We start from the raw sequence: 144,179 nt of genomic DNA on the forward strand, positions 1-144,179 counted from the left end.
ATGTGCCCTGTCTCAGTGTGGTATGACAACAGTGTAACCTGTCATCCCTGTGCTACACAAAGCTGGTCTGCTCTCAATCAAGTAGAAACAAATGAGTCCCCCCTGAGGACGGGGGACTACATTTAGAACTGATGTGGAAAATGGTTGAGTGGCAATTTGCACTTATTCTAAGCATGCTTATTTGAAATTAAGATGTAAATTTACATCTGCTTTGCATGACGTATCCCAACATTCCACGTCTTTGGAAGGACTGTGGTGCTTGTGCAGGAGGTCGCTACCTGGCCTCGCAGCAGCAGAGTAATGCTCTGCAGGTGTTATTCCTTTGTATCTTTGCAATACCAGTGAACATCTGTGATTTGAGCTCACGTCTAACTCTGCGGTGGAATGAACTGGCACTGAAGTTTTCACTGGTGGTCGCCTCCATCTGAAGCAGATGTGGAAGGTAACGTCTGTCTGGTAGACGGCTGTGAGTGAGTACCTAGCTCTTGTGCCATTTTCAACCACCCCAGCTAGGTGCATTAAAAGATGTAGAGCTACCCCCTCGGACTCTCCCCGCCTACTATCAGGTACCTTCTCCTTCGCAATGGACAGTTCATGAAAATGGACTACCCTCCATGCGCTACGGGAAAGGTGAACGCTTCGGGAAAGATGGCCTTCTGAATTTAGCCCTGTGTGTCTGTGTGCGTGTGCATACCCACACCCACGGGCACATGCACTAGATGGACTCTAGTGAGGGTGTAGAGCTGCCCCGTTGTGTAGCGTCAGCTGCACAGTTGCAAGTCCCAGGGTTTTCTTCTGCGAAATTCACAACACATGATACCTTTTGTGAAAGCCCAGTTTCCAAATCCCCAGGATTACATGAGAATTTATGTTTTTATCTGAAAGGAAGGCAGGTTCTTAGCTTTCATGCTTCCAGAGAAAAATTTGAAAATTAGACCACTTGAAAAATCACAAAGCAAATTTAAAAGTTCATTATCTTTTAAAAACTTTTTATTTTTTAATGCCTGAAGCTGGCAATATAGCATAAGTCCTATCCTGCTGTCAGCTCACAGATTTTACTTAAATTAGATACTAAAGGAGTTCAGCAGTCCTCACCAAAAAAATATGGGGCCATCTGTTTCCAAGAGTTTCTTCTAAAATTATGAATCCCCGTTGCGAGTGCTGCCCAGCTGTAATTGGCTGAGAAGTAAGTAAGCCACCGCCTGAGGGAAGAGAAAAAGACAATGAGCAGAAACTTCACCCAGAAAATTATCAAACTATACTTCAGCTATTTAGTAATTTTTCCAACACAAATGTGTTTCAAACTAATGAAGTGCATTTTCCATTCACAGAAAAATAAATGTGTTTAAAAAGTGCACCAATTCGGTGAACTAGTTCAACTATGAAGCAGGGTTTTCTTTAAGAGACCCTGTGTTAAGATTTAAGGAAGAATGTGGGAGGACATAGCAGATGCTCCAAGACACATGAAAATTATTTAGGTGTACTTCCATTAGTACAAAAGCTGCACTGTGTTATTATTATGAACACAGGATATTCAAGACACATGGTAATAGACAAGTCAAGCAATGCTGTGGGAGTCCTCCTGCTGAAGTTACCTTCCTGAAACTATGAAGAAAAGAAATGTGTCAAACAGAAGCCCATTCGATGTGAAACAAAAAAAACAGTAATGAAAAGGTAGTGTGTAAAATGAGACCCTGTCTCCTGGTAACCCTGTGGAAAAGTCAAATTTAGTGATAGAGATTATACCTTAAATTATGCATGACTGAATGTCACAGCTAGAAGCTTTGACTTCTGAAGTTCAGGCAACACTCATAGCAGACTTGCTGTGCAACCGCTCTAACCTCTCAACTGCTCAGTGTCAAATTTGTGAAAATGCCAGTGCCTACAGAATGAGCAATATAGGTATTTTCTGTCTGGCACAGGCACATGAACTCACATTTCTGATGAAAATCACAGTTCACAGGTTATAGAGTCACATAGGCAAGATACTTATCATTCACGGCTACAGCAGTTCTAGCAGTTCTGTTCAGAGACGGATAATTATCCCACTACAATTTGGCAAAAACCTCTAAAACCATGTACTTTTTCAATGTCCCTTTAAAATCAGAACTACTTACATGTTTTTGACACCTGTGTTGCATGTAAAATGAATATAGGCAGTGTCCATCATTTTTTAACACCCATCAACGTTCTAACATAAGGGTTAGTTGGGCTTGGTTCTGCAGAGCAATGTAGGAAGCCCATAGGCAACATGGGAAGCCCTCAGATAAGGAAAAGTATCACCAGGGTCATCCAGCCTTTGAGGAGGGGGACCAGCTACAGCCAGCCTGCATGTGCTCTGGATCACGCAAAGGGGTGACCAAATGTCAGTCTCATGACGAGCATACAAGGGCTGGCTATGCATCCTTCCTATCACCCTGTGTAGCCGGCTCCCTGCTCCATCCTGGCAAAAACACTTACGCACACTTCTTCCAAATTCTCCACAGGAAAAGAGAGAAGAAAATACTGTGGTGATCCTAAAAATGAAGCTTCAAATAACATTCTTGCTCAGTGCACACCACCAGGGTTGCCTCAAGTCCCACTGCGATCAGCAGGGCAGGACTGCATATCCAGGGTGATACAGTTGTCATAGGATCACGACTGAATTGTTGGCTTTAGCAGGCAATTAAAGGAAGGGATGGGAAGGACATCTGTATACAGTAATCTATTTTAGATATCAATAAATCTTAGGGTTTTTTTAAATAAAATAGAAACTTTCTTGAGAAAGGAAATAAATTTTAGAGCCTGTTCTATGGAAGGAATTAGTGGGTTTGGCACTATCTCTAATTCGTGAAGATATATCATTGTCCTTACCTGAAATGCATTTAGTTTTAAATCCCCTGCCTCTCCAAGGTGTGGATGCCGGCTGCACAAATATATCTAATAATTCTGTACTGTAGGCAAATTGCCCCTATATCTTTCCTTGCCTGACGAGTTCCCCAGCCTGCTTAATTGCCATATTGTATCATGAAACAGTATGCCATCCAGATACATTTAATGTATTTTTATCGTCTTTTAACAATTACAATAGGTGATTAATAAACTGATTGCATGGTATAACTGATCAGTGAATAAACCGTGTCCCAAAACAATTACACTAGCAACTGATTTCAATAATAACTACTAGGTACCCACTAAAGGGAACTGGGGTTGTTTAGCCAGGAGAAAAGGAAGCTGAGGGGAGACTTTATTGCTCTCTACAACTTCTCAAAAGGAGGTTGTAGCAAGGTGGGTTTGGTCTCTTCTCCCAAGTAAAAAGCAACAGGACAAGAGGAAACGGCCACGAGTTGTGCCAAGGGAGGTTTAGATCAGATATTAGGAAAATTTTCTTCACCAAAAGGGTTGTCAAGCATTGGAACAGGCTGCCCAGGGAAGTGGTTGAGTCACCATCCCTGGAGGTGTTTAAAAGACACGTAGACGTGGTGATTAGGGACATGGCTTACTGGTGGACTTGGCAGCGCTAGGTTAATGGTTGGTCTTGGTGATCTTAAAGGTCTTTTCCAACCTAAATGATTCTACAATTCTATAATTCTAAGACCAGTACCGGTTGTATTATTTGACGCTTTGACGATATTTTGCCCTAACTTTAAAGCAGTATCAAAAAATAATGAACTGGATTTTATATCCAAGTGTGGCGGTATTTGTCTGCAGGGTTTGTTGCTGTTTCTCTTCAGTTATGGTGGTCAAAACTTTGTAAAGACTAGGAGGGAAATGAGGACAGATTGATAACCGCCTACAGATCAACACCTTACAGCATAACATTGCCCTTACGCATGTCAGTTTTGAACAGCAGCTTGGTGGAGCATATAATATTAGCACCCTGTGTGGCCTCCTTCTCAAAGAGAAAGAAAATCAAAACGGCGCCAAGTGGAGCTCTTGGCAGGGACTGGAGATGCCTGTAGAGAAAAGGAAGGCTTACAGAAAAAATAAAAGAACGGGAAACATTGTGTGCCCAGCATGTGAAGAGAGATATGGTACACACAGCAAAAAGAAGGGAGATAACCACAGACAGGGTCCTGAGCTTGTGAGGGATGGCAAAAACAGTATGGAGAGAAGCAAGTGAGGTGACACACTGCCACGAATGGGAAGGGGAACGGCATGGCACAGAGAGTCTTTGCCATCATGGGGATGAGTGGGATGAGAGACCTGTTAACTCCATCAGGAGCGCTCAGCCTCTGTGCTTCCCCAGGTTTATATTCCACCACACACAGCAGGGAGGGATCCCTGCTCTACCTTGGGCCAAGCACGAGCTGTTTCTCCAAGTTTAAAGAGAGGTCATTACTGCCGTCTCAGAGATCTGAAGCCCTGTCTCCCTGGAAGCTTCATGTTACAAGGCTCCCAAGTCTGGCTGTGGAAATATAAAGTGACAGTGGCAACCAAGCTACATTAAAAAAGCAGCGTTCTAAAACGGAAGCATCCTACAGCGTGAACTACTAGGTTAGATGGATCCAGCTCTCCAGTGCAGCCACAAGCACACAGGCAGTGATTTTCATGAAAACAAACTCTTGTTAAACATTTGAATTCATGTTCTGAGTCCCTCAGACCCTTTGTGCTACTTCCCGGCTGTTATGGGGAATTAATGCTCAGAGCACCTGCATTAAGAAATCTGCAAAAAGGGGCTCGGAGTAGTAGTCCTAATAAGCTATTAATTCCCAATAAGCTGACTGGCTGTTATTTCCTAGTAAAAGCATACTCATCCAGCAAAGGTTCATAGTCAAACCAAATCTCTCTTGGTATGAAAACCGGTTGCCAGCTGAGGTCTGAGTCAGGGGATGGACCCAGCGTGGACAGGGCTCAGCGGCCGCAACTCTCCTCCAGCGTGAAGCGCACGGCACCGCCTCACAGCACAAGAGACCACCTCGCCCCACGCCGCCTCACCCTTGTCCCCATCTGCACCTCCACCCCAGAAACAACTTCTGGAAGAAGTTCCCCAGATCTAGTGCCAATGTCACTTGGCAGGAGACTGGCTCCCTGACACAAGGAACGAAGTTGTAGATTTAAGAAGGAAATCAAGAAGCCTCTTCTTTTTTCCCCCATGTGTTAATTAGTAGGAACCAATCTTCTTCTGGCTCTCCAAACAGTGTCTGGCAGGGATGCAGAACTGAAATATTTAATCTCCAGGCAGTGACCCTATGTATTCTTCATCACCAGGCTGCTTTGCCTTTGCCTCTCTCACCCATCACCAATGCTGACAGGTGATATCTCTGACGTAAGAGAACATCAGTCATGCAAAATACAAATACCTTCTTTTTGCAACACTGATTTGCTAATTCAGTGCTGGGAAAAAACCTAGAACTTGCTTAGCCCTATCCATCCAGCTCTAATTCATGTCCCCTACCTCAACAGCTGCAAATATCTCATGCTACTTGATTAACAAACCATTGTCAAGATCTGTCTTTGCAAACCTTTAAATCAAAACTGTTTTCCGCAAGAGATTATCTGATTTAAACAGGGATTGATTCAGGGAAATCCAATGCCCTGTGCTATGCAGGTCAGACTGATTACAGTTGTTCTGGGTTTATGAGTTATTTTTTCTTTGCAAATTGAAATTATTAAACTGTATCATTGGAAAACCCACAAGCGTTCATACTATTCATAGAAGCACAATAAAACAGAAGGCAGGAAGCAGGATAACTGTGAGTGTCTACTACACTTTCAAAAAGCAGGAGCATCTTGAACCCAACAAAATCAGCAGATGAATGTTACTGCTCTGTGGGAGCAGGATGGAACCATGGAGAAGAGTTTGATCATCTTCAGCCCTGACCCAATTTTCTTTATTTCCTGCTTTTTGTTTTTCCCCATTTTTTTAGGACATTCTATTATTATGCATGGATCTATACTGTATCACATGAGAAACAACTGAATTGGAGATGCAGTTTGTCTGCGGTTTTGGTTGCGAATCAATTTCACAGGTTATGTTTAGACTTTTCTTATGATTTTTGAACTCTTGTTTTTGGTAGTTCTGCTACGTGCCATTCCAGCAGCTCTCATCTCTACTTCAGACATGCATCTAAAGAAGGCACAGTGTAAACAAAACATCATAAAATGTCATTTATTCAGAAATCTTAGTTTCATCTCTTCCTTTTGCTGCTTTGTCATTTAAGGAAAATAGTAAAAAGGTTTTAGTCATAGACTGTGTCATTAAAGGGAGCCCAAATAAACATGCATTTCTTACTTCGTTTCTTGCTGCTATACAAGCTCTTGTAAAGCTGGTACAAGGAAGAGGCATGTCTGCAGACATGCAAAAAACAAGCAAAGAGGAAATTAATTCTCTTCTGTTGCTAAAATAAAGGTGGTTTCTCAACCTAAATACGGAACAATGAGCTACTGAATAAACAGCAGTTTCTGACTTATTTTCATACTCTTGCTTAGCCCTTTAGGTATGCTGGATGCTGAGGAGGAGACCGAGAAGTAGTAAACTTAGCACTGGGGAAAAAATGCAGTTTAAACACACTTTTACAACACCCTTACATATTCATTTTTCCAAGGCTGCACAAAATTAATATATGAGGATATCTGATTCTTACCAGCCTACCAGATCAATTATATTTAGGTCAGAATGACCTCAGTAGTCATTAATATTTTGTCATGGTCATATTTTTCTTAAAACGTCACCTTTCCCGGGTTACCTTATTTACAGCATACATAATACAGAGACATCTCATGCTTAAGTTCTCCTTTAGGGGAATTTCTGAGAAAGGTTAACATCGTCTTCAGTCCTGTCTATATTAGCATGATGAAACTATTTCTGTAAATTGTTTCACCTCAGAATCTAAGATTGGTCTGGCACGCTTTGTCATTAAGGTAAGGCCCACAAAACATTTAGCACTGCTTTAAAGTTACTTCTGATCATCTCACCTCTATGGGTATAAAAGCAGCTCAAGTCAATTTCAGAGAAAGGACACACATTAATTAAACGAAGCAGTGGATTCTTCTTTCCACTCCCCATTTGCATGCCAGAGTTACTTCTCTTGGTTTTGATAGAATCACTGGGTAGTTGCAGCAGCCCTATAAAAAAAAAACTTGAGTCACTGTCTTCCTCCATAGTCATACCTTGTGCCAAAAAAAAGGAAAATAAAAGATATTAAAAAATTTTCAGAAAACGTGTTTATGCTAGAGGGGAAAAGAGAATTGTTACATTTGTCCCAGTGGGACAACTGCAGAATATTGGAACGACAAAATCCTACCATTTTGTTCAAAATGAAAAAATCCAACTTACAATAGGCTGGTTTTTTTTCTCACTTTAAGAGCCTTTCTGTTAACTCTGGTAGACAAATTTGTTACTTTGCTCAGCATAAAGACAGCTAGCGCACATAGCTTGTCCTTCAAACACCCACCAAAGTGAAATTTCCTACACTGATCTTGACATTAACTATCGTAGATCTGGCACTTTTCCTAATGGTTTAGCAAATGTTGCCTGAAGAGCTTTCAAAAGTTTGTTATGAACAACTTGTTTGCCCTGGTCACCCAGCCCCCGCCGCAGGTGTGCCGGCCTGCAGCCCTGCCTCTCAGACGGACCCTGGATCTGATCCACCCCCTTGGCTTGTCCGGGGCTGCTGTAGTTATCAGTACCCTGCTCTGTCCACACAGCTCAATGTCCAAGTGGAAACCAGTTAACAAGTGGTGTCCCTCAAAGGTCCAAACTGGGACCTATCGTATTTAGTATCTTCATCAATGCCATAGAGAGTGGGATTGAGTGTACCCTCAGCAAGTTTGCGGACAACACCAAGCTGAGTGGTGCAGTTGACACACCTGAGGGACAAGATGCTATCCAGGGGGACTTGGACAAGCTTGAGGAATGGGCCCATGTGAACCTCATGAGGTTCAACAAGGCCAACTGCAAGGTCCTGCACCTGGGTCAGGGCAACCCCCGATATCAATACAGGCTGGGGGATGAAGGGATTGAGAGCAGCCCTGCCAAGAAAGACTTGGGGGTACTGGTGGATGAAAAGCCAGACATGAGCCTGCAATATGTGCTCGCAGCCCAGAAGGTCAACCATATTCTGGGCTGCATCCAAAGAAGCATGGCCAGCAGGTCAAGGGAGGTGATTCTGCCCCTCTACTCCACTCTGGTGAGACCCCACCTGGAGTCCTGCATCCAGCTCTGGAGCCCTCAGCACAGGAAAGATGTGGACCTATTGGAGTGGGTCCAGAGGAGGGACATGAAAATGACCAGAGGGATGGAACACCTCTCCTGTGAGAACAGGCTGAGAGAGTTGGGGTTATTGAGCCTGGAGAAGGCTCTGGGGAGACCCTATTGCAGCCTTCCAGTACTTAAAGGGGCTTATAAGATGGAGAGAGGTGTTTTACCAGGGCATGTAGTGACAGGACACAGGGCAACAGTGCTGAACTGAAAGAGGGTAGATTTAGATTGGAAAGAAGGAAGACATTTTTTACTATGACAGTGGTGAGACACTGGAACAGTGTGCCCTGAGAAGTTGTGGGTGCCCCATCATTGGAAGCGTGCAGGGTTAGATGAGGCTCTGAACAACCTGATCTATTGGAAGATGTCCCTGCCTGTGGCAGCAGGGTTAGACTAGATGATCTTTAAAGGTCCCTTCCAACCCAAACAATACTGTGATTCTATGATTCAGATGCTGTGGGTCTGCATCCTGGTCAGCGAGGGCACTGCCTGTGCCAGGAGCACCCTTGCTCCTGCTGCTCCCTAAGTCTCACTGGTTTGCTCTTGGTTGTACCTGGCAACTTCAAGAACAAGATCCCTCACCTTGAGGGATGACTCTTCCTTTCTGTCAAATGTTTCTTCCAAAGAATATCGGAGATAGCAAACTCTACAGAAGATAAACAACCAGGCACCTGGCCTCAAGTGTACTTTGCTTTTCTCTTGCAGTTGTTCTAGGTATCCTTCTGGATTGACATTATTTCATTTTCCCAGAAAGACCTCAAAATTACCTGGTTAGCATTTTCCTTATTCCAGCATCTAACAAGATAGAAATGATTAATTCCAAACTCTAGAGGGAAGCCTAGGTGTAGCAGAGAGTCACTGCATTGCAAGCTAGCTCTTGGCTCCACTATTAACACAACAGTCCATCATCCCTTTCTGTATCAGCTGTAGAGAAGGTACTATATAATCTAGTAAATTAAGGGATATCTAAAGTTGTTTCAGTTTAAAAAATTTAGAGATATTAACTTGAAAAAAGCCAAATACATGCCATTTCCAATGTTCCTAGAATGGAAATTCTTCAGAACCACTTAGGGAGCTAAAAAGCACAGTTGAAGGCTGTGTGGGAGTATTTGCGTATGCATTGGCAGGGGGAAAGGGAGGAAAAGAATTAAGATAAATACAGCACTTTTCAGTATTCAGCTGAGCTTGGTGTAAAGTCTGCACTACAGCAACTTAACAATTCCCCAAGGTTTTCTCTTCAAAAAAGGAATGTTCAAAAAAAGGAGGAAGGACATAGATGTTTGTAATAAAGTTTTCAGTGATGCCAACTCTCAGAGCTTCCTATCTAACAACTTCAATGATTTCCATGTTTTAATTATTCTATAACCTACCTGCAGAGTCTGGTAGAAAAGCAAGTAGAATTATATCTTATAGTAGACAGAAACTGAAGACCATGTCATGAAAGCTGCCTCTGTGTGAGTTTGTGTGAATGGCTGTACCAGGTACACATGGGGATGGAGAAATTGGCACCAGAAAACAGAAGGCTGAAGAGAGGGAAAGCACATACCAAGCGGTAGCATGCAAAAGAAGAACTGCCAAGAACTGATAGGCTCCAGAGACTAGCAGTCCTGCTGAATCCACAAAAACTGATAAACTCTGAACACTGACTCTGCCAAATCTGTCCAAATCCACTAGCATCAACCATGGGTAGTGCAACCAGGCTACATCCAAGAAGGCTGCTATATGTAAAACTACAAGATTATCTATCTATCTGTCTATCTATCTGCCTATCTATCTAAGTATATAGAATACACACACACATATATATACACGATGAAACAAAACGCCCAGAGGGACTTCCTGAACACCTCAAAGTCCCTAGTACATCAATACATGCCTCTGCCTTTAAATAAACCCTCTGGGCTTGGTCTCCCAACTCTTCCTCCACCCATGTACCTGTTAGCGTGCATGTTTGTGAACTGCGTGAGGGAGTAAGTGAACGCAGTGTGCGATGAGTCCCTTGCCATTAATAACAGCATAATAAAAGGCTAGCTAACAAATAGCGGTGTGATCTGTGTTTCCACCAGCCTGATCCCACCCGAGAAAAGAGGATGTACAATAAACCAATACTGCAAAGTTTAACTCCTACAGTTTTGGGGACATCAAAGTGCAGAGCTACCCTGCCTTGGGGAGGGCACCTGACATTAGATCCAGACTTTCTAAAATACAGACTTAGGTGTGTTTCCAATGTGGTATTTCTTAAGTGGCTGTCACCGTAAATGCCTGGACCCAGACATGGGGACACCACAGACCTGGAGAACTAGTATCGTTGCATGGGACAAATTAAAAAGCTGCAAAACAAAGTATTAATCTTCTCACAGGTGCATATTCCAGGCCCCTCGCTCAAGCTTCTGGACCATGTGGTCCATAAATTCCAAGGACCACAGTCTCTCCTTGAGACCTCCACAGCTGTGTCAAATCAGTTACATGCCTCACTTCCAGCAGAGTCACCAGGGCTGACTCACATCCTCCTGCCAGGCTGGAGAAATCCCAGGGCTACCAAAACCGACCCCAACACCAAAGTGACTTCTGTGGTGCTGTCATGGTTTAACCCCAGCCAGCAACCAAGCGCCACACAGTCACATGCTCACTCTCCCCAGGGTGGGATGGGGGAAGAGAATTGCAAGAGTAAAAGTGAGAAAACTTGTGCTTTGAGGTAAAGACGGTTTAATAGGTAAAGCAAAAGCTAAGTGCACAAACAAGGCAAAACAAGCAATTCATTCACCACTTCCCATCGGCAGACAGGTGTTCAGCCATCTCCAGGAAAGCAGGGCTCCATCTCATGTAACGGTGACTTAGGAAGACAAACGCCATCACTCCAAACTTAAGAGTCCCTTCCTTCTTCTTCCCCCAGCTGTCCATGACATCATATGGTATGGAATATCCCTTTGGTCAGTTGAGGTCAGCTGTCCCAGCTGTGTCAGCTCCCAACTTCTTGTGCACCCCCAGCCTGCTTGCTGGTGGGGTGGTGTGAGATGCAGAAAAGACCCTGGCGCTGTGTAAGCACTGCTCAGCAATAATGAAATTATCCCTGTATTATCAGCACTGTTTTCAGCACAAAACCACACTAGTTACTTGTAACTACATACACATAGTAACACTAGTTACTATAGAGAAAATTAACACTATCCCAAGCCAAAACCAGCAGAGGCGCTCACACCACGTTGGCTCAGGAGGCCACCAAATTCAGATGACCTTTCATGTTTTTCTGTCATCTCCATTCCTCATATGAACTGACAACAGTCATATCCAGGGAGAAGCTACCAGGCTCTATCAAGAGTCTGCTCAGAACTGGCTTCATCTTTAAAGACTGGGCCTGCTTTCAGCATTCTCCCAAGTTTCCCCCCTCAGCCTCAGCCCATCTCCCTGCTTCTACCTGCAAGATGGATGATCAGAGTGTAATTTTCCAGACAGTTACAAATTTAAATAGGGTTGCCCATTTCCTGCAAACAACTGACAAAAATGTGCTACCCAAACATTCGTGCAGGCACCACGTATGACAGGAACAGCAACACCTGCCGAGGGGGGTATCCTGTGGCGTGTTCCACTTCTGAGCACTTCACAGTCCATGCGCTTTGGGAGCCCCTGGACTGTTCTCAGGAAACAAAACGTAGCTCTTTTGATACCTCAGTCTGATGCGTGCGTAGCTGAGGACACACCAGACTGTTTACGAAATCGATAGATGGCAAGTAAAACGGAAATTATGCTTTCAAATTAAGCGGAAACAACCCTTTTAGGAGGTACACGCTTTTAAAATCCGGCAGTGTCGTTTGGGTTTGCGTGACCTCTTGTGGTCAAATCCCTACCTTGCAGTTCCACTTTTTTACTGGAGGTGGGAGAGCGCCTGCGACATTTTTGGCGACAGTCGTGCTGAACGGTAGGAGAGGTTTTGGCTTGCAATATTAAACGGCAATTTTAGTGAAAGAAAAAGCTATGCTGATAGACATCTAGTGACAGTAAATAATTTTCCTCTGCGATTATGCTGATAAAAGTGAGTTCGTTCTTCTGCTCTGCAATACTGTAGCTTAAGCACAACGGTTAAGAACCACGAAACGGATTGTATTCTAAGGCAGCAAAAAATTGCTTGTAAAGGACACAGCCGCCTCACCTATGAATGCGAGTATGAGAAACACACGTAGGGAGGGCAGAGGAAGAGATCCTATTCTTTCAGCTGCCATTTCTGAGCTCCGCTGCAAGCAGAGCAAAGTCAGTAGAGCCAGCTGAGAAGCACCACCTCGGAGCCCGGCAGCAGGGCCGGCAGCTTGTCCAAGCTTCTCAGCCGGGCAGGTACCACCTTCTCCTCCTCCCACCACCGCGCTGCCCTCGCCCGCTAGTCCAGAGGCGGGGAATAAGTTCCCCCACGCAGGTGCCGCAGCTTCTCCTTCCCTGAAGTTGCTCCTGTGGGAAGGCCCCAGCCCATCCCGCCTCGGCGTTAACGCTCACAGCCGCTGCGGCCTCCCTGCAGCCGAGGAGCAGGGTTTGAAGGGCCGTCGTTAAGACGGACAGGCCTCGCTGCGGGCCACGGAGCTCGGGGAACGCTCTGCCTGGCAGGCCACGCCGGGACGCTGCCGGATGACAGGCCCTGCGGCGCGCCAGGCCCGTTGCCAGCGGCGGGGAGAAGGAAGGCGGGGGCAAACACGGAGGCCCAGGCAGGATGGGCCTGAGCAGCACCTCCGGGGGCCGGGGCAGCGCCGGCCGAGGGTGCCCGGGGCGGGGCGGGGCGGGGCGGGGCGGGGCGGGGCGGGGCGCCGAGCCGCACGGCCGCAACGCCTCCCACAGCGCTTCCCGTCCGCGCCGGCTAGGAGCGCGCGCGCGCCGCGCTCGCCGTTGGGGGGGGGGGGCGGGGCGGGGCGGGGCGAGGGGCGGCCACGCCCGGGGGCGGGGCGGGAGGTGGCGGGTTTGGCGCGCGCTGGCGGCGGCCCGCGCTTACCGCTGTAGCCATGTCTCGCCAGAGCACCCTGCTCCGGTTCTTCCCCAAGGCCTCCCCGGCGCCGCCTCGGGCGGCCGCACCGGCCCCCACCCCCGCCACGGCGCAGGCCGGCGCAGGGACCCGCCGCCGCGCTCCGGGGGAGCAGAACGGCCGTGAGGCCGCCACCAGCCCCGCCGCCGCCGCCGCGGCGGCGAGCAACGGCGCACCGGGCAGAGCTGCGGCCCGGCGCGGGGAGGTGGGGGAGAAGGGCGGAGGGGGCGGCGCGGCCGCCAAGGCCCCCAGGTAACCGGCGCGGGGAGAGGAGGCCGCGGGACCGCGGCCTGCGGGAGGGGAGGGGCGGGAGCGGCAGCGCGCGCCACGGGGAGGTGGGCAGCGCGCGGGGACCGCTGCGGGAGGGGGGGCGGGGCGGGCGCTATCGCTGGGGGCGGCCGGAGCGGGACCCCTCCGTGTCCCCCCGCCCTCCGGGAGACGGGGGCCGCCCGCCGCGGCCTGGGCCCGTCGCGGCCTTTCCCCTCCGCCAGCCTGCGGGGCGGCGGGCTGCGGGCGGTGTCTGCAGGGAGGGGACCGTGCTTCTAGGGGCTTTTCCCCGCTTTTGTCATACTTTTTTTTTGTCTACCTTTATTTTCTGTTCCGCGCCACGACCGCAGGTGCCTGAGCCGCCAGCCAGCTGCACCTCGCAGTTACTCTCTTCCCCCTCCCTTAAGCAGTCCACGGAGGGTCTGGTTACACGTGGCTCTAGGTGGCCCTGCTTGAGCAGGCGTCGGAGAAGATGACCTTCAGAGGTCCCTTCTGACCTCAGCCGGTCTTCTGTGACCATAAAGCTCTGGGGATCCAGCAGAACTTGGAGGAGCAAATCCAAAAAGTCGTTTCAGGGGAGTGGTGGTATAGAAGGCCTGTGTAATCCAGGTTGCACCGCCTCGGAGTCTTCCAAGACCTTCAGAGGGCAAGCCACTGGGAAGTAGTGTGCAGTTACATTCATGCAGAGAGCTGCTTTAACTGTTTATGTTCCTTAAATTACGCATTGGTTGTCTTTACAGTGTCTCCTGTGAGTATTCGCCTGGTGACTTGGTCTGGGCCAAGATGGAAGGTTATCCTTGGTGGCCGTGCCTCATATACAACCATCCGACTGAAAGAACAATAGTCAGAGGAAAAGGGAAATCCACTCGTATCCACGTACAGTTTTTTGATGACAGCCCTACAAGGGGCTGGGTCAGTATTAAATATCTGAGGCCCTATAAAGGTAAGAGAGATAAATAAAACTTTTTGAAATGGAAATATGCCACTTGTTTTGGAAAAATAGGTGTGGAGTATAAGGTATTATATTCTCCATAGAGAAAAAGCAGCAAAACCAAGACTAATATTGAGTGGGAAAGCGTGTTTTGTACTATGTAAGTTGGAGAAAGCAAGTTTTTGAGGGTTACAGATGTGTTTATGGTTATACAGTTCTTTAAACATAAACCACAAAGCCCTCTTGTTTATTAGATTAGAACACAAACTTAAAGCTTACTTATGTTTTAAATTTTTTTCCCTTTATTTCTCCCATCAATATAAAAAAGATCTAAAAGATAAATCCACTGTTTCAGTTTTTAGCCCTGAAATCCTTAAAATATTAGGAGTGTCAAACCCAGTTTTTAGGCAGCTGTTTGTGAACTGCAGTTTGTCCAGAATCAAAAGACTGGGCACGGGATGTTAGGTAACTAAAATTAATTTGCAGTGTTAATTTCTTCTAAGCAATGCAGTAAAGTTTTGTTAATAATATATAACTTGAAAATTCATAGTGTGTGTTAGGGTAGTGCTTGTTGTTACAGAGCAAAGTTGGTGTTTGTCATCTTGAAAAAATGTCAAAAATCAAAATGTCAAAAAAAAATCAAATGTAATCAAGAATTAAAACATTTTGCACAATAAATCTCACCTTGTTAATAATCATGATCTGTTTTCCCCTTGTTTTATAATTTTACTGTTGCTGAAAACTGTAAATCATTTGCTGTAAACTGCCATGTGTAAATCATGTGCCTGTAAACTGTCTTGTTAGTCAGACGAGTACTTTGGGTGTAATACAGTATTTTTGATACACTTTAGGATTTGCTTATGATGTCAGTGAAACAACTGAATTTAAACAGTTTCTTTCTTTTTACTAGTGTGTTCCATATCATGTGAACATGTAATCTTTTTTTGGCTTGTTTATACTTAAATATACTGCGCTTAAGCCATAGTTAGTTTTAAATTTAAATGGTACTGTTATTACCATTAGTGTTAGCATAATTTAATGCAAGTGAATTGGTCCATGATTTATATGTATCTTTCTGAAGGTCTTTTAAAAGACTCAAATATATTTTAACAGCTTGCACTGTTGCACTTAGAAGCAACTACAGGTAAGAGAATTGAAAAATAAGTGTTCGAAATGTTTAAGCACAGAAACACTTGTCTATCTCTAAGAAATGCGGTTAACGCAGAACAGAGTAAAAATATTTAAAATACATGCTTTGCTTTTAAATTCAGACAAAAAGCATCTTTGTATTTGAAGTAAGAGTGTTGGAGTCTTTGGGTAAGAAAATGGAGAAGTTTCTTACATTGTGTTATTGTTTGTAACTGAATAAATACAGACAGCACAGGGCTAGACTTCTAACAGTTGGGCATGCAAGAAGTGGCGTTACATACAAGTTGGTTAAATGAATATGCAGGTCTTGCACACTTGAGTACACGGTTAAATTAGATGATGGGATTTTTCTGCTGCCATTGTTAAAATTTCAATATTAAATGGAAAATATTTTTAAATTGTCTCACTGCATTTGCAAAACTAAAATGGAGATCTGGTTTGTTAACATGTTGTATTTGTACTGTAGAAGCAGCTATTTGTAACTCCATGCTTTACTCATGCAAGCTCAAAGAGAAAGAATTCTGTTTGGCTTATTTCTGAGGTAGTTGGCCTCCTACAAGCGAGCTGCTTTTTGTCTGCCATTGACTTAGAGCTGAAGCTTCAGTTAATAGCAGCCTATGAAGGGATGCACAAAAGCAGGTTTAAGGACCTATTCAGGCAGATCCTACTGCCATATGCAGCCAGCTAAACTTACAAAAGCAGAAAAAAGAATCGCCCTTCCTCATCTATAGTGTACTCCTATGTCCTTCTTTCTCTCCCCAAGCTGAATATATGCCATATATACCATTCATTTCTTGAGCTTGGCATTGAGATGAATCTCAGCATCTTTGGGGAGCCTTTCTAGAAATCAGTCTGTGGATGGCTTAGCTTTGGTTTTGTGTTCATGTACAGGTAGTGGAATGAGGAATTATGGTGCTCAAGGGATATAAAAGCGGATGAGGGAATGGTGCAGTTATTAATAGTAGGCTTTGCTTGATACCCTGCACTGTCAGGGTGAATTGCCAGTGTGATTGATGATCAGCTAATCTGGCTAATAGGTTGGTGTTGGGTCTGGTCGCCTTGCTGCACTTGCAGGAGCAGTTTGAATGGCCAGAAGAGCTTTATCCAAGAGGTCTATGCCATAGATGACTGATGCCCATAACTTGAAGATAACTTTATGGTTGAACTTAACCTATTGTTGCTAAAATAGCTGTGTGGTCTCAGTCAGGTCTGCTGCACTGCTAGTATAAAGTGTTGTTTTTTGATAGTTACTATAGCTGGTGTGAGGGTGTTTAGAGGTTAGCTTAGAAATATTCAGATGTGGTAATGAGTTACAGAAATAGCAGTTCTTCAAGTGTTCATGTACTAGGTAGGCATTTCATTTGTGAGTGTTTAGACTTTCTCTAGGGGGAGTTTATCAGGCTGAGTGATGGATTGCTGTACTTGAGATGTGGTGGGAATGACTGCTAACAACATAATGTTAGAGAATTATACTAGTTGTTTGAATACATTTAGAAGTGAAGTATGAGCACTAACTAAAGGACTGGTGAAATGCTAGGCTAACTTCAATTTCTGACAAATTATTTGTGGTTTTACAGGTTCATCAGATGGGGAGACGCTGAAGGGAGGTATGTTTTACAGTACAAAGCCTGAAATTAAAAGAGCAATGGTGTTAGCGGACGATGCAATGAGTAAAGATAAAACTAAGCGGCTTGAACTGGCAGTATGCAGTGAACCTTCAGACACAGAGGAGGAGGAAGAGGAGGAAATGGAGGTAAAATTTTTCTTACTTGCTGTCATTTTCAGAAATAGTGTTAGAACTTCAAAGCTCTCTCTTGGAGCGAAGCATGGAATAGCCTGTAGTTCTCTGATACGGTAATTGCAGCTTATCTGCTCTTTAACCCTGCGTGCATATGTATCCATATGTCTTTTTTTTTTTGTACTGCTTCTGTGTTGTCAGGTCATAGGCTGGTGTCTCACCTTTTCTAGTTGGAAAGACAAGTCTAATATCTCTTTGGTGTTCTCTATGTTAAGGACTGACCTCAGAAGTTACTTAACTTCTCTAACTCTCTTTGATCACTCCCTGGTAACCCACTTTCTCACTCATAAAGTACTTTTTTTCTGGTGCATCTTTTTATCTTCTTTATCTGCTATTCATATTCCAAGTTCCCCTAAGACTGATCTGAAATTTTAATTTGTCATAACATAGAAATTTCTCACTTTTTGAGTATTCATCTTAAGGTTTTAAACTGGATTTTTGGAGCCTACCCTTATCTTGCAGAGTAGCACTAAAATACAAATTCTTGTATTGTTAACACCAGTTTGTTGGTGAGGTAGCTAAAAAGAGATCTTCTGTTGTATTGTATTCACGGTGTAGTGTGAATGATTCAAATCTTATTTCAGTATCACCATATGCATTGGAATAGATTTCTTTAGAAAGGTGTGGTATGAGGAAACTGTTGATGGGATAGTGGTTTTCCTTACCTCCTGTGTCGGCATGGCCCATTACTCTTTCTCCAATGTGACATTGCCCTGGAGGACAGGTGCCACTCCAAGCATTGTGTTATGTCCGTGGCAACAGTGCAGTGGGCACTGGCACTTTGTACTCATTGCGGTCCCTCCACTACTGTTTTTCTCCAGCAGTTCTTAAATTTTCAGGCTGAAAAGGCAAATGGTGGATTTTACTTTGTTTCTTTCTACTATAAAGTAGTATGTTTGTGGGTGGAAATAGGTGGTTAACTCAAAAAAGTAATCATGGGCAAAACTCACATAGGCTAGTACCGACAGGCTGCAAAACCCAATCCCGTTTCTGACATAGGTCAGTAGGAAAAACTTACAGCACAGAGTTAGCTTATGGAGGCGTTTCTCCTTTGTGCTGAATTTCATATACCGAATGCCTTTTGTCCAGTTTAAATGTTTTGTTCATCGGCTCACTTATGCAAGGTAATGGATGAGGCTGTAAAGAATATAAAGAGGAGTAATAATTATGCCACTGGCTGGTAGCAGTTCATTATCCAGAAAAAAATAAAATTCTGTGAAGGTAGATGGATTTGGCTGTGGCTCTATTGTCTCTTGCTTGAAGTATTGTAGCTACTGCATTACCGCGTATTTTTGCACTTCTTTTTGCAGCAGCGATGCGTTACTTTGTAGTCAGAATTTTCTACAGGTAAAATAATGTCTCTTTTCAGCAGATGAGTGAAAGTGCATCAGGCAACAGTGATGACTGCAATAGTGAGGAGGATGTGAAGAGTAATAAGCGTGTAACAAGAAGGGAAAATGCCATAAAAGCTAAAAGAAGGAGAGTGTTGGATTCTGACAGTGATCATGACGGCTCTGATGTAGAGTTCAAGCCTGATGTGAAAGAAGCGGCAAGCAGTGAGGAAGCCAGTAGTGGGGTGGATGAAAATGAATCTACTGACACAGAAACAGACGCAGAGAATGTTGCAGAAAGTCCCATAAAAGTCCCTTCCAAACGAAAGAGAAGAGAGATAAACAAGCCTGCTAAAAGGAGTAGCTTAGAAAATGAACGTTCTGAAACGCCCAAAAGAGCAGCAACAGTTTCTTTAGAAGCCAAGTCTAAGCTGACATCATTTGCAGCACCTGAAAGTTTTGAATCTCAGGCAAACACTTGCAGTGGAGGCATCAGCGGCTTTGCAGTATGGGAACACGAAAAGCTTGACTGGCTGCAGGAAGGGAAAAAGAAAGATGCGCACAGGAAACGGCAAGGTGACCCTGATTATGACCCGTGTACTCTGTATGTACCTGAGGACTATCTCAACAAGTGTACACCAGGAATGCGGAGGTGGTGGCAGCTGAAAAGTCAGAACTTTGATGCTGTGATTTTCTACAAAGTTGGGAAATTCTATGAGTTGTATCATATGGATGCGGTCACTGGCGTAAATGAGTTGGGCCTGATCTTTATGAAAGGCACTTGGGCCCATTCAGGGTTTCCAGAAACGGCGTTTGGCAGATTCTCTGATGTTCTAGTGCAGAAAGGCTACAAGGTAGCCCGTGTCGAGCAAACAGAAACTCCCGAAATGATGGAAACGCGCTACAAGTCAATGGCCCACCCAACAAAATTTGACAAGGTTGTACGCCGGGAAATATGCAGAATCATCACCAAAGGAACTCAGACTTACAGCATTCTGGACTGTGATCCCTCTGAGAACCATAACAAATATCTTCTGTGCGTTAAGGAAAAAGACGACTCTTCTGGACAACGTGTTTATGGGGTCTGCTTTGTTGACACGTCGGTGGGGAAGTTTTACGTAGGCCAGTTCTCAGATGACCGGCACTGTTCAAGGTTTAGGACTCTAGTAGCACATTACACTCCTGTGCAGGTACTGTATGAGAAGGGGAACCTGTCTGTGGACACACAGAAGATACTGAAGGGCTCACTTGTTTCTTGCATTCAGGAAGCACTGATCTCTGGTTCCCAGTTTTGGAATGCATCTAAAACACTAAAAGTCCTTCTGGAAGAAGGATATTTCAAGGAGAAGCAGAACTCTGAAAATGGATGTTCTCTCCCCTCTGTAATCAAATCTCTGACTTCAGAGAGTGACTCGTTGGGATTAACTCCTGGTGAAAACAGTGAATTGGCTTTGTCAGCTCTTGGGGGATGTGTCTTTTATCTCAAAAAATGTCTGATTGATCAGGAGCTGTTATCACTGGCAAACTTTGAGGAGTATGTCCCTGTGGATATTGATACCGCAAGAACTACGAGTTCAAGTAGTTTCTTCGCTAAAACTGACCAGCGGATGGTGCTGGATGGAGTCACTCTGATGAACTTGGAAGTCCTGCAGAACGGAACCAATGGAACCACAGAAGGTACTTTGTTGGAGAGGATTGATTCTTGTTGTACGCCATTTGGGAAGCGGCTCTTGAAACAGTGGCTCTGTGCTCCGCTTTGTAATCCTAAATCCATCAACGATCGTTTAGATGCTGTTGAGGACCTTCTGGCAGTGCCAGATAAAATGTCTGAAGTTAGTGAGCACCTGAAGAAACTTCCTGACCTTGAAAGGCTGCTCAGCAAAATTCACAGTATTGGATCACCTCTTAAAAGTCAGAACCATCCTGACAGCAGGGCCATCTTTTATGAAGAAATCAAATATAGCAAAAAAAAAATTGCTGACTTTTTGTCTGCACTGGAGGGGTTTAAAGTAATGACTGAAATTGTTGATGTCATGGAAGAAGTTGCCAGTGACTTCAAATCCAGAGTCCTTAAGCAGCTAGTCACTCGCAAAGCCAAAAATCCAGATGGCCGCTTCCCGGACTTGAGCGCAGAGCTTAAAAGATGGGATACTGCTTTTGATCATAACCAGGCTCGAAAGACAGGAGTGATTACTCCAAAGGCGGGTTTTGACCCTGATTATGATAAAGCACTACAGGACATTAAAGCTGTTGATGAAGATCTTCACAATTACCTGGACAAGCAACGCAAACTGCTTGGATTCAAATCCGTGCTGTACTGGGGGGCAGGCAAAAACCGATACCAAATGGAAATACCGGAAAGTGTAGTATCACGTAATTTGCCTGAGGAATATGAGTTGAAGTCAACAAGGAAGGGATATAAACGTTACTGGACCAAGGAGATCGAGAAGATGCTGGCTGCAATGGTTAATGCTGAAGAGCGCAGAGATGCAGCACTAAAAGACTGTATGAGGCGTTTGTTTTACAACTTCGATAAAAATAGCAAAGACTGGCAGGCAGCTGTGGAATGCATTGCTGTGTTAGGTAAGAGGTTTTCTTCATTCTGACACATAGTAAAAATACTTTTGTTTAGTAAATAATGAAATCTGATCTGGATGAGCAAGAAAAGGTGTGTTGCCAGCACTTAATTTGTAGTTTAAAAACTCTTGAGCGTGGTAACAGCATTGATGATTAACAGTGATCACCTGTTTCCTTCCTGTCAGTAAATGGCAGAACAGTTGCCTGGGTCTTGACGTCTGCAAGCTCTTTCTTCATTCCTGTTGTGTCATTGTAGGTGTGCAGCTGAGTATTTCTCACAGTTCAGCGTAGCCTGGTAGGTATCTCACTGCTTTTAGGATTCTCGTGTATTGGGTTAGTAGCTTCTTTTTAAACGAAGGCAATGATGCAGATGGAGGTATAAAAGTCTAACCTGCCAGTCATCTCCTTTCCATCTGAGTGGGCTGCTTTCTCAGCAGCCTTTAAAAATAAAAAATGTGGTCATTGTCACTGCATTGAAGAAGGTAGTCTAGTAGGAAGACTTCCCCACATCTTCCTTAAATTTCTGGGGTACAACAGTCTCCTTGTATTCCCTTCTCAGGACTGGTGTACTCTTGTACTGTGAATTTTCTGCTAGCATGAGGCACTCTGGGATGTCTTTGTTCCAGGGAAAAATGAAAGCACTCTCTGAATGCCCCTGGGGCAGAAAAGGGAGGGCAGGCAGGCAGGGAGCGTTGTCTAGGAAGGGATTCTCTGAGTGGGCTGGGAGAGGTAGGAGGCAGTCGCATTATCTACACCACAGTACCAGGGTAAGTACTGAACTGATTTTCAGTAGAGAGGGAGACAGCTTATAGGCTCAGCTGTAATATGTGTACATAAAGTCTCTAAAAATCACATAACAAGGTCTCATTTTGTAGGTAATCAGCTTTTAGAACCTTAGAGCTAGCCTAATTGTTGGGGGGTTGTGGTGCTGCTGCTTTCTCCTAGGCCAATGGAATTTTAATGTTTATATAAATTTATTCTGGCAACTTTCAAGCAGTATTATGATTCTTAACAAAGTAATTCACTGTCACAGAAGCTGATTTCTTTTTGTTCCAAATTAAAAACCAATGCCAGAAAATAATATCTTATGCATGTACCTTAACAAAATAGCTTTTGAAGTTAAATGATGTGGATTTTAAAGACTTTTAAATTAAAAATAGAGGGGAGAATTTTTGATCTGACATCAGTAGAAATGTGGAAGGAATGAGGAAAGACATTGTGAATATCCCTGCCTTTTCCTTGTTCTTCTGGAGTACTATTTGGGTGATTTCCTTAACAGGAAAATGGCGTGGAAATGGAAAATTGTGTTTACAAAAATGCTATTCAATAAGTACATGCATTCCAGTCAATGAATAAAGAAAAGTGGAAGCGTGACTTACTGGAATTTCTCTTAATCTTATAGATGTCTTGATGTCCCTTGCTAACTACAGTCAAGATGGTGATGGACCACTGTGCCGACCTGTAATTCTACTGCCTGTGGATAGTGCTCCTCCCTTTCTGGAACTTAAAAATTCACGCCATCCATGCATTACAAAAACTTTCTTTGGGGATGACTTTATTCCTAATGACATCGTGATAGGCAGCAAAGATGAAGATAGCAGTAGTGAAGCTTCCTGTGTGTTAGTAACTGGCCCGAATATGGGTGGCAAATCTACGCTCATGAGACAGGTGATTGACAATCTACATAAGAGCGAATGTTCCAGAGTACCTCTGTGTTTTGCATAAAGGAACTGATGACTTGGCTGTTTATAAATGTCAAAGGAGGTCTCAGCAGTGGTCTTCGGGGTGTGCAGCACAGTACAGCACTTGTACAATGTAAAGATAAAATACAGTCCGGTAGAAAATGCCCGTGTTTAGGTAGTAGATTTTCTACTTTTGCTTACTTCAGTGAAGAGTAAGGTTTATTTCTCTTATGAGAGATGGTTGGGAAAAAGTGATAGAGTATCTTTTATCTTTTTCAAGTGGCCTTATCCAGGACTTGGCATCATCTGGCAAAAGATGCTTCTGCAGGTTGAACACGATGAAAACAGATCAGCAGCAACTGGGAAAGCAACAGGGAGTTTGCTTTATAAACACTGCTTGCTGTGATAACGTGTGTTTTGAAGGTTTTCAGAGTAGTTTAGTCCTACTTCAGATGATGATGCTGCAGCCTGGAGCTGTTAAAACAGTGGGAAGCTTTATGTACTCTAGTCTTTGTTTTAGGGGAAATAAATACGAGTCTCATTCCCTCGTTCTCTGTGAGGAACTGAAGCTCCAAGCACATGGTAAGAATTTAACTGTTGTAATATTTGTTCTGCAGGCTGGTCTCCTGGCTATAATGGCTCAACTGGGATGCTACGTACCTGCTGAAGTCTGCAGGCTTACACCGATTGACAGAGTATTTACAAGGCTTGGTGCTTCAGACAGGATTATGGCAGGTGAGTTTCTGAAATCCAGCTGTCCAAAGTGCTTTTGCCACCGAGCAAGTTTCTTGTCTTGCTTTGAGAGGCAAGTTGGAAAGGGAGAGTCTGTTGATTTTGCAGGGAGAGCTGGGCAACTAATTTATTACTTATTATTGTTCAGAGTAGAAGCAGGATTGTAGTTATGCTCGATTTGTTTGATATGCTTGCCCTCCGTTATTTTTGACAGACACATAGGACCTCTTTTTAATGAATTTTAATATTAAAAGCCCACCTTCCAGCTGGATGCAAGTCTGAGGAATATCAGTTTTGATATTGCACAGTTGATTGTATTCTACTTGGGTATCTTTTTCTAGGTGTTCTGGAGTAGGACAGTGATGTTCAGGTAGCTGTCGTAGAGGAGTGGTTTTTGTACCCTTCCGCAAGAACTCGAGGTCCCTTTTTTCAATCAGAATGCCTGCCTTATATCGGAAATATGATTTCTTCAGATGATGGAGAGAGAGGCAGGCTTCCTTCTCGGAAGCAGTAGTTGACAATTCTTGGAGTATTTTGTTTCTTCTGTGGAGAGGAAGACAGAAGTGGAGAATGACACGAGAACTGGAATGGGAAAGACATTCCAGTAGCCTCATAGAAAAACAAAGTATTTTTTATGGTAATAAGAGTAGTATCACAACTCATTTAAGGAGGGTGCAGATTTTCTGTGATCTTTGTGCTGAAAAATGTGGGTCAGCGAATACGAAAGGAGTTAAGCCTACTGAACTTGTTGCACATAAGGAATTTGGAAATGAATCATTCTGAGTTCTTAATTAAAAAAAATATTTACACTTCCCTAAATCAAGGCTTTTCCTTGCAGCTAGAGAATTTTATTAAGGCTTTCTGTGCCCAACTGTTTTCCATTTTGTTTAATTTCAATTACAAAAAGAAATCGTAAGAATGGGAGAGTACTTAAGTGCTTATGGTAGAAATAAAAGCTGCCCTTTCTGGATCACCTCTCTCTATTGCAGAAGACGGTAGCATTTTCAACTTTTTACCTATCAACTGAGAGCTTTTCCAAATGTGCACAAATGTTTTAACGTTTCCACACTGTGTAGAAATGAAAGCGTAGCAAAAGCTGTTCCATGGCAGTCATTTCCTAACGGATGTCAACAGGACTTTTATGAAGTAACTTTTAAGTAATATAATTTAAAAAATTGTCTATGTAATTTTAGTGGTTTATTTTCTAAAGTGAACAAATGGTTATTCCTAAATATCGTTAAAAACCTATTACATCATGGAAATTTCTTTAATAAATGCAGGAGAACAGGATTGCTGGACACTCCTTAATATTTCATGTTGGAAAAACTTAAACATTAGAGCACAGCAGTGCTCATGCAGCATGAGTACAGGATGTAAATGCTTGCCTGCTCTGGAATTACATTAATTGCTGCTGCATCTGATTATTTGGAATGAATCCTACAAGGAACTAGTAAATCTGGACTTTATACATGTGGATTTATCATGTGCAAAGGTGTAAATAGTAATCATACTTCTGCTTGTAATCTGCTAAAAACCAATTTCAGGTCTTGTATTATTTGCATTGCTGGAACTCTTGTAAGATGGTCAGTCCTTAGCAGCAGTATACTCCTTTTGTCATACTTCACTCGAGGTTGTACCCATATGTACTCTACTTAATTACCTGGATAACTCATTACCTTATGACATCAACAACCAAACTGATAAGTCTTTTTTTAAGACTTTCTGCTTGCTTTTTCACAGAGAAAAGCCACACACCTGAGAGGCCTGCCTTATGCATTTAAGAGCAAGAAGGGGCAAAAGATTAATCTCATCTTGTATCCTTTGTGCCCTTCCTTTTGTCCAGCTGGTACCTCTGACGAGTGCTATTAAAAGAAGTTCTAGGCCACCTTATCTGTCTAATTTACTCAGTTAACTGTACTCTTAAGGAACAAAACCATGCTTTTTCTGGCAAATGGAGACCTATCATTTTCATGCTGGAAAAAAAGCTGTATGTTTTTTTTTGTCCATCTTCAGTTTGCTGTCAAGTTTCATTTTAGCTTTATCAAGACACTAGTGCAGATTTAAATGGGGGTTTAGTTGTGGTTTTCAGATCTTTGACTACTTTTATGTCATTTCTTTTAAAGGTGAAAGTACCTTCTTTGTTGAATTGAGTGAGACTTCTAGCATTCTCCAGCATGCAACAGAGCATTCCCTTGTTCTTGTGGATGAACTGGGTAATTACTCCTTTTTTTTGTAATAGATGGAAATTTAGATTAGATTAAAGGCTAGGTGTAAATGTCTAAATGTCTAAACGACAGCCAGGTACACAGGGGCAGTTTTATCATGATGGTCCTAATGTTGTAACTGCTCAGTATCTGTATAGTTTTCTCTAAAACATGTACTACTTAGGTGCCCTGTGAACCAATACACCACCTCCAACCCCCCAATCAGTACTAGCCTCTTTCTAGCCAAGTTTTCCTGCTTTCCTTTGCATAAGCACTTGTAGCAAACCTTAAGCAAGCCAGTAGCAAGTCTCAAAGAGAGCAGAAATGTCTTCTCTGGTGGTGCAGAAGAGAGTGTGATTGTTATGGGGTAAATACTCAGGTCACTTCACTCTGATGCTGGTGGCTATCACTACTACCCAGGGCTGTTGGTCAGTCTTCCACATAGGGAAGAACGGAGAAAAAACAAACAGTGCGAATTGACATATGGCAAACTACACATTGTGTTTGTCTTTGCTTTTCCCTTTCTTCTCCAGGCCGAGGCACAGCTACTTTTGATGGAACAGCTATAGCTAGTGCAGTTGTGAAAGAACTTGCAGAGAAAATAAAGTGTCGGACCCTGTTCTCCACGCACTACCACTCGCTGGTGGAGGATTATTCACACAACATGGCTGTGCGGCTTGGTCACATGGTATGCGTAAGGTGTACGACACCAGCTGGGAGCACTGATGAAGGACAGGGTGGTTCCTTGTGGGTGGCAGATCTTGTGCTGTGCATGCACTCTTCTGTCCTGAGAAACAGATGTGATGTTTCACACATTTTAGTCTGTGGGGAAGCATTACATGTGCTGACCTTGTAACTTACTGCCTCTTTCTAGGCATGTATGGTTGAAAACGAGAGCGAAGATCCAAGCCAGGAAACAATTACATTCTTGTATAAGTTCATTGAAGGAGCATGTCCAAAGAGCTATGGCTTCAATGCAGCAAGACTTGCTAATATTCCAGAGGAAGTTATTCAGAAGGGGCACAGAAAAGCAAAAGAGTTTGAAAAAGTTACCATTTCACTGCGAATATTTAGGTAAGGCCTGGGTTTTTCACTTTTAAGTTTAGTAGGTATCCCTTTTAAAATTTGGGTGGTGGCTTTTGCTCATAGTTTTAACTTCCCCCTCTGCTGTGAGACTATTTTTGTGAACATCAGATGTACTTCACAAGCAGTGAGGGAGGGAAGTACTACAGCCTAACTACAAGATGGCAGATATGATGAGTAATGCACTATTTTAAGCCCTGGGTCACCATGCTAGTCTCTAGAGCTAAGCGCTTCATTTGCACACAGGTGCTGGCTGGCTGTGAGGCAGCGGTGGACATCACAGTAGTGGTGGCTGCCCCTGCATCAGGCACTGATGGCTGCTGCTGGCAGCCTTTACACCAGACACGAAATGGCATCTCTCTCTGTCTTCTAAGCCTGTGCCCCTCACTGTCCATGCCCCATGAGGCTGACTTTGTTATTCTCCTTAGGTATCTGTGCCTGGTGGTGGATGGTGCAACACACGACACAAATGCTGTGGAGAAACTTACCGCTATGATCAATCATCTTTAAGAATGCAGTGTTTGTGTAGTGGTGGTTTGTCAAAAAGGTGGTATCAGACAACGTTATGATCTAATAAACTTTATTTTTTAAAAATGACCATTTTTCCATTGTCTTTCCTAGGAAATTAAACCCTTTAATTCTTACCTACCCTCTACATAATGGTTATTGAGTACTCCACAATATATTAAGTCTAGATGTTATGGTACATGCATACACTTTCAGGCTGTTGATTACCCACTGTCACCAATACACATAAATGGAAAAAAGCTATGAAACTGTATAGGGCTGTATATATACTTGTCTCAGCTTCATTAGAGCAGGAAATTGCTGTGATTTCCAGCAGGTTATGTAAGTAATGTCCAGACTGTTCAAAAAAAACTATGAACAGAGTAAAGTACAAGACTGTTTTGAGGAGACTTTCTACTGTGTACTTTAAAACATAGTAAAATTTCATTCACAAAACTTAGTTACATGGGTACTTTGTTTTATAGTGCATTATAGTCTAGGAAGTCTCATTAAAACACTCGCTTTTTTTGTTAGGGTGGTTTGAGTACAGACTATTGTGGGGGCAGGGAAGGAGATTATTCTAACTTCAGAGGACACCAGAAAAATTGCTGGATATAATTTAAGATTAGTGTTTTCTCTTTCATAGAAAGAACGTACATACTGGGACATGAGTACAGTTACAGCAAGTCTAGGTGTGCTAACAAAACAGGACACATTCAAGTACAATAAGATTTTTTTGCTTGAAATTAGAAACAAACTACATGAGATTAAAGCATTAAAATCATATTTCTCAATCTGAATAAATGTTAAAAAATCAAAAGAAATGCAGAAGTGCTAGCTCACATTTTTTACCATGTTACAAAAGCAATTGGTACCCATGTCCATAAAGGCAGCAACAAAGAATGCTGCTTGTCTACAGAATAGTACTACTGCAAATTGGACTGCGTCTCAATGCTACTTGTAAAAACACCAGCTTTCAGAAGTTGGTATCTGTACAAAATTGCAGCTTATTTTTCTTCACTTCTGTCCCTTCAAAGTCTTTGTTTACACAGTAATGCTAAAACGCCCAGTTCTGTTATCCTGAGTCAACATATTGCCACTTTCTTTTTTGGTAGGTTGAGCTCCATAGTGTCAACACCTCACACATCCACTTTAATACAGTCTCTTTCTGCAGAAATGGGCAAGTATAACTTCCTCCAAAAAAAAAGTTTTAACAGTTATGATATTAGAATGGCAGGACTTTCTTTCTGAAAGGAATTCAGTTGTGCTGCAATGTGTTAGATTCTATAGGTGGAGCAGAGTCATATAGTGTATCTGTATCATGTGTAGGCTCTCCAGCAAGCGTACAGGGATTAGACAGTGTTCCAGCACCACAGTCACAGAAAAACCTAAGGAAGAAAGAGAGCTCTTTAGTTTCTACTTTACATGTGTTGTCAAAACTGCTCAATGTACCTGTTTGAAACATACCTATCATGTCTAATGAATTCTACATCATGTCCTTGATGGCACTTCTTAATGCAGTTCACACATATGGCATTACGGTCTGTGGTGTTGCAGGTGTGACATCTGAAGTAAAATGCATCACATCAGGCATTAATCAAAAACAGATGAGCTGAGTAAAGTGCTCAGAGAGGGTGTGGGGGCAGAACAACACTAAAGAAAGGATGTGCATAAGATTCTAAAACAAGAATTTTACATGAACTTGGACTTCAGGGCATATTTTTGATTGCTTGTTTCAAAAAAGCAGTTCTGCTGTGGAACCCCTTAGGCTCAGGTTCACAGAAACAATACATTTCCCTCACGCCCACAGTAAATTCAAGACAATGGGAACTTGTTTAATCCTCTTGCAGTTGAGGAAGAGCACACATTTGTGTGTTAAGAGACATGGCAACCGTTTTAGGGGTCTCACCAGAAGAGAAACTGTTTATTTGAAAACCATACTGTAGGTGGCAGAAAAGAACCTGTTACCTGTAGAAGTCATGCATCGGATAGCTGGTGTAACTTGATATCTTATATAAACACTGGCCTCTACTGACAGCTTTTTCTATGGCATCTTGATTGTTCATTATTTTGTTATCTGTTGGGGGGGGAAAAAAAAGCCAAGAACTAATCACACCCAGATCAATGGCAGTTTTTTCTTGAGGTGTTAAAGCAGAGGGCCTGCCCTCCTCTAAGAACTAAACCCATTAGGAACAGTTAGTTCTATGCCTGCATTTTAGTTCTGGCATTGGAAGCATATCAAATCCTCAATTCCAGATTACAAGGCAGATGCCCAGACAGCACAGTGCACTCCTCAGACCAGACTGTTCCTCTTTGCACACATTGCGTAAAATACCTGATAAGACTTCACTGAAATACTCTTTGTGAAGTGGTTTGTGAATAAATGGTTAGAGGAACAAGCCTTTCCTACTAGGCTTCAGTTTTCTGTTGAGAAGTCTGAAACCCCAATGTTTGAAAGCCTCTCCTCTACCATAAGGACTTTTACACATACCTTAGAAAGCAGAAAAGCATGGCTCTTCCCCCAAAGGAGTTTAAGGCAGCAGAACTTTCCAACACAAGGAAGTGGGAATTAGGACCACCATTTAGAGGATGTGTCCAAGGCATAGTGAATTTGATAATCCTCTCTGTTATTCATGTCATGTCCCAAAGTGCACCTCAAACTAGTTTTGTCCACTCCCAGCAGCATCACAGCACTGACTGATGCAGGTCAGTAAGCCCAGGAGCCATGAAGCAGGGAGCCAGAGTTTGTTTTAAGTGGTGTAAAGAATACGCAGGAAAAGGTGTAACAAGTACAGCCAAGCAGGTAAAAATTCTGCAAACTGAACCTTTTTCTTCTGGAATAACTTCCTGGAGCTGTCTGGCATTCAAACCATCACTCCAATCTCCTCCAAGAGGATTCTCTCTCATGCACACTTCCCAACTATACAAGGGAATTTTATCTATGTAAACTCTTCCTATTTTCTGAAAAAAGTGATTTGGGATGTGAATAATCCTGCTTTTAGATCCTAAAAGCCAAGCGAGGCATGTTTCTTTACTGGACACTTGTTTTCAGATATGTGACAAAACTCCTGCCATTATACTAACTTAGAATTGCAATTTGAAATTGGCCAAAGACCAGTAACCATTTCAGAAACAATTCTGAGACAGATGAGCTAATAACTGAGTTTTAATATGATAAGAAAACCTTAGGTTACCTTTCAAAGTGTCTGGCTGTCCTAAGAGTCTAAGATAGCTTGGCCTATTACCTTCAGCTGTAACTCTTTAGTTACCAAATCTGAGCCAAAAATGGAAAAAATAGTACAATAAACCCAAAACCCAGCACCAAATTAAAAAATGCAAAGTAAACAGACACAACCAATGAGGGCTCAGCCTCACCTTTCATCGTGACATTGACACCAGATGCTAGAAATAAACCTCCAAAGCGGTTGTTGAAAATCTGATTGCCTTCCAGTGTTGCAGTTGCATGATTTGTTATTTCAATGCCTTTATTGGGTCAGGGAAACAAAGAAGAGAAAAGAAAGTGGAAAAGTTAAATCCTTAGTGATTGTGCATTTGTACCTTTCATGATTTATAGTCTGTTCATTTTTTTTAAACCATCATAAACTCAGGGGAAAAAAGGAAAATGACATATAGCTAGAAATTGCACTGTAATTTGCTATAAAACTAAGGTTCAAATACTTCTGTTGAATCCTTTTTAAAAGCTACAGCTGGCATGCATGGTTTCTGTGATTAACAATACACTACTAGTTTATCTGATTAGAAAATGGTACTACAATCATGTATTTTCCAGGGGGATATGATTTTTAGGTGCTTAAAGCTGTCATCTTTACATATATTTTAAAGTTCTTGTGCACATATCTTACCCTTTTTAAAATATCGTTTTAAAAAAGTTCAAGATGGGCACCTAAAATTAATTTCTTTAAATCTTAGCTTTTATCAGTAACCCGTGTCTTCCAAGTCATTTGTCCAGGACTGCTCTTGACAGCAACCTATCCTTCCCCCCCACCACACTGAAACAACACCTTTAGAGGCTCTTCTCAGAAAACTTGCTTCTTCTGAAAGAAAGATGGGAGAAAACTCAAGAATGCAATTTTAGTTGAAATGGAATGGAATGCAAGACGTATGGAACGGCGATCATTAAACAGTAAATTGCACAAAAATCACTATTAAACATTCTTCATCTCTTTCAGAGTAAGAAATGTTCATTTTAATAATTTTTCAAGTTTGGGCAGTGAGAAAGTTGAACTTGAGATGCAATTCAAACCTCTTTCAAAAGGTATATTTGCTCTCTTTCCTAGGTTTTAAAGCAGTGATAAAATATTCAAACCAGCATCCAGCAGATCAAGTATAAATATGTCCTCTACAATTTTATCAATTTCTTCTAAAATAATGAAAAAGTATTTCACAGAAAAATGAGAAGGCAGAATATGTGTTGTTTCTCAATATGCTAGTAACTCCAGAGACTGCTAAAAAGATATTCTGGCTATAATTCTGAGTTCTCAAATGATTTATAGAATATACTGAAGGACACCCCAATCTCTGTTAAAACATCTAAATACTGTGGGGTAAAGAAACTCAAGAGTTAGCTTTGTGAAGAGCTTACTCTAACACTTCAAAATTTGATTTAAACAACACAAACCTGCAGCAAATCCATCAAATATTCGGTTTTTCCTTAGCACAGGGTGGCTATTGGTGCTGATAAGAACACCGGCTTGAGCATTTCTGAAGATATCATTTTCTTCCAGAAGACCTATGACAGACCAACAAACATGACATATCAGCTTTTTAACATTTCCTTACCTGTAACCATTCTGTGAAACATTTTCACAAGACCTCATGTGTCATCATCCTGCTAATTCCTTTCATTTGGGGAATACCTACCAATGGCACTGAAGTTAGCGATACAAGTTTAAAGTAATTCTCAGTGTATAATCATGTAAGTGTATTTTTTCAGTATACAGAATAGAATTTGGGATCATATGCACCATTACAGAAAACTCTGTATTAGCTTTAAGGAAACACTGTCCAAATTTTTCACTTTCAATTTTTCCTAACATCTTTCTGTTCTTGTCTTCTAAAAGGAGCATTCTGCCAAAGCAAAGCTTAACTTGCGTTTCTGTTATTGTAGGACAGGATTACTTTAAAATGCTTAACTTAACATTAAGCTCATTTACAGCAAGTGATTATCTACAAAATATCACAAGCTGGTATCAAGACACACAACAGCCAGGGGATTTCAGAGGAGGGCCACTTCTGTATTTACAAGTACACAAGTGATTCCTTAAAGATTTGCCTTCCCCCCCACCCCCTGAATCTTTGACACTGGCAGAACTGGAACTGTTCAGATGCATGATTTTGGCTACATGACTTGAATTCAAGGCTGTCTTTCAGTCAAATGGCAAAGCTTACAAAAGCAGATGGGATAAAAGGACTGTCCTAAGCAGCAAGCTAACAGTCATCTTGGATAAGAATAATTACCTCTCTGCCTCCCACAGATTTCAGTATTACAGATGTAATTAAGGCTAAAAAGCATCAGTGTATGTTCGTTATAAGTATTTTATTACTTCAGAAGACAAGAGCTAGGTTTCTAAAGAGCACTTTAAAAAGGACACTGCTTAATCTGAAATTAAACTCTTATCCAGAATATTCGGTATATGCCAGTAAAGGAAATAACTACCTCTTCCCCCATTAAATATACAGATGCCTCCATCTCTTCCATCATGGATTTTATTTCTTCTTAGCGTAGGATTACTGTCTGTCTTAATCCACACACCAGCCATTGCATTATCAAAAATTTCATTGTCTTCTATAAATCCAAGCCCTAAAAATGAAGAAAGGGTGGAAAAAATAAAATCAAAAAGGATAATAAATGGGAAGAGATAATATTGCAGAACATAAACAGTTCTGGATAAATGCGAAAAACAAAACCTACCAGAATTGTAGACAAGAATACCACCATTCTGACCACCCCAGATCTTGTTGCGTCTAATTTTGGGGTTGCTTCCAGTTCTAGAGAGAAACATAAGCAAAGAAGTCATTTAAAACAGTTTACTACGTCCCAAGGCCAAACGGTTAAAACACCTCTACAGAAGTGCCCCATATATCTCACTGCTTAAAAATCTTACTAAAATACAGTGTTTTCCAAACATGCAAACATATATTTTAGCTTTACAGACTTCAAGGGCCACACATTCTAGTCAATAACCAGGCTGTATTAGTAGTAACTTTCTTGTAAGCTGAAGCAGAGACATATTGTATTTCCAAAAGTTACTTTTAGAAACAAAATGACAAGAACAGTTAAAAAGACACAAAAAGAGCACAAGCCAAGCTACATCTGTTTTGATGTAAAATCAGAATACATTTTTACCTTATCTGAACCCCTGAGTACATGTGATTATAGATGTCATTGTCTTCTAACACGCCGTGTCCATTGTCATAAAAATAAACTCCAACCTAACACATTGAGATTACATTATTAGTTCCAAAGTAATGAAGTATTAAAAAAAAAAAAACCACTAGAAGAAATTTCTCCTCTATGGCCCCCTTGTAACCACAGAGCAAAACTCACCTGTTTCCCACTGTGTATTCTGTTTCTCCTCAAGACTGGAGTGCTCCCTGTTGTCACCCACACTCCAGCCAAAGTATTGCTGTAAACTTCATTTTCCTCAATCACACCTTGTCCTTTTTCATGCTAAATATAAGACAAATTAAGAGTTGAGAAAACCTGCTAACTGCCAATACTGTTTTTCTGGTTGTACCCATCCCTCCCCAACATGGCTTCTTTACTGTAGCAAAGTAATTCTTTTCTATTTGAGTATGTATTTTCACCTTTTTTTTTAAAAAAGTAACAGTATATCATGATTTTGAATGTTTGCCATGAAACAAAGAACATTCTGCATGTAAATCATTGTATTTCAAGGCTCTGCAGTAGTATTTGCAAGTCTCTGCTAGCTGTTGGTAGAAAAGGTACCTCCCCAGCGCCACGCAATCGGATGAAAGCTGTGTCACCTGGCACTCAAACCTACACCCAGCCCTGTCCACCAGACTAACAAAAAACTGGCATGTCTCTTAAGCTAACTTTACCACACATTTGCACTTAAAAATAAAAGCAACAGTATTCTTGGTCAGGGTAAGCTGTTCTGGTTAGGTTTACAGAATGAACTGATGAAGCTGCGCACTTGCAGCATTAGCTGAACCTTAGCTGACTTTTGGCAGAAAGATACACAAGTATTTCTCAAAATCTGGTATTGCTTAAGGGAACCTGACAGCTCTTTCAGTTCAATTAGCAGAGCCCTTGCACACGCTGGAAATTGTGCTTTATTCCTCACTTTTACAATACATGACCGTACAGCAATTGCAATGTATATCATCCTGAAGGCCAAAAAAAAAAAAAAAAAATTTCTGAGGTTAGTGGTAAACATTACACTCCAAAAACGCTGCACAGATTTCTAACTTTTTTTTATAGCAATGATAATGATACTATGAAAATTAAGCCTTTAAAAAGCTTTTATCCAAGAAATGGGGAGATTCCCGTCTATCCCATTTTAAATTTTTTACTTCGGTAGAAATAATTTAGTGACATTCATAAGAGCCTCCATCTTTTAAATATCAACACCAGCTTCAGTCTATTACAATTAACCTGTATCGTACCTATAACAATTATAATGTAAGAAATTCAGTCATTTTAAGTACAATAAAGAATTTTATATAGAGTACCCTTTTCCAAAGTTTATATGAAAAGAAAACGAGTTTGCATGCCTGTTTGTAGGCAATACTTACTACGTAAATTCCACCATGTTGACCATCATGAATCTTGTTGTGTCGAACTATGGGACAGCTGTTTGTTCGAATCTGTATTCCTGCTAATGCATTGCCTGTTAACAAAAATGTTATTTAATACAACTTACATATTCATTTTTCTCAGAATTTAGGATGCAATAAGCAAATTCACTTACCATAAATGTCATTTCCTTCAATAAGGCCTCTTCCATCACCAAAGATATAAACACCACCTTGATTCCCATTAAAAATTGCATTGCCCCTAAGAAACAAAAGTATTTGCATTACAAAATTATTATAATACACTGTACAATACTATACATGTAGTGTCTAGGACTGTGCAATATTCAGATTTAAAATAGAGAATTTACGTTCTGTGGCTTTTGGAGAAACACACACTTCCAAGTATATACACAAATTAAAAATGCAGTTCAACAGAACACAGACAGCAATTTCATTTTTATATATACAGGAATATTTACAGTTCATTATAAATAAATGAAGTAAAATTGCACTTTTCCCATCCCCATCGAATCTCTTTTAAGTAATAAAATATCAATGAGGAAAATGATACCTTATTGTTGGGTCACTGTTTGAGGTAATCCAAACACCTGCAAAATTGTTTGCATAGATTTTGTTCTCTATGAATTGTCCTCTTCCTTTTTCATGAACATAGATTCCTCCAGTCTGTCCGTGATGGATTTCACACCGAACTACCGTAGGATTGGCGTATGCTTTCACTTCAAAACCTGCTATCCTGTTTCTATGTATGTTGCAGCTTTCAAAATAACCCTTAAGACACAAAACATGCAGTTTCCTGTAAAAGTCTTTTTTTTTTTTTTTAAAAACAAAGGTTATTTTCTCCCCTCCCTCCCCTCTAAATACAATCCTCATTTAATAGGAAACAGTACCAAAACTGACAATATATCATTACTTATAGCTAATTAAAACAGCTACTGCCACTATATCACATTCCCTGCCCCCCCCCCAATACTGTTTCAAAGACACTGTGTTTGCATTGCTATTTACTACCACCCACGGAAACATCAAGAGAAAATGGTAACTCTGGATATAGCACCTCAAAGAGGGCTGAATATCAGGTTACCTTAGCAGCTCCTAAGGATCCGACTCCTTTCAAAGGCCATAAAGCCCACAGGTCCAACACAAAAAGGACAGTGCTATAGAGAAGACTACCTGCTTATTTTCAGGCCCATGCTCATATATATTTGGTAAGAATATGATTTAATTAGGAAGAAGTGTCCTAAATTTCTTTGAAATAACTGGTCAGAATAAATACATATGGATGTGGGAGATGAGTAATTTTTCCAGGGCTGGATTGGTCTGAGCAGCCAACTGGTAAGCTTGTTATCCCCCCTCCCCTTTAAATGGTGTACACTTTCATTTAGACACTGCAATAGTAGTAGGCGGCCTACAACAAAACTGCATTTAAACAAATGCTTTATAAAGAGTATAGCTATGGAAAAAAAAGACATTCCAGATAGCCATCCCAAGCATCTTCCTTCTGCTATGCCAACAAGCACTTGTGCAGCAGCACAATGAACTGGTCCATCTGAAAATTCATCTGGCAAAATGGTTGTTTTCTGCCCAGTGATCTCTTCTATTCTAGTTCATTCCAGCGCCATGCAAAGTAACTACGTCAGTCCTTTAAGAGCATGGTTCTGACACAGTTTTAGAACATTGTGATACTAAAATTCAGCCTATTCTTTGAGGTGAACTTCAATGGTATTACTAACACCCATTTTGCCCAAACTAAAAGAACAGAAACTAAACAACTGAAAAGAGAGGAAGCATCTCTTATTGGAGATGGTAGACAAGTGTTGTGTTTTAATTTGTGGATGGCTTGGATGCAAGCTCTTGAAAGCTCTAACCCAGAATATCTCCAGCAGGCAGCTGCGAAGGGCAAGACTAAAAACAGAGCACATGACATTCAGAGCAGTACTCTACTGCTGAGAAACGAGCAAAGTTGCACTGTCTCTTACAACCAAGAACATATGGTGAACCAATCTTAGTTCTTTCTTTTCTCCTAGATGGCTGTGTCTCTGTGCTCTGCAAAGCCATCTATAGTATAAACAATCTATATGATACCAGCCATAGTTTTAGCAGTGTCAGTCCTCATCATGCAAAAGATTACCTGTTCAATGAACTGATAACATGTATATAGGTAAAACATCTGACCCAAAAGGAAAGGGGCTCAACTTTCACTGATTTTTGTCACCCCCATAGGCACCTCGGCCAAATACTGTTTTTCTGTAGCCACCTAAGTTACTCAGTCACGATAATCAAGAGAGTTGTTTTACTTGCAATCTACAAAAAACCCTTTGTTTTTTGTAAAACAAACCTGTGCTTGTTTTACAAAAAAATACCTCCTGGTAACTGGATTCCAGCATTTGTACTCACATGACCCTACCATAAGCACCTCAGTCCTGGAGTTTCTACTACCTACTGCACGGAAGTTACTGAAGCTATTGCCAATCTATGTAGAAAGCACTCCATTTCACTGTTGTATAACACGTGTGCTGTGAATTGCTAAGGGACCTCAAACATATTTCCATTTTAAAAAAACAGCAGAAATACATACTTTGAGGACTGCAGACAGGAAAGGCACTGCACTGATGAAACATTCTCAAAAAAAAATCAGCGCACAGCTTGGCTCCCCAGGCCCCTCTGGGTGACGAATAAAAAAGTCAAATGGAAAAAGCCTGCTTTCTGTAAATATTCAGAATATATTTTTTCAAGGACTTAGGATAAATTTCTTCAGAGTAAGTCAAGATGCTCTCAGAGTTCTCAAGGAAGCCACACACTAACAGGGGAATCTAAAGAAGATTTCCTCAGAAATAGACCTTCATGCCAACAGGCAGTCTTTGGGACTTCTTATCCCAAAAGGAACCACTTTTTTTTTTTTTTTTACTAATTTTCACTTAAAAGGAAGCCCTCAGAGAAACTTAAGTAAGATGACAATTTGGTATAAAGTAAAGCTTAATCCTTTTAATGGAATATATGATTTCAATCAAAATAATACTATACCAGTATATGCTGGTATCTTTCCAATTACTTCACACATTATCTTCCCTTTGAGTGCCAAATATGTTGCGACTACAGCAACATGACAGAGGAGAAGAGGTATTTCAAGTTGAGCTTTAATCACAGCCCTTTCAGATGCCACGTAGAAGTTTCAAACAAGCAGAGCCTTTATCATGTGGTCAGCAGTATCTTTGCAAGCTTCAGCAAGCACTGTTATTCAATAGTAAGGAAACTATGGTACAAATACTTTTAATTCTTGAAAACAATACCGTATACTGTGTAACTTTTAAAGCTGCTTGGAAATGAAGTGAAAGAGAAGGGTCCTTCACTTCTGCTTGTGTCCCAATGTAGCTACATAATATGCAACTTTAGAGAAGAACAGAAGAGGTACCTGTAGATTAATTGTACTCTGCCCACTATATCCATAACATCATACATACCATAACACCATAACATCACTTGACAGAGTACAAGTGTCATTTCTTAAAAAAGTAGAAAATGAAGCCTTTGAAATGATTGCTATTCTACTGCCTTAAAAAAGTAGGACCGCTGATTCAGAAGAAAGTGAGAATTTGCTGTAAGCCTCTGAAGGGAGAATGCTCCTCAAAAGGGATAGATGAAAAAAAAAATCTACATCTCTCATTCCTTTATAAGGCTGATTGCTGGGTCAGAAAGTCAAGGCTTTCTGCTAGGTAAGATCCTATAACATTCAATATTCATAAAGAGAAACTGCATTATAAAGTCAAGTCCACCTCAAGCAGTGTCACCTTAAGCTGAACTGCTAGCTTTGAGCTGATGCAGTTAAACTCTCTTTTTGCACTTGTTGAGACCCTGTCTGAACACCACCTGTGTGCATTATAATTAAACCAAATTCAGTTAAACCAACACAATTGCTGTTTGTCAGAAACACATGCTCTTCTACAGTCCTGAACATCACCTCATTCCCAGACTGCCTACTTCCGATACCGTTCTCCGTTGAAACCAACAACTTCTTTAGCCCAAATTCACTCCCCTAGGGAGAAGGGCTAAACTTAATCTCAAAGTCTTTAAGATGCCCCCAGGCAACCCCTGTTATCTTTCCCAGAACAACGCCACCACAACAGCTTCTCTTCAAAAAGGCATTGTTGTGCCTTTGAACTACATCCTCTCAAAGACATCTTCCCTTTTAATTTTAATTTTTTTAGGATGTGATGAACTTCTGTATCCCAAGAAATCACATATGGGTTCAGACAACATTTTCTTCTTGGAAAGTTAACAAGTATTTTCTTAACAAACACAGTTTCCTTGTTATTAATTATGGAATTAGATGATCTATTATTCATAGGGCCTGCTAATACTGTTTCTCAAACCCAAAGCTTATTGCTAGCTCCATATATAACCAGCCACACCATTAGAAACAGCCTGTTCCTTTCTTACACTTCTATCTAGCAGCACACATGGGTTGCCCAACCTGCAGCTCTTAAGCTCCTTCCAGCTGTCGGGCAGCTCAAGCCCAGATCCTTTATGGAGACTCTGCCAGGCAGCTATTAAGGTCAGGAAAGTCAAATAATCCCCTTCTGCACAGAGGGCTCGCAAGTGTTGTATTGCCTCCACCTCCTTCTAAGGATGATTTTCAAATGTGCTAGGTATTTTACTTGTGTTTTGTGACAACTTCTTGTTATAATTAGTTAATTAGCAGTACAAGAACCTGAAGGATGCAGCACCTGATAGTGCCAGTATTGCTTAGTAAAAAAAGAAGGGCCCGTGTGATTAATAGAAGGAATAAAGGATGCACGTGGGACAAAAAAAAATTACACTCTTACACAAAAATACCAAGTGTAAGCAGACTCAAAACACCTAAGCAGTAACTTTCTGCTTGAAAAAAATCCTAAATATGAAAGAGTAGCTCTATACAGCAAATTTAACACACCAGGCAAAGCATTACCTGTGGGTACAAGATGACAGCTACAGTGACAGAAAGTGTGGGCAAGAACACACCGCTGCATCCTGTTACATCTGAGCAGAGAAAGTAATCATGAACAAACACCACAGTACTGGTAATGTTGATGTTTCCACACACTACTCAGTGTACAGAAAAAGTTCATGTGATGGCAAAGATGGGCTCCCTGCACAGATGGACAAGCTGAGAAGACTTTTTACATTAAGACTACCTCAGTAATTGAACTTTGGGTTTTTTTCTGCTTTCTGCATTTTATCTAGCCTAACAAATACTGCTTTGAAATACATTAGGGTTAAAATTTGTAACTGATGGGATTTTGTTCACTGCTTTTCTTCTCAGAGGAATTTTTTCCCTATGTATTTCTAAAAGGGTCTTTTTTTTCTTTCTCTGTCTCAAAGATCACAACATTACAGAAATGCAGAGGTATTTCATGTATTTTTCAAACAATACAGATATTTAAAAAACAAACCAAAAAACCAAAACCAAACCAAAACAGAAAAAAGACACACCTGTGCAAGCTTTAACACTTCCAAAATATGTATTGACACTCATATTCCCAACAGGGTAAAAAAAACCCAAACCAAACCGGAGACCAAGACAGAAAGAAATGAACTGCTTAAAGAGTATCTGACTCTGTATCAGCTTAATTAAATAGCCATAATAAGTGTGGCTGACAGCATAAAAAATATGCTTATAAAAATTTGCCTCCCAAAGCCTGGAATAGTCTTTATTTGAGAGCTGGCAGTTTTTATAAAAAAGCAAGCCATATTCAAGACTCAAAACAACCCGTTTATTTTTAGTGCGTAGAAAAAAATTGCTATTGCAGCAAAAGGCCAGCTGAGTATTTATGTAGTCTGTATAGAAAGTGGCATAAGCTTTATTTATATTTTTTGGGCTTTATATACACACTTCTTTTAAATACTACAAATCAGATAATTTTAAAGACTGATCTGCCAACTAGTCTCAATCACCCAACTTAAGACACATGCTTCTATACTTTTCTTTCATCAAAAGAAAACAAACAAGCAATAGTGCTACGTTTTTCATTTGGGAGCAATGAAAATCCAAGACTGTTATGCCTAGATCCCATCTTTAAACTATAAAATTCTGCTTATTCTTACAATAAATCATAATTGTTGTTTGCATACAACTACTAAATACAATTGATGACAAATGTCTCATAACTCATCTCGGGCAACTGGCAGGAGAGGTCAGTGTAAGGCGCTGAGGGCTGCCAATGCCAAGCTGCATTTTTAATGCCTGTTTGTTAAACATTTGGCACAAGCGCTAAGGCAAACATCAGAATATTGCCAGTTTAGAAATAAGAGGTTAAGTTTCTATAAGTATCAAAACACAAAGAACAGTCTGAGAGCACGAAACTGAAAAACAAAGCACTCTTGAACCCTTCAGAGCCAGCACTCCAGCACAGAAACCCACGGGAAAATAACGTGTAGGGTAGGAATTCAGTACTGGAATGTACTTATCCCACTTCACAGTCACAAGCGATGGCAAAAAACCCAAACAAACAAAAAAACCCCCAACCCACCACAACAAAAAACCATACCCAAAAAGAAGGGAAGGAGAGAAGTGAACATAGAAAATCCATTTATTTGTTTAGGTAGGTAGGATTTGTATCTGAAAGATACCATGTAACTTAAAAAGTATGGAAGTATTGCCAACAATGTAATTTCATCAACTCTGTCACTAGCATGATACAGAACAGAGGACACTGCCAAAAGCAGACTTTGAGATGGAAGCGGGGGGAAGGATCTTTCAAAGGAGTTTATGACTAATAAACATTTCAATAATATTTGCAGCTGAGATAAATATTATTCACACATTCTCTTTAATGTACTAGTGTTTCCCTTAAACAAAAAGGAAAAATTTATTTCTATTCCATCTTGCTTGTGATACCACACTGATCGCAGCATTGGAACAGGCATTCCACCAGTAAGAAAACAGATCAAATACACTTTTATTTAAAATGAATCAAGTTTTTAGTCTGGCTTTTAAAATTTTTTTAATATTTCAGTACTCATATACTTAATATTTATGTTTCAGTACTTAAACAAGAAGCAGCTCCTAGACAGACTTTCCAATTAACCCTCAAACCTAGATACAGATATCTCCCCTCCAGGAGTTACTGAAGCACTCTCCTTTATCAGCTTTTCTACAGCTGAAATCACTTCATTACATGTTTCTGAGCCTGTCTTGGAGGGATGTATGGATATATGTATCCACTGCAGTGGATTAGGAGTGCTTATACAATATGTTAATGCAGCTTAAATGAGGCAGTGGCAGTGTCCAAACAATAAGATAATATAAACCTAAGACGTAACATCTTACATTCACCACCACTCTTTGCAAAATGGCCAAACAACCACATCTCTAGGGAATATAAAATGATGTAAAGAAATCTGTCAGAACACTGCTAGAAGGGCATTCTTCTGGGCTGGTATAATCTTGCCCAGCACAGAACAAACATGCTCCTTAGCATGTAACTAAGAGTGGAGAAGAAGCACTCAAGCACTCAGAGAAGCAGCACTCAACGGAGAAGAATCTCACCACATCTGACCTTCCACTGGGAAGAAGATTTTACGCCAGCAGCAAAAATAAGAGCACTGCGTGACCCACTTACCTTCTGCTGAGACCAGGAAACTACAAATCAAACAGCTACAACTAGTACTGCATTGCTCCTTTACCCCTACCTCCCCAGAAACTTGGGCAGAAAGGAGAAAGGCCTCAGTAGTTTTTTTACCTACAGTGGATTTTCTGTTAATACTATTTCCAGACTGTCAACATTCATCAAGAACCCAACCAGATTTGGGTTAGAACTAAAGCAATAGAACATAAATAATAAAGTACTTACAAGGGAGGGAAGATATCCTAACAGAGGGGAAAAAAAAAAAAAATCCACAATTTAGTCAGCCTATAAACACCCAGACAGGGATCAAAACATGGATCTTCAAAAATCATTTTCTCTTCTTCCTCTTACCACAATAAAACTACATGAGGGTTTTTTTTCCCTGAAAGCTTGCATAGTTATGCATTAGCTATAATTGTATTAATCATTCATAAAAATTATGGAAATTTATTTCCCTAAAGAAATGTCTTATTATGAGAGATTATTATTTAATTCAATAGGCGTCTGAGACCTAGCCAACAGTCCCCCAACACAACACGTAGTGTAGAAAATAGTCATATAGAAGTTCAGTAGGAAAGCTAAAGCAATTTAGTACCTGAATTAATAAACATTTTATTTAGGAATAAGATTACTTTAAAATGGTGGACTATAGTTTCCTCAGAGCAAGCACTGAATGAATCTAAGTTAAAAGCAAATGTCTACTGTAGTTAGCGCTCTGAACATACTAAACTGGAGGCTGTGGGTGGGTGGTGACAGCAATTTGAAATACAGGAGGGATATGGAAGGAACAGTGGACCCAAAGGTCAGAAGATAAAGTGAGAAAACTGAAACAAGAAAACAGAGGTCCAGTCTACACTCCAGCTACGTCTGCAAAAGTGTGACTTGGAACTCATCTTCCTCAGCTAGTCAAAGTCATTAGTGTCTAATGCTTTTTAGAAGTATTTATCTTTCTCAGGGACTAAATGAGATCTACCAGCAAAAACACTACTTAGATGATAAAAGACATTTATTTACCAAGAATATCCGTGGATATAACATGCCGGGTCTAATTATGGTCTTTCTTGCCAAGGAACAGGCCTAGCATATATTTAGACATAGCTAGGCAAGAAGTGTGTCAGGTAGTAAGGCTAGGAACAAAATGCGTGGAGGGAAACGTGCACTAGTATTCCACAGTACATGAAACGTGCACTGGTTTGGCTGACCTCATTCTTCAGCAGCGTTCTGAAATCAAGTCTGTTACAGTGAGGTTTTCATTACAGCAGCAGCACAGCACTAGAGAAGAACTTCCTATTTATCTACAGTACCTTTAAAACTGCAACTCCCAAAGCAACTGACTGTATAGTTTATTATTCCCTATCACCAAAATCATAGGCAATCCATACCCTGCAGTATCCATCCCATACAGCAAGATAATGAAATTCCCAGATATCCTTATGAAGGCAAGAGGGAATCTGAAATCATGTTGATTTTGAACATTACACTTGACCTCACAGTGAACAGTATTAACTTCAGCACACTTTATAGAGTTATACATTTAGTTCACCATACTCTGATCACATTTTGTAGTTTTTATGTGTGTAATTTTAAGAGCAACTAGAAGAAAACTGCTCATTTTGCCAGCTGGGTGGGAACTGGGTCTTGGTCATTCAAGCAGGAAAAACAATGATTTGGCACTGTTTGGAAGACATGTAGAATATTTTGCTAAAACAAATCAGCAAATAGTAATCTTTTACTTCAGTGGCAAAAATCCATTCTGTTTATTTCAAGGGCTATGCAAACTCATTACTCACTACTTTACATGAAAGTACATGGAAGTTATCACCTTCATCCCACAGAAACAAACATTTTTATGAAAGGAGGACTGAATTCTGAAACAGAATTCTGTGTTAAAATTCCACAGCTAACTCCATACTAGAAAAGTCCTCTTTCCAGAGAAGTTGGACATACCCTGTTTCAGAGATTTAACATTAAAATAAGACTAAGTCTCCACAGAGCATTTTATTTCATTTTTAAATCTTCCAGCACCTCATTTTTTGTTCTGTTTCAAAAGAAAAAGAATGAAGCAATAGTGTAAATGTAAGCCTAACATTTACATCCTATTTCAAGAGGTATTTTGTCACTGCAACATAATTCAATGTAACAGGCTGCCAATCAATTGCAAAAAGCTTGGTGAAACCTCTTCCAGATAAAATTATCTTTAAAGTGAAGTTGCCCACTGAAGGGCAAGAGAAGAACAGTGAGCATATTTTAAAACATCTGTTCACATGTAAAAGCATATTTAAAAGAACATTTCTTCAGTGAAATGCAAACTTTAGCTATGCAACACCTATATTTCTTTCCTCAAAAGAAAATGTATACATTACCATGCCATGGTCAAAAGTGAAAACGCCAACATCACGTCCATGATGAATGTGATTCCGTCTGATAATGGGATTTCCATGGTTTTTAACCCAAATCCCTGCTAACGCATTATTGGAGATCTCATTGTCCTCATATATTCCCTGGGAAATAAAAATGTAAAGTAAGATGGGAATCAAGAACAGTAAGCAATTTTATCAAAGTAAAGAAATTGATACTGGAAAATACCTGTGCATGGTCTGTAATATAGAGTCCAACATTTTCACAGTCGCTGATGTTACAGTGTTTAATAGTAGGACAAGCTCCCTGGCCACTAACACATACTGCAGAGCCAACTGGAAGAAAACAGTACAGTTACCATAGCTTCAAAGCATAGTGTATTTATAAACAGTCTGGCAGTGCTCTTGCTCAAAAAGTTAGTGTGAACTGATATTTAAAAAAGATTCAGTGTGCACGGTGCCAAAGTATTGCAAGCCACAGGCAGAAAAACACCAATGTCATCATTTTGCACGTGCAAAAAACCGAGGTAGGAGTTGCTTTAAAATCACTCTGCCAAGGTTACGCAGCTGCGTATGATTGCTAAAATAGACAGTAGTTTACATAATAATTCATGCTTATAAAAGTTCTCACTATTTCCCTATGTTAGGCGGACTGTATACTGACTGTTCACAACAAAGGACAACAGAAATGTAATAAAATTTTATGCTAATTACTGCCTTATTTTGCTTCCCTTTAAACTTTCATAAGCCACTACTTCAAAGGGCCCAAACAACTAATAATTTTGTAGCATATAAAGACATGCTGTCTAACTAAAGATGAACAGGAGACAAAGAGCACAATCTTGAGTACAGAACTACACATCAGAAACCAACAGGTCTCTTCCCTGCTGCATTACAAAGCTCCTTGGATCATTTCAACTACCACACCATTACCCAGAAAACAAACTCTTTTTAGGCAGCTAGGACTCAGACTGCTCGGGAATTCATCAGATCAGCTCAACTCCCTGAAGGATGAAAAGATGAAATTCTGCAGCCACTAAAAAAATCAATGGCAGATTCACAGTGATTTCAGAAAGGTGAGATCTCATCTCAGGACATCTGGCCTACATAACACACCTTCCCCGCAATTAAACATCACCAAATAAGCAAGCCAGTACATGCTCTATTAGTAAGCTTTCATATTACCTTCTAGCATAGCACCACAAAGACTATACTTCAATAATTCATAGACTCATTTACAGAGCTTTTTTTTTTTAATCCTAAAGAAATTATTTTGATTGTCTAGTCTGATCTTATGAATAATACAGGCTATAATAATTCCCTGAATTAATTCCTGCTTCAATTCCAGTAGCACGAACTCCAGCACATATCTTTTAGAAACACATTTAATTCTGACTTGAGTATTTCCAACAACTTAGAAACCACGGTAAAGCTTGTTAACTGGTTACAGAGTTGTTACCCCGTTAATTTACACCTTAATTTCTCATCTGAATTTGGATGCTGACGCTGGAGAGTTACTGGTTCTCTTTATACCACTGTATGCCATACTCAATGCATGCATGTATTTAGTGCAAGCAATTCAGCCTTCTCCCTGATAAAGTAACAAATAGTGGTCAGTATGTTTTTCATTACAACTGAATTTTTCCTGCCTTATCTTTTATGACTTTTCATTGAACCGTTTCTAAATTTTCAACATGTTGCTATGGACACCAGGGGCACTTTATTCTGAAGCAAGACTAAGCAGAGGCATAAATACAGTCTCTCTACTTCTGCTCAATATTCCCACAAGTATAACTAACGATCACGTTAGTTCTTTTGGCCACTCGACTACACAAGGGCTCGTATTTAGCTGTTCACCCACAATGACTTTAAGCTTTTTCCAGGAATCTGGCTTCCCAGGATAGAGGTTTATCACTTAAAACTAGGGAAAAAAAGCAAGTTGTGTGTGTAACTTCACACTTGTCCACACTACTGTGAATATTGTTTGACAGCTCCACCTTCCAAAAAGGGTGTAGCAACCCATCCTCTTGGTTATAAATAACACCCTAAGTCTTCATCATCTACAAATTCATCAATATGCATTTTTATCAATGACTTGAAGAAGTGGCCTGAAGTCAAGAAGTCATCTTTGAAACAGCCACAAAAAAGCCATTTATAATTACCCTACAAGTTATTTTTCATATATTTAATGTGTGCTCTGGCAATGCTGCAAAATTCTGGTGTTTTAAGGCACTGCAGAGTGAAATCAAATATTTTTCAAGGGTCTATGTAATTATACCAGGACTGCTACCTTCTTTTAGTCAAAGGAAGTAACCAAAAATGCTAAAAGTGTGATGCAACCATTACAACTTTCTGTAAATACACATTAGTTTGCTTTAATAATAAATTTTAAATTTTTGATTGACCAAACCCCTGCATTTACTATCTCATTATTCTACCCAGGATCAATAGGCAGCACTGTTTGCCATACATCATCCTGTTCAGTCTCCCCCATGCCCTATGCCCCAGGGACAAACACCACCTCACCCAGGTTTCAAGTTACTGTTGATAACATAATAGGAGCCCAGAAGATTTCTTGGCCAGTTCTTTTTAAACTCCTGCATGATTTTAGAATGTATATTTTTACAGCTGTTTAACTTCATCCACAGTTACTGTCAAGAGTGGAACATATTTCATTATCTCCTTAGGGTATGAGCACATTCATCATTCCTGCCTATTCTCATTAAATATGGAACAAAAATTACACAACACTTTGCCATTCAAATTCTTCCATATCTATGATGGATCAGCATCACTGCTAAAACTCGCTTTCTTCCCCAAGTTAAGATGCAATCACTGTCACTTCTAGACAGATATTGTATCTTGTCTTGTTTTTCAAGTTCTTTGTGGGGTAGGGTGGTATTTTGCTGGGATGTCTGTATTTGGGGGCAGGAGGGTGGTGTTCCCACAATTTCCTGCAATTCCTAGTTTCCTATTTATATTAATTGCTAATAACTTCTGATTTTTTCATTTCTTATATTTCATAATTGCTTTCACTCCCCTTTCATCTACCTCCTTTGGTGACACCAAGGAACTGTGGATTTTTGGGAACCCAGTGTGGTATTCTAAAAGAATACTTCTATCAAATTTTGCTTATTTAAATGAAAGCAGTCTTTATTCTGACTCACTTCATTGGACTTCATTATTGATTGTGTGAAATTGGTCCTTTTAGAGTGCCAAGTACATGTATTACTGGTTTAGGCTTTATTTTGTTTACTCAGAATATAATGATTGCACACACTTAAGCAATACAAAAAAAAAAAAGAAAAAGAGAAGGGCATCTTGCCATCCACTTCTTGTTTTATCTATCCAGGTAAGGGCTAATACAGATTTTCTCTACAATGGATGCAATAGAACCTCTAGACTCAGGATCTTGCCATTTAAACTTTATTTTAAAATATTTCAAAGATGCTTTGGACTGGCAGCAAGAAACCTCAAGCTTAAATCACTCGCACTTACATCGCCCGATCTTTACATATTACATACATTAAGAACTTCACATATGATGTAATGTAGAAATATGCTTTAATGCAATTAGGAGATCTACAGAAAGGGTATCAACCATGTGCTAGGAAAGAGGTTTTGAATGCTTATGGATCAATATTTCAGAGATGTCATTGACTTGGAAACAGTAAATGCCTTTTCTGGCAGACTGCCTTTTTTTTTTTTTTTTTAAAAAAACACACACACTCAGTACTTTCCAAGCAGGCTATAGCAAGGCTTCATAGGATTAAAAAGTCAATAAAAATTAATAATAAGTGATGACAGTACTGCCTACAAACAGCATCCAAAAACGACCTGAAATTTTAACTTTGGAAAAAAGCAGCAATACAACACAGCAAAAATTCAGAAATCCAGAGTATTGAAAGGGCAAAAGTCCAAAATTCTCACAAATAGTTTTCCATAATGAAAAGTGGTCATGAAAAAAATTATCAAAGCTTAGTTTTAAATAAACAGTTTTCACAAAAACGTCAAGATCTACTAGCTTATCTATAGAAACATGTTTCAATACGAAGCCATGCAGCTCTTCAAACTACTTTTATAGCCAAGCTGAATGAGGTCCAAGAAATTAATGTAATTCCTCTCATTTGTTATCAGGGTCCCCAGTATTGGTATATAGAAACTTCTAGAACAAATTTTCTTCATATACTCAATTTCACAGTATTTAGCATTAAACAAAGAAATCAGGATACTGAGAGCAGCTAGCTGTCCTTTGTTCCTCTCTTTCAGTTTTTAAAAATTCCACAGATTAGCTGATAGGTCTCAAATAAAACAGATGATGATGTGAACCATAGAGCTGCCTTAACAAAAAGTGAAGTAGTGTTGTATAGCCTGAAACCTCCAAAAGCGAGCGTATCTCCCTCTACAAAGCACAGACAAGGAATCCTTCCAACATTCTTATTACAGTTCTCTACAGAATTCCCTCCTCCTTGGTTTGTACCAGAAGAGTGTAGTTTTGGTACCTAGTTGAAGATCTCCTTGTTTCCTTGCCTTTATGCTGACCTAAGCAGCCTTTATGCACAGCCTGCTGTGTAGATCCATTCCATTTCACTATCTGAACTTGGGTATATGAAGTTCATATTACCATTTCCATGCAAAGACAATATCTTAACTCTCCTGTACCTCTTCTTTCTGACACTCCAAACTCCATTTCATCTGTTTGTGTTCAAACATGTTAAACTTGCATGTTTTGTGCCTAGTGATTGTGAACTGCCATGTCTTCCTGCCAATGACTGCAGCCTCTTACTTCCACTGTCTCTGACCCTTTCTTTCCTGAATCGAGACTACCAATGTTGCCCAAATCGGGGTATAAATTCCTCATTATCTCCGATGGTGAAATGAGTCTAACTTTCCGCACTATGCATTTCTTCTGCACGTATAGCTTGGAACTCATGTTTTGAGTATGTCAAATCATTCCACTCTTGACAGGAAAGTGAACTTAGCGTAGCAGTCACAGCTCATGAGTGTCATAATGCCATCAATCCCAATACTGCATATTGCAATGAACTTAATGTAAAAGTCCTATGTATGCTTCTTTCAAATGCCCTCTTGCCAGCTACACCTACATATACCAAAACCAAGTAAGTTTATATAAACTGCCACTTTTCAGGTTTTAAACTAACTGCCCAGAGAGGCCGAACTGATTCAAATAGAAGACTAAGCATTAGTCCTGGACATTATCACAGTCTTGGACACAAAGAAGTCCCTGTAAAAATGCCATTTCAAGGCAAATAAGGCTTGCAGACCTGTAACAATCACCTGTATCAATCAATGAAATATGCCAATAGTGATCATAATCACTTTGTGTGCAGCTTCCATGTGCTCTGGTTAGTTTACTAACCTTAAACGGAGTGTTAACTTCAAACAATAAAAAGCCCACTAACCCGTACAAGTACTTCGAATAATACAGTGATCTATAATTGGACTGCAGTTCACGGTAATCTCTAAGCAGTGGTGTGCATTGTGGTGCTGAGCAGATTTGTCATCAGGGTTGAACTGAAAAAGGAAGACAACACAGAAATGTAGTATTTATTTAATTGCTCAGATATTAAAATTATATTATTAAAAGCTCTGCTCAAGTTTGAGATTCTTACCCTGATTGTCATATATCCAACATAGGCATCTTCAGAACCCTCCATAAAAACGAAGGTGGAATCTCTAGTGTTTTCTATTATAACTTTATCTGCTACTTTTCCAGGTGCTGTAAAGAAGACATTTATAAAGTCTCAGTTTATGCCACTGACAAAAAAGTCCTCAAGACTTAAAGAATTCTGTTCAAAGCAACAAAGGAAAATGAAAACTATTCTTGGCACATAAGTAGTCTTCATGTCGGAAGAATCTTAAACCAGAAAGTTTCAAAGACAGTGAAGAACTTTAAGACATTCTTGCACCAATTTAATATCTAATGCCATGAGAAAAATCTTTTCTTGTACAAAGCTACTTTTTGACTACTACTTGTTACAAATTGACTTAACAATTTAAACATGGATTCCAGTCTAGAAGGACTGTAATTCTGCTACTAAGTACAACTTATTTTGGTATTCTAAACCCTTTATTAAAGCTAAATACATACATTCCATAACTAATTTGAACCAATTTAAACAACTGCTTCGTAATCTGCTCATGACCTATGAGTGAACTCCCCACACTTATCAAATGTAAGATTCAGAGTTTTGAATTAGTATCCTCATTACTCTTTAGAAGAAAATCTTATAAAATTAGATTGAACTATACTTCTGAAAGTATGTACAGAACGTTTCAAAATGGTTAATTTGCAGGTTCCCATAACATCTGATTTGATTTCCTGTGTTAACAGCAAGGCTCTGCTCTATTCTTTATCCTTAATCCAAGGGAAGGAAATGTTTACATTGGTATGGCAACAGACAGCAGAGGGAGCACAAGTTAACAATAGTCTTACATTGGTATAAATTCGACAATACTTCATTCACAAGCAGGATAGTTTGTCCGATTCAAAACTGCATGTTAAATATGCAAGCCAGAAGAAGCCTTCCTCAATACACAAAATGTAAATATGGAAGTTTCACATATTATAGCAGATCACTTATCTGATGGCAATTTCAAACCATTCCCAACTCGAGACACACAAATGTGACCAGGTATTTGCCCTAAATTCTGTATTTTATCGAAGAGCCTACACACAGGATTTCTCACACACAGATCTTTTCTGTTGTCTGTTGACACTAGTACAGACAAGTGGTATGTCCTGTTCTTTATCACTCAGGCAGAAAGGTGCCAGTCAGAATGAAGCAACATTTACATCATTATCCAGCTTGTTCTCACTATCTAAAAGCCAGATCTCTGCTTTCATTACTGCAGAGCTGCAAATATTTTAAGGTAGTCTAGCTCTTCTTCATACCACTATTCACTAAGTACTACATAACAACTAAAAGAGGCTGTGATGAGGACTTGTGTCATCATACAAAGTATTTTTCTGTGGCCTGGCAACATTTCTATATAATTAACTGTTCTTCACCATGGTGCAAATGCACTGGTATATACACAACAGTACACTTTAGCATCTGAGAAAGAATGGCACTGCAGTACTGCAGGCAAACCAAAACTAGAAAATAAACAGAGCCCTAAACAGGAAAATAAGAGCCATAAATTAGTACCACAACTGCATTCCCCTCTTAAGAGGGCAAGGAAAAGTTGCACTTCACATTGCTTTGTTTGATAGTGTTTCAGAGCATCCAGAGAGATTTGTGGTATTGTGCTTGGAAGTGTTTGCCATGCACTTGGATGATGTTCTCTGCAGACATCTCCTTCCTCTAAGCACATGAGTTACTTTAGAGGTCTCCGAGTTTGGGAGGTCCCAGAATGCACATTATGGAACACGTCAATTAGTAAGATCACTGCATTTAGATTCCCCCCAGGAAAAGGCTGAGGAGGGAAGGGGACTTGCTCAAGCATTGGTTTCACTCTGAAAGCATAACAGAAATTCTCTGCAACATCCTATTTAATCTTTGAAAAAGAAGTATTCAGAGAACTCTATATTCCAGCTTTTTGCATAGGCCACTTTGGAAGAGAGAAGCCAGTATAAGAAAAGGCAAAGAAAGAAAAGGGCCACTAATTTAACAATCAAACAAAACATAGCTCTGAAGAAGCCTATTTGCTGAAGTCTGAGGGAATCGTGTTCCATGGGATCAGAATTAACACTCAGTTTAAGGACCAAGACGAGACCATTTAGAAATAATTTAGCAGAAAGCCTATGATAAGGGACTGCCTAAAGAATTAAAAATTAACTGGATGTTGCCTTAGAATTCTTTTATTCCTCAAAAGGAATAAAACAATTTAACTTTTCAGTGCATTAATAGAAAAATTACTAGATTCTGCAGGAAATAATTGTGACCCTGTTCAATCATATCAGGCAAAAAACGCAGAGGCCCTTTTAGTTATTGCAGTCTGTAAAATGTCCAAAGAACACAGTCCTAAAGTAGTCTAAAATAGAATTTTCAATTCAAAGATGCAGAATGGTATTGAAACAGTTCAGGCACGTGCAAGTCCTCTTGCACTCAAAAGTAAATACCAAATTATGACAGTATTTACCATTTAAATTCTTTTTCTTCCCTTAAAATTACAATAATAATTCTTACTGTTTTTACTAATGTTTTTTCTTGATTGGAAAAAAATCATTCAATAATCCCTTTTTCACTTACTTGCAAATTATTTAAGTCAAATGGAAAATAAAGGGAAAAAGTGAAAGCTGTATCTCCTGAAATACAGGAAAAATATATTCAGCGAAGATTCTCAGATCAGGACACGTCTGTAAAACTGCTGAAATTCAGCTATTAAGATACAAGACTTCGTGTCTTGAGTGAGATGAGCACTCCATGGAAAGGTTGTATTCCTGTGGTAATCTGACAACCCCTCCCCAACCTTGGAAAACAGAATTCTTCTAAGGCATTCATAGGTATTTCTGTCCACTGAGCCAGATGCATCAATTTCCTTACAGGACCCCTATTCTTGCTTCTTACTTGACAGTTCAGGTAAGCCCCAGTAATAGTAATACCTCCAAAGGCTTCCTTCTGAACGCCAAAATTAAACAGGACAACAAACCTAGAATACCAGGCATTATTCTGTGAGAACATTTTGCTTATATGAAAAAGCAGAAGATTCTTGAAAGCTTTAGGTATGTAAAGCTGCCTTTCTAATAACACTGTGCTTCTTCAGAAGTCAGCAAAAGAAACTATTAAAGAAATTTGAGTAGAATTGCAGAAAGATTTGGTGCTGCCTTAATCCTACCATTCTAAAAAGCATGCCAGACTGAACAGAGAAGAGGTAGTTCTCCAAGGCTTAGTGGTTCACTTTAATTTGTTTTCTTTTCCAGACAAATGAAAATTGACTCCCTCTACAATGTCACTGACCATTCAGTGGAGAAAGTCTGAGGAAGTGAAGAGACAGCAGTGCCAGAAACTGAAATGTAAATACATCTAGCATTTGGATTCCTCTTGGAGGTTTTGATCCCCAAGACAGCTATTCTGTTACAAAAACACACAATGCAGATCCTCTGATTTTAAAAGGGCTGTAGTTAAGATAAGCCAAGTTATTCGGAAAAACAGTTAATTCCAATGGAAGGGAAAGCAGAGGGTCTTTCAGAACTTAAAAGGAGACAGAGAACATGCAGAAGTTTAACCAGATATCAAAGATGTCGTTTCAAGTTTCATGAAGTAATGGAGAAATTTTGTATCTTAGGACAGTGCTGATCCAGTTTCTTCTGGATTTTAAAACACTTCACGAATGACTTGCCCTGTTTGTACTGGCACCTATTACTGTCATCCCCTATCTGAAACAGAAGCCGGGGGTATTCTGTTATTTGTCTAAGGCCACATCTGCATTAGCAAGCATTGCAGCATAATGGCAGTGGTACTGGAGTGAAAGACTGCTGAGGATCAGACATCCACACCACATGCACTGCAGGACAGGGAGGGTAGACGAGACTTTGACTTTGGATTAGTCCTAGTCTAGTCCCTCTGTGACTGAACACACACCAACTATTAGAATGCAATAAGAGTATTCCAGGAATAGGTCTCTTAGATTAGTCTCATGCAAAAGGAATCCAGTTTGTGCTCCAAAACCTCTCCACAACACAAACCAAAGCACTATAAGTGGGGATGTTCAGGACGTTAGCTTCAGAAACATAGTCATGAACCAACAAACTGACATACTAACGCAGCTGCATCTTGCAGATCTGCAGGGACAAGTTTTAAGACTAACACTGGAATAATCTGACTGCACTGGTCAAAATCATTCGCACGGACAAGCTGCAAAGCCCAGGCAAGAAGTGCCAGAATAGGTTCACTCAAGAACAAAACAGTTGGTACGCAGAATAAATAGATACCTGAAAAGAGGTATTCCGCCCCCCAAAACCTAAAAGACCCAAACAAAAACAAACCCCAAAACCCCAACCAACCCAGACAGACAGTATCTCAGAAAATGCAGGCAGCAGACAATTCAATTCTGGGTTACCACAGGAGCAAGAGGTCTGACACCTCTTAACCAAGATCTCTACCAAACATTAAGACAGTCTAAATTCTTACCATGCTATTGTAATACTGGGGACTAGTATGCTCACAGTGGGGACAGGAAAACCAAACATCTCCACAAGCACCACAATTTGCAGCCAGGTATATTATTTTATATTAACTTCCTAAACCCTTCCTATTCTGAAAGTCTTATTTCCTTCTCCATAAAGGTTCTCCTTTAGAGGAAGAGTTGGGAGACAGAAAGAACCTCCAGTCTCAGAATCTTTGTTGGATGCTCTCATTTCCTTCCTCGAGATGGAATTACAGTGCTGAAGAAAATGGGACAGATACTAATTTGGGCTTGCTCCCACTGCTGGATTCTACTCTGGAGATAGGTTATATATAAACAAATTTCACAAGAACCACCTGAAAATTTCAGCTGCAGTCATGTAACCATGTATACTTCCTGACAAACACGATTTTTCTTCTCCTAACGAAATAAAAAGGTAAGTTATTCCAAGAACTAACAAGCAGACAATAGTACTTCAGTCAGAAGCACCAGCTACTTTTTAGTTTCTGACACTTGTACAGAAAATACTTATTGACTAGGCTGATGAAGAAAGATGGGCATTTATACTGGATATTTAATACACCAGAGTATCTTTGAAATTAAGGTGGTAATTAACACAAGTCATACTTTGAGACAAACGATTTCAGTTTAAATACCTGCACCGATCATGGTGATTGGAGATTCTATATATATCCATTCATCAGTATATATACCAGAATGAACAAAGATAAGTCCATCAAAATGAGCTTCTTGAACTCCACCAAGAGCATCCTCAATGGTATCATAATACTAGAAGAAAAAGGACAGGTTTAGAGAGAACTATCCATGCAAATTATATAAATACTCTTAAGAACTGTTCTAGACACATACCAACATATTTTCTCTTCCTTTGTATCTTGCAGGATTACTGTAGAAGTGTTCAGCAAAACCTGGCTTTACATGTGCTCCTTTGTACTGAAACAAGGAAAACAGTTTACGATAAGCTTGCAGATCAGTGGATCTGAATGCACAGACAGGAGATCTGCTAATCCACTAATTAGCAAGCTATTTGCTGATATCAGTTTGTTCTAGGAACTAAGGATCATATTCTGACCTCCCATATTAGGCACCCAATTTGAAATGGCAACACCAAAAAAGCCTGATCCTAAGACAGTCGTCAGCTAAACCAAGAGGCTAACATACCTACACAGCCAGAAGCCTCTGAAGTGCCTGAAAAGCTTCATGTACCTTATCCACCCCACAATAGATGCTCTTTATTTCCATCTTTTGATTTTCTAGCAGCTTGACACAAAACAAATTGCATTTGTAGAAAAGAAATATATATAAGGTATATATAGGTAAGGAAAAAAAAAAAATTCTATACCTTTCCTGAATCCTATACCTTGAATAATGAACGAAGAAGCCAAGTCAAGGATTTGTCCTCAACAGGCTTCAGAATTTCACTAACCAATTATATGCAGCATTGTGTAGCACACTCACCTTGATATTTATTTCTCTCACTTATGTTTTTCAAGTATCATGTCCAGCCATTCTTATAATACCTTTGAGACTTTGACTTAGAGGTTCAATTGCATGCCTTAAACGTAAATTGTTTAGCTCCAGTCATGTCAGCCATATTACTATTTAAGCCCAAGTGGCATTATTAACATACTGTCTGGTTTATTAGAGGAAGATGCATATGAATCCGATAACCAGCATGCATGCTGGTTTAATAATATATGACGACAACAATATATTTTAAGTTTATTTGTGAGCCACAGACCATGACAATCTCTCCCTCAGAATTTCACTGATGCAAAACATAATGAAAACCCAAGATAGAATATCTGGATGCTCAAGCACTCCACTTTACCATGATGTGCCCTCCCTAAAGTATGCCTCAAAACAAGAAAAAACTTCAGATATCTCTCTAATGCATAACACAATACAGGGATCTCTCTCCACCTCTTCAGCCCCATCATCTTATTTAAAGTCTAAAACCAAAATAATTACCATTGTCAGCCACATCTCAGAAGTTGGGGTTTTTACTTTTATAAACCATCTTTAAATCAGAATATAAATGAATACTACTGTTACCAGTTGCTGAAAGCTTTCTTTCCAGGGATTTGGATGTTCATATTCTTCTGGATTAATCTGATAAAATTTACCAGGTTCAGGATGCATCATTGGACGAGTGTACTCAAATACTTCCATATACAGTCTTTTCCTGAGCAGAAGTATCAAGCAGAAGAGAAAATTAATGTATTTCTTATTACTCTTCCATTTTAACATAACACACCAAATGTTAAAAACTGGTGGGTTTTTTCCCCAACAGCATCTGCCAGTCTGCGACAGTGAATTTGACCAAGATCAGTACCAACCACTTTAAAACACTTCCAAAACAATTTTTCTGTTGGACTGACTTCTGTGTTTTTCTAAGAAAATTTTTGACATGTGTTTCATGATCCAAGCAACGAGAGTTGAACATGCAATTTCCATGAAGAAATCTAAGCAGTTAGCTACGCTCTGGAGTTAGCCTAATTTTATAGTAACTTCTGCATTACTTTAACACTTCAGAAAGCTAGTGGCATATGGATAATAAAACTTACTACAAAGTGTGCCACTATCTCTTCCTCACCTTGCCAAAAAAAGGCTGAAAAAATGCATTCACAGAGAACAAATGATGTACTGTATTTCAAGAAGAGTTCATCAGTGGACAGATTACAGTGGCTTAAAAAGAAGAAAATAGCAAACGAAGCACACAATTGGATTCTTTTGATTAGTGCCAGAATACAAATAATTACAGTGTCTGAGCCTCCTGATATTAAGCCCAGATTTACAAGATGCCACTGAATCTCAGAAGTTTTAATTCATCTGACAAGACATCCCCAAAACTCTCTTAAACATGTTATTTTTTCTCCCCCATAAAATAATGCAAATTTAGATCCCATTTATCCAAGCTCTCAATAACCTAGGGGTAGGCTGGATTCATAAGGGGGAAATCCAACCATTCCACAAACCAGACAAAAATGAAATCAACCAAAAAAATTCTAAGTAATACTAGACAAAACTTGCATTTAACATTAAGAAATATGGTTTTTTTTTTCTTCTGCATAAAGGAACACAATCCCCGCAAAAGCGTGAAAATGGTGAGAGAGGTGAAGAAGGAAAGGAGTGGCTACTGAAGGAATGCCTCACTGATTTTTAAATCAAGCATTATTTAACTAGTATCTACATTACTAGAGAATCAAAAGTTTTACTGTTTAACACACATAATCAGATATTCATAAGTAACAAATAATGCTTAAGTAAACCAGACATATTAAAATACAATTGGTTTTAATTCAACTAATTGCAACCAACATTTCAATTTTTCTATTGTACTGGCACCTCATGCAGCACATCTAATATTTCTCAAGATAATGAGGAATAGCTTTTCACTTACCACAAAATTGGATCATTAGCCAGCTCACTGAAGCGTTTACACACACAAGCTGCTCTACACAGATCCTGCTCCAGCAGGTAGGAGAAGATCTTTAGAACCACTTCGTCTGGCAACTTCTCCTGAAGATATTGTTCTGCAGGTGCTGCTATTAAACAGTAATCTATGTAAGATTATTGACTTATTTAACCAGCCCAACTTCTGACCAAAATAGATCAAACTTGACATTTGAAATATTCCTATTTAAAACACCAAAGATCTCAAAGCAGGTTTGTTTGTTTTTTTTTTTAAAAGCACATTTCATCTAAATCTAAGTAGAAGATTATAGTAGTAGAAGTTATAGACTTGAAGTCCTCTTTCAAAACTTTTTAGTTCACCTTTTCTATTGGAGGAATCAATCTGCAATACAATTGCAGACATTAAGTAGGCTACTGTGCATGTTCCAGATATACTGGCTCCTCAGTGCTATTAGCTTCATTGTGGTTCAATTAACCCACATTATCCATATAACAATAATAATAATCCAGTCCCAAAGTCAAAACCTCTGCATGTTTTCAAACACAATAGAATTTACTCAGAAATAGACAGCCTCTGGAAAAACTACTAGTAAAACTTCCTTGTTCTCCCACAATGAACACATTAGGAAATAAAGGTGTCTGGGATGTAGGAGACCAGTAGCCAGCAATAATTCCAAAGCTGTCTCCTCCCACTTGCTCCCATTTACGCTCTTTCTTTTAAAATGAAAAATCTAAGCCAGGAGAAGTGTTAGCCTTGCCAGATGTTGTATTTCTTGAGAGGTTTGAGAAAGTGGTATTCCCATATCATTGTATGGAGACGTGAACGCACTTCGTTAAACCCCTGCTCTTGGGCACACGTGCACTCTACATACGACAGTTCATGTAGGAAACCCCATCTGTAGTTTGCGTTCTCACAAAACCCTTCTGTGGCAGGTATCCTCACAGCAGGGGAGTTCAGTTTGCACAGGTCACTTGCTTGGTTATTGTCTTTAGGATCCTTAGGCAGAACTGTACAGAACAGCTTCCAAAGTTTAGAGGATTTGTATGCAAGGCATTAAAGCTCCTGATACATTCATAATGTAATTACATCCATGTAATACCCCTTACATTATTCATTTTTTTCCTAGACCATCTGAACCTAGGGAGCAATAGGATTATGATTTTTGGCTACTACAGGAAGACTACTAAAGTGACCCTCAGAAAGGGTGATCTAAATTTGAGGGAATAAACATTCTGAAAAATAGTTTCCATGTGAGATTCCACAAAGAAGAAGAAAGAGAAAAAAAAAAAAAAAAGATAAGCCCCAAGTATTCCCTGGGCAAGGCAGCACAAACAACTATGTTATTTCCAGCTAGGAGAGAAGATGTGAACTATAAGGACCAGAACTGTGGCTTTTACAAAAATGCTAAACTGTGATCTACAGACCACACCACCTGAATCTGTGTACTACGAGAGAACTGATCAAAGCTGTTTTTTTCCAGGCTGTCATGCTTACATCTGTGGTCAGACCAGTTAGTAGAAATTCTGAAATATTACTGACTTTGCAGTGACTTTCCCTGAACCTGTTCCTTGTTGCACCATTGTATGAATGTCATCTTGGTGACTAACAAATACTGATTCCCTCTAAGATGCTATGAGGGCATTTATCCAATTGACTGATGGCTACTCTCAAGAGTAACACAGCTTACAGTCATAAGCTATAGGTACATGCCACTTTAATCCAACACAAATCTATGCTGTACAAAGAGAGATGAGTCTCACCATTCCACATTCCCATAGCTATCTGCTCCCAAAGTATCCTTTAGGTTTGTAGTACTGATTATGGACAGATTAAACCAGAATTTTTTTCCTCATCCTTACCCATCCTCCTCCAAACTAGTTTTTTTATGGATCAGCTCCTTGTTGTAGTTCACCGCAAGCTACAGAAGTGCTAGTACGGGCACAAGAAAGGAGACAGGAATGAATGTCCAGAGGCTGGCCAAGACAGTTCCCTTCAACAGTAGTATTATTAATGCCAGATTAAAAACAACTATTTTTTATTCAAAAAACAAACCAAAAAACCTTACAGGCTGAAGCCAGTAAGTTAGCAAAACTAATAAAAAGCAAGTAGTCTGGAAAGACCTTATGCTCAAGAAACATTTGCAGAGCCCAAAGTCTGGGGAGCACATACCAGCAGCCCATAAGGTGACCATGGTTGGGCATCACCAAAAGGTGTTACATGCACAATCAGTGCTGGTTTTTAAAAAGATCCTTTTCCACTGGAGATAAAGGTTCTTTCCTGTGTCAAGCAGGCAGCAGCAATTCATTCTACAGTCCTAATTATCCTTGAAATGCATTACAGGATAATTGGACATTGCTCCTGAATTCATCTTTTTCTGGTAGCTTTCCAGTTAGATGTGGAGATACAGTCTTCTACTGTCTTACAAGCTGAAATGTGATGTTGTGAATGCAAGGCAGTAAATCCTCACAAGCCTTCCATGACCCATCTTGTCCTTTCAACACACAAATCTGAGGCACACAATTTGATCTTCTTCCCAAGACAATCAGTTACTTCCCTAAACAACCTGCAGAATTTTCTCTTGCTTTAAGTTCATATATGTTAGAACCTTAAGTAATTTTTTTTATTTAAGAGGAAGTTCACTAGTGTAGTGTCTCCCATTGGTCAGTAGTTCATACTCCCATCTTCCTTCCTAGGCCCCATCTCAAAATGAAAACTGAAATCCAGATGAGTTTCCTTACTGCAAGGGGCAGGGACCTACTTTAAAGTGTCAAAGAACTTCTTGCAATAATTGCCACAATACACACACCCCCCCCAGTTTTTCAAGTTGTATTTGCTTGGAAACTTAGGCACTGCTTGCAAAATGAAGATGATGATTTTGCAGGTGTTTGCTATCCTCACCCACCTTTATCCAAAAACCTGTAGAAGTGAAAGATCTAATTTAAATTGTCCTTCTGCTCAATTTAGAAGGAGGGGTTGATTTAAGATTTCTGCACTCAAACCACTGATATAGTGATGACTTGGTGGAATTCTCCAGTAGAACTTGAAAAAGCAAATTCACTTCTAATGTGAAGACTTAAATATCCTCTGGGTCCAAGACAGATCTCCATGCTTTTGTTCTACGAATTCACACTTCACATTTTGACTATCTTTTAGCAATCTGACAAAACAAGGATGCATTCAATATGTTCTTCCTCCCAGTTTACAAAAATAAGCTGAAACAGTGTTAAAGGTTTGTCTGGCCACCAAATCAGAGTCATGTGCTGCTACTCCTGACAGTTTTATGCCTGTTGACAGAGCAAAGGTTAAGCACAGAATGCATACTTTTATTAAAAAAAAAATTAGAAATTTGACAGTTTTCTAAACAAGAATAAAAATAAAAACAAAGTGCAAAAGGTCATAACCAATCTTTATCTTTGCCCTCACATAAGTTGACAGTTGAGTGATTCATGATTTTAATGAAGTGTTAATAAAGTGTTAATATAGCAGACAACTGAAAATGAGAAACACAGCTGGTTATGTCATTCTGTTTCCACAGGATATGCATGAAGCTAATTCAGTTTTAATTTTGATCGCGTAGTAGATAGAAACTAGTATAGTAATACCAAGACAAAGGGCAGGGAAAGCTGCCTGAAAGTGAATTACTGTCATTGTACAAAGACAAAGAACACCATCCTGTGAACCCCAAACTGTAAATTATGTCTTGTATGGATACCTTTTTTGTCCATTTTAGTGGAGAAGATGGAGACAAATAGCTTTTGTTCCATAAGGAGGCATTTAGTAAGAATATTTTCTCGTTAAGAAGTAGAAATATGTCAGAAAACATAGCATGCAGTGTTCTTGGAAAAATCTCTTACAAATCAATAGGAAAAGTAAAAAAATAAACTTTAAAGGATAGTAACTTCTGTGAACTATGAGCTGTGCATGTACCTAATGTACAGATCAACCAATGAGTGATCCGGTAACCTAGAGTCTCAGTATCTACTGCAACTGTAGTTCAGTGAAAAGGAAGAAATTACTTGTCTCTGAACTGAAGTCTTCCAAAGATGGTTATAAAAGACAGCAAGAACTTTCCAGTATAAAACAGATACGCAAATGTAGTGATTTTAAAGCAAGAGAGGAAAAAACCTATGCAGTAATAAACAAAAAGGAAGAGTCTGTCAAATGATTAAAACCCTGGATTAAAATGACATGAGATAAGTGGTACTGAAGGCTGAAATATCCCCGTAAGAGGAAGCATACATTTACAGTTGAGGTAACGTAAGGGAACAGTGAGAATACACTGAATTTAAATCTTTCTGTAGGTCAAGAAATATTATATCAGCATACGATACAAATATTTGGATAAGTAAGATCTAAAAGCTGTAAGCGTTTCCTACAGATGTCAAATGCTGAATTTGTAGGTTCACTGGTCATTTGTGATGTAAGCAGCACAGTCCCATCATACTTTTCTCTAAATTTGGTTCCTTTATTTTTTTGTATTCTACTTAGACAAGTTTATAGAAAATATGTAAATAATTTTTTTACGTAATGTGTAGCTTTCTCATCAAGATTCTTGTATAGTCATTAATATTCCTGCCTCAGGAAGAAAGAACTCATTGTCCACTGCAGAGACCACTGGAGGACAGGGTTGCAAATAATCGAAAAACACACCAATATTTCAAATTTCTAATGTGTTCTTCTTGACACTATCCGAGGGTGATCTCCCCCCCAATTTGAAATAGCAATTCTCAGCAGCACTAATTCCGAAATCAGTATTAAAAGAAGGAATAGTCTTCTGTTTTTCCAGCTACTGGCTCAACTCCATTTGAAAACACTAATTGACTGGCATTTCTCCTTTCATCTCTGCCAAATTTTCCTCAGCTCGGAGTTCATACAAGAAAGAGAGGTTCTCCACCAAGACATTTTCCTATATTTCTACTCCCATGCCTTCATTTCACCTACAGTTCTAAAATAAACAGTTATGTGTTCCAGATGACAACAGACAATTTCCACTGATGACAATCCAGAAAGTCTCATGCTCACAACTCAGTCACAACAGCTATCATTATTTATGCTAACAAAAGCCAAGGGAAAAAAAAAAAAAAAATCTCACTGCAATCAATACTTGTACAAATTTAGAGGAATATCTCAAAAACTTAATGGGGAAAAGAAAACACAGCCATCACCCATACTGTGAAAGATTAATAGAAAATGGGTTGAGAAGGACACTCTCTTGTTAGATTGCAACTGGTTTGAACACAATCTTAAGAGTACAATTATAAAAGCATTGTTTACAATTCCTCTGGTAATTCCATTCTGGAGAAGCCTTCAGAATGCCTCTACTTCCCCCACATGAGCTCAAGGATGTAACAAAAGGAATGTGCAGTCAAAGTGTGGAGAATTCCTTTGGAAATTAGCATCATTTATGCTGTAATTTGTACCACAGGACTCGACAAAAGTTACATACCTTCACTAAAGCAAGGAGGTGGGTAAAAGTGTAATGAAGAACACATCAAAAGTTAATGACCTTGAAGAAAAACTAAGAAGTGGCAAGAGAAACTGAGTCTATGACAAGACAACTTTGCACAAGGCTTCAGATATCAAATCAGGAAATGAAACTGGAAGTAGAATGACACAAGTTGATGTTCAGTTGGTTCTGGCTATCTCAAGGATAGAAATCTGAGGTTGCTGAAATTAAATGAGTTAATCAAAGCTAGGGGGGAAAGAATAAAACCGAGGGGGAAGAGACAGAGGGCTTGAAAGATAAGATTTACACTATGGAGAAGGTGAGAAGCCAGGAAGAGCAGACTTCAACAGAAGTAATGAAAATGGACCAAAGCCTTGTGCCAGCTGCTCAGTTTTAATTCACAATGTTAAGGGAGACATGGACTAAAAAAAAAACCAAGAAAAGCAGCAGAAATCACATCTATGAGAATTGGCAGGCATTGGTGTTGATTTTCCAGGGAAAAGCGACAGCAGGTCTCCTGGAAATAAACAGTGTGTCAGGAGACAAAAAGGGGTAGAAGCAGACTGAAAAATTACATAGAAAAACTAACAAGTAGGATATGTGTGCCTATTATTTGTGTGTGCACACACAAATAAAGACACACAACATATATATACACAATATTATATACACACATATACTGCATGGAGCCCTCAGCACAGGAAAGACATGGACCTGTCTGTGGAGGGTCCAGAGGAGAGCCACAAAAATGATGAGAGGGATGGAGCACCTCTCCTATGGAGACATGCTGAGAGAATTGGGGTTGTTCAGCCTGGAGAAGAGAAGGCTCCAGGGAGACCTTACTGCAGCCTGCCAGTACTTAAAGGGGGCTTCTAAGAAAGATGGGGACAGACTTTTTAGCAGGGCCTGTTGCCATAGGACAAGGGGTAATGGTTTTAAACTAAAAGCGGGTAATTTAGACTAGACATGAGGAAGGAATTTTTCACAGCGAGGGTGGTGAAACACTGGCACAAGTTGCCCAGAGAGGCGGTAGATGCCCCATCCCTGGAAACACTCCAGGTCAGGTGGGATGGGGCTCTGAGCAACCTGATCTAGTTGAAGATGTTCCCCCTGCACACTGCAGGGGGTTTGGACTAGATGCCCTTTAAAGGTCCCTTCCAACCCAAAGATTCCATGATTATACAATGTACGTATACTGTATATGTGTGTGAAATATGTACATATACTGTACATATATAGAGACATATGTGTATTTTTCACCTATAAATACACACAAACTCTCTCCCTCTCCCCACAATGAAGTGCTATAATGACATATCAAAACTACCTCTAAACAATATACTGGAACAATACATCAATATGAGAAATAGTAAATAAGGCTCGTCAGAGTGCTGCAGCATTACGGCTTCTAACAGTAGCTTGGATACAACTACACAGCACAGAGAATACAAAACAAACAAAACCACAAGAAAACACAAAAAACAAAACAAACCCAAAACCAACATGCCTGCAGTGAAGCAGGCAGACTAGAGGACCAGATTCTAAAAATCAGGTTAAAATCATACTTCCAAGCTTGTAGTTGTTTTTTTTCCCCCTACTGTTTCTTAGTTGGAGAACAGACAGGAAAAATAGGTTTGGGGGAGATGTGTGCATGTGAAGTCAGAATGTCTCCAACCCCCCCTTTTTTATACAAAAAGTTATTACCTGATAAATCCTGGGATTTTCCAGATACCCTAGCACGTTTAGCTCTGTGACCAAAGTTTTCAGTAGCTGAAGTGGAGGCACCCTTTAATGAAATAAATCAATTCAGTCATTAGGTAACTTATGAAAAGCACTAATTAACTTCCTATTCTTGAAACAGTAAGATTTACTTTACAATTAAAACCAAACAAAAAAGTTACCTCCATACTGCTCTTTGTAGGGCAAGCTGTTCTTTTAGGTAGAAGAGTTTTTCTGCGAAGTTGGTATGGACTATTTTGTGCACCAGGACCCGATTCTTCTGCAACCATATCTGCAGGTACATCATCATCTGTCAACAAAAAAGGAAATTTAGCTAATTAGAATTGTAGGGGTTTTTTATACCAGAAAAATGCTACAGAAATTTTCAGATAAATACAACCAGTCAGGAGGGTGGGGAAGAAGTGCTACAGCACAGAGAACTTTTAGTGAAAAATAGGAATATACACAGCATTCATAAAATTACATGCAGAACTACACATGAATTAATTTATGTTTTCCATATGTCCACAGCAGCTATACCAAAAGTATAAATTTTTTTTAAAAAAAACCCACACAACAAAACACCAAAGACTTGGTCTTTCAGTTTCTCTGCAAGCATATAATTCACTGTGCTAATTCCATCACCTCATTACCTCAAATTTTTCACCTAACACTATCAGCATAGTGAGGAACACTGGAGTTTCAATTATTAACCAGATGTTATCAAGAAATCCTTTAGTAAACATGGCATCTAGTACGAAACTGAAGGCAGAATTTTCCCGTAATGTTTCAGGAATAGCCCAGGCCAGCATACAAATCCTTCTGTAAAATGGAGGTAGCTTTAAATACTTTTTTAAGTATAATTTAGGCAAATAGAATGTATGTAAGAATATAATCTCTCCCTGCCCTTTTAAAAAAAAGTACAGAAAGTACGAGGAGTATAATTTTAAAAGTTTTTGATCCATTAGTTTGTTTTCCATGTTCACACATTTATGGAACGTACTCAAAACAAGCAAGCAATCCCCCACAACTAGCATCACATAATAAAAGTTACAAGAATTTAAAAAAGGCCAGAAAAAAACCGTCTAGTAAATAAATTAAAGCCCAGCTCCACTAAAGTAAAACGTGTACTTTCTGCAGATGCTTAACTGTGAGAAAAGAATTTTGGACTTCCTTTTTGTTTTAAGTGATTTTTCATTTTTAAACTGGGTAAAACATGATGTAAAAGTGATTGCCAGAAAAACAATCCTGTAAAGTAAGCAGTTTTCCTGAATATATTAGGGTGAAGAGAGCCTGATGTAAAAAAAAAAAAAACAACAACCAAACCCAAACAAAACGAAAGCCCATAAAACGCCCCTACCCTTCAAATATTAAGTCAGTCTGTTTAAAACACAAAGGAAAGCAATTAAAAAAGTTCTAAAGATTCCTTTACACTTCTAGACCTTAATGTCATGATTTTCCTAAGGGTTTTTTGTTTGGAGTTTTGTTTTGTTGTGTTTTCTTTTACATAAATTACAAAACACTGCATTTATATAGGATTATGCATGCCATCATAGTCCAAGCTGCTACCTCAGTGACACCTAACCAAAAAATTCTAAAGAAAAAGCTATTTCAGGGTCCTCCTGCTCTTTTCTGGTCCCAATTTTTCCTCTGCATTAGCAGATATTTATAAATTGCAAACCTTGCCATGTATCAAACAGATCACAACACTGCCAGGACATTTAAATAGAGGACAGAAGCTGGTAGAAAGATGGAGTTAGCTGGTGGTATGTGTGCAACTTCACACAGTCAGCTCAGGGTAATCTAGGAGAGTGTCATCAGCTCACTAATCCACCTGAAAACTAACCCTGCAAGAAGTACCTCCATGATTAGCCTTCAGCCAGGCCAGCAGTTGGGCCAGCTCAGCATAACCACGAAGAGGGGGAAGAACCACCACCCCTTTTGCAGCAGCAGCACTGTTTTTTAAGGAGAGAAGTGAACTGTGAAAATTCTACCAAAACCCCACCATTTTTTAAAGCAACAGAGCAACTTCTGTAACTTCAGCTAGAAGCAAGTTCACACTCCTTCTCCCCACCTGCTACTTACATGACACACCTCACTAGCAGCTGAGCACTTCTTCACCTATGAAGGATAAGTATTTATGCATAATGCAAAAAACCTAAAGGACATAGATAGATCAACTGCAGTGCATTTTCCTGTGAAGGAGTGTCCAGACCAGCACTGGCACCGTGCAACTGCGGGAGGCTACTGACCCCAGAGCGGACCGCATTGCATACTCGTGATTCAATTGCCTAATTTTACCTGTTTCTTCATCTCTGATGGAAGATACCCTGCCAAGTTAAGGTATCAGCAGGTGGAAAAGCAAAGGTGCTATGGGAGAGTTCCCAGCCTGTCCTCGCGCACCAGAGTGGAAAAGGAGCCGTGGGTCTGAAGTGGGCCCTGCCAGGAGGGATTCAGGCAGCTACCGCCAGCAGCAAGGCATTCTCATCGCAAAACACCCGAATTATGATTTCTGTTGCTAATATCCCCCAAAAGCATGCTACTCGGGGATTTTGAGTGTCTTGGCTTAAGCCCACTCCCCTATTTTGCACTGAAGACACCAAATGACTGTCAGAATGGCAGGGGTTTTTCCCCCGTTTTTAATGGTCAGTACAATAGTTTAAAATTGCCACATGGAACATAGCAAAAGCATAAGCAGCAAAGAAAACGGGGGAAAACAAAATAAAATCAGAGCATGGAATTTTGATCCCTCGGTAGGGGGAAAAGGGCAGAGACAAACCCCAGTCAGGTCTTTAGAAGTAAGCCTGTAGAGGCCACTAAAGGCAGAACTTAATACTGCTGGAAAAAGAAGGCAGAAGCCTGTGGGGGAAAATGGAAGTAAAGGTCAGTTTGGCTTAAGCACTGAAGGGCTGGCTAAGCAGAAAAATGTATTCATTTTCTTGCAGTGAATTTAGGAGGATGGCAGGAGTCCTGCTCAAAGATCCCTTTTCTAGTACAGATGACATCAAGAGATGTGCACACATTCACTCAGATTCACAGCAGGTATCAGAAGAATTAAAATCTTCCTTTTTTTCCATCCGCGTGGCAAGGAAGAAGAGCGAAGAGTGCCAGGGAAAGCACAAATCCACGCAGCACATGGGAAGCGGAAGGCTGCCCAGGGCACGCATGTGCCATGGCACCCGTCACTGCCAGGCAATGCCGGCCTGGACACACCAGTCCACATGGAACGTATCATGACGGCAGCTCAACTATTGTGAGCGCGGCTCACAGGGAGGAGGGTGCTTCAGGAACCAAGAACCTCCAGCCTGGCCCTGCCGCAAACCTGCTGACTGCGCTCAGCTAATACACTGCCTACAGAAAAAGGGTAGGGAGAGTCTGGCGAGTTGGATGACAACTTCTCACCAGCAGTTTTTGCCACATTTCCAAGGGGCTGGCCAGCTTCTGCATAGATTTCTAACATTTCAGGAACAGTAACAACTGATAATATTTTTCCAATGCAGCCTGTGTAGTTATTGTCAAGTCAAACACTATCAGAAAACCTGAAAGTTAAGTGATCTGTTACAGAAGTAGCCTCAGTGCTTGTTTTTAACCTTCCAAACACTCAGTTGTAGGCTCTCAGACTAAACCAGCCACAGCACTAACTTTCAGATAAATACTTCTGAGAAAGTAGTATTTCTTGAAGACTGCACATTACCCCTCCCTGAGCAAGCGACATGACACCACTCGTAATACAGGCTGGGAAATCGAAGAGCTGTATTTTGAAAACCCTACTCAAAAAAAAAAGAAAACCAGCAAACCAACCACACTCACATAACAAACATATCCCCTTTAAAACAGAAAAATAAATTTTAAACACACAGAATCTCAGTGCCTCCAAAGTATTTTGGAAAACCGTATTTTAAAGCATAACAGTATCAGCTACCAAATCTAGTAACATAAATAAAAGGCATTATAATCACATTTGTTGATGGGAGAAGTATACAAGTCAATAAAAAAATTTGGGGGAGTGTGTCTGTAGTATTAATACCCTCATACAAACACCTGCTGAAATCACTGCCAGATGCTGTCACAATCTTAACCAAGTCAATACATTTGCAGTTTAAGAAATTAAGCTGAGTCTACTCTCAAATAAACATTTACCTGAATATTTTACAGCAGTTATGTATTAAGGTAAAATAATTTTGAACAAAATAACAACTTCAAACAGAAATAATATTTTAAAATAAAATATTGAAAATTAAAAATGTCAATGACACTGACAGATCAAAATCAAAATTTAAGCAAAAAAAGCCTCTTCTCCACACAATTCAAAATGGCTCATAACACCACAAGCTTTACCTCTCTCAAAATCAAGACCACTCCTAAGCACAAATACTTCCAGGAGAGGAAGAAAAATAATCTGCCACTCTGTCAACTGCTATAATCAAGACTATTTTGCATTTCCACAAACACTATGTAAGTGTGTACTTTTAAAGTGTATGTTAAAGAGTACACAATTTTTGTTTCATGCAGACATTGTAAGTTACAGAAAAGTGACAAAGGACTGTCAAAATAGTTTATTTAAAAAAAAAATACACAGACCACTTCTAGAGAAAGTTCATCATGTCTGCACCACCTTCTTTACAAAAACATGTGCATGTGGTTTCACTTCTACCTTACATGTATTCAGATAGTATTTCCAGAAGTCATCTTAAATATTAGCAACAACTGTTGTGAAGACAGTAACGCTGATAAAAGCTTTTTTAAAAAATAAAGGTATTTAAACCCCTCAAAATATACTCTTACCAGGAAAAAAAAAGGGGTGGGGGTTCAAGGGAGGAAGCTTACACACTAATCTGTAGTGTTTAATCACTTAGTTTTAACACTGCAATTCCACTTTATGCTGTTTTCCCCATATTTTCTCAAAACAGGGAAATGGAGGAAAAACACACAACAAGACACAAATCAAAACAAAGATTTGTAGTCAAGGGAGGCAAAACACTGCGGGTGGCAGGTATTCCCAAACAGAAACAGCATTGAAATTGTTCCTGCAGACTGATGGAACAAAGTGGTGATAAACATAACCAACCAGTTTTAAAATAGGAAATCCTTATCAAATTGGAAGTAGGTCCTAGAAGAACACCTCTGAAAAAGAAAGTTAACACATACTGCAGCTATTTGAATGAAGTAAAAATTTATCTTGCCTATCAAACAAGTTTAAACAGTAACAGGAGTTCAGTGTCTTAAATAGAACTGGTGCAATTTTGGAATGAAATAATGAACTATTAAGCCAAAAAATCCCAACATTGTCCATCTTCATAATTAGAAGAAAATCTGAGAAATGCAACTAAAATATGAACTGATACAGCTCAGTTGCTTTGAGCAGAGTGAATCTTGACATATATTTGGCAAAACATGGATAAGGCATATTGCCAGCCTGTGAGACAACAGCTCCAGCTACCTCACTGCTGGATTAGTTTAAAATCACAACAGAGAAGAAAAGATGACACAAGTTTAAGGGAGTAGGAGAGGAAGGGACACACAAGAGATAGCAATAAAGGCAAAGTAGTTTACAGAACTGAAACACAAGGCAGGAGTTCTGTATTTGCAGATACATTAACTGCAAAAGTATGAACATCTCAGTAACAAATTGTCAATCCAAAAAACAAGAACACACCCACCCCCTATTTTTCTTTAATTGGCAAAATCTCTGGGAGTGAGCTGTTAAATAAAGGTACGTAACGTTTATTAGCGTGACCGACACTCATCCTATGTCCTTGCAAACACTCCCAACAAGTGGTTGACACTTAACAGCAGACACAGTACCAAAACCTGAAAGATACCGAGTACAGAAGTGGTACATTCTACTCCCTATCTCAGGCCAAAAGTTCTCACACCTGTAGAAGCTTTCCCATTGACTCAGGGCAGCATGTAAGGGTTAAAGTTATGGATAATAGATTGCTTTTGAAATGGAGACCATTTTCTCCTTTGAGAGCTATCTCAATATCTCTCCAAAGAGAAAGCCACTAGCTAACAATACCAGCACAAAAACCCAAAACACACCAGCAAAAAACCCCCAACTAATTAAAAAAAAAAAACAAACCAAACACAAACCCATACACAAAAACCCCAAACACCAAACCCTGAGAAAGACGACATGCAAAGTTCACTGAGCCCATATCCAACATGTCCTAAAGGTGAGAGCATTTTGGTGGTCTTTCACTGTCAAGTTCCATGTCTCCAAAGTGGGTTTTAAGTCCAAAAGAAACAGGAGGCATGTACACAGCAACTCCATTTTATGTTTAATGTTAAAAAAAAAAGATCTTAAAATAAGAAGTAGCTCCAAACTCATCTACTCCTAACACAAATAGACTTTAATAAATACTGTAATGTATTTTAATTATCATCATGGAAAGAAACCCTGCAGTATTTTCCAAGCAATATCCAAAGCAGCTTGACTCACATAAAGATAAAATCTAAGAGGCGGTATTTTTTTTATAAAAAAAGGTTCTGATGGCACGGGTCAATGAGAAGGATTAATCTCTGACAGGGAGTCAAGGCTGTTTGGAACTGGAAGAGACCCAGCAAAGAAGAGATTCAGAGACAGATCTCCACTCAGAGTAACAGGCTTTCAGTTTGGAAAGGGGACAGACCTAACATTAAAAATGTACACTTTCTTAAAGACTACATAAAGATAAGACTTACTGAACACCATATGGAATAAATGCCTTCTGGGAAGCAACTACTAGACACCATAACCATTATTGACTGCTAGAACATTTTAAATATACATACAATTTCGTACTGATAATAAACCAACAATATATAACAATATGCAGGCTTATAATTTGTAACAGTTTATTTGACAAACAAAAAGTATGTGGAATACCTAGAATTTTTCCTGTATGGAAGTTATTTCTTAAATTGAGAGGAAAAAAAAATATTTTCTAAGCTAAAAGTCTCAGTACTTGCAGAGAGCAAAATAAAACCCACACACCAGACCACCCCCCACTCCAAGAATCGAACAGCACCTTTTTGGAATTTACATTTTAAGCTTTTAAACATTTGATACCCAAATGAGAAAGCTTACTACTCTTTGGAAATAGGTCATGCAGTCATGATGGCCTAAAAGGAGTAAGAATAGACCAGACACTCAACTCTATCTGGATTTGCTCAAAAGCTTATGTTAGTTGTACACCACACTTAAATGTATTTTCTACAAGGAGAAAAATAACTACTTTAATATCTACATAGAGAGTTTCTCAAGACTCAGATTGTTTTTTATGTTATTCTTAGGATGTAATAGAAATTAACTTTTATCTAAGAATCTGATCTTTTCTCTTCCTCAGCTCATTGTGAAGCCCACAACAGCAATCCTTCAAGTCAGATGGGAGAGAAAACACTCCCTCAAAGGTCTGTTAGGTCAACTAGCACCCTCCAAGTGCCACATACTAAAATACAGCTTAAACACACAAGGCAAAAACTTCAGTTCTTAGAGCTGGCACAAAGCAGATAGAAAGTAAAAGGAGACAACTGGGAAAGATAAACTGGCTGCAAGCCCAAAACTGGTCCCCAACTATATTTCTTTCAAAATTATCAACCATCACAAACAGCTACTTACATCTCTGAGCCTCATTCACGAGGGAGTTCATAGTCTCAGACCATCTAGCACAAAAAACCATGTGTGAACACTAGTTAAAAACCCCTCCAAATACTATGAAGAATATTTTCCTTTTCAAAATCCAGGAGCAGAAAGTGGTAATTACAATTTGATGAAAAATTCTAGTTTCTTTCCACAGCCATCCCCACAAAGATACTTAATTTCTTAAAAAAAATACATTAACATGCACATTTTTATTAGACATACAGGTACTTGCACAGTTATTCTGCATATTTGAGCTACTTGTTAGATAACTCATTTTAGAGAGTGAAGGAAACACTCTTTTTCTTAGAACAAACAGCTCTAATAATCAGCACCAGCAGTTTTCAAACAATAGTACTAACAAACCAGAATAAGGAGATAAGATTTTTTCCTTTGGTATTTTTTTAAAATTACACTGTTTTCCCAACCTGATAACTGTACTACAGCATTGTCTACAACATTCAGCAAACTAATAAACAAATCTCCAGGTGGCTGCTTCGCAAGTATTTTATTAAGAGAATCTCCCTTCCTGCTTAATAGGCAGTTTTACTCTGCTCTGACAATCTTTCATTGAGAAGGGACAAGGATCCTTTTTGGGTGCATTCCTCATAAAGAAAGCAATACTTTCAAAGCTGTGGCCTTGCTGTATGGTTTCTTGATGCTACAGTGAAAAAGCTGACCAAGTAGATTTTAAACACTGTATATTCCTGAACCTTTAAGAGCCTTTCCCAGGTATTGCTTAAAAGCCTTTCCTCATGACACATTTCTGAGATACTAAAGAAAATAGACTCCATTACTACAAGCTGATTCCCCCCCCCACCACTTCTATTTTGACTACCAACTTGAGTTTCCAGCTAGGACCAATTTAATTAAGATTTCTACCTGGTCATATCACTTCATTTGTTAAGAGTGGTCAAGTTACTAGTCTCAAAGGTTATCCCCCTCTTTGGCTCAAATACAGCAACTTTCATCTCATTAGAAAAGCATAGCCATCCACAACAATAAAAACCACACTGAAAGAGGTTGAAGTATTCCCATTTTATTCTGCATCACTGACCAAAAAGCTGTTTCTGATGAACCACCACATTTCAGGCAGTACTTCAAGGTGCCCGAACACAGGCAAGAAGGCAACCCCATGACTACACCCTTGGAGCTACTATGATAGAAAAAAAAATGCAAACACCAAACAACACCCACATCCCCCCCCCCCCAAACTCTTCTTCCTCCCTACAAAAGTCCCACCTTACCAGGAGACGGTATCTCAGACAGAAGGAGTTGATAACGTTCTCCAATAGCAGCACCAGAACATGTACACTTCAGTGGCACAGAGGAATTATTGAACCAAGCAGTCACCAGCACTTAAAAAAAAAAAAAACAAGAAAACTAACAGAAAACTCTCTTCCCTGAACTATGCTGTTAGCAAAACAGCTGGACATTGCTAGGATGAAAACCAGCCTCCAAAACTTACACATTGGGAATAGGGCAGACTCTAGCTGGGATCAGCAAGGACAATTAAGTAAATTAGTTTTATGGAATGGCCATTAACTCAAACCAGTATGTCCATCTTGTCTAACAGTCTGGCTCAGGCTAGATAAGATTTTTTTCTGAGAAAAAAGTGTCATAGCTAGCATGCATAAAATAAATACAAGATATTCATAAGGATAGTTTATTTCTAATAAGCAGAGAGTAGCTGAGCTATGAAGCAGAAAGCTTACACTCTTTAATTACAGTAAGTCTGGATACTTTTGATACCCATAAACTCCAAAAAGAATGAATTAGAAGTTGGTAAATTCCTAGTTTTATTAACTTCTGGTGGCAATTATTTCCAACCTAATCTCATCCTGCATGATCAACTGCCTTCAGCACTGCTAGAACTAAAGAATGAGCATGACACTATTAATTTTTCTCCATTTGAGTTTCTGGTATCTTCAAAAAATGGGAGGGAAAGCCACAGTATAACAATGAGTAAATTCAGTGAGAATGCAGAGACTTCACTTAATACATCTACATTTTACACTTCAAATTTTCCATGGCCCATAACTGATCCATTTGCAGATTTTCTGTGATGCATGGGAAGCTAAGAGAAACCTTGCTCAGGGAAACATGGCTCCCCTTGAAAGGACAGGAAAGTTCACATGTAATAAAACAATCCACATGGCTACAAGTCTCATTATGACTAAACACTATTGCAACTATTCAAGCATAACTCCCATAAAATATTATCTCAGGACACAATCATTTCACCAAATTTTCCGGAAATGAAAGCCTCCCACAGATTTCTCTGCCGTACGCCACATCTGCAGAGCACTGTTGTAACACAGGCAGAAAAAAAAATTCTGCATCTCCTGCTACTAAGAGTAGTAGCAGATTTGCAGATACTTGCCATGCAAAGCCATCTGCCTTATATGGAGTCTACATCAGAAGTGACTGGCATCTATCAATACATTGGCCCAGCTGGAACCTAGTTATGTCAAGGAGCAGTTTTGATATACTAAACTAGGAATTTCCTAAGGTTGTTCAGAATTAAGAGAGAGCCTCTAAAATGCCTATCATGACAAGGAAAGGCAGTCACAGATCTGTCTTATAGTGGCAAAAAAACTAGAAAAAAAAGGCAACTAAGATGAAAGGCTAGACAGTCCTTTCTGTGGGCTGGGGGGCGAGTGGGGGTACAGTCAGTATTATTTCCTCTTAAGTAAAAGGAGGAAAAAGTACATTAATAGTACTTTAAAGCTTACTGGGTTTGGCTGTCTTTCTTCCCTTTCTGTATCCTACTATTATGCTACATCAGAGGAGAAAAAAATAAATAAATAAAAAAAATCAAGAACCAAAAACCATCAACTTACGTACTTCATATGATTTAATATAACTGTAGGAAAACAGAGGGTCACCAAGAAAACCTCAGTTTGATTCCTGACTTTTTATATATCCCACATAACACCAAAGCGTTAACACCAAAGACACAGCCTTCAGAAACAATACAAGCCAACAGACTACAAAGTGTAGTTTTCTGGAGAAATCTCCACTGGTATAGATGGGCAAATACACACTGTACCAAGCAAAATTTCCAAGTCATGTTCAGCTGCAATGGCAATTTACGCCAACCATTAGTCTTGGAAGAAGCAACGGGACACAAAGGCAAAAAGCTGGACCTTGTAACTTTGACAGATAGGTGGGAGGAAGAAGCCACCCTGAGCTATAACACCACAATTTTGGATATCCAACAGCATGTCACTAGAAAAAGATAACTGTGTGAACTGCCAAAGACAAAATATGAATTCTGCTGCCTATTTTGGCTATTGCTTCTAACTTACTATTACGATATTAAACACACACATTACTTTCTCCTCCTGCCCAAGTACTACAACCAACACTTACACAAGCATTTCGAATGTACAGTTGAAATGAACCACCACCCCCCACACCCACCATGAAATGCCACTCTGTGAACAACATTACTAGTAACAGTATACTGAAAACAAACACTCTACAGACTGGAGAGGGGAAAAAAGTACATCATTAGATCCCCCAAATTATTCTTTTACTCACCAAAAAGACAGACCCCATTTTACAGTATATAGTTATTTTAAACCTGACTTTCAGCACGGCTATTCAACGATAATTATGCTAGAAACACAAGAAAAGAAAGTAAGCACTTATTATTCTTGGATCAGTGAAAAGTATGTTGTATCTAATGTACTTTGTAATAAGGCTGAACTTTACAAGACCAACTGCAGCAAGGTTTGCATGCACAGAGTCAGACTTATCTGATGATCATCACTCTGAAAACTTTTCAAAATGACTGTTCCTATTATTCTATTAACTTGAATTACAAACTCCAAAGTGCCTGACAAAAGCAGGGAAGTATGGCTCTGTTTAGTTTCAGGGAAATGACTGTGAGAAAGCAGCATGTGGAATGACAGTAAAGCCAAGCATCGTCAGGGCATGGGAAGAAAATGCTTTGTTACTTATTACTTATTTGCCAGCCTATATGTTAAGATGGGTTAAGAAAACTGCCATCAAGCTATAGAACACCAGTGTAGTAGGCAACTTCTGATTCAAATCCAAATTTGTTAGAAGCTACAGTAAAATTAAAAAAACCTGTTGTCAAACACCAAATACCGCAGTACTAAGGCCCAACAGCCTACCTAAACCCAGGCTGCTTTGAGAAAGAAAGTAAACAAACCCTGTAACAGAGAACAACTATCCATAATCAAACTTTCTACTCTGAGAAATAACACTAAAAACGTATTCTACCAAGTTTTACAATATTAATACATTATATAAATACAAAGTGGAAGAACATGACTGTCTGTTTTCCATTGCCAACATGTGTTACAAAACAAACATTAGGAAAGCTGGAAACAAGGTTTTGTATTAAATGTTCAAGGAAATTGCAGCACAGGCAGGACACTCTGTTCTGCCTTGCCCTGTAGAGGAAGGATCTCCTAAGCACCCCAATCCAGCAGTTACTGCTTTTGGACATCTGGAGGAGAAAAAAAAAATTAAATCCTGTTTTTTTAATTAGAAAACCAAATGGCATAGTTTTGATACATTAATCCAAGTATCTACCTTTGTTATTTGCTTTCTCTCCTTCCAAACAGAACTTTTTAAAAACCATGTTTATTTTTAAAGACACATACTTCTTTTTTTAAACCTGAACACACTGTGTAAATTCCATACACATTAGTTACGCAGCTCATTCCACAGCACTTCATAACCTACCATTCTACAATGCTCACCTAGTTGTAACTTTCCTGTTTTCAACTGCAATGGAAACATGCTGTCAGATGCAGACTGATCATGTATTTTTAGTATTAAAAGCAGTATCATGCATGAAATGCCACATCAATAAACTTCTAAAAGCTTTTTCTAAGTAGCTATTAAATTTCCATTAGTATTTTCTATTAACACTGTCATCTCACATTGTGAGTAGCTCTTACACATGGGGGGTGTGCATACACAGACACACAAGTGTATTAGAACATCAGAAAAAACCCTACATAATACAATTTTGACATAGGAACTCAGTTTTTGGTAAAACTTCAGAAACTAAAACACCAGCAGCTGCAACTACAGGGTGGGGGGATAAAAATCATTGTATTTGGCTGTTAATTATGTCTTTTGGCAGCTAATTACACTAAAGGCAGATTTTTTTTTTTTTTCCTCCTGAGAAATTCTTAAGTAAAATGTAATGGCAGCTTAATTTAAGAGTTTCCAAATTGAGATGTGTTTGGAATGAATGCTCTCAAGTTTAAAACTCTGCAGATGATGCTCTGTATCTCAATGAACTATTTTCAACTACTGAAAAAAAGTCTAGCTTCTTTTCTCAGCACCTCTCAAATGTTTCTTTTCACTGTCCCAATTTGGTTAAAGTTCTGATATACTAAAGAATATGGAAACATCACCTGAAAAAAAAAAAAGCCTTTTAGACCCTCCCCCCTTGCTTGATGTTTGCATTTAAATTTTATTCTTAACAACATTAAGAGACAATACAGTTGAAGCAGGCAGTGTAAGCTTGGTGACCTGAAAACAAGTTTAAGTCACAAAACAGAGGAACTACTAATTTTTAATATTGTCTAAAATATCCAGAAGTGCTGAAAGTTTTCAACAGGGTTGTTTTTCCTCCCTCCACTGCCTTTTACATCCAGTCTTTCTGTACACATACAGCAGAATCCTGAACTTTTACTTTTCTTAAACAAATCCTCCCCTCTCATGCATCTAACCTCCCATTTTGTTTAGTTTCCATAGTTATGGATATTCACCCATTTTAAGACCAAATAGAATAGCTCTTTGTCATTTATTCCATATCCACTTTGAAGTCCTGGATCCACCACACTTCCTACAAACTCCCTATAATTTGTCATACTTCAGTATGGTAAATTTCTATTTAAAAAACTATTTAAAAATAATCTGCATTAACTGTAGAAGCTCTTTTAACATATGCAACAAAAAGCAATGGGGAAATGGTACACCTGGAGAAAGGGTCCAATAACACAACCCCTTCCAGACCCTCAAAGCCCTTCACTATACACAGTAATCCCAGATTCAAACAACCATCAGAAATAATCCTTATGCTAGAATGCCACAAGGACCTATTAAGAGGAAGAAGTGTTCTGTATCACCATGCAAAAAAATTAAAGATTATCTAGAAAACTGACCATCTTAGTATGCACCTTCTCCTTTCATGTCTGCATAGTTCCATCACTATCCATCTGCTTCACGTATTTTCCCTCAGGCTTATACACAAAGCAGGGTAAAGACCAAGATACTCTGGATAGTCAGTGGACAAAACACATGCAGAAAAAACTCTGAATCTTTTAAATTCCTCTTCTGATTATTTTACCTACATTTCACATTATTTTTTTTTCAGAGAAAAAAATAGAAAACAGTGGAAAAAGACTGAGTATTAAAAGATATCAAGATTCCCCATGGAAGCTGCCCCATGGGGAGGTTCCCCTCCATCCCATGACTAGTGCCGACACCCCCTCTCCCCCCCATATTCAAGAAGCTTATGCAGTTCAATCCTGTTCCTTTTAGTATTTCTTAGTGTTGATGAGAAGTTAAACAAATACATACAGACCAGAAATGCAGTTATTTGCATATGCATAGCTGTCGAGGCATTCTTCTGCAGACAATTTTGAGATCTATATACAGAAATACATTGTAAGAGGAGAGTCACAGGTGTACAGCTCTGGAACAGTTCCAAACATGCTGATCCACCAGAAAAGATTAAAAAAACCTCTCATTTAGCCAAAGTAACTTTACTTAGTACGTCAACAGACTAGATCAGTTGCAATACCTCAGTTGAGGAGGGCTGCCACTTCATAGTATTAATTTATTGTGGTTTTTAGGTCATCTGACTATATCCTTAAAAGGTTGCAGTAATAAAGAGTATTAATTTTAAGGAGGAACATCATATTACAAACAAGACAGATGGCTAACAAACCTTCAGATAAGTTCTGTATGACAAATAATCTTACAGATAATTATCTCTTCTGGAGGACAAACTGCTCAAGTATTACTTAAAATAAAAACAAAGACTTCTTTAACCCAAAGCACTGCAAGTGTTGACTTCACTTGCAGCTCTACACAAATAAGGTAAGAAAGCATTTAAGCATTGAAAGGACATTATAAAAAAAAATATTTCCACCTGAACTTGTTTTTTTTTTTAAGCTGTGAGGGTGACTGAGCACTGGCACAGGCTGCCTGGAGAGTTTGTGAAGTCTCCAAATTCTGTGAGCCCTTTCCAAGGCAGACATGGCTTTACTAACATGGCTTATTTGAGCTAAAACAAGATAATAAGAAAAAGATCAGCTCAAAAGGCTGCTCCATCCATTTCTGGTAACCTAAGTTAGGAGCCCAGACTCCCCACATAGTCGAAGGGAGAACACGCCAGAGAACAGTTCATTCATTGCTTAACTCCAGCATTCTCAGACAGGTAACTGCTCTCCCACTCCTGCTGAACATACCAAGATTTTAAGTATTTACCCTCTAAATTTCCTATAACATGGCCTCACTAGTACACTGAAGCACCAATCCAACTGCTTTTACCCAAGGAATGCTTTGTTCTAAAACATAAACTTGTAGTGCATTTAGCATCTCGAAAACCTCAGTCCATTTTCACTCCAAGTACTCCACACATCCAAAAATCACAGACATTGTGACATTAGGCTAGGAAGACAAGCCATAGTATTTCCAGCCATACACATGTAGAACTACACAGCTTTAGGTAGCTTAAACTTCTACATAAACATAGTATTTTCTACACTAGCAAGTGTTACTATGTTAAGCAATCAAAGAATCTGTATCAAAATGTATTTTGTCAGCAAGAAATCTATCATGAATAATATTTTAGGTTAAATAGAAACATCCTCAGCACAGTCATTTAAAGACTTGATTAAAAGTACTAAAATGTAACTTGTTAAAGTGTTATGCAGTTACAGAAACTTCCTTCTCTTAGATTTCCATAACATATACATTACCTCATTCTTTCCCAATTGTTAGACTCGGTTTCATTTCATCATTTTCCTGGTTCAGAGATTTGAGGGGAAAAAATACCATTACCAAGCATTTTGATCAAGGGTTAGGTTATAAAACATCATAGGATCCTTCTACACACTTGACTGGCCAATGAAACATCCCAAGCCTTTACAAACACACTCTTTATTAAACAACAAGCAACTGATGAGGTACTTGTAACAAAAAGCTATTTTAGAGTAGCAGCAACCTTTTTACAAAATTCAATGCTTAAGAGTAACTAATCAAAACACCACTTTACATTTAATTATATCTGCAGGGAAAAAAATTACAGAGGAGGTCAATCTCAATGGAGATCTGCAGAGTTTTAAACAGGAGGACTCAAGCTGCCTCCCTCCTCACCTTTCCATATTAAAGACTTTTCCAAAAGGTAAAGAGATATTTGTGTTTACCCTAGAAGGCGGGCATGAAGATGGCCACGTAGAAACAAAGAAACTGCTGCCTGACCACGTGATCTCAGTTACACTGTTCAAACTAGGTTATAAGAAAAATAAAAGCTTTGATTACAGAGGTATAGGAAAATATTTATCCCTTGCCACTACAGTTGAGAAAGAAAGCGAGTCAAAGTCCAAGACATCCAACAGATTTTTCCTTAAGACAATTAAGATTTCAAAATTAAGTGCTAGGGTGGAAACAGAGCAGCAATAGCCTCCCATCTCTGTTCAGAAGTAAAGCCCTTTGAGGTGCAGTGGCTCATGCAGAGGCTCGCTGTCCCACCAGGCACATACCCCTGCGCTGGGCGTGCTGAGCAATTGCGCAGCTCAGGAAGGATGGGCGCCCAGCAGAGGTTAGCTGCAGCGAGCTCTGCTCCCTTCACTCTCTTCCTAGCCCCATCTCGTGCTCTTCCAGCCATTTCTGCTTGTGCCAGGATGGATGACGTACTTGGCTTACAATACCACTTATTTAAGGGTGCTCTTCAAAATAGTATCTTTTCCCCGCCCCTGTACCTTTCATCTGGAATGAAACACTTAACACTACTGCTGTATACCATCTTTGTACAAATCCGTAAATACCCACCTTGTACAAAAAGAGACAATTCATTCTTTTTCCATGTTATTGTTTTAGGCTCTCGGTGTTTAAAAAAGTAAAATAAAATTAAAAAAAAAAAATCAAGAAATGCTACTGTGCCAATTCATGGTTTCAAGGATCTTTGCAACTGTAAATCCAAGTGTGCTAGAACACATGCTGCCTGAACACACTGAAAAACCTCACCTGCTAGACAAGATCACACCAGCTAGAAAACTAGAGTAATAATATATTCAACCTCCTACACCTTCACTCTAAATTACAGTCAATTTGCTAAAAGTGAAGCCACACGCAATCACTCTCCCTTATAAAGTATGTTCTCAAACTAATGAATCTACAGGCTTCACTAAGATGGTTATATAACATCAGCAAATTGCATTTATTTTCCTGGCCCTATTTTCTGTCAGTCTTTGTAATCATCGTCTTAGTTTCAGTTTCCTTCATCAAGTCATCCTGTCACAGTTTCACCTCTTCTGAACTTACCAACCTGACACACCTGTAAGCTACTCGATTGTTCCACTGTTATTAATTTGCAGTAGCACCCAGAGACACAGCCAAGTTAGTCACTTCAAACACTTAAAGCGGAGGGGGACACACACTCAAAATTTACCCTGAAGAGCTCATGGACCTTGGTCGCAAGACTAGAACAGGAGAAAGTAAACCCCAAAAAGTAATCATGGTGAGTTTGTTTTCACACAGACTTATACCTGCATATTGACTGTGCAGTGTTTTGGGGTTATGTGAACAACAATCACACCTCTCTGTCCCTGCTGGCTTGCTTACAGCCACCTGTTCTCCTAGTTGATCATCTGTGACGATGGCCACACAGTTTAAGAACTCTGCCCCAAAGATTTGCTTGAAATTGATGGAGTCAATCCAGAATTGGCTGCTGCCATCTCGAGATACTCTACCCAATTAATGAGCAGATCAATGATTCATGTCTTCCAAAAGTAGACACAGAGGGTTTAAAAAAAACCAACCAAACAACATTGCTGCTTATATTCTTTTAACTGCTCCTTCTTTCAGACATCACTGCTATAGAGCTGAGGTAGAATAAGTGTTTTCTAAGAACTTCTTTGAATTTAAGTACTACTGAGAACTGCTGGTGACAATAAAGGAGTATCTAGTGAACTACAGTCTCCAATGTTTGATCTGAGTTACTTTACCTTGTGCTAACGCTAAGGACATTTGGTACTGAATTAACCTCCTAAATTTCATTAACCACTTATCCCAGGTTTTTCTTTACTGAACTTGCAAACTATACAGTCATACTCATTACTGTGCAATTGAAATTTTACTAGAGTGGACACCTTTTCCCTCCACCCCTAAGATAACAAAAGCATCTTGATGCCATACAAGCATGCACTTCAGAAATATACCAACCCCAAAAGGTCTCTGAGCAGCAGTTACACTTGTGAAGAAAATACAGAGCCCATGGCTTCTCTATGCTCCCAAGTAAGGGCTGGGCAAGTGGGCACTATTCAAACCCTGTGAAACCTAAGGTTTCCAGCCAGCAAGGCTAGAAGGCAGCCTACTTTGAAATACAGATTATACCTTGAAGAACTCTGTCATTGTACAGAAGCTGGCTGACAGCATTTTTTTTTCCCCCCCCGTAGATGTCAGAGCATATGCCACCATTGATGACTAACAAGTAAAGAGCACAAAGAAATTTTGGTGCATCAGTCACATCATGATTGAAAAACTATGAAGCCTGACATCAAATCAGGCTGCTATCTTTGAAGTGTAATACTTAACAGTCAGTGAATTACTTCACGTCAGCGCTGTGTGGATTTCTGGTACTGACACAACATGAGAAACAGGCCAGAGCCTGAACTATAATGGAATGAATCTTTATTTCCAGTTGATAGGCACAATGGACACTAGTAGCAAATAGATGCATTACACTATCTATGGTGATATTCTGGGAAAATATTATGGTGGCTGCAAGTGTCCAGTTATGAACAAGTAAACAAACAAAACTGAGACATCACCATAGAGATTTATTTCCATTAACAGACACCTCTCAGATATTTTTGAAGTTTAAAACAAATATTTCTAGAAACAAAAAAATTCTACTTTATCTCAGACTCTCAAAGGACTTACAGAAGGTTCTGTCTTTGGTGGAAGAAAGTTCAAGACCTCTGTCACAAATTAAGAACTATGCCTGTGCGCATACAGACACTACGTAAGAAAAAAGAATCTTAAATACTGAGAAGAGTCAGAGCCCACTTGATATTCCTCCTGTCCTTTCACATTTCCTGCATAACTTGATCCTGGAGAACTGCAATACTTCAGGGAACACTGGTCAACACCAACAATTCAGCCCCAATCCAGTACTAACCATCACTTCTAGAGACAAGAGGTTTTTACTGACCACCTAGCATCTGTACCTCAAAGAGAGCCTCTCTAGGGTGTCTAAGTCTCCCTAGAGGAAAACCTTGCATGCAAAGCATCTACAGTCTGATGATACTACCTTTTACACAGCCACTCCATATGCCACATCCACCTCCTTGGCAGACCAATGCCTATCATAGGACAGGGAGAGTATGGTGTGCAACCTCATTACAACAGATCACAGTAAGTTTCAAATCCTACCCATGCACAATGTATAGGACACTGTCCATTTGGAAGCACAAAAAGGCACCATTGCACAATTACATTAATCCAGCTTCTTATGTTATATTTGAAGTGCAAGCATAGCCACAAGCAGATTCAGCATTGCTAAATACTCAAAAGAATCCTTCACAAGCTGTTCTTAAATCACAAGCATTCAAAACATTTCTAGCAAGTAAAATACATTTTGTGCACTCAAAGTACGCCATGTGGGTCACAAACACAGTTAAATCCAGCATACTACATAAGTGGATGTTTTCCTCCACTGAACTAAAAGATACAATACTAGTCAACTATTAATTATACACCATCCAGAACAGCATCCTTAGATTTCTGTTCATTGTTTGTTTCTCCACTAGTAAAACTGGGGTATTCTAAGTGTTCTAGTATGTATCAAGGATATTTTACAAGTGCATTGAGCTTTGCCATGCCTCCCCCTGTACTTTGGTTGAGCATGCGGAATATTAGCCACAAAAATTATCTTAAGATGTATTCTAAACGGTTGCCAGATTGAATTCTTGAAATGTTTATTCTCAAACTATGGCTAATTTAAAAAAAAACAAACTGTTCATATTCTATAGATTAAACAAATAAACATTTTATACTAAAAACACCAGTATATTTATTGAAGTAATTTAGTCATAAAAATTGTGTGAATATTTTAGAATACAGATTTTAAGAATAATGCATTAAAATATGAACTTTCAGCATGCATTAGGTCTCACCATTCTGAAGTTAATCCAGAAGTTTACTACAGCAATCTTGTACTCTTTTTCCTCCACACATATCAATATCCATCCTATATCAAGATGCTATAAATATTCCATTTGGGTTAGCTTTCTGGGCTTGAGTTGATTACTGGCTTTTTTTGTTCCCAACTTCACAAAGTAATATATTGGTAGGAACAAGTATTTCTAGGAACTTTCTACCTCTGTTAAGGAGGAATGGCTAGTATCAATTCACAAAGAACCATAAATGCCTTTCCAGAATGCTCTTCAGTTTTTGCAACATAAAAACCAAATAATTCCACCTCCTCACCTCTTCCACATTTTCTTCATCTCTTGCTTACTTTCTCCTCACATACCCTAACAGAAAGCTGTGAGAAGCAATCTGTCCTTTGATTTAGCAATCTGAAATATTTTTTCCATCTGATCTTTAAATAATGTACCAGTACAAGTTTATTAATACAGATAAGATTAAATAATGCAAAGCTTCTGTAAAATTCTGAGGTTTCAGCGTTTTGGACTACAAATTTCACTTGCAGAAAGAGTCATGGAAGGCAGCAAAGGAGGATTCCAAACCTACAAATTTGTACACAAAGTGACCAGCCACAGCAGTTGGTTCCCAAATATTTCAAAAAGTTCAAGGCATAAAGCACGAATAAGAGGATGAAGCCTTCATAGCACAATCCTTCAGTATATACTACCTCTTTAAACATTGCCTAAATGATTGTAAAAGCAAGTAAAGAAATAAACACACTCCAGAATACATCCACCCATTTCTAAGATTCTCCCCTTTCAATTCCTTCTCATGGGAGCTTGACACATTTAGCCTTCACCCACCCATCATTAACACTGCCAAGATCTCTGCCTTTTCCTCTTCATCGAATTGTGTTTGCATCTCTGTCCCCCACTAGGATGCACCCATGAGGTACTGCCACTTTTTTTTTTTTTAACCACAAAGCAGACTTCTCCAAGTGTGGTTGAGATTCCTACATTTGGTCATTCAGTTTTAAGGACCTTCCTTATTTGTTTTAAAGAGAGGTTGCAGGACAAGACACCTGCCCTGAGTCAGAACACTTACCTGCACTTGATTCTCTTCAACTCGTACCATCCTTAATTGTAAAATTATAAACCTCTCCCTCCTTGAAGTTGCCAACTAGTCTCTGTAGACACAGCTGCAAATAGATACCATAAGGCTTTCTTTCAGCAGAAAAAATCCACTGAAAGAATCTGCCTCACTTGCATGGAGTACTCAAAGTTTTGAGTTTTCAAATATCCTCATCCACCTGCATTTTTTATTATCCAAGTGTGCACATGTGGTATATGAAAAATAAGATAGCTATAACTACGAAGACAAGAAAACCAAATACAAGGCGGGGGGGGGGGGGGAGAGGAGAGGAGGCACGGCACGGGAATATGAAATAGGAGGGACACCAACCAAGTAAGCAACCCAACAGAGTCAAGGGAATCCATCATCAATGAGTGCCGTGACATCTCCTCTCCTACTGAGGAGCAAGAGATCTAAATTCCTGTGCAAGGCTAATACTAGACATAAGTTGGAAATGGAAAAAAAACAGAAACCAAACAGTAACCAGAGTTTAGGTTATAATAATAATTAAAAAAATAATTATATTGGACCTCTACACCTATTGCAATTAAAAATACAGTTCTGTAAAGAAGCAAACAAAAAAAAAAAATCAGCTTGCTTTTTTCAGTACACCCTCCATTTCTCCTGAATGGAGGACAGAAGGAGAGGAATTACTCAATACAAACTTAAATTCCTATTTTCTAGTAACTTCTCCTAGTTTCAGCTGAAGAAACTGCTATTCACACCTTCTTCCCAACACCAACCTTCCCACCCTCAAAGAAAGAGCTCTGCAGATGCTAGGTAACAGCTATATGTCATACTAATACCTTGAGATATGGGCAATATAGCAATCCACACTGCTCAACAGAAAACCTACATACATAGGCACCATGTATGAGAAACAGTCCACAAGCAACTCTAGGCCTTGCATACAGGCAAAAGGCTGACAGCTCCTTTAAGCAACATACACCTATTACTTTTAATTAAACATATAGAGAAGTAATTCACATATACAGGGGCTCCCATCTGGTACTAAGTAAAACATAGAGCAGTTACATATTAGATAATTTTTGGATCAAGTGCACCAGTCAAATGCAGTTACCAGAATGAAAAAAATTAAACATTAAACAATTATAATAACCTAGACTGGGAGAGTAAGAGTCATATTTACAGCTCACACTAGATTTACTGCCAGGCAGTAAACTGTTGAATACATATAATTAAGCATGCACAAAACAGTACTATGCTAACAAGACTTTAAGAGCAGCAGTTAGGTAAAAGACTAAAACGATCTTTCATTGCAGCAAACCCTTCTATATTCCAAGGGTGAGAACCATTTATGCTATACATGGTGCCATCTATTAGGCAGAAAATGTCAGCATTCCTGCAAAGAAAGTGAAGAGCTGTGACATAACGTAACAGGTTTTGAAGAATTTGCTAATCACATTTCACACTTGAGAGCTAGTGCCCTTAAACTTAAAAAGTAAAATAAAAGAAGTTGTGTGCATTTCAAAACCAATATCCAGTCTGGCTACTTCAGCTTAGATTTTTAGGCAAAAGAAAAAAAAACTTCTAAAAATATCTTTTGTGTTCTTTAAAAAACAAATGGGAAAGGAGAGAAGCTTTCCTTTAAAAGTAATGGATTATGGCTGAAGATCTGCAAACCTTCAGGTACGACAGTGTTGGGAATGGAAGAAAACCATACAAAGGGAAAGTTTGTAGAACCAACACAGCAACAAAATTGCCAATGACACAAGTGCCAAAAGAGATCTGGTTTGGTGCCCTTAGTGCACAAATACAGAGCTGCAGACATCTTGAGTAAAGAGCAGTTCAAAATGAATTTTCATCTTCTATAAAGCCCAACCTTACTATGAACTAGCTCCTCACTGTAAATACAGAGGAGTTCTAGATTCCCAAAGACGAGACTCGAGATAAAAAGAAGGGGAGGAAATCGTACCACCAGCACCACATTCCCCCCACTCATCAAAAATTACACTGGAAACAGGAGACCAATGTGTGTTAAAACACAAGTTAAAAAACATTTAAAAAAAATACCACCAGGACTCCACAGCCTCTCCGCCCCACAATGGGACAGCCTCAGACAAGACAGCATGGTTGCCAACATAAAGCTGTCTCTAGTGTATCTATTAGGAAGCATGGTGCCAGAATAAAGCTCAAAATCAAGGCAACTAAGTCATGGACGTGAACATCTCAAAATACAGACAATATCAGGCAAATCCTTTATCAGAAATAATTACACTGAAAGTAATTTTGCAAGTGCCACTGAACTTTATTTTGCCAGTATAAATGAGTACAATAGTTTGCCAGTGCCCTTTCTGGTACTTAAAACTGTAAATTTTTTCCAAAGTCTCTTTTTTTTTTTTTTTTTTCAAATCAACTGTATTTCTCAGATTGAAAAGTAGAGAGAACTAAATGTAATTTCCTGGAAATTTAAAGCAATTAATGACAAATGCTTCCACCACATCTGAAGCAAAGAAAGTTTCCCATCAAAAATTTGCTTTCACCTAGCAAATGACATAATTTAGTAGGACAACCTTATAGAAAATTTTAATTCCAGACTGTTCTCTGAGCTACATGTAGCAATGAGAAGATACTTTAGACATGTCCTACTGCATGTTCATAAGACTCCAACTTTAACAGCCTGGGGGCCCTACCAATTATTTCGAAACATTGGAAAGGCACAATCAACACTGAGACAGATTCCAAGACAAAACCAGTGTCTCTTAGGAGCACAAAGTCAATAAATGCATGTTGCACATATTCCCTTTAATAGTCTCCGGTTCACTGGACATGCTAGAAAAGCAGGGAGAAGTGGACAGAGCACATATATGCCAGCTATCATTATCTTTATAAAAAGGTCCTTTTAGAGCACGCAGCATCTGGTTTAAGTTAGAACAGAATATCATCTGCACCAGTCCATATTATGGATGAGTACTAAGAATCCATTATTAAAGTTATGCTGTTTCCTACCCTCTACCTCCAGCATATCAGCTGCCTGTATGGAATGAACAAGTAATAGCAGCTAGACTTATGGAAGAGCCAATATAAAATGCTATCCTTGGCTCCCCAAGACTTCCCGAAGCCAGTAAACTATCAACTGGTCTTGAAAAAAAGAAAAACAGCAAACAACCAAGAGAGAGAACAGTAGCCCCTCTTCTGATAAAAATACTGGAAGTATTTAAAATTGAAAGCCATATATTGTTTGACTGCCAACTGCACTGTTTTCTCCAACTACTTATTTTCCCAACAATTACCTTTCGTAAGCCCACGTAGTCTTCCTCAGATAAAATCATGTTATTAGTGTCTTTTTTCCTCTCTCTGCTCACAGCAATGTGTCCATATGATCAATACCATTAAGAGTTACCACATCCTTACTCAGGAGGCTGTAAGATAAAGTTTCTAAAGAACTAGTGCAAAATCTGAATGTTTGAATCTTCCACATGATCCTTTCGATCTTGTAGGTTGTCTCTCAATGTATTTCCTTCACAGTTTGTGCTTTCACAATAGAACACTGCATTTTAGTAAGAATGTATAATTTTCTTGTGCCATGTCTATGGTTCAGTGCATCCACAGGCACATCTATGGCTTCACAACTGTCACATTATCATTACACCTCAAAACCACAGGAAATAGTCTATAAGGACATAGAATGCATGTTATAAGAACGTAATGTATTTGCACAGAAATGCCCACTGTTCGTCTTGGGATTTTTTAAAGTTAACTGCACAAACAATTAAGGCAACCCCTACTCTCTTCCCTACCCACAAATAAGAGCTCTGACTGACATGCAGTGGCAAATGAAAAAAAAGTCTGGCAGCTGAAGCAAGCCTCAACCGTGCCATCTGCCCCTTAGAATACAAGTTGTTGCCCCAATGACAGATGGCCGTACAGCTCACGTGGCAATTCAAGAGCAGCTCCAGTTTTTAGCCTAGCATAATTAAGCCAGCCAACTGCAATTCCCATTTACCTTAATATGCTGCCCTGAAAGACTAAAGCACCACTACAACTATGTTTTGAGCTGTTCAGTGATCCTTGCCTTGAACAGGGATCAGCTGGGAGCACAGGACAAATGACAACTGAAAGCAACCACTTCCAATTCAACCATCCAGTTTTTATCCTGGGACAAAGCTGAGCACTAAAATAAGTCCAGAAAGAAGACAGGTATTGTACTAAGAGAGACTATAGTTCAAAACCAGTCCACCAACCAGAGGAACCCAAGAGCATCACGTTCAATTCCATGCTTTGCCATAAATGTGGTTCCACGATAAAGTTAAACCAATTTAGAGAGTATAACACTGCCAGAAAGGAGAGTACAGACCTTTTTCCACCAGTTCCCTCACACAATGGCCAGTGATTGTTGGTTTTAGTGACAGTGCATCTGTACAAAGGAAGGAAGAAGCAAATCACCATTGAGAAAATCCCTTTTGGTGGCCACCTGCAATTACACTGCTTAAACCAACAGTGAAACCATGCCTACAGAACTCCCTGGTGACTTCGGGCAAGTTGTCTTTTTTCTTTATGCTTTCATTTCCCATTGCTGAAGTCAGAACAATAGTACTTCACTACATCCCAGGTGTGCGATGAGGACAGCTACAGACACAACTGAAAGTCTACAAGACACACAAGTACTGCAAGAGAAATATCCAAGTTAGTAAAACAAAGGGGATACTTTACTAGAACCTGAGATTACTCTAGGCCATCACTAGAATCACTGTAAGAAATGGTGAGATAAGAGACATTTCCCCACAGTTACTGCAACCCCAACACAAGATCTTCAGGCAGAAGGGAAGGATTAAAATTTGGTGCACTGATTAGTATCTTTTTACATCACTGAATGCTTGAACAGCTTTCCCAAGCAAACTATTAGCATATACAAAAATAAGGATTTCTGTGAAAAGATCAGTAAGTCAGGAACCTTCTGGACTAGAAACTGCTCCTTAACCTCACTCCACCCACTGCATTACTGTTCCTAGAAATACTGAAAGAGGAAACAAAGAACGACTGAATTAACTCCTCTCACTTTAAAGGGAAAAGTTAAATATGTACACATACATACAAGTCTACTCTTAAAAGAAAAAGTCACTAAAAAAAGTAATTTCTTACTTAATTTAAACACCTAAAATCATTACGTCTTTTACAGAGACTCACACTAACAGAAATTTTACCTAGGGTGAGAGGCCTCTGACAGCTAGGTTTGGAGAAAGGGATACTCAAGAGTTTTGTCTCCACATAAGCAAAAAATATCTGACAGAGGGAGGAAGAGGCATGCCTTGGGAGGAAATGTAGCTTTTATCTGTATTAACGTTTAAGAAGTCAACCTGCTCCTTTTAACTGATCTACAAAACCAACATAATCAAGATTTGTGGATCCCAAGTTCTTCAATATTGCTATTCTGATCTATCTCTCTTTGCGCCTTCCTCAAGCCATATTCTGATTTCACAAATTAGAGGAATTAAAATTCATTTTCTGTGATATATTTGGCCACTTCTGCAGTACTAAAGAAGTTAGGGGAAAGACAAGATATATATCCCAGAAATCTTACAAAAGAAAACTTAACCAGGCTCAAGCAGTTCCCCCAGCCATCAAAACACACATACAGTATTTATATTACTGAAAAATACCACCTTTCTGCCAAGAGGACTCTACACACAAATATTAAGAAAAAAATCATAATGCATGGTTAACATACAGTATATATACACATAATTTTAGTGACTACATCTGCATCAAAACATCACAGACCACTTCAGTTTTTCTTACTATTTAAAACTTGCTCATTAAACTTGTTAATTATAAAAGTGGTAATTATTTCCACCACTCAAGTGGCAGAAACAGTTGAAAATTTCCCCCTTCCCTGGCCACTGCAGTACTATTTCAACAGACTATCTGCTTGCTAATAGTGGTAGTCCAGAGGAATGCTAGAGGTCCAACCTTGCTGCTAAGGAAGAAACATTGGGGTGGCACCCAAAGTATATTTAGCCTAAAAAAAAATCACTGTGCCCAACTCACCAGGATTTCAGCATGCTCATTGTTTCAGCTACTGTTCTTGATTTCTCATGATTGTATAACATTTTAAAATCTTACACACAAAAAAATACATAGGTAGCTCATAGCACTCTTTGTGATCTTGGTCATTAAGATGAATAAAATAAACAAACTATGGAGTCAGTCTGTTGGGATTTACCCACGAACATGGTAATGAATCCACTCTTACAGCATCAGTGGATGGCAGGTATTGATTGGTAGGTCTTTCAAATAGAGAAGATTCAAATCATGATTCTTCCATACAATACCTATTTTTAACTTCCACTGTATTAATCAGCTTAAGAGCAACCCACAGCAGAGCGCATGCTCAAATCTTCAGCTTCTTGAAAAAGTTATCCAGAAAAACACAGGCTAAAAAATTCATGAAGTGAATGTGAAAACCGATCTTAAACTGGACTACCATGTAATATCAATATTGAAAATTTAAAATAAAATTCCGCTTAAAATTAATTTTCCATTCTTCTTTCTCCCACATTATCCACGTTTTTATAAATAGCTTAGCACTTCCTTTATACTCACTTTTTATTTTCCGCCCAATTGTGGACACTGTAGCTAATAGCTATACTAAAGTAAGAAATTCCTAAAAGATAAAGTGCTTATTTCAACATTAGCATGACCAATAAATTTTCCTTTAAAATTACAATCAAGGTTATTTTGTCTATAACTGAAAATCAGAATAATATCAGCTCTTCTTCTCTGGCATTTAAAAAATAGGTTTAGGTGAGACAGAGCTGTCAGAAAACATTATTTCCTGTTAACACTTTAACGTTAACAAGCTCAGATGTTCAAACGTTACTTAGACAAAATGGGAAAACCAGCATCATATCAGTATGTACTATGACGTCTTTATCTTCAGAACAGAGCTTCATTAGACACCCACTGAATCTACTCAGGTATGCCTTTTTCAGTTACTTAAACCTTTTAAATTAAGGTAAAATTTGACAATGGCAAGCATCCATACTGATACTGTCAAGTGTATCAGCAGATTATTGATCACAAGCTGCTGATCAATGAACGGCTGTTGCTAAGAAATCTGGCAAGATACAAATGGGTCTAAACTCGTTATCAAAGGCCACCTGAAGTCATTCAGATACTACCCATTATCACAATCACACCCATTCTTCTTCTAATCATCCAGACAGCAACAGTAGCCCAAAGCATTTATCTCCTGCCTTCCCAATAATGCTTAGCTAGCCTAAGCCTTAGCACAACTTCTGTTGAAGGAGGTTCTCTCAACAGCGACCTGAAGAATATGCCTTAGAGGCTCAATTACTATGTAGCTTTGCGGAGAGGTAAAAAATGGAGCCAGAGATGAAGCTCCAAATGTATCTGAATAAAATGGCTCTTCTGTGATGGAAAACCTGCTACTCGTTTTCATATACTGCAACCACCCTAGACCTTCACTCTTGCAACTTCCAAGGTCATAAAGGATGAAGCTCAGCTATCTCCTGTCCATGATCTCAACTTGAGCAGCTCCAGTCAATACAGAGCAAGTGAAATTCCAGAGCATAAACAAACTCTGTTTTATTTTGAATAACTGAACTTCAATGACTGTTGAAGAAGGCGAAGGGGCAGAACCTTTCTGCCAAAAAAAGATGGTCACAGAACTCCTTCAGAGAAAGGTGAAGTGTCACATCTTGCCAAAAGACTAATATAGCAACTGTCTAAACAAAGTTGCTGTCCCTCCTCCCTCAAGACAGCAACAACTCAAGGAAATAGCCACCATTAATCTGAACGGCTACTACACACAATTTAAATTGATGACCCCACAGCATCTGGGTCATCTTTCTGGTCTCTGGCTTTCCCAACAGTCAGGAAAGGCTTATTTAGCCAAAAAGCATCCATTTTGGCCTCAGCTGTTAGAAACATTATTAAAATTGCTTTCCTATGCTTCTACAGCATAAAGGTTTCTCTAAAGGTATGCTGACAACTTTCACAACGATTTATATCTCAGAGGACTACAGAAAGTCTGCACCAAGGCCTACAACTTAAGACAACCGAATTCCAAGTAAAGAAAAAAGTCACACTTTTCCACTTATTGGATAAAGCTTACAGTTCCCAAGCTTCTTGTACCTGGGAAATGTAAATTTTACCCAATACCTCCTAAAAAACTCTCACTGGCCAAATAAGAATGAAAAATGGGGAGGAAGCTTTATTTATTTGCCATGTACACATAGGATCAGTAGTGCAGTAATTAACTAACCAGATTCATCTGTGGGAGAAGGAGAAATGAGGTAGATTCAAGAGATAGTTCTAGGTTTCCCTTTGGGAGCCTTAGAAATTCAGGAAGGCAGCAAGACAGGAGGGCAATATCTGCCTACTGAAAAGTATTTTTCCACATGCATTTAAGTAGTATTTTAGATTTTTAATAATTATTGATGAACCAGATTAGATAGTTACGTATTTACTGTTGAAAGAAATCAAATTTCAAATAAGAACTAAGCACTAAAAAGAAAATCAATTGTTTTACCTTTTATGTCATTTCAAATCAAGTTCAAGTGGCATTGATGGTCAATGGGAATCTTTCAGCTAGCCAGGATTTCAGTGGGCTTCGAATCAGAACATCTAAAAGCATTACTGTGCTGTTAGAATGATTTCAATTACAAAGCATCTTCTAAAAGAACTCAAAGTAAAACTTACTTCTTTAAAAAGAGGGAAGAAAGTATACCACGATACTGAGAAATAACTTGTGGTGTTTTAACATGCACTAATAAAGCTTTCATAAGTTTTGCTAAAGAAAAACACACCTGGTAATTATAACATCTGACTGATTTGCAGTGTAGCATCTCTGTAGTACCCACTCCTTCAGCGAGGTATGGTCTCAAAACAGCAACAATACAGGAAACTGTGGCAAAGTCCTCAGCTCACTGTTGTATAGATACACCCAAACTAGCTTGGGGCCAGAAACTGCATTATTGTTTTAGCGAAGGCACTCCAGCAGGTCTAACAATCCATGTGGAGAAGGGAGTGCCTTGAAAGAACGTATGAAAGATGGTCAAGCTAACTCAAATTACCTTCTATTTGCCACAGGCTAAGAGCATACACATGAACAATTACCATGAATCAGATACCACAGATCAGCTGACATACAGTAACCTGTCATCCTACAATAACCTGTCCAAATACAAAGATAGCTTGAAATTTAGACTGGCTGTAGAGATACAACCCACCCCTATCAGAAAGCAAGAGGCTAAACCTTTGCTTCTAGATGTATAAACTGAAAACAAACAACAGAAAAGAACCCACAAATCGGAGCCCTTAGGGCAAACAGGCTGTTTCCAAACACTACAAACTGGGATTACAAAAAGGAAATAGTTACTGTAACATGACCTATTCATGCTAACCAGTCCTTTGGTATAAAAGCATGCACACAGCATGACGACCATGAGACTGCAAATTCAGCTCTTCTGCTGGTCTGGACAGTGGTTATTTAAAACAAGTATAATAATTCCAAGTACAGTTGTTAATTTTGCCTTGTAATGGCAACGCACAGTAGGACAAAAAACAAGCTTTTGCTTTCCAACCTCATTCGCAGGAGTGCTTGTTTCTCTGTGCTATGTTGGGAGCTAGGAACTAAAGAGTTTTCCAGAACATAAAGAGGACTATCCTTCCAGTGGCCTACACCTAGAATAACCCACATGTACTCTTACTGTTCACCCCCAGTATTTTCCCAGCTCATGAGCAATGTCTGATAAGAGGTTTAGTTAATTTTAAAATTCAGTTTTCACTAATAATTGCAAAAACCATCATCAACCAACCAACCCTAATCCAACACCTGCCATGCTCAATGAAGTCAAGCAGGGCAGAAAAAAAATAAGGGAAAACCTTTATATACTTTATAAACACTAGACTGGCACGCACATGATAGAGCTATACAGCGGAATCAAGTTTTTTGGAACACAGAACCAGAACACAAGATAAATACTACTATTATTTCAATATTAGAATACCACTAATATCCGTTATGTGTTGGAATGATATTTCTATACACTTTTGCCAAATAAGCCAAGTAGAGTCAAAAAGACATAACTGCTTATCAGAAATAAACCTAGGAGCCTCAGCAAGAACATTTCTAGACAGAAAACAACTATGCAGCAGTTTCAGCTCCTAGAACAAAGCAGTTCTGGAGCTCTTACATTTAAGACATCAGGAGGGACCTGATGAACCTGGCAACGGAGTTGTAACTGCAGGTTTCTATTACAACGAACAGTAGGTTTCATTGTATGTATCATAGCATGCATTGTAGAGCCACAGTAGCATTCCAACAGCTCCTCTCAAATGGGACAGGATCCTCACCAGTCACTGTGCAAGGCTCCAGCCTCACACGACAGCTACACTGATCTGACGGTTTGCTGTGAGGATGAGGGGCAGTCCCACTTCCTTCCTCCCACTCCCAGCTGCGTACCCAACGACCACTTCTCTTACACACTCACCAAACTCTGCAGTTAGCTCAAAGAGCTAAACCAGCAGATAACTATTCAGAGTGTTTTGGAGGCCTAGTTTCCGTGGTGATTTGGTTCAGGGAGCTACAAGGGCTGACATGAGGCAGGGGATAAGAACATGGGGTTAGAAACAGGAATAATGGGATGACCCTACCGCTAGCAACCAGACTCAAAAATTACTTCGTTATCTTGTCAAAAATGCAACTAAAGGAAGTATCTCAAGAGGACAGCATAAAAAATAGTGCCTAGAAGCCTGCTGAAAGAACTGTATGTTTTACAAGCACTTGTTTGTTGCTTGTCTGTATCCTCCCAGCTTCTATGTATAGATGAACAACATTTTAAGAACAGGCAGCAGTATAACCAGCAAAACTTAGTTACTGAGAAGAACCACAATAACCACTATGCAAGTTATCTTTTAAGAAGTATTCCAGATTCAGACATTTTAACAACATAAAAAAAAAAGTTCACTAAACCTTCTAATAGAAAGTACAATTTAAATGATAGGAGATTCCTCTAGAGTATCTTCTTTACTTTAGAAACTACACCTAAATCTTGCTCCCCTCTTTTACAAGAATTTAAAAGTCTTTTTTAAAAGTAGCAATACATTATAAAAGCAAAATTTTGATAGACATTCTGTAATTTCACTGTACATTTCAGCTTTGTTTCTTCTACCCTACCTCCGCCCCCCCCCCCGCCTTTTATCAAGAACTGAAGGACTCAGACTAAAATCCTAGGCTACATTTAGATACTACAGCTTAGTACCATGAACAACAATAAAAGTCACCAGGTATGCTTTCCCTCCTATTCAAGTACTGAACAGAGAAACACCACATAAGCAAGAAACAAACAGAAGCACTTAACAACCAAAAAACATGAGAGGATTAGTTGACAAAGTCAACTGAACAAACCTTTCATTTTCTCAACTCCTGTTAGCTCAGTCATGTTTTCCTCTCTTCTTTGCTTTTATTGTCCACACATTGCACAGTTCTGATTTACTTTCCCTACACCATCCACTATAATACATAAGGCTAAATATATTTCATCAGCACAATTTAGAAATCTTAGAAAAGCACACTACCTCCTCTTCCTAGCAGGCCAAACAGTTCAGAGCCACAAGCTCTAAGAGGAAGTTTAAGCGGTGCCACAGGTGACCCGCGTTGCAATACACCTGGTGCATACTCAGTCCCTTGACAGAAGTGAGGCAGACCAGAGGGTGGGCCAAACGCCTTGTCCTCCCTGCAGCAGCAGCCTCCTCTGGCTGCCACCTGGTCTCCCCGATGACACCCCTGTGCATGTGCAGAGTAAGTGTGCTTGATGTGCCGAATAAACACACGCGCTCTGCACAGGCACTGCAAATTCAGCACTTGCTAGGCACACCATATTTGCCATGCTGGTGAGGAAACTGCCGATGTAAAGCAAGCTGCAAGCCTGACATTCCCAGGCAGCTGCTGGGCTGACAAAGCATTCACAGTGCTCCAATTCTATGCATATGCATTAAATCCTCCGTATCCAGTGCGGATAATGTTTATTATGCTTAATGCCCTGCACACCTGCAGTAGAAGCCTGACACACGTTGGACAGCTTTGGTTACTCCGTAACTGTGATTCTCCCAGGAAGCAGCAGAGCAGGAGCAGGGCACAGAGCATAACCTTCCCCCAAACCAGAAAGACACCAAATAGACCTATGTAGGCGACTTCATTACCTCTTTACCTAAACCATTGGGCTCAAAGTTTTTGTAACACAGAAACTAAATAAAAAAAGATTTGGTATTTCTGGGAAATGATAACAGATGTTAATATTCTTATGAATGACCAAAATATGCCAAAACTATGGGCAATGAACATATCCATGTATACCAAGAACAAATACACTTGATTTTGATCTCTCCAAACAAGACAGAAAGCTTTAGCATAAATTTAGGCACTTCTCCTACATGAAGGACAAGAGAGGTACCCAGACACTCCTCTCTACTCATGATGCAGAATCAGGCTTTGGGAGACAGTTGTTGTACTTGAAGTAGTAAGTTTATAGATTCTAAACTTTTATCTGTAAGGTAGACTTTGGAAACTTTTCATTGGAGAAAGAGTGATTACACATCCATATGTAAATATATCTTTTCCCAGCCCAGGACTCTCTTTTAAGGAATATGGAAAAGCTTTCCATATTAGATTTCTTTCCACCTGGAGCAACTGATGCCTGACTTCTTGACTTCTTGCCATGAGGGATGATCCTACAAAAACTGAAGCCAATTTAGTTATTTTGATGCAAGTCTGGGCATTTGCTTCAGAATAAGAGTCATTTACGTTAGTTAGAGTTGCAGCCCAGCACACACCAATATAAGCCTTTTGGTGTATGCATTAACAAAAAAAAAAAAAATCACACACATGCTTACACACATGCACTTGAAATAGGGCCAAATAAAGACTCCTTAATTTTCATGAGATATTTATCTCAACATTACAAAATTCAAGCTTTGTGAGCAAGAAATCTACTGGAGCTTAGTTTCTACACGTTTGTGTCTTACACGGCCTAACCTACTCTTCCTCCCAGTACTTCAAACCCTTATGTCCCCTGTACAGACAAATGACTAATTCAATTACCTTGTGTGCTAACAGACCAGCTGGTTGCTGCTTCTTGGCATGGGTAGAGAGGGTAAGTTATAAATGTCTTTCCCTCATTGCCTTCTTCCTCTGCCCAGCTAATAATTTCCACAAAACTTAAGAGCTTAAGTTTTAACTTAGCAGGGAAGCAAACTTGCAAGGTATGTTTACAGGCTGTATGTATTAAATATACCCCAACTCCAGAAGTATTGGCCCAGCTTAACCCAATCTGAATCGGAGCTGCCACAGTCCCACCACACCCACAGGCATTCAGCGTTATCCCTTCCCTTGTACTGGTGCTTGTGCCAAAAATCAACCTGGGGAAAAAAAAAAAAAAAAGCAGTGAGCATTTGGCGCAGGCAGCTCCGGAGCCAGCTCACTGCCTTGTCACATGGACACCGCTACCACGTAAAAGGAACACGCGAGATTGTGGCAGACGCAGCTGCCATGGTGCTACACGTTTGGTACTTAAGAGTATACAGGATCCAATCCTAAGAGCACTTAATACTGGACATAAAGCTCAGAACCTCATTAGTACCATATCCAGTAATGTGCTGATGAAGAAGCACTTACACACTAAATGTAGTTGTTACTTTGAGAAGAACAGAAGGAAGAAAAAAAAATCATATGTGATAGCTCTGAGGTTGATGGTTTTACCTGCATTCTGGACAAGATTTTTTTTTTTTTTTTAAGTAAGTGTCTAACCTTGTCTTCTTAAAAAAAAAAAAAAGGCACTATAAGCAAACAAGAATATTTAGACACAGACATCACCCAGTCCAGATTTCCTTTTGGACAGGCCATTGTCCTAAAGAAAATGACAGGACACATCTATTCTGTACCCTTCATGCAGAATTCCAAAACCATGGAATAAACCACTGGCAACCCCACTGATGACTGGGGAGAGATCAGGAGGGAGAAGGTAAAACAGAAGTAGCACGGTGTAGTCAGAGTGGCTAATTTAGATGGAGGGAGGTGTGAACAGCAAAACATACGGCAAAACATCTTGGGAAGTATATCCTGATGTCATCTTGTCTTGGCTGTACAACACAGTGAGTTTGCGGGAGAAAATTTTTTTATCTGCAATTATTTATAATCTCCCTTCCCCACTAATCAGAATACAGGTACACAAGCATTGTTTATCAATGTATAATATAGATAGCACAATTATGCATTCATTAGATCTATTCATACAATATATAAAAGACATTAAAATAAGAATTGCTTCACAGTATAAAACACAGCTCTGTATGATTTTAAACCCTTACAAAGAACCTTTGATGTAGGATTTTTATAAAACCATTTTTTCCTAGTGTTCTATTTATTAATAACAGGAGTCGTAACTTGGTTTTTACCCAGTGGTGAAAATGTAACAGCTGTTACACAGTTGCAAAACACTGTCTACTTATGCAGCATTAAATAACAAATAAAGCTCAAGACCTAGTACAGTTTTACTAAGCAATCTACATTAAGGATATGGAACAACAAGAAGTTCCAAAGATTAACTCTGTTCCATGGTATTCATATGTATAAGTACTGTGCTGTAATATGACAGAGGAAAGAAATTAATAATAACAAAGAATAATTTTAATCACAGCTGCATTCACATTATCCAATAACATTTTTTTAAAACAAATTTAAATCTGAGTTTAATAGAAATCCTCTCCTAATAACTTATGCTGCTTCTTTTGTACAGCCTTTTTTAAGATGACCTACATTGCTTTGGAATAAAGGTGAAAAAAGTCACCACTGACTTGTGTGGTATAGTCTAACCCTAGTATATTGGCTTATAATTTAGTAGCATTATTCATCATCCTTTACAGTAACAGCCCTGCACAAAGCAATCAAAGTCACAGGTAAAACTGGCATTAGCTTCCAGAGATAGTGTCTCAGACCTTGCAAGTTCTGAGATAGGAAGGGGAACTACACTAAGAGACACGCCAAATGTAGATGTAACACTAATAACAAAAGACCCTAATGCTGTTAATACATTTTTGGCCAAGTCAGACCTAGTGCAACTGACCTTCAAAAATGCAAGGAAAAAGCTAGCAGTGATCCATATGGAGCAGTAATTTCAGCAAACTGCGGAACTTGATTTTGTTACAATTTTATCACCACTGAGTGGTAAACAGAAATGAACAATGTGAAAAAATAATTAGGCAAATGCAGAGTTCCACAAAATGTCAGAGTAATACAAATAAAATTCAGCCTCATATTTTAACACAAAAAGTTTCTGCCTGTATCTTTAGCAAATTAATAACATATGAACAGTTTGAGACAGGCAGTCCAATGTAAAACTGAATAATCACAGCATTTAATCCATAAGCACACCTTTCCGGATGCAATTTAGAAGTTATGTTTTCATCTGTTTAAAAGAAAAAGAAAACTGTGGGATTGAAATAATTCTATATTCTGCATATGGAACATCGATGATGAAAATCCTCAGTGCATGTCATTGAGAGGAGGAAGTTCTTTTTGTTGTTGTTTTATTTTTTAAATGTCAGTATACCAGAGAAGTCATTTTAATTATATAATTACTGAAGATTTTGGAAGGTTTACACAAGACCCATAATTGGGCATAAGACATCACATCCTCTGGTTATATACACAGCAATCTGGTCTGGGTAACATTCTTTGCTCTGACCAATGTGTGCGAGGGGGGGCGGGGGAAGGAAGGGGAGGGAGGGGAGGGGGCAGGAATGGAGAATTAAAAATACTTCCTCAGATTAAATTTTCTTTACTTCATTTGCTTAAAATGTTATGATTGCATAAAACGCTCTGAAATATTTATCACGATGCATCTCCGTAGTTAAAATACCTTGTTCTCGATGTGATATCCTAGATACTCAAACAAAAGACATTGAGATGACAATGAAGGCTTTTTTTTTATTTTCAAAAGACATTTGTACGTCTAAAACTGCACCTCAGATCAGTCTCCTTTATCATGCCAGAGTTGTGAGGGCCAAGGCATAAAAAATTAAAATCCAATCCACCAGATAAGACATGCAAAATGTCTCCTCCAATCCCACCCCCATCTCGCCTTCAAAAAAAAAAAAAAAAGCAGCAGCAGCCAGCCCTGCACACCGGGAGCACTCGCACCCCCAAGAGCCAGCATCGGGGCGGCGGTGCCAGGGCTGAGGGACCGCCACCCCCTCGCCCCCACCCCCGTACCCCCGGCTCCGAGCTCCATGAGGGGGAGGAATCCCACCTCGCCGCTTCCCCATCCCCTCAGACAATGGTGCTTTCCCCCATTAGCTCCAAATTGTCAACATTTTTACGCTAGGCCCCGGCCCCAGCGGGGCGGGCGGACTCGCCGGGCTGAGGCGTGGGGGACCGGAGCCCCCTTTCCGTTCCGGCCGGCTCGGGGCCGCCGGCTGCCGCGGCGGGGGCGGGAGAGGAGGGCGGTGAGGCTTGAGGTAAATAAATGGCCGATCGGCCGCGGCCCGCGCCCCCCCGCCGGGCGCTGTAACCGAAGCCCGGGCGCCGAACTGCGCAGCAAACACTGCGCGGCGCGGCGGGCCGCGGAGGCTCGCCGAGACCCGGGCCGCCGCCCCCGGACACCATTTCGCCGGCGGCGGCGGGGAAGGTGTCGGCGCAAGTTGCCCGGCACCGGCGCCCCCCCCCACCCCCCGGGCGCCGCTCCCCCCGCGTCACCTCTCTCCTCCGCCGGCCCGGGGGCCCAGCCCGCCGGCTCCCCCGGGGAAGGCGGCTCGCCTTCCCGCAGCCCCCGGGGACGGGGCGGGGGGCGCGGGGCGGGGGGGGAATCGCAGCGTTCTGTCCCGAAGGGCCGGCGGCGATCGGCTCCCCCCTCCCCAGCGGGCGTGGGAGCGCGGCCGGGGAAGGGGCCGAGCCCCCGACTCCCTCCCGCTCGGCGGCAGGGCCCAGCGGCCCCCAGTCGGGGCAGAGCCCAAGCCAAACAAAGCGCGGCCTGAGCGGGAGCCAAGGGTGAAGCAGCCTCGGCTTTTCCTGTCGGTGCCCAGCCGGGCGCGGCGGGGCCCAGCACCGCCGGCGAACCCCGCGCAGGCCCCCGCTCGGCGCGGCGGCGCCTGGCTTACCCCGATCCCCGGCGGCGGCGGCGGCGTTGTTCCTCTCCTGCTGCTGCTGCACCGGGCGCGGCCTGGACACTCGCCTGGGTCTCCTGTTGGCGGCTCGGACCGAGTTCATTTGCCGACTCGTGTGGGTGGCGGGAGGGGAGGGGGGGAATCCTCCGGCAACCGGTGCCTCGTCGGGGAGGGGAGGGGGAAGGAGGGAGCCCCGGGGCGGCCGCCTCGCAGCAGCGGGCAGCAGGGAAGAAGGGGGGGAAGTCTCCAGGCGGGGGTCCCGCCGCCGCTACCGCCTCCTCGCCGGCTCGCTCGAGAGGCAGAGGAGCCGCCGGCCGCTGGCTCTCCCGAGCGCTGGCTGTGGGGGACGTTCGCGCCGCGGCCCCCCTCCCCGGCCCCCCCGAAAATCCCTCTCTTAAAGGAGCCCCGCGGTCCTGCCCGTCTCAAGCCCGTCGCTGCTCCGTGGCAGGAGGAGCCATTGACACTGCCAGAGACACACACTCGCGGGGAGGCAGCCGCTGGCGGCCGTGCTCCGCCAATCGCCGCCTCCCACACAGCCGGCCGGCGGCGGCGGGACCAATCCCCGCGCCGCTTCTATGGGGCGCGGGGTGGGGAGGGGCGGGCGGGCGAGCGGCGCGGGGTGGGGTGGCGGAGCAGGATATAAGGGTCGGGGCGGCGGGCGGGCGGCTGCGCGTTGGGGGCGAAGCGGGTGGTGGCTGCGGCGTGGGGGGTGTGGTGCGAGCTGAGCGGCAATGGCGGGGCAGAGGCTCAGGCCTGGCAATGGTGGGCGCCGCCGCGGCTTGAGGAGCGGGCCCGTCCCGGGCCTGATAGGGCCGCGCTGTACCGCCTCGTTCCTCTGGATCTGCCCGTGGCCGGTGGGCCAGGGAGTGGCCGGGCCAGTGGCCGGCCGGCGGCGGCAGCGGGCTCTGTGAGGGCAGCCCCAGGTGCCTGTCACCGGTCGGCCGGTACCACGGGCACCGCCGGGACCTCCGCAGAGCTCTGCCCGCGGGCAGCCAGGTGGGAGCGCGGCAGGAGAGGGAGTTCGCAGCGGCCCCTCCGCTGAGGCCGTGTGTGACATGGGGGCGAGGGAGCCTGGCGGCGGCTGCCGAGAACGCCTGGTGTGTCCAGTGGGCTCTGGCTGCCCTGCCTTGGGTGCGGGCTTTGCCCTGGAGCGGCCTGGGCCCGGGGTGCTGTCCTACTTCGGTTTCCACGTACTGGCTGCTTATTTTCTGACTGGTTGTTAACAGCTCTTTCACTCGGGGAATGTGTATGTTCCTTGGTCAGGGTGCACACTCGCGTTTGCATTACCTTTTGCTAATATAACAATATGTTACTTATCTTGGGCTGGCAGTTTTGACAGTGTATGAGGCTTCTCCTGCTTTCTTCTATTTGTCATGTTAGTGTTTGGCCGGTGGCCTGAGAGCAGAAAAAATGGTTGAAGCTAGTTGTGCTCTTTTTCCTTTTCAGAAATCACTTAATAAAATGGATGCCAAAATCCAAGCGGTCAGGAAGATCTCTTTGCAGGGTTGCTCAGGAATCTGCTTCTAATGCTGCAAAGGTGGGTTTGTGTGTAGTCCTACTTAAACTACGCACTTGGAGTCAGTGGAACCAGGGCCTGTGTCTGTACCTGAAAATCAAAAGTGTGTTATCTGGTATAAAATGTAAATAAACAGTTGTAATTAAAAACACATTAGGCAGGAGCTTGTTCAAAGCTGACAAATGAAGGTATAATGTAACTGGGAAATGACAGCTTAAAAAAAGCTTTAAAAACATTTATACTTGTGCTTCTGAAGTAAATGACAGTGAAATTTTACTTTTAAGTTTGTATCAGGCCAGTAATAAATGTATGAGAAATCTTAGAGTGGCTGCTAAGGTGCATTTCTTAGATTTAGCATTTTGTTGCCTTGAGGAATGACCAGAGAAACAGCAGAGGACTGTTTTCCATGCCTGAGAAAAGTAATTCTTACCACCTTCTCTAATAGTAGAGGAAGAAATAATAAAGTTAAGCTCTTGTGAAAAGAGCTTTATAGGGAAAGAGGATAAATGTCACTGTTTGGGGCCAGTTTCTGTCATAACACATTACCAGGCTAGTGTACTAAACATTCTGTAGAGCTACACAATTACATGTATATATCATAAAAATATTTTTTTCTGATAGCATTGTGAAACTGTGTAACTCTTACTGTGTCATGGTTAAGGATTTTCACAGCATTAAAAAAATTTAATCTTTAAAACATAGTATTTTAATAATTAACTGCATTTCTGTTCAGCTGTTCTAGTTGTGCTCTCTTCACCAAGATCTAGCAAATGAATTCTTAGGGTTGCAAGATTACCTGAAATTGCTCAGTATCAGTGTACTCCAAACTTTTAGTACTCTGTCTAAATCCTTGAAAACCTGTTCAAGGGTCAAGAGGGATGACAAGCTATTTTTCACTTAAAGCTTATGCGAATCTAAAGCTTCTGATATTAGAATAAAACTTTATTGAAAACTTGAATCAGAGCAGGCTTTAGACTTTCTTTAAAAGTCTTGAACTAGTTTGTAACCCAATGATCTCTTGGCCTAAAAAAACCCACTTTCTATAATTAGCTTCTTAAGGTGGTAACTTGTGTTAGCGACATGATAGTGGGAGTCTGGAAGAACTTACTGTAAATGGTGAAAAATGTGACTCTATGTATAAGCAAGCCCAATATGTCTAGTCTCACTGACTTAGCCAAAACGCATTGAGGGCAATCTGTAGAAGGTTATGCAGAAGTTTGGAAAAATGTGCTGAGTTGATATGATAAGACCCTCATATGCCAAGTAAGACAAATTTGATGAAGTTACTAAATTACTGGTGGGGAAAAAAGTGATACCTGCAAGCATTCATTGGTGGCTTACAGGGCATGGAGTAGATAAATAGTTACAGTGTTCTTGTCTAATATCCTTGGCTGTGCTTTAGAAGGCCAGACATTAGAAAGCCTGAAAACTCATCAAAAGAGTTTTGATTAGAACTCTGTCTCCTCATAATAAAATTAAATCTATCCTATCTGATTTGTGACGACTGGGACTTGATCATCATAATTTCAGTTTTGTAAGTCAATCTTCAAAATGCTGTACTTCACCATCCCATGCCTCTGTTGCTGCTCTCTTGCCTCAGAGGAAAAACACTGTTCTGTGGTGAAAATGATACTGAAAGTCCAAACTAATGTTCAGGCTTCATTGTATTGACCACTGCGAAGATGCTTTAAGCCATCCTGTATGGTGTGCTAATAAACCGTTCCTGAATGTGGGTGCAGTTTATACTGGCAAGATAATTTTGCCTTTGTCAAGACAGCTTTTTCTTTATTTAAATGGGGAAGAGAGGGAATGGAAAGTGGAACTAAACTATACTGTGATTTTTTGCATAATTGTCTACAATATAAATGCTTGTTAGACTGGTTTTGTTGGCCACAAATCACCTTTTGGTGACCCGTGAACAACTTCACATTATGAACAGAAAGGCATAAGACTTGGGTGAAGAGTTTACTTGGAGCGTTTACAGCATAAGCAGTTTGGGGCAGAGTTGTCAAGTGCTAGCTCATGATATGAGACTATCTGCTAAGCTGCACTGAATTTCAAATTTATATGTATTTAAACATTTAATGATATTTGGTTCTCTGTGTGTACATGAAGAGTTGGCTGCTGCTTCGAAGAGATCACCTTCCTGCATGGAAGAAGGGGTGCCACAGAGTGCTTATCACTAATAACAGTAACTTGTTAATTATGTGTTAATGTAGAATAGTTAGAGCTTTGTAGCTTATGAGGCAGCTTCATAGAGAGAAGTAGTGCAAGTTTTATTGAAGGAATTACTGATACAGAGCTTTCTATTTGTTTGTGAGGGTGATGTGCAGAGACCGAAGAGTGACTTTGATTCAGCTGACTTGCTCTAAAGTGAAGACAGGTAAAACAACTTGAAGATCTGATCAAGATAATGGAAGGGTTAAATATTCCTTTTCTACAATCTCAGTAGAGAACAGATGAGAGACTAGAGATGGTGGGGCCACAGAATAAGCAGGATTGGGAAGTGGGTGTGGGGCAGTGTAAACTGTTAAGTGAGCAAGGCTGATTCAGGCCAGGGTGATCTGCAGGAATCGCTGTTTTATTCCCTTTAATGTACACATACACTAGCAACCTGAAAAGCCTTGCTTCAGAGGCTGTTAGAAATGTGTTGAATGTGGGACAGATTCCTGTAAGTTGTTATGATCCTTACTTGCCCTGAGGATGTGAGTATTGCTTTAACAGTTGATCAAGTCTAGGATAATTTCCATGACTGGTGATCTGTGGATTACTTCTAAGGGGTTCACAAAAGGTAAGGAAGAACAGACTTCCAACTTGTATATGATGGCCTAAAGCTCTCTTTAAAAATTGTTCAGAAACTGCAAATTGAAAAGAAAAACCTGAATCACTGGCTTGCAGTTAAGTGGAAAATGCACAGTACTACTAGTTTTTGCTTCCTAATTGTGAGAGAACAAGAAGTATTTTGAGAGCACTGTTGCAGTTTGTTACACAAAGCCCGCTGCAGAGCCTTTAGCTACAGCTTGTGGATTTGAACAAGAAATACAAGAAGTCAGTTTTTATCATGCTTTTTTTAATCAGTTCAAATGGCTTTGCAAAGGAGCCACATGTCTATCCCTCTCCTTACAGATGAAAGTGAAGCAAAAAGGGCTGAAATGACTTGCCCAAGAGCATTTACAGGCTATTAACAGGGCCAGGAATAGAACCCAGGGTACAGGAGCCTTTATCTAAGGCTTTCTCCAGTGTCGCATTACTGCTTTCAGAAGCATAAGACTTTTGCCTATTATTTCTAACCCTCTCATAAGCTGTTAACATATCCCTGGACTAAAAATACTGCGTTGAAGATTTGGGACTGACCTAGTGTGGACTTTAAGTTCTTTAAACCTAGTGGGTTGTTTCTTACAAGCTTGGAAGAAACAGCCTTTCAGAAATAGCGATACCTAGAACTGGTTGAACCTGCTTGCTCTGCAGCTCAAAAATATTAATGCCAATTTGTTGCAATTTCTCTGACCCTCAGTTCCTTGTAGTTGTGTTTTACATCCCACCTAATGCAGCTAAATCCTCCCACTCTTACAGAAAGACTCTTAAATCTACCTTCCATTTACCTGGAATCCATGTCTCCTGAAATGTAGCTTGATGTTAGCTGACCTTAGTAGATTGCCCTTTGGGTGAATGTGTGTGGCTGGGATGTTTTCTGTTGTTGTACCAACCTGGTTTCTGCAGGAAAAATGAAGACCTTGGGGTGAGGAAATATGCATTGTTTCCTATAAGCTCACATGAGTGTTGCAACATTTTTATCTAACATGTTAATTTTGATTCTGCCCTAACAAAAGCTCTCGGGAAGCCCAAATGGTACTTCAGTTCTCATTAATTTTTTTAATAAAAGTAACTGCTGAAAAAAGTCCTGGAGGGATGGTGTCTATTTGGCTGTCCTGGTAGAAATTTCATAACCAGATAGATACATACAAACCACCTGCATTCTGAATTTTTTGGGGAGTATTTTCAGGGGAGGGAGAGAGGTTACGAAGCACTTTCCATCTGAGGGAAGATTTTCAGCTGATGGGAAAAGCACCCAGTTTTATATTGTTGGGTCACTAGCAAGAGGGGAGGCATGGTGTGTGTGTGGGGGGAGTGATCCTGGGGGTTGCTACTGCAGAGCTCTGGGTGCTGGTCTCTGGCAGGGCTGTTGCACAGGTTCTAACCCATTGGCCCTTGAGAGTCAGAAGCAGGCTTGCAGCAGGGCTGGGTACCGTGCTTGCTTGTGCAGCTTGATGTGCTGTATATGGGAGCATGTGGGAAATGGGCTCAATAGCTACCTTTGCCTCAATGAAATTTTGAGAAAATGATATGTTTGATCCTAGCTATAAATCAGGAGTGTAAGAGGTCTGGAGCGCAGAGTGAATGAGCAACAGCTTATACTAGAGATGAAGCCTGAATGACAATTTTAAGGTAACATTGGGGCAGAGATGTCACAGTGCAGACCAGCCTACAGTCAATGACAGGCATTTATGTTGAGGAGGTAGAGCGGATGGCTTCCATTACATGTGAAGGTGGAACTGTCTCAAGCATCCAATCTATGTTTTCAGCCTTGTTTTCCCAGTGATACCCACTGCCCTCCACTGAAGTCCCCAAGCTTGGTCCTCTGGATTGTACTGAATTTATATGTTTCAGATAGTCTGAACCGATACAAAGCTTCATTGCTGAAATTAATTAAAATACATTGGGTATAAATAATGTAACTTATGGGTGATCTGTCAAAATAGCATGAGTCTCATGAATGATCTGTCTAGACACTTTATTCTGAGATAGAGAATATTTGGCTCTGTGGTTGTGATTCATTCAAGGTTTGCTTCTCACTACACCTTTTCAAACATGCAAGTACAGAGTTAAAGTATAGGCTACACCTTATACTTGTAGTTCCTTTCAGCTCTGTGGCTCAGATTTAAGAAATTTCCATAGATCCTGCTGTTAGTTTCTAGTTTCAAATTCGTCTTGGTCATAATTCTTATTTCTTGGAGTCTACTGTTTTGCTCATTGCATCAGCAATGTGTCCATACCACAAGTTCTGTCTCTAGAGCTAGGGCTTCCCACCCCCAAATATGGCTGGTATGTCTGTTGTTTATATTACATTGGAGAAGATACAGCCTGAACAAATCTTTCAACGTAATGAGTTGAGTCAGGTGCCAAATGAGAAAGGTTTACAAGAAGTACCTCCAATACCACTAACTGTAAAAATCAATCATTTAATACCAAGAGGCTGGAGTTGTATGAAGGCCTGCCTCCAGCTTTAGACCTACCTAAGAAAAAAATAGCTTCTTTAGGGAAGTTTTTGCTGCTTTGGAGGATAGTTCTCCCCCAAAAAACTGTTAGTGGGATTCTGAGCTCCCCATTTTTACAAAGCACTTGTGTTTCCTGATGTTTATCCAAGACAGGCCTAGAGTGGCAGGAGCAGTTAAGGACACTTTGCTTCCTCTTTGTTGTGAGCAGCTAAATCTGAAATGAGCAGCAGAAATCCCAGTCTTCATTTTCAATGTCAAACTGTTGGTGGCATTTGTAAAGCATCCAGAGGGTGTTTCTTAAACGGGGTTTGGTATTGCCATACAGAGGAGGGTCAGCAGTGAGACGTGATAGTTCTTTCGGTCCTGGAGATAAGAAACTGTCTCTATAGTCTCACCATCAGCACATGAATACATTTGGTACAATTGCCTTTGCTTCAAATCTTGAGAGCAGGTGGGTGCTGTTGGTATTATCTGACAATTTTACCCTACCAACAACTGATTTTGTCCGCTAGTGGGAACAAGTTTGTCATGCTAGAAAGGGAGAATATAAGGAATATTACAGTTTTTCACTTTGCTGCCTGGGAGTCCAATGCCATTTTAAATGTCCTGCTCCAAAACTATCCTTTTCTACAGAGTTCTTTAAATATAGAAAGGTTGTGAAATTAATTCCCATGAACCTACTCTGGAAAAAAAAGGTGTAGCATGTCATATGTGCACGTCTTGCCGGTTTGCTCCTTCTCTAAGTTGGGCAGCTATGAGAGAGGGGTCTAGGTCCTGTTTCTCTATCTTGCAGTCTCAGTTGGATCTCTCAGTTACAGCTTATCTCATGAGGTAGGGGGAAAAGGTTTAGTTATCCTTGTGACTGAAAGAGATTTCCCCAGAAAGGGTTTTTAATGTCCTGAAAAGCATTTTTCAGTTAGGGTCTAAACTGTCATTGCCATTAAGAAACAATGCTGCTCTCTACAGGCATCTTTTTGCTGCCCCTACCCTGTCCCCTCTTCTGTCAACTAACATTTATGCAGCAGCGCAATTGGGCAGATCAAGGAGATAATCTAACTGGAAACTAATCCAGCTGAAAGCACAGCTAGTTTTCAGGCACATGTGTATGTGCTAGTGCGGACAAGTGTTGGGAAAGGATGGTCCCTGTGTGGTGAAGGAGGCTTGCACATAGTTTGGCTTAATGTGATCCTGGAAGCATGCCTTTAGCAATTCCCTGGGCCTTTGGGTGAAAGTCACCTTTAATTAGATATGTTTTACTGGAATGCTCTCAGACATAGCTGCTGTGCTGTAGAATTTGTTTGGGCTGCTGCTGAAGCACCATGTTATGTTTCTTGATTGAGCTATCCATTTAAGCAGGTGGCAGCATGTACTTAAAGATGACCAACTTGGGATCACACAGTGAGTATAGACGTTAAGCTGTGTAACGATTTTAAGCAGTTCATTTCTTTTCATTGCCACGTGGTGGTGATATTGGTTGTGGCCTTCAAGGAGCTTTGGACTTCCACTGCTTAGGGTAAGTGGCAGTTAAGTTGGCAAGGAATGTCTTACAGGTCAATACCTGCAATGGCCGTTTCCAGTGCTGCATGATTTTTCCAGTTATGCACACGGTGGGGACATTTGTTCTCCTGTTTGTATTCCATTTTACACATAAACATTTCTATACCTCAGCTGGGTCAGCTAATCAACAGCAGAAAGTATTTTGCTAAGGGTAACTTTGGCAAAACACAGAGATTTTTCATTGTAGCATGCTGCAGGTGTCTCAGAATCCTTGCTCAGCTGTCATCCCAAGTTATTCTAGATACAGAAGGTTTTCCTATCCCACCTTTACCACATCAGTCAAAGGCTTGGTTGTGATCTTTTTTGTCTTCCCAATGACCCTGTTTCTTTGGTGAGATATGAACTCTGTCCTCTTGTCCTCAGTGGGTCAGCTCTCACCTTCTCCAAACATACTGTTTTTGATGCCTTTCACTGTAGTGTTGCTGGTTTAAGCTTAGTCCTTTAATCTCTGTCCATCTTGAGATTCCAGGACTTTGAGTAAAGGCTGTTTTGTGTGAAATACTGATTTGTTTCACTTCCAGGGTGCCAGAGTCTTGAATCTTTATTTGCCACTAACTAGCTAATCTGGAGATGATGGGTGTTTATGCTTGTCAGGGTGACTGGTGGAGTGGTAGGTTGCATCCCTGGAAGGCTCAAGGATTTCGCAGTTGGAGGGAGGCAAGCACTTGCATTGCTTCCTTAGCGGAGTGTGTGATATATGCCCTATAGGTATGTATTCTCTAGTCTTGACTCTGTGTCACCCAGCATGTGAACATAAATACCAAAAGATATGTGACCTTTTCATTATGCAAAGGACATAAAAACAGGAATTCACCCAAATTAACTGATAATAACTGTGCTGTATGTGGAAAATGCTCTTCTCTCTCTGTTGCCTATAACTAATGTCTTGGGAATCTCATAGGTTTTATGCTGACAAGCAGAGATGGAGATGAGGTCAGAAGAATGTGTGTGGAAATGAGATCAATAGCTCTGTAAAATCCTCCTCACTGACTATTGGCGATGAGCATTGGTGTGATCTAGGCCTTGAAGAAATTTATATAAATAGATGCATATTCACTGTAAGGACAGCTTACAAAACAATTGATTTAAATGTTAAATAAAGTCTTTCTCCTCCACTTGTCTGTGTCTAGTACTACAAACTCAGATTTACTGAGTCACTGAATGTCTTGCATCTTCTCATTCCTCAGCTTAAGTTTTTATGGTTTTCTTCACAGCAAAGCAGAAGAGGAAAATGGAAAATCAAGATTATTGTGTATTTTCAAGTCTTGGTTAGTGAAGATGAGAAGGAAAACTTGATGTAAGACAAGACTAGTCTAATACTCTAGAGAATTTTCTTGTTAGGAATGGGATAAAGGGAAGTGATGTGTGTCTGCTGTTTTGTGTATACAGGTTAATGACAGTCACTGTGGGAAGTGCATGTTTGAGATAGGTAGACTAGCTGTTGCTCTAGAAGTTTATAAATGTTCAACTTTTATTATTTGTTTTTTGTAATCTTCATTTCTTAACAGCTGATCTTTGTCTTCCTTTTTTATTGAACTGGTGATCTTATTACTGTGTGTGATTCAATGGATGACTTTGTCTTGTAATGTTGCTTGGCAAAACTGGGTACATTTTGAATGCAAGGGTTTTTTTTTTTTTAGATTTACGTCTGTGTAGATAGCATTACTTCTGTGAACCACTTTCAGTATGGACTAGCATAATACTTGTTCACAACAAAAAAATTGAGTTGGGTGTTTTACTTTTTTTTTTGGTGATATGTCATGCAGAAAACAACTGAGAATAAAGAAAAGCATCAAATCAAATTTTCTGTATATAAACATTAGTTGCAGTAGTCAATGTTGGGCAGTGCTGGGCTGTGGCAGCCCAGAGCTGGGATTTTGTGTAGCTCTGAACATGTTTGGGTGGATAGGGGAGGTCCAGCTATCAAAATCATAGTTTCTGCAGCCTGCATGAGTGTCTTGACAGCTAACTACGTTGTGTTGCAAGACACTGTGTTGTACTATGTATACGTAATATTTCCATACTCAACCTGCGAGGTGTGGGAGAAAGAAGGTAGCAGTCTGATTTATGAGTCAATTTTTCTGGAGGTGTGGAAGAGTAGTCAGTGAAGGAACATAAAAAGATGAAGATTGGGGAATGGAATGTTAATTAGAATCCTCCTGTTCATCACTCGTATCATGAGATAAAATATCCATTACTACAGCACACTCAAAGAAGAGATATTTGTATTATAGTTAGCAATTCTAATTGACCTGCCAAATATAATTGAATTGAAATACAGACCTTATTCTAGCAATATTTCCCTTATTGTAGCGTATGAGATATACAACTGGCATTATATTTATCCCTAGTCTGCAATCTAATTGCTTTTGTCTAAAATTCATACTACTATTAATTTGGTATTAAACTTAGTAATTACCTCTGTCAACCAAAAAATTAATAAAGCCCTATCAATAAACCTTTCTCTGATGAACACAAGCCCTCTTGTGCCTCTCCCCTTAAAAAGGTTTAAAAGACAGCGTTCATGTTGTGGCCTGGAAGAGCGACTGTTGTAAACCACGGAAGGAAGTTGATCAATGGCTTTGAGAGCTTGGAGCAGAAGATTCTTCTGGTTTTGGGGGGACTTTGTTCTTGCCAAAGAGGAACCAGACATGGAACTTCTCTGCTCATCTTCTCCTAGGTATGGTGCTGTGACATGATGAGAGAGGTATGTGCTACCTGTGACTGCAGCTAGGCATGTAGAGTGACCTATGCTCTAATCTCTCTTCCAGCAGTACAAACCAGCTGAAGTGACCGATGCTGTTATTTCACATTACTGTAAATTAGATTAGAATCTGCTGCTCTTGGATTTTGTTTAATTAGCTGGCAGTATCTTTAGAATACTTTCTAGAGCATTTGGACTGTGATGTGATGCATGCATCATTTTTAAGGCTTAAACCTTACTAAATGAAGTGAAACAATCTGAGATTGTTTAGACTAGATATTAAGAAAAATTTCTTTACTGAGAGAGTGGCCAAACATTGGAACGGGCTGCCCAGGGAGGTGGTGGAGTCACCATGACAGGAAGTGTCCAAAAAACATGTGGACATGGCTCTTCGGGACATGGTTTAGTGGATATAGTGGTGTTGCGTTGATGGTTGGACTTGATGATCTTAACGGTCTTTTCCAACCTTAATGATTCTGTGAGATCCTTCCACATGTCAAGGGCAAAAGTCTAAGAAGTTTACATTCAGATTCTACATGATAAAACTTAAATAAGTGGGTACAAGTAACCTTTTCACCCCTCAGTTGCACTATATACTTCAGGGTGGATATTATTAATCAGTGAAGATATGGTATGCTTAGAGAATATACTTAAAAATAAGGAAGATAAATTAGTTGATCCATCAGACTGCTTCCAGGCAATAGATTTTAAACAACTTGTCAAATATTTCTTGGCTCTTACAGCCTTGTGTAAGAGCTTTTCCTGATTCATAAAGAAAATTAATGTGAAATCAATAATGGTGTTTAAAAATTCACCAAACATTTCCCATCCAGAGAAAGTCTCACTTTCAGAGTGCCGCTAATGCAACAGGCAGAGAGAGAAAAACACATAGACTTGACCTTAATGGTAAACAAAAGAGTGCAGATGGAGAGTGCAATGAAGAAAGATGCTTTCAGAAGCAACCAAGAGGAAGACCTGCCTGCTCCCCAACAAGAGCAGACAACTAAACAGAGCCACTGTGGGCATCAGCTTACAGAAGTCCTTTGTTTGAAGATGTAGTCTAGATGTGAAGTTGACTTTTAGCTAAAGGATACAAACTGTCACAACAGCAACAAAAAGTTCACATAATGATGAAAACACCAACAGAAACACAGTAAAATAAGTTTCCCCTGGGGTGTTACAGCCATATGACCTGCTGGACTTCAGACAATGAGGAGGAAATGTTTTCTACTTCAGGTTGTTTCATTCTAATATCCCAGAAAACCTGGGATCGTTGTGGAAATGGGAAGAAACAAGCCATGTAATTAGATTTGTTTGGTAGTTTACATTTTTAATAGAAGCACAAAAAGGAGCAATACAGTCCATAGTAATCTCACAGCTGTATATGCATTTAGGCTACTTCCCTGCTGAAGAAGATGCATTGTTATAATAAGATGCATAGTTATAAGTTGTATGAGTTAATACAACTGTAATTACCTGCAGTTGCCACGTTTGATCTGTGAAAATAAATACGATTTGTCAGTATCGCCTCTCCTCCCCCTTCCTCCTTGAAGGAATGCAGAACTGTTTTCCAACCTCTTGCATGGGGTTGTTCAGAAATAGCAGAAGGCAGCAGCTGAAGAGCAAGCCTGTAGAGTTTGGGGTGTGGTGGTCTTTCCTGATTGCCTGAGCTGCTGCACCCAAGAGTGAGGTTCAGGGAGTTTTCTCAGTATTGTCATCTCCAGACACCCATGCCCACGCATTCTCAGTGGCATTCAACAGATTTTAACACGGGCTGCTTTATTACTCACAGCGATTTCTAGTTTTGGGGGTTCATGTTTCACACTTCCCCAAGCTCTTCTCTGAACTTCAGACTTAGAAATCAGTTTTTCTTTTTAGGTTAAGATTTGTGTGGAAGCACTTGACTCCAGAAGCTGCGGCTTCAACCAGCAGATAGGAGACTCATAAAATTGGCAGAATTGTACTGCTCTAAGCACTTTCAGAGACATATGCTGCTTTTCCTACCCCTGGAAATAGTCCCACAGATGTCTCATGATTATTCACTTGAGTCATGGTTGCAGAATTGAGTTTTTGGTGGTTTGGATTCGCAGATTCCTACACTGCATATTTACAGTGTTTAAAGTGCAATTTCTGATAGAAGACCTGCCTGTTTTAAACCGTAGAGGAAATGTTTTAGCGAAACCCAGTGTTTTGAATTTAAACTAGATTGCCTCTTGACTTACATCAATGTTTGGTCAAAATGAGGCCTCTCCAAGGCCAGAGAGACAAAACATAAAAATAGACTGGACATGGCACACTGCTATTAGAAGTTTCGTGTTTGTTTTTCTTCCTCTTGTGGTTTTCACCAGTGATATTATTGTGGTATTAGTCACTAGGTGGTGCTCTCCTACACGGTCTCCTGCATGCCTGTTCCCGGGGCGCGAGTGGCCAGGCTGAACGTCTTCAGCCGGAGTTTATTTTGGAAGGAAAGTATGGGAGTTACAAGGCTAGACAGAAAGACATCTCTCGCCCGTTTGGACCGGAGTGAATTTTTAGAGTAGAATTGCTCTAGGGAGCCTGGGTATTCTTTTTTTGGCTGAGATTCCTGAAATGAGAGCTTGCCTGTGTGCTGTTTATGACCATCTCTGCTCCCAGGTTAATGTACTCTGTAAGAAACATGGTAGCGCTAGACCTGTACTTACAAGCAGTTTAACTCTGTGCTGCAAGGCTTTACTAGCTAATGTATCAATACAATAATAGCTTTTTTCCCCAGGTGTGCTTTTCTTGTTAAACAACTGGATTTATTATACTTACCCGTATATGCTGTACCATGGGCAGATGTTAGGCAACCTGAGAAAACTCAAAGAGCTTTCTTTCATTTGCTTTTCCTTTTTAAAATTGCATTTCAGATTCATTCCATCAGGTTTTTTTTATAGAAAAGGAAAACAAATTCAGTCCATAACAGTCCTTTACAGAGTTCAAAGTCTTAGATATGTCCTGATAAGAGAGATTTAAAGATTCAGTGAATATTAGAGATGGTCTGAAAATGGTAAACATTTCTTGGTGCTTTCTCTAAATTTTCCACAAAGCTTCTGGAACATTTGAATTAACTGCCTCTAAGTCAGTTCAGGTTTCAGGCAAGGAAAGTTGTTTCTTTTTCCTCACTTGTAGTATTTTTACGAGAAGTGAGGACAAGATCAGACAGATGGAAGGAAAAAAAAGTATGAAGGAATTGCAACATGAAAATCTTTAAAACTGCAATATTGGTTTGAAAAACAAAAATATTAATTGTGTAGCTTCTGCATCTAAATTTCAGGAAGTTTTAAAAATGCCACTTTAGCTTTTAAAAATGCTGCATTTATTCAGAGAGAGCTGAGAATTAAACGCATTGATAAGCTCTACTAAGCATTTTCATATGGAATCTATTTTCAGCCACATACCAGAAAATGTCTTTGTTATTTTTTTGAATGAGACCCTAATCTTGGAATGACTTTTCATTTATCAGAGCCTTTTAAGTCTGCTATTGTGTTTCCAGTCAGATCCTTTCCACTCACTTCTTTTTTCCTGTGTCAGCCTCTTGCAAACTCACCATAGGGCAAAGTTCACAGTTATTTTCCACAGGCACAAGGATTTCCCCTCTCAGGGGTGCACTTGGGCTTTATGCAGTGGAAGCCAAGCACAAATTAATGCCAGCTCTAATCATTTGTGATAAAGTTTCTTGTGGTATATTACATTTAATAGCGAAACCTACAATTTGCAATTTAACTTGCTAGCAATTCGAAGGCCTTTGTTTCTTACGCTGTTTAGTCAAGATGAAATGGCCTAGTGGTTTTTTGCATCACCAACATTGGCATTTGTCTCGGTGCTGCCGTTTTTATTAAACGTGTTGGTGTTTTTACTAAGCTTCCCACTTCAAAAATAATTTCATAATGTTAAAATACCGCTTTCTAAGAAAAAAAGTAAGTTCTGAATATGCAGTCGAGGAGTTGGGGAATGTGAGTGCAGTGTGCCCAAAAAAAAAAAAAAAGGAAAAATAATTTATTCCTCTTAAAATGTCATGATTTTTCCAGTTTGGGGGGGATTAATGATATTGTAGTATTGAGATTCTCTGAAATATATATCTTTTAACTTGTCCCAGGGTGTTGAAGTTTATTTCCATGTATTTGATAGGCAAGAAACCTCTGAAGTTCTCTCAAGAGATGAAAAAAGCACAAAACCTGTTTGTCCTCCCCTGATTCACGATTACGTATTTTGTGACTCTTGGTAGCAACAAGGATTTGCGTTCATATCCATGATTGAAATTGCCACCTCCCCATCCTTCTGCAGTGAGGGTGTGCCAGTTGTCAGCCTGGCTGCCATCTCCTGGCCTCCTGCAGCTGAGTGGAGCTTTTAATGGGTTTTGGAAGGTGCTTTGCGATCCCGTCAGTTGAGAAGCTGATGTTCAGACTGTAGGTCCTCTTATCAAACATGCCTTTGTATTTCTCACTGGACATTCGTTGCCTTCAGCTGGAGCTGAGGAGACCAAGAGTTGTTTGCCTGTGTCAAATAACTAGTTATAACAGGAGAGAATCGAGGATGCATGGAATCAAAAAAAAAAAAAAGACAAAGCTGTTCTGGTTACCTGTGCCATGGGCTTAAATTGCCCAGCAATATTTTACCAGGTAGCAGCATAAAAAATTAATCGATCAGGTTGTTTAGGTAACATACACTACTTATTAGAGGCCAATAAACATCCGCATCATAAAATGAAAGCGTGGGCAAGAAATCTGGGGATTTGGGGCGAGTTTTGTTTTGACAGAGCCGGCCTCGTCAGAGCCAGATACTCTCTGGAAGAATATCACCAAGGTACCCGTGCAAATTGACCAGGGTTTGAGAGCTGCTGCTAGTACAGGCTGGCTCTGGCATCCATCCAGCCCAGCGCCTCATTTTGCTTTTCCTTCTGACACAGAGATGTGACCTTTGGCTGATTCCCTTCCTGTCTCTCTGTGCTCTGGTCTCCTCCTACCATTTGATTGCTTTGTCTTTTTAGAGTTGAGCTCCGGGGCAGGGCGAGGCTGCGAGCTCCGTCTGACTAGGTGTTTGCAAAGTACGTAGCACAATAGGGCTGATCTTGGTTAAGATCTCTAGGCACTACTGCACTACCAGTAGTTGTTACTATTAATAACAAAAACAACTAGTCGTATTAGAGTGTGGAAAGGGGAATAGCGTCACATTATTAATGTCAAGTTTAAAGAGCAAAAGTTCCATTTGTGTTATTACCTGTCATCCTCTGGAGAACTGTAAGCATCTCCCTGAACAGGGATCCAGTTTCTGCCCTTACCCTATATAACCTCATCGTTTTCAAAACAAGATTTAATGTCATTTGAGAAAATTGGCATGAAGTCAAGGGATTTTGTCCAAGAAATTCAGGTTGTCTTTACTTATTTCTGTAAGCACATGGCATCAGAAGGATTACTGAGAAACTTACCCATACCATCCTTTCCTCCCAGCTATCTCAGTTCCCGCTTGTATCACCAGACCTTCACCACTTTCTTTTCTACTAAGCCACAAGCATCCTTCAAACATCTTAACATCCTTCAGTTTATTTTACACTTCTCTTGCTTTGTCTCATGCAGGCACAAGGGATATTTGTGTCGTCTGGTCATTACCTGGGAACTCAGTCAGCCTTCCTTGTGTTCTGAGTATTGGTTATAGATTAATAATCCTCTCTGGTGTTGCTGTGGGTTAATTATCATAATTCATCAATGAACTGGTGTATATGGCTAGCACTTAGTTTTATGCATTCCTCTTACTTCTCTGCAATATTTTTCTTTCCTGCTGTTTTGCATGAAAGTACCTAGTTCCATGATAGATTGTGCCTGGAAATCCTGAATTGGTGATTTAGGCTACCCTACTATCGGTGTCTTTGCTTGCGGTTTAAAAATCGATCTGCACTTTGAAATCTCTGCATTTCAAGAAAAGGGAGAAAATACCCTCCAATTTGGGACTGCCTAGATTTCTTTGGTAGTCTTTTAGTGCATCAGTGCTTTGTTTCCTGGTAGGTAGAACTCATCTATAAATGTCTCCCTAAAATCCTTCAGGGTACCTCCTAAAAGAATGTGGAGTTAATATGGCTTGCAAATTGTTTTAAATCGTTTGTTTATCGGATAGCCTTCGCGTAGTTCATTCTCCTTTACAAAATGCAATCAGTTGCTTTGCAACAATCCTCATAAGCTACAGTTAGAACCTTCTTTTGTTTTTCCAGAGAAGGATCTGAACCCTGACCCCACCACCACTTTGAAGTCTTCCTGATAGACAAAGATGAAGTTTGAGGTATCAAAAAGTCCTGGGAGGGATGTGACCCTGAAGTGAACAAGGACCCAATGGGGTGGGCTTGTTGCACGGGGCTAGAGATGGGAGGGAGTGTGACTCTGCATGGAAGCGTGGCTGCTTTAGAGCCCCTATAGTCGAAAGTGTAGCTGAAAGCTGGAGAGAAGCCAGGAGGCTGTGCTGGGCAGTGTACGATTTCCCACTGTCATTGCAGGGGATTAGGAAACATGCTTTAATGGGGAAGGGGGTTTTTATCTTTGGAAATTGATACCCATGTGGATCTAAAAGAGAATGAGTTGGAATGGTGTTTTGATTCCAAGGAAGGCAGTGGCCTTGATAAGCAGTAAAGAAACCAGACTTGCTGTGATTCTCAAGGAAACTCAGCTGAAGAAACAGAAAGTATGGAAAGGCAAAGTAGAGGATGTGGTATAAGAGAAGATTAATTCAGATCACATAGCAGATAAGGGTGTTCCCAAAGTGCAAGATACTCTTTTATGAACATCCCCACATAAAAAGGAAGTGTTGGATGCCTTAACCAAAGTAAATCAATCTTCATGGCATGACACGTCTGTGTCATTTAACCTCCTTGCTGTAGCACCTCTGTAACTGCACTGTCCTGTCGTATAGATGTGTTCCAAACATAGAAGTTGAAGGCAGAACTATTTCATCTTTATTGACGAGTAGGCTGAAAGAAAGATATTCAAAACAGCCCTGGAATTTTTTTTTTCAGAAGGCCAGAATTTGTGAGATAATGTCACATGTAAAGAAAAATTCTGAAATTTGCAATGAGAATATTTCAGGTGAAATGTTTCCTTCTGAACTCGAGTGAAAGACAGAGGAATGATACCAGCTGATTTCTTGTCATAGATCAGCTGTCAGAATAAGCAGATAATACTTACTTAAAGGCATCCAAAATAGAGATCCTCCAGATCAATCTGCACAGCCTCTGTAAAAATAACTAAGGAAAAGAACAATTTTGGAGTACTTAAGCATTTGAGAGGTATATAGTGACAAAATGCAAGATAAGAGAAACATCTCAGAGATTAACTAGTACGGAACAGTTATTTTGCCTTTTCTGTCATCATTTTCCTTCCACTCTCCTGCCTCTTCCTTTCACTTTTTTCTAATAGGTATGCCGAGAACTGTTTCCAGTAAGCCAATTCAGACAGAGGTTGTGCAAATATCTGGGGGAGCAGCCTTTGGTAGATGAAGTAGAAATGTATAGGTAGAACTAGAAATGAGTGGCACAGGCTGAACATGCCTGTATAACTGAAAGATTTTACTTACTCAGTCCCACAGATGCAGCATGGCAACAGGGATGTGAGATATTGCTTATTTAGGGGCACGTGCCAGAAACTGTGAGGTGCAGATCAGGTCTTGTGAAAGAAAATTAGACCAATTGGAATCTTGTCTAATGTTTTTAATTAAATTAAAGCTCAATCTCTTGTTTCTAGAAAGAAGTGCTTGAGGGAATGGAGGCACTTGGATACAAAACCATCTTCCAAATTATTTGGAATTCACTCTGTTAAAAGTGATTTTTGACAGAGCTTTATTTCCAGCTAAATTTTAAAGGAAGATGCCAGGCAATACAAACCTGTATGAGCTGAAAATAAAGAGGAAAATCCTACTGGTTGCTGATAGCTCTATATTGTACCAGTCAGTCCAGTTACTACAATATCTGAGCATCTCAGTCTTTAATGTGTGTAGCTTCAAAACTTCTGTACAACTAAAATTGGTTTTAAAGGTCAAAATCAACTTCTTAAAAACCATTCAGAATGTGAGAGCCTGTTCCTAAGAAGAGTTTGCCTACATATAACAGGTGAAGATATATTGCAATGTGCTGTTTTTTTCTGAATTTTTTATTTATGAAATGTATCTTTCCCAGGCATACAACCAGCACAAACTGAAATATAAAATTCACATAATAAGCTGATAAAAAACAGAACATCTTCTGTGACCCTTCAATCTGCCAGTTCTTTATTTTTTACTCACTCAATGCTGTTCTCAATACATCTTTTTGCCTATGGGAAAACGCAGGATTTATAATGTACCAAGAGAGAAAAAAATCTCAATCCTTGCCACACTAAGGTGAAAGCTTCAAGTAAAGGGTTCATCTCCCAACACATCCTTGTCTGTGTTTATTTTAGTCTAATCTACTCAGATTTTATATTTTTTTAGATTATCTTCCTCATCATAGTATTTGACCCTTACCTCCTACAGCCCAAATATGGAAAGAGATACTCTTGTATATAACTGCTAGACATTCAGGAACAAATGGGAATAAGCTATAATAAAAGGAATAAGCCCACATGGCTAATGACATCTTTAACACTTGCAAACATTTGCTCAAGATGCATCAAGTTCTGATCTTGCATCAGTAAGGTCCACACCTTAAGTCTGCGTGCTGCTGAACGATAAATGCACACGTTTTCAGTTCCACTAAAGCTATAGTGGAAACTTGTAGCTGATCTTACCTGTTATCATGGGATGACTGAGGGGAGAGTCACGGAGGACGAAGGGCAGATTATGTGATACAAACCCCATTTGCTTATGTATTTAATAAAGTAAGCACAAGGAGTATCTGTGCCTTGGCTGCAGAAATGGCTGTGAAGCAGCTATGAGGGTGCTCAGCAGCAGGGGTGGGACTCCGCTCAGTCCTACTCACAGAAAAGGCTACATGGAAAAGTTATGTCCATTTAGGATAAGAGGGAGAGGTGTAAAATACAAATCCATAGGAACTTCCATTGTTCATGGAATAATTTTTAGGACTTGCATGTTGTTGGCATGCAAATATTGGAGTGAATGTATCCTGCCTTTTCAATAGGCTGCGCAGGTCTGTGAAAGAAGCAGTCCCATCCAGTCATTTGCTTAATGAAATCTGAAAAAAGGATGAAGTTGGGCTCTGTAATGCCATGCTGACAAGCGATATAATATTCTTATTCATCTTTTAATCCTCTTCTTTCAGGTGTATAATTTGGTGCTTCCCCTATTAACTTTCTCATTCCTTTCTGTGCAGTACATCAGAGGCCACCGTACCTCTTGTCATAATATTTCCAGTTTGTAAGAGGACAGAGGGAGCAGAAGGTAACTACAAGGTAGTTCTGAAACTTTCATCTTCATTTCTAAATCCTGTAATTTCTTTAAAGTACATGCTTTCTTTCTTGCCACCAGAAACAAGAACTTATTTGAATGTCAAACATGGCCTTAATGAATCCCACAAGATAATCATAGCAGCAGCTGTCCAAGTTAGTTTCTTTAAATAATTCTGTATGATCTTTACTTAAGTTTTTAAGTGCTAACTCGAGAGTCTGCCTTTTTCTTCCTCTTACACACCGGTTTGAAAACAGGGATGTTAATTTACTAGTTAAGGCCTTTTAAGTGCTTCACCTTAGGCTCAGTTTGTGATAATGAACACTGAGCTCCTCAAATGTGCCAACTGAAATGAAGCATGTAACCTTGAGGAGTGAGGCACCCATGAGTAGCCAGTATTGCAATCATGATATTGTTGATATAAATATTTAGAAATGTCTTGAAATAACAGTAGTGACTGTTCAGCAAAGGTTGGCGCCTCTAGAATCACGGTTACTAAATAATCTTATGCTTTACTAACTTGGTTCAACAGAGTATGTGTCTTAAGGGTTTATTACCTTCCTCTAAGGAAGCAATGAGCACATACGTGTTCTTCCTGTACTCTATCCTTTAAAAGTCTCTCATACAAAGAAGGGCAAATGACAGTAAATTGAAGTTTTGTTGACTTGTCTTTTAACATCTCTATGCTCTATGCATCACTAGCAGATGTTTATGCCTGCCTTTTGGGCATAACAGAAATCTGAGGGTGTTCTAAATTTGAGTCGCTTTATTTGCACATATATGCCAGTCCCAAAATGAGAATGTGCAGCCAACATGCAAGGCATTTCCTTCATGTAGGAATCCTAGTCCAACATCTCTGTCTGGTTCCCAAGAGACAACTCTTAACACCAGAATTGATTTAACAAGAGGCAAGGCAGACAGCCAATTTTCAGGCTGTTCACATTGCCTCCTCTTCTTCTGAGTCTGCCAAGGTACAAAGTCCTTGCATAACCCAAAGACTGAATAGCAAGATAGCAGGTCTCTCTAAGAGATGAAAACCTGCTTGCACACTGTAAGGGTAACATAAGAAGATTTTGTAGTAATGCTACGTGGTGATTCTTCCCATAACGATATGCCTGCTTACCTGTTGACGTAAAAGGTAACTGCAAAGCATTAGAGCTTCAGCTTTGACCAGCATTTCTGCAGTTAGGTTCTTATCCAAATTATTTGTGTCTGCAAAACAAGGATAGGAATCAGCTTTCTCATAGTACACCGATACTGTTTCCATTTATCTTTAAAAAGTTTTCAGTGTGTTTAGTGACAGGCTTGTTCTCAGCAATTTTCATTCCCAGCCTGATCAGTTACACAAACGGGGACATTTTTACTTTGTGAACCTCATTTTTCTTCCATCAATTGCTGTAGCTTCATGCTGACACCTTGTAGGGCATCCCTCAAGAGTACTGTGTTTCACACATGCTTCTCTCGTAAGAAAAGAAGGATTTATATTTTTTTTCGGTAGCTCAGAGCTGACTGTTTCTAGTTCTACTGCACCTTTTCCCTTCAATTGTTTGAGATTTGCAAGTAAGGAGCCACTAGTAACATAGGAAGGCTGCAGTCACTTCCAGCCTGTTCTCAGCACAGCCTACAGACTGATGCAAATTGGCACATTTAAAGCCCAGGCAGACAGCAGCTGTGTAATCCAGTGGCATTTCTTTGTAAAATTTTCTGCACAGCAGAGGAACTTGAAGGGAACATGAAATGAAGTAACAGTTTGGGGAGAAATCCAACTCCAACCCCAGAGGCAATACTACACTAAGCAATAAATCTTCTTGTCTGTATCTACAGAAAGAATAAGACACTCCTGACTTGACAGCTTTGTCTCTCCATCCAGGCAGGTGCCTGCCACCCCCCTCATCTATATGAAGGACCTATTTGACCACGCTGCAACTCCCTTTCAGCCTGTGCTCCAGGTTTTCTTTTCCATGGAAACCAGGACACTGTCGAAGAAGGAGGATGGGAGAGATGCTGTGTACCTTATTTCAACCTGCCATGGCTTTAGGACATGAGCAGAAAACAAGACCAGAGCCAGATACAGCGCTTTTTTTTTTTTTAACTTGCTAGGTATCCAATAAGTTCAGGCAGTCAGACAGTGTCTGATGTGAAAAACAAGCTCAAAAAATCTGGAAGCATATAATTCATACAGAAAAGTACCTACTAAACTGGGGAGAAATAGAGACTTAAAACTAGTCGCTGTTGCAAAATCACAGTTACATAGCTTCAAGGTAGCGATGCCTCCCATCTAATTCCAGCACAATCTGTCACTTGGCTTAGAAAAAGGCAGAGTGAACAATAGTCATTCAGTAGCAGAAAACATTGGTGTCTGTTGTGCCGGCACATCAGTAGTGGAAGGAAGATTTCTGTGTGATTTTATTCCTGAGATCCCAGTGTGGTTTTTTTGGACTATTGCTTTTCAGTAAAAATAGGCCTGCTTCTAAATTTCCCATTAAAACAATGTTTTTGATCAAAAATGCAGTTTCAGCCACATGAACAACTCTGACACACTAACAACTCTTTCATTGGGAGACATAAAAAATGGTTTGCTTTTAGAGTTGCCTAACCTAGGTTTACTGTTCTTCAGCGCATCGAGCTAACCCAAAAGGTTGAAGGCTGAGTTGTTTCTCTGCGAGGCCAGTGGGGAGCTGCCCCCACTGCCCACCAGCTTCCCTGTCCCAACTACTACTCCTACAGCAAAATGTGCTTTTCTGGCTGGGCTGTGGAGAGGAGATTGCTGTAGGTGGCATGTGGCAGTGACGTTTTAGGAGAAGGAGTCCAATGCAGGAGGCCAGACCAGAGGGGAGATGTAAAAACCCAAGCTGCAGCTCTCAGGGTACAGGGTTTCCCTGCACAGTGAGACGTAATTTAGCTTTGAGCTGCCTTAAAATCAAAGGCTGAAGGATTTTTCTCTCCCATCTCCCTTTTACATCACATGGGTATTCTCCTTTTTACCAGTATCTTTAGGCTTTCAGTTCTTCTACCCAACTACAGTCTGCTCTGCTTCTGAGAAAATGTGGGGAAAGGAACTGCAAATGGAAAATACATCCCCTTGTTTCTTTCCACCCCACACACTTTGGTTAAAAAAAAAAAAAAAAGTACAAATTTTGTATTGCCTTTTTTTTAAGCACAGACTGCTTCCCTTAATGCTTTCTCTAGTGATTTCAGCTACACTTTTTTTGTTCAAGAAGAAATAAACCACTTTACATTTAAAAGCCATAAATTGTTGCTTCCATTTTGTCAAAAAGGCTGGGCTCCTTCCACTTTTAGAAATACACTCAAATCTGCCAAGTTTTGTCAAACATTACTTTCCTTTAACAAGAAATATTCATACTTTTTGGATTAAAGAGAAAGAGGAAAAGCAACCATTCAGGTTGCTTCTATAAGAAGGAAGTTTCTGTATTTTCTTGGGTGCAGACATGGGGGAAGAAGAATATGGAAAGACAGAATGAAAAAGAAGAAAAGCAGACAGGAATACCCAGTTGAGGGCCAATCTGAGCTTATAACTGGTGTCAAATTCTGCCAGTTCTACTCATGTAGCACAATCTCTATTGATTTCTGGATGTTCCTCACAGGGTAAGCTAATGTTTAACATAAATAAGGGTTACTGAATCTTGTCCTTGAGAAGTAGGGGTCAGGAAGCTGTTATCAATTCAACTGCTGTATTCCTGACTGGCAAGCCTGCTCGATTCAGGATTAATTAACTGATTCCTTAAAGTGGAAGTGTTGTGGAGGAACGTGATCATTACCATTTATATTAATTCCAATATGATGTATTCCAACTCCCTCTCCATCATGTCTTACAGAGAGTGATCTGGAGAAGGACGATGACAAGTCTTTACGAAATGATCTTGAATTCTGCCAGATACTCATAGTTTAATTTGTATAGCAGTGCAAGATCAGGTACAGTGTGAAAGGTAATAATGCACGCATTTTTTATTCCAGGCTGTTTTCTAAACTTGCGTGATACAGAACTCCATCATTTCTGGGCAGCTCACTCATTTTTCGTGTCAAACTTTGCTACCCATCCCACTCCAATGTGCAGGAAAGAAATGTTGATTTGAATTCTGCCATGGAGCCATGCATCTTAATAACACTCTGGAGTGACTGGCATGGATTCTGGACTCTTGGGCTGGATCCAGTCTTGGTGCCAGGAGGCAATGTTGGAGAGAGAGAGGCTGCAGCTGTGGTCTCTGAAGGGACCTGGCTACTCTATCTATGTACACTTTCCTGTGTTTCACAGTGCTTGAAGATGCTAATTTGTTCACATTTTCCTCTGTTCGTTAATGTATGCTGTCCTTAAAAATTCAGCTTTTTAAAATAGTAATGTGTATTGTCTATCTGAAAGATTAATCACAAGGAGGTGCTTGAGGTGGCAAAGCTTTTCTGGAGGGATTCTACACGTTGTCAGCTAGTCACTTCTGAATGGCAGTTTCTAGTTAGGTCCCTTAGCTTTTGGAAGTGACATTTAGTCTGACATATGCCAGCTGTGCAATCTAGCTAGCCCTGCAAAGTGCAAATATTAACATAAATGTGTATTAAGGTACTGTGTGTTAGCTCTTTAACTGAAATAAAGAGTGGGTCTTCCAGCAGAGGCAAGCAAATAGCATTGATGTACACTGGCTTGAGGATTTGGCCCATTATCGCTTCTTTATACATTTTTTAGAGGAGCTGCAAACTAGAGACAGGCTTTTCTTGGAATATGGCAAGTAATTGTATGTTTAGGCTGACTAGTAGTAATGTTGGGGAATCTTTCTCAGAAATTGTTCTGCTGGATAGCTGATTCCTCAGGTAAGAGCTACTTACTTAGTTCAATCCTTCATCCGAGGCCTGCCCCTCGGGTACATCTTCCTTCTCAGCCATCTCATCTGAGTGGATTTTGAAGCTCTGATGATCCAGGGTATCTGCGTGTCTGGCCAGTCTGTGTTTTGAAGGAGGTCCTGGGCCAGCTGCATCCATGCTGTGCTGAGCAGAGCCCCCGGCAGCAGCTCTGCATCTTGCTCCCAGTGTGCCTCTGTGGAAAAAGTACAAAAGTCACTCCAATACTTTCTGAAAAGCTCTGGTATTACTGCACAAGTGTAAAGCAATGGCAAAGCACGTGAAATAACACCAATGCTTCCAGAAAATGTCAAGCTTCCTGCTCAGCACGTGACGCACCTGCTCTGCGCCCACAATGCGCTGGGTAAGGACCATGTGCTGACCACCATGTGCTGTGGTTGCCTCAGCATCTCCTGAGCGGCTCCTGCAACACTGCTGATGGTATCGTTCTGGTGGTCGTATTTGTTTAAAAAGCTGATTTTGTTTGTAGCATAATTTGATAGCAGTTTTCTTGGGCTTTTTTGCCTCTCTAGTAAGTATGCTGCGAGTACATCTGCAAGCATTCCTATGTCGAGATAAAATTACTGGTGGTGCTCATCTCCCTCTATGCTACTGCTGCTACCTCCAGTAAATGCTCATGTGCCTGCGTGCCCGTGTACAGACACAGATGCATGCACGCAGCACCTGATCTTGCTTCTTAATTTTTAGCCCAGTCCTGAGTGGTTCTACTTCCTGCTGATGTATGGAAAAATGTAGTAGTGCTGTTTCATTTCACCAGCCTCTCAAGTGTAGAAATTATGGTAAATTTGAGAACAAGTGAGGTTAGATTGATAGTTACACCTCCTTCTTCAATTCACCAACCACAGGATCTGTGTAGACAAGGGTGGGGAATAAGATTTTACCATGGCAAGAGTACTGGAGGTTCTTTCTTGTCTGCCTATTCTCACTGAGAGTGAACTCTTTCATGATGTGTGTTTTATTTACAACTGCCCTGACTATGCTACATCAATGCTTTCCCTGACCATGCTACATCAATGCTTTCCCTGACCTTGGCTCAATGATTATGCAACAGAGCGTTGTAAATTATCTTGTCACCAGAATCTCCATTTAGGCAAGTATAATCACTTCCTTGTAAGAACCCAGGCCTGGTGTACAGAAACAAAAAATCTACTGCATAATAATGAGTGCAGCGCACTATTAGGGGTGAAAAAGCCCCTCTGACATATGGAAAACTACCACATACAGGTGCTTGGAACCTGAACATTATTAATTTGTGCAAAGTGCTTAGCAATCTTTGGCAAAAAGGTGACAAAGTGTAAAATACTATTTTTAGCTGCATTATGGAATGCAGCACGCCCCATCCTTTATTTAATGCAGTATTGAGTCTCTCTGTGCCTTGCTGCAGTGACACTTGGCACTGCTGCCATCACTACTTGGCAATGCTTCTTCAGGCTCCATATTGCAGGGAGCATCCTTCACCTTATTGCCTCTCTGATCGATGTGACTTGCAGTCTAGTTTTTCTACACCCATGGTAATAAAACATGTAATGCTAGTTCTTTCCAATGCATCAGAGGGGTGAACTGGAGCGATTGCATTCTGCTTGCTACAAGCAAATTGTGTTATGGAGATGAGGAATCAAATGGCCGTGTGTCTGCAGGTGTGTATGTGCACACACGTGCATACTGATTGCCTCAAGGGTATGTATCCTCACTTGGCTTTGCTAGCTGGGCTGCAGGAGATGTGAAAGGGATTGGCTGTGATAGCGATGGTTGTGTCCAGCAGGCTAGAATCAATTTAAGATGTAGCATATTTGCTAATGCCAAATCTGTTCTCATGTTTGTTTCACTTCAGCTGAGAGTTACGCTTTCCCCTCTCATATCTCTGAGTGATGGAAAATGTCCCTCCCATAAAACAACCCTTCGGTATGTCCCTAGACCAACTCATCAGCAACTTTCCATTTCTCTCTCCAAAACCTTGAATGTAAAACCTTGGGCTGCTAAATCATTATTACTGTATATGAGGGAATCACACTATCTTGTTCTTACTCCAGATATTTTACAATTAGTGCTCAAGCACAGTGCTTTCTCCTCTCCCTCTCCATAGTAACAGGGGAACTATTATTTTGGTGTAGTTTCTTAGGAATGTAGTTAGTATTCAGTGAATAAACTCAGAAAGCAATATTTCACAGAGAATAATTATGAATATGTATTTACTCGTATAAGCTGTTGATTTTGCATGAATTCTGCACACTGTTTCTTAGGCAAATATGCTAATGATTGATGTGTGAAGATTTACTTTATTTTGAGCTTGTCAGACTAACTAACGTAGTGATCCAAATCCAGAAAATTATTTCCTTACACCTAAAGAACCATAACAATTATAGGAATATTCGGAAGTTGATTACTAGTATGTCAAACCTTTGTCTATGGATATGATGATTTTGCAGCAATATTTTCAAACAAAATTTATTTTTCAATTGTCTGTTGGCATTGGTATTCAATCAAGTCCTCATAGGAATATTAGCTGTACCAGGAAACCAATTTAATTAGGATCCTCTCATGTAGTCTCTGTGACAGACACTGTGGACAACACTATGGGCAATGATGCCAACGGGCAGTGACACTGGGCAGTGAAATGGGCAGTGCCAGCTGGGCAATGGCTATCTCAGCAGGCATTGGGGAGCAGTGGATCTTGTTGATCTTTTGATCTGTTGAGGCTTTTGACAGTCTCCAGTAGTATCCTGGGTGCCGAGCTGGGTGCAGGAGGACTGATCAGGGGAATGGCAAGATGAATGGCAAATTGACTGGACCACAGGGCTCAAGGAATAGCATGCAGCAGGTCAAAGTTGAACTACTGAGTAGTTGCTAGTGATGTTCCTAAGGGGTCACTGCTGGGTCTGATACTCTTTAATGTCTTCATTAAACCTGGACAATCCAATAGGACGGACATCCACCAAGTTCACTGGTGACCCAAAATTGGGGGAACAGTCAATACACTGAAGGGCAGGGCATTGAAGAGGGATCTAAACAGGCTGGATTGACAGAAAGATCATGAGGTTCAACAAAGGCAAATGCAAGGTCCTGCACCTACTAAGGAATAATGCCCTGCAACAGCACAGGCTGGGTCCAGCTGGCTAGAAAACAGCTTTGAAGGGAAGGCCTGGGGGTCCTGGTAGACAACAATTTGAACAGGAGTCTGCAGTGTGGCCTCGTGTCCGAGAAGGCCAGCAGCATACTGGCTTCATTAGCAAGAGAGCAGCCAGCAGGTCAGGGGAAGTGTTTACTCCCCCCTACTCAGCACAGACATGGTAAGACCACATCTGCAGGGCTGTCGCCAGTTTTGGGCTCCCCATTACAAGGAAGACATGGACATTTTTACTGTGAGGGTGGTGAGACACTGGAACAGGTTGCCCAGAGAAGTTGTGGATGCCCCCTCCCTGGAAGTGTTCAAGGCCAAGTTGGATGAGGCTTTGAGCAACACACAGGAAAGTGTGCCTGCCCATGGCAGGGGAGTTGGAACTAGGTGATCTTTAAGGTCCCTTCCAACTCAAACCATTCTATGATTCTACGGTTCTATGATTCTATACTGGAGCAAGTTCAGCAACAGCCACCAGGATGCTCAAAGAGCTGGAGCATATGGTGTGCAAGGACAGGCTGAGAAAGCTGGTTGTTCTTCCTGGAGAAGAAATGGCTTAGGGGGTATCTTATTGTTCTCTGTAACTACCTAATGAGTGGTTATAAAGAAGATGGAGCCAGACTCTTCTTGGGGGTACACAGCAAAAGGGCAAGGGGCAGTGAATACCAGCTGCAGCAAGATAAATCCCAATTAGATGTAAGGAGAAGAGCTTCACAGTGAAGATGATCAAGCACTACAACAGGTGCTTAGAGAGGTTGTAGACTCACCGTGCTTGAATATGTTCAAAACCTACCTGGATAAGGCCCTGAGTAACTTCATCTTACTTCAAAGCTGACCGTATTTTGAGCAGGGGTATGGACCAGAGGCATGAAAGCTCCTTTCCAGCTTATTTTATGTTGAGTTTATGATGAACACTTGTAGTGAATTTTGCACTTGGAAAAGTACTCCTTTTATCTGTATTTTGGATATCTTTCATCTTGCAGTAAATTCCACCAGAAAAGCATCCAAAGAATGGGAATTTTGCCAAAGAAATGAGTGCTGAGACTAATTTGTATCATGACAGTCTGGCTATGAATTTATAACTGTATCACTCTAAAAACTGACTGGTTCCATACCTACAGATCTCTGTAGCTGAACAGTAATTCACCTGCTTCTAGGGATGAAAACCTGGTGCTTTAATCTACAGGTTGTAGTGGATGCAACCTCTGCCCTTCACTGGCCAGCCACACGTGCTGGCTCTGTGTTTCCAGCCTGCCTGATGGCACTGAGCAGGCCATGCAACCCCACGTATGTATGAAGGCACGTGACTGCTCTTCAACGCAAGAGTTTAAGAGCCAGACATACAACCTAAGTGTCTCCCACATTGCTTGCAAACAGAGAAGTACACAGAGAAGTTCCAAGCTGACCTGAGTTTGAGTCAATGGGAATTCTGCCATTGAGATCAATCACAGAAAGATGTCACAATTCTCCTCCCTTGAACATGTGCATACAAATCCTAAAGGTAATTCACAAGTTTAAAGGCAATGCTTAACGCAAAAATAAGCTAGGTAAGCAGGTACACAAAAAAATGCTAATTGTTCACAAGCTTTGTCTTTTTCTTTTTTTATATGTGAATGGGAGGTTGCTTCTAAACTGAATTTAGTAGTTCATTCCTGAGGATGAACCAGAAACACTATTTTGGTGTCAGTTTGCATTTTGCTTGGGCATTTCAGTGGCAGAGCATCTATTCTTCTAATTCTCTGGCTGATGTGCTCAATGAAACATGCACAGAAAAGTCCTCCAAACTGTTTAAGAAGCTTTCTTAAGCTCCCCAGGAGTTTTAATTTCTGCGTGTATGGAAAATAAATGTATTAGAAGAATTAAACTTGGGGGTAGCTACATGGTACAAGGTTTTTCAGCATTGCTCTGCTCATGTAGCTGATTGAGTACAAGATGTGTTGCTTCCATTTCCTGGAATAAAAAAATGAGCTGTTGAGTCTTAATGCACTATTCCAGTTATGGTTATAAAATACTGAATCAAGTCTTTCTTTAGAAAAAAACAACACTTGGAATTAAACAGTTCAACAGAATTAATAATGATTCCATATGGGCCTGTATTTGGCACTAAGAAGTGTGTGAAAGGAAACGTTTTCAACCAGAAGTTTGAATGATTTATAAAAGTCCTTGAGAGATTTTTCACTAGTAAAGATGCCCTTTCAACCTTTGCACATTTGGAGCTAACAAAGGAAGTGACACTCACTGAGTGAAAATCTTGGCATTGGTGAAAAACACACATATGTTCACATGCAGAAGTGCCTGAAATAGTACAATTAAAAGCCCTAGCAAAGCCAGGTTCTCAACACACTCTCTGTGCCTTATTTCCCTATTAGTAAAAAAGGAAGAGTAGCGGTTCCTCACCTTGAAAAGCCATGGAAAATAGGAACTGTTCTGTGACTGAGGGGTAGATAGATATCATGGTACTGATACCTATAGCAATATGTTGGGAATAAAAGCAGCTTCTGCTTGCGAAGTTAAGCCTTTCCTTAGGTCTGGGAGAGACATGACACTGGGGCAAAAAGAGAGAATTCTATGTTTGACAACAGTTATTTTCATATCTAATGTTGGGCAGACTTAGGACTACTGGAAATAGCAGAAGGCAGACTTACAAGCTTTTATCCGAAAGCGGACATTCTCTTTCTCCACTGACTAATTGTCTCCCTTTTCCACAGCATCCCTGTTATAACCACAAAGTATTTAGTAGGCATTTAGCTTTCTTAAATGCAAGTCGGCAGCTGGAGTTAGGAGAAGAGTTAGCATCATGTGGTCAATCAACCTCTTTACTGGTCACCGATGATTCATGGATTATATTAAACGGAGGAACAAGGAAGCAGATAACACACACTCCATGTGTTACATTAAATCAATTATTAATAGACAGCTGAGCATCCAACTGCCTTGTACTCTGTTACGAACTTGTGAGAATGATGAACAGCAAAGCAGAAGCTAATAGACTGCCCCAGACCACTTTTTTACCAATTATGGGTTTAGCCTAGTGTCACTTAATGGAAATTACTGCATTTTGCATCCTGCCTCTTCTGTGATTTACAGCCCACACCTTGATCAAGACTTTAGGGAGGATGTCTTCTGCAGGGGGAGTGGAAGTGACAACATATTGCTTCTGTCTCATATTACATCCATTTGTAACCTGCAGATTTAGCTTCTTTTTTTCCTACAAAGCCCGAGAGACAGCCCTGGTGCAGCTAGCTCCCAAATGCCACAGAACCTTTCTCCTTGCCAAATTCCCCCCCTTTATTCTAACATCCCTTTCCTCTATGCCACCACCTTAATACTTTCTGTCCACTAATGTCACAGTCTTTCTTTGCATGTGAAACTGCCCAATTATTCATAATTTCTGGGCCCAGGTTCAACAAGTCTGTTTAGAGATGATTGTTGCTCTGCACACACAACTTCCTTTCATATTGGTGCTCCTGAGGCTTATATCAGGCTCCTGAGCGCTCATCCTTTTTAATGAATAAATGGCATTCTTAGTTACCTGTTTTACAGCGTTAACAAATCGTTCCACAGGCAGATAGTTGCATTCCAATACTTCCTAGAGCCTTCATGTACTGACAATTGCATGGCTTTATCGTGCAAGTGTCATGATCCTTGTTATAATTTAAAAGCAGATGTAGCGTGATTAGGATTTTCGTTCATTAATTCTAATTATTGAAAACAACTGAGAGTGAGCCTTTCATGTTTTGTTTTTAATTCCATCTTAGTGTATAAGCAGTATATCTCTACCTTCTATTAATTGTAAGTTTAAGAAACATCACAACTGCTTCTTTTCACATTCCGTATTTTCCAGGCCTTCAGTTCTTTCCCCTTGACCATTGCATGACTTTGGAAGAAAACCCCTTGCAGCCTGCATGTCTGATCTACGAGGGTTTCCTTTTTGTCCGTGTACACTGAGGCAGGTTCTGACAGCCCGCACACCGCACACCCCACAGCACTGTGCTCTTCAGATTGTGCTCGCTGCTCTCGCCTGCCTCGCGAGCTGTGGCCACAGACACTGCTTCCCCTTCACCCTCACCGTGAAGTTATCCCTTTTAAAAGGGTTCACAGGTTTGCTCTGTTGCTTCTTGTTCTTGCTTGGTTTGTGCTCTTTTGCAAAAGAGTTTGGTAATGAATCTGATCATGCACTTTTTCTTCTCTCTGCCTTCTTCAGTAGCCTCGGTGGAGTGAAGTGTATCACGTTGTCCGTAGCTTTGTAACTTCTCCATTTGTTCAGCGTGTTCAGATGAATCTGACTTTCTAGTATTTAAATCAAAACTCATCCAAGTGGATGGAAAAATTCCTAATTCCCTCAGTTTCTGGGCCTCATAAACTTGGCTTGTTTCTCCAAAGCTTTGCGCCTTTTCTATACTTATTTATAACTTTGCAAAGGCAGGGAGAAGTTTTTATAAATGTTGCCCAAATGGAATATCAGGGTTTCACACCCCCTCTGCCTAGCTGTAAATGAGCTAGAAAACTCAGAAAATATGTTGTGCTGAATAAAATAATACTAATGATTTGGAGTTCATCTTGGGTTTAGGCAGACAGAGAAAAGCACCAGCAACTCTGCCTAGGAAATTTAGGGAGAAAAGCCAAACCTCATAAACATTTCCTTTCAAGGAAACTAGGTTTTGAAACAATGTAAATAAAGACATTACCAAAAACATGTTTTTCTTTTAGGAAAGGATTATCCAGGATGGAGGGGTTTTTCCATTTAGGAAATAAAGAAGCCTGTGAAAAACCTATCAAATTTTATCAGAAGCAAAGCAATCTGGATAAGAATAGGAACAATAAAATAAAAATTAACCTTTTTTTTTTAGGATTGAAGGAACTGTGAAATATGTTGTGTTTTAAAGGTCTCATTTTCTGACAAGAGAGATCAGTTTCAACAGAGAAATTTCAACCTATGCTTTTTTACATGCTTTTGCAAAATAGCAGATGCTAACGCTAACCTTTTTTTTACAAAAATAACCCTAGATTTGAATGAACTACTTGAAAAAATACAGCCTTGCTGTTCTTCCTTGCTAGGAGACACAGCCTTCCCTGCCTCCTTCCTGACCAAGCCCATGATAAAGGTGTGAATTGAGACTCGAATCCTGCAAGACCCTATGGCAGGTTTTCCGCTTATTGGAAGCTATGTTGCAGGGATATAACATAAGCTTCAGGTCTGTGTATGCACAGTGTTATTTCTTTTTCAGGATATACCCTTCGCAACACCTTTCAATCTTGAGCGGGAGGCTTTTAGCTGTTCCCTACCGACTGGGAGAGGAAAAGGCAGTTGCCAGCCCATTCCTTGGCGATGGTATCTGTCAAATCCTTGCTGCCGCAACAGTGGGATCCCTGAGAGGAGAAATGGAAATGAGGAGAGAGGCTCTACTTCTAATGCAGATCCTGGGCCAATAAATAACTACCTGGGCACGTGGGCATGCAATGCCTTGGTTAAAGGAAAAGCTACAAGCCCAAACTGGTTATTTATTGATTTTTTACAATTTTTCTTCTTAGAAATGTAAATTTGCAGCAGGACCACATGTATTTCTGATGTGCTGGAAAAAGGCATTTGAATGAACTGGCAGATTATAAAACCCACTAGAAAGTGAAGCTCAGTTCTGCTTTCCCAGTTGCCTAGGTGATTAACATGAGATAAATACAGTTCTTCCTATGTCTATTCTTAAATCTTTAAGACAAAGAGTTTTTTGACTTTGTGTTGCAAGACGTGAACGTGTTTCAACAGCCAGATTTCACAAGAGCTGGGCTCTCCTCCTTTCCCTTTGCATGTATCGCATTTCTGCCGTGAAGGTCACCTTATAGTCACCAGCTGAGCGCCCTCCAAACTGTCTTAGGGCCGCGAAGGGGGCACTGTCCCTGGGGGCCACTGAGTTCATCGGGGTGTGTGCCTATATGTAAAGCTCCCACTGGTTAAAAATATCAAGTCATATATAATTATCTTTAGAGCCGTTAACACCCCGTAAGCTTTAGAACAGCAGAAGCTGGCTGTCCGTGAGAAAGAGCAGATTGCTGGGCTGGAAATCAGAATACCAGGCTTCTGCCTCTGGCATCCTCATCGACCTGTGCAACCCTGAGCTAGTCAGCTCATTTCTAATGCCCCCCTTATTTTTCCTCCACCGTCTCTATTTGGAGAGTAAGTCCTTTGTGACAGGAACCATCTCTCGCTGTGTATTTGTACGGTGCATGATGTGATAGGCCGTGATCTCTGTTGATGGCTCCCAAATGCAGAGCCTTCAGACGAGACTTCTGATGCAGAAATCATGTGTGATGACTTCAGAAAACCTGGTTATGCTACGTGTTTTTCCTTCTCCTTTCTGAGGATCTCAGGCTGTTTGTAAGCAAGCATCAGTACGAGACAGGGAAAGGCTGTTGCCCTTCTTCGGCAGGTCAGGAAAGAGAAGCACAAAAATGTGGAGTGAGTTTCTCCAGCTTATATAGCAAACAGCCTTTTTTTTCCTCTCTCTCTGCCCCCCAATTCAGTAATTCAAAGAAACAAAACATTTTTAAAAACAAAAAATTCCCAGCATATCTTCAAGTTTTTACCCCCTGCTTCCTCTCCCTCTTCCTGAGCTGGCAGCAGCAAATATGTGCTTCCTTTAATGTCTTCACTTTCCTCCATGATTCTCTGCTGACCTCGGGAAACTCTCTGGGGATCACCAGAGCACATCTTAGCTGGGCAAAAAGGTCTCTTCTTTACAGCAGCAGCCACTGAACATGTGTGTTATGCCTAACCCAGGCTGAGGTTATAAACACCTGCATCTACCTATCCCTATTTACCCCCAAATTTACCCCACAAATATTTTTCTGAGACTTGAACATTCACACATTGATAGTATTTTTTTTTTTATTTTTCTTTTGCATGTTTTTAACTGTGAAGCAAAAGGAACATCATCACCCTTCATTTAACCTTGCGCTCCAATGGTGGAGGAGGCAAATTAGAATAGTGTCTATTTTAAAGATGAGAAAATTGAGGTAAGGGATTACAGTGCAGTTTGTCTGGCTCCTACAGAATTCAGAGGTGAGGTTGGAGGGATGGAACTGGCGGCCTTCAGGCCAGAGCAGCCCATGACCTGAGTGCTACCCAGGAGGGGAGACCATTCTCCTTCGGGCCAAAACCTTCCCATTACTCCGCACGGCGAAACAGAGAGCCGCTTTTTCCATCTTGCGCATTGTGCATGAATTGGGAGCTGCTTCAAAAAGGAAGTTGAAGAAGAAGAAGGAGAAGGAGAAGAAGAAGAAGAAGAAGAAGAAGAAGAAGACATTTGAGACGTGTTTCCTGGGTTGCGGTTTGTCTTTGATGTTTTCAGCCGAAGCCAAGTGGCACGGAGAGAGTGCAGGCCTGGCTGCGCGTGCCGTTTCCCTGGCTGGCAGGGACACCTAGTGGGTAGGGCAATGCGTGCTGGTGAAGGCAGAGGAAAACACGCTCTCTTGACTTCCCAAGGGCAATATCCCATCTTCTGAGTCATGCCTGTGCCTAACTGGTGCTCATGTTATCCTTCGGAATGAACACGGAGTTGGGAGGAGTTTACAGCCAAACCTCCTTCAAGGAGCCGTGACTGTGACGTGAGAAGGTGACCTGAACAGCATTACCTGAACTGCTGCAAACGGGAGACACGGCAAGCCTAGCTGTTGTGTGATTTCTTCTTTTTTAAGCCTGTTTCAGTCATAATAACACCTACACTGGCTGTGTGTGAGAGCTGACTGGGTGGTGGCATGATTCATCTCTCTCTGCAGTTACGCATTTCACGGGGTTTTGCACTGGAGCCACTCTCATTGTACGGCAGACACCTACAAAATGACATTTACTCCAGCTCTCAGTGGGATGGCTTCAGCAAAAAAAGCAGCAGGAAGCTTAAAAAGAAGAGAAAGACAGTGTGACCATCCACCACCTCCCCCCCCCCGGCCAAAACCAGCAGGACTATTTAGTGCCAAGTCTGGACCCAAATCCATCCTGCCTCCTCATTGCTCGTGGCACAAGCCAGGCTTTGCTGGCCCTGTCCCTCAAGCTATTGCCCAGATTAGGTCCTTGATTACCTTCCCTTAACGCAGGTTTTTATGGGAAGTGATTGTTGACTATTTTCTTTGTTTCCATCGTGGGGCTACGGACAACTTTTTTCCTGGCCTCTTCCCAAGCACCTGTCTGAGAGTGCTGGCGTGCGGATGCTACGTTCCAGATCGACGTCGTCCCTAAAATCCTCCAGCCTGTGTCAGAAACAGAGATGTGACGTGTGAGAGATCTCGTGCAGGGAAAACCCAAGCCCTTTTATAAGTATGTGATTTTTTTTTTTTTTTTTAGGATAAATACTTTTCTTCTGCAAACTACAAAATCCGGAGGCTAGGAAGGGGGATCCTCCTGCTCCTGCTCTGAGGAAATAGGTGCCAAAGAGGTTCTTACACTTAGAAATTTAAGATGGACTGCGTCTTCTGAATCAGAGGCAGATCGCTTAGATAGCAGGAAGCAGTTATGCTCTGGACTTTCTGAAATCTTCTTCTTCTGATCTAATTATGTGGTGGCGGTAAAACCGACACAGTTATGGTTATTAAGTCCTTTTCTTTTTTTCACATTTTACCAGGAATTCCATCTTAGGATGAATAGGTACTTACATCATTTCTGTCCTATGTGCTATATTAAGGAGCATCTACATCATCAGCAAATATTTTTATTATGCTGATACTGCACACAAAGTCAAACACAAAGGTACAGAGTTTTTTTTCTCTCTGGGCTTTCAGCATAAATTAAGTGGCTTATTGCTCATCAATTCCTTCATTAAAGAAGGAGACTTAGTTCTCATTTAATGAAATCAATACATTTAAAGGAGGGGTAAAAAATGTTCCTTTCTGACATAGCTGCATTGACACAGTTTTGTAGCAGGACATAAATATCTGTAGTTTCAATACTGATGACGGGAAGGAACAGTAGGCAATATATTTAAGAAGATTTTTGGCACTAGTAACTTGAATTCTTACATCTAAGGTAGAAAATGCAGTTTATGCAAAATTATGATTATCAGTGTGTATACAAATAGATGAAAAAATCTCAAAATGTTATTGCCAATGACTCAAACTCTAAGTAAATTTCAAGAGACTATTCTGAGCAGATGTGCAGAGATCTTCAGGACTGATTTTAGTCAATATTTTTATTAGTGATTTGGAGGATAAATATAGAGTACACTTATAAAATTTGCTCAGTCTGGCAGGCAGGATCAGAATGCAAAATGATAAATTGAAAAGGTGGTCTCAGATCAACAAGATGAAGTTCACTAAGGATGAGTATGAAGCACTACACTGCAGAGGGAGATATCAAATGCATACATACGAAATGGGAAATAATCAGCTCATCATCAATATGAGAAAATGATCTTGTGTGTATAGTGATTCAGAAATTAAATATGACTCAAGAATGTGATTATGCAGCAAAAATTGTTAATCCCACCTGGAATTCTGTTAATAGAAGTGTTGTGTGTGGAAGAGGAGAGATTGTGCAGGCATCAGGCTGGATGCCTGCAGCTCCTTAATTACAATCTGCGCACCCAAGTAGATCACCCTGCCCGTCACATTCCAGACCTTCCCTTCCCACCCTCTCCAGGCCCTTTCCCCAGTCACAGCCATTCTTTGCTGGCTTCCTCCATGAAGGATCCTTGACCTTTTCTTCCCTTTGCAAAACACTGCCTATACTCCTGCTGCCTCACATCATTCCTTCTCATGGAAATAAATGACTGGTGACGACAGGGGAGGTCTTCATATGGATCCTATAGGCACATATGATTCCGTATAGGCAACATGCACTGCTCAGAGGAAGCGCACAGGGACTCTCACAAGGAGGACCTGTGCTTCTGCAGGTGTGATGGCTCCTGGCAGCTTTGGTCTGAACCAAGGGAGTACCACACAAACTCAGTGCACATGTGTCACTCGCAGGTGCAACTCAGTTCAAAGGGGAAATAAATACTTGAAAAAAAGAAAGAAAGAGACAATCCCCTGAGAATTACCACTGTCTCAGGCATGAGAAGGAAGTGGAAGGAGATGATTGCATTTCATTGTCTCTTTTTTTAATCACAGTGAAATTTTGGAAAGTTTTTCTTTGTGTTTTGGGTGGGTTTTTTTTCTTTTTAAATCATCCAGGATTTAATACTACACAGAACCATCTCCACTGCACCGTGTAACAAGGGGAGCTGTGCCACTCACTGACCAGGCCCCAGAGCTGTACCCGCTGAGCCGGCCACGTACCGAATTAAAAGTCCCCCTTTCGCCACCTTGGCGGAGGTAATGGCAGGAAGGGTCAGCCAGCGCTAACAAAAAAGCAAATATATGTTTCAGAAACCATAAACGGATCACCTGAAAAATGGGGGGGTTTGGGTGATTGTGCACAAAAGCCCGAGGCCTACCGCTAGATGGCAAACTTTAATTTTTAAATTCTGGAGCTGCCTGCCCGGAGCCGTGTCCTGCCAGGGCTGGGGGCTCAGGCCCAGGGCCAGGGCCCCGGCCCCGGCCCCGCCACGCACCGCTCGGGCTGCCGTGAAATTTCCATCTGTCCCCCTTCTTCTCTAACACCGACCACCCAAAAGTTTCTCTGGGAGTGTACCGCTCGCACACACAGAATAGCCACGAGATACTTCCCCGGGTGCCACTTTCCTCAAAGCAGGGAACCAGTAGCTCTCCTGCGGTTTTTTCTCTGTATGGAGGCTCCCAGTGATGCCCTGACCAAGGACATGGGGGATGGACACCCAGGCGGTTGTTCCGTCAGGCTCGGGTGAGGAAGGGAAGGGGACAGGGCTCTGCCGCGTAGGGCTCACCAGCAGCTGGACACTCTCCGAAGAACCACTGCCCTTTCTCCTCCAGCCCTGGTTTTTCTCCCTCTCTTGGCCAGGGCCGGAGTTGGATGTGATGGAGAACAGAGGCACTTTTCAAGGCTCAAGACATTGTATAGGGTGGGAAAAACATTTTTCTGCTCTTCTCTCCCTGATGATTATCTTGGAAAGCATTAAGAGGTAAGCTAAGAAAGCGACTACTGGATGCGATCTTCTCCAGATCTTTATTGATCCCTGAGGAAATGGGCACAAACTGCAAATCAGAGTAGTGCCAGCAACGCAAGCAACCTCAGGTCTTACCAGACCTTGCTGTGTTGTGAGAAGTACTATTAGCACATAATGTTTTACATATATTTTAGGAAACACTTATAATATTGCCTAAATCAATCTTCATTTTCTTATGACCTTAACAAAATTATTCATCTTCCCCATCAGCCATGTATGTTGCCTTATTTTAATCAGTAAATTCATCTTGGCATGAAGAGGTATCTCAGTGGATACTGGGAAACTCAACACCAAGTCTGAAATATATGCTCCTCTGTATAGAAATGAACCATTAGAAACATGTGGGGAACATTGTCATCAAGGATGAGGAAAAGGCTGAGGTACTTAATGCCTTCTTTGCCTCAGTCTTTAATAGTCAGACCAGTTATCCTCAGGGTATTCAGCACCCTGAGCTGGAAGACAGAGATGGAGAGCAGAAGAAACTCCTCATAGCCCAGGCAGAAGCAGTTAATGACCTGCTATGCCTC

The 144,179-nt window shown here is 40.4% G+C and overlaps 2 protein-coding genes across 3 annotated transcripts; one reads left to right on the top strand and one right to left on the bottom strand.

Moving 5' to 3' along the window:
* Positions 1-13,161: 13,161 nt before the first annotated feature.
* MSH6 (mutS homolog 6) lies at positions 13,162-27,848 on the top strand (the record flags this gene model as incomplete). 2 transcript variants are annotated; one of them, XM_081998377.1, is made up of 10 exons in its annotated part: positions 13,162-13,433; positions 14,189-14,391; positions 17,106-17,281; positions 18,696-21,240; positions 22,637-22,902; positions 23,534-23,651; positions 25,772-25,861; positions 26,386-26,540; positions 26,727-26,926; positions 27,364-27,848. In XM_081998377.1, the coding sequence occupies 10 exons, from the start codon at positions 13,162-13,164 to the stop codon at positions 27,443-27,445; spliced, it is 4,107 nt and encodes a 1,368-aa protein (XP_081854503.1). In that variant the 3' UTR covers positions 27,446-27,848. The 2 variants fall into 2 exon arrangements, with proteins under 2 accessions (XP_081854503.1, XP_081854504.1); XM_081998378.1 differs by having other exon boundaries at positions 18,699-21,240.
* Positions 27,849-28,700: 852 nt separating this feature from the next.
* Positions 28,701-104,274, bottom strand: FBXO11 (F-box protein 11; the record flags this gene model as incomplete). The annotated part of the gene is made up of 23 exons (XM_081997797.1): positions 28,701-28,830; positions 28,910-29,008; positions 29,411-29,519; positions 30,818-30,925; positions 32,082-32,192; positions 33,120-33,263; positions 33,375-33,451; positions 33,810-33,895; positions 34,011-34,133; positions 35,222-35,316; positions 35,398-35,483; positions 35,796-36,013; positions 45,210-45,347; positions 45,433-45,539; positions 50,627-50,738; positions 50,837-50,943; positions 55,952-56,084; positions 56,166-56,249; positions 57,372-57,501; positions 58,720-58,864; positions 65,885-65,966; positions 66,082-66,209; positions 104,166-104,274. The coding sequence occupies 23 exons, from the start codon at positions 104,272-104,274 to the stop codon at positions 28,701-28,703; spliced, it is 2,661 nt and encodes an 886-aa protein (XP_081853923.1).
* Between the last annotated feature and the right edge of the window lie 39,905 nt (positions 104,275-144,179).

The sequence above is a fragment of the Phaethon aethereus genome, assembly GCF_964289735.1.
Source record: "Phaethon aethereus genome assembly, chromosome: 3".
In the NCBI taxonomy this organism is placed as follows: Eukaryota; Metazoa; Chordata; class Aves; order Phaethontiformes; family Phaethontidae; genus Phaethon; species Phaethon aethereus.